The sequence below is a fragment of the Dreissena polymorpha genome, chromosome 10 (assembly GCF_020536995.1).
Source record: "Dreissena polymorpha isolate Duluth1 chromosome 10, UMN_Dpol_1.0, whole genome shotgun sequence".
NCBI classification, from domain to species: domain Eukaryota; kingdom Metazoa; phylum Mollusca; class Bivalvia; order Myida; family Dreissenidae; genus Dreissena; species Dreissena polymorpha.
The window spans coordinates 80,528,356-80,672,534 of record NC_068364.1 but is presented as its reverse complement, the minus strand read 5'-3'; the positions used below and the strand labels follow the sequence as shown (position 1 = coordinate 80,672,534).

General features: G+C 34.6%; 4 protein-coding genes and 1 long non-coding RNA gene across 12 annotated transcripts; 3 read left to right on the top strand and 2 right to left on the bottom strand.

Moving 5' to 3' along the window:
* Nucleotides 1–25,386: 25,386 nt before the first annotated feature.
* LOC127848291 (uncharacterized) lies at nt 25,387–30,197 on the top strand. Its single transcript, XM_052380666.1, has 2 exons — nt 25,387–26,510; nt 29,123–30,197. Exons 1-2 carry the CDS (start codon nt 25,415–25,417, stop codon nt 29,209–29,211), a joined length of 1,185 nt encoding a protein of 394 aa, XP_052236626.1. The 5' UTR covers nt 25,387–25,414; the 3' UTR covers nt 29,212–30,197.
* A 7,713-nt stretch (nt 30,198–37,910) lies between these two features.
* Nucleotides 37,911–40,522, bottom strand: LOC127848808 (uncharacterized). 2 transcript variants are annotated; one of them, XR_008034782.1, is made up of 3 exons: nt 39,832–40,522; nt 39,267–39,426; nt 37,911–38,964 (listed from the first exon to the last, which is right to left on the bottom strand). It is a non-coding gene; the product is annotated as an uncharacterized LOC127848808 (long non-coding RNA). The 2 variants fall into 2 exon arrangements; XR_008034783.1 differs by having other exon boundaries at nt 40,238–40,522.
* Nucleotides 40,523–47,641: 7,119 nt separating this feature from the next.
* On the bottom strand, nt 47,642–56,676 carry LOC127847052 (39S ribosomal protein L4, mitochondrial-like). The gene is made up of 2 exons (XM_052378598.1): nt 56,432–56,676; nt 47,642–49,770 (listed from the first exon to the last, which is right to left on the bottom strand). The coding sequence occupies exons 1-2, from the start codon at nt 56,626–56,628 to the stop codon at nt 49,068–49,070; spliced, it is 900 nt and encodes a 299-aa protein (XP_052234558.1). The 5' UTR covers nt 56,629–56,676; the 3' UTR covers nt 47,642–49,067.
* Nucleotides 56,677–56,780: 104 nt separating this feature from the next.
* On the top strand, nt 56,781–117,262 carry LOC127847051 (glycerol-3-phosphate dehydrogenase, mitochondrial-like). 7 transcript variants are annotated; one of them, XM_052378595.1, is made up of 18 exons: nt 56,781–56,920; nt 62,291–62,432; nt 64,137–64,296; nt 69,120–69,244; nt 70,851–70,948; nt 71,992–72,155; nt 73,178–73,339; nt 73,983–74,127; nt 74,892–74,977; nt 75,640–75,747; nt 79,614–79,748; nt 80,796–80,974; nt 83,635–83,766; nt 84,294–84,452; nt 85,420–85,605; nt 94,467–94,565; nt 99,843–99,957; nt 117,141–117,250. In XM_052378595.1, the coding sequence occupies exons 2-17, from the start codon at nt 62,316–62,318 to the stop codon at nt 99,945–99,947; spliced, it is 2,160 nt and encodes a 719-aa protein (XP_052234555.1). In that variant the 5' UTR covers nt 56,781–56,920; nt 62,291–62,315; the 3' UTR covers nt 99,948–99,957; nt 117,141–117,250. The 7 variants fall into 7 exon arrangements, with proteins under 7 accessions (XP_052234555.1, XP_052234557.1, XP_052234556.1 ...); XM_052378597.1 differs by lacking the exon at nt 99,843–99,957 and adding an exon at nt 101,044–101,138 and having other exon boundaries at nt 117,141–117,243; XM_052378596.1 differs by lacking the exons at nt 99,843–99,957; nt 117,141–117,250 and adding exons at nt 101,044–101,138; nt 103,062–106,052.
* A 7,345-nt stretch (nt 117,263–124,607) lies between these two features.
* Nucleotides 124,608–126,008, top strand: LOC127849272 (uncharacterized protein SCO4629-like). Its single transcript, XM_052381989.1, is given in 3 exon segments — nt 124,608–124,616; nt 125,376–125,450; nt 125,871–126,008. Coding segments are annotated over 3 exon segments (222 nt in total).
* The last annotated feature ends 18,171 nt before the right edge of the window (nt 126,009–144,179 follow it).

Genomic DNA, 144,179 nt, shown 5'->3' with positions numbered 1-144,179 from the left:
ATTATAAAATTTTGTTAATTGAAATTAATTAAAACTGTATTAATTGTGACTAATTAAAATTATTAAATAAGTTAAAATGAAAATTTAAATATTACAAATATTTCATAAGATTGTGATTTTAATTGGATTACAAACATCTCAATAAAATATAACTGTTCAGTTCTTATTGTTTTATCATTATTACTAGCTATAATCATTTATAAAAAACTATTTGGAACTGGTGAGTATGTAAACTCTAAATTACAATGTACACAATATAAAGTGCATCATTTATTATTTTATATATAAGCTGTATATATTAAATTTACGTATTATTTGAACATTAATATGTGTATTATAGTCATTAAGATTATGAGATTTTGAGTGTAACTTCTTGCGTTGTTTATGGTTCTTTCATTCAGCAATATATAACCACCGTCTGTCGGATTATCTAATTTCTTGTATTCTTGTCGATCCCTGCATAGGCAAATAAATTTAAAATTCATATAAACATCATTAAATCTCAATAAAAACATCATCAATATTCATCAATATTCAATTTACTAAACTGATTAACTTCCAATAATTCACGCGTGTATTGCGCTGTGTGAAGTAGCTACTGGCCTTTCTTGATCGTTGTCGATTAATTGAGAGATTAAAGAGATAACGGTCTGTGTTAATTGATTGATTGAGTGTCGTATTAACCTAATATAGTTAACATTGAGAACAATTACTAAATCATATAGAAATTAGTTATGTAGAATATGATTATTAAGTTGAAACTATTATCCTAAAGAGTATACTAAATATTGATGCATTCATAAATCATGTTTATAAAACAGAACTGTTGTTATTAATTTTTTTAGAAATTATCTTTAATATGATTATTAGCGTATGATTAAGTAAATAAACATAAATTATGTAAATGAAACAGAGCGGTGTATTTTAAATTGTGTAGAAATTGGTCTCAAAGAAAATGTTCAATTATAATAAATACATCAAGGTATAAGATTATTATTATTTAATTATAACATAACTATCAATAGAGTTATCTGTATACGAGTTATAACTCAACAATTGTATAACGGACTGTATTTTAAGCAATTAAAGCCGCGTTGTTAGTGAAATTGTTAGTTCATGAAATTCGTATATATAGTCCGCAGATTCTGTCTTTGTATTTCTGTCTGCAAATCCATATAGATTTTTTTGGCGGCCGATTGCAGTATTCTGCGCTCAGCCGCCATTGGTGTGTAGTTAGAGTAAGAGTATCTTTGCTTGATGTATTAATTCAATACATTATTTAATTAGAATTGCGTACGGATGGATTTGAACGGATTTTGTAATATCTTGTTGATTAACTTTTGGACTTGGATGTATTGGACTTTGAAACATTATGTAAAGAACTGAATTAAGAACACAGAACTATCAATAGAGTTATCTGTATACGAGTTATAACGCAACAATTGTATTACGGACTATATTTTAAGCAATTAATGCCGTGTTGTCAGTGAAATTTGTCGATGTCATTGTAAAGTTTTCATTAATTAATATAATAAACAATAAGAGAAAATTTCTGGCCTTCGACGGCTTTGTTACAAACACGCTTACACGTTAAAGGGCGCCTTCTTGATTTTTCACACATGTAGGCAATTTGTAACTTAAGTTGTCATTTATATATTAAAATGTTAAAAAGATAACAAATTTCGTTATATTTATTGCTTCCCTGCTTTGATAATAAAATTTAGGGCGAACGGACCCAGGGCGAACAGGTTTTAGGGCGAACAGGATTTAGGGCGAACAGAAATTAGGGCGAACGGACCCGGATTCCTATACAATGAGTGATGTATTTTAAACTTTATGTAAGCAATCCTTGTAGTGTCACAAATTATAACGAAAACAGTCAATTTAAAGGTGCCAGTTGAAAATCAAGGATAGCTGAAATTATTCGCGTTCAGAATAAATCTGAGCCAAGAGTCTGCCAAAATAGAAATTATCAAAAGACTATTGCTGCAATTTATATTGACTACATGAAGTCATCATTGATAATTAATACTATAGGAGTACTCAATGTCAATACTGGAAACTTTCCATTTAAACAAGTGTAATTATGTTGTGGGAATTCACAGATTTACACTTAATATTATTAAAGGAATGTAATCTTGAAACAGACGAGCTACAAACAACACATTTTAATGTTTCTTCTTTACGCCAGGTTTGAAACCGTCGGGCCGCCATCTTGTTTTCAAAAGTAGTTCCAAATCCAATATGACGGCCGCCTACGTACATCAGAGAGACGGTGTGGTGTAGCCCACTGTCCGATGCGTTCAGATTGCAACTCCTAGTGGCCGCGCGATCCCAATCGGGACTCCTCGGACAATTCCGCCATAACGGCGATCGTCTCTCGGGTGTATTTGGTGGAAGGATATGTCTAACGCCTCTAGGCGGAAGATATTACACCGAAAATATAGTTCGGGTTACACACAAACAAATTTGCACTAAATCAACCGATAATATAGATATATAAGGACTAATATCTTTAAGGAGTAATATAATAGTAAATTTATTAATGTTATTGTTTAAAATTAGATATTATTGCATGCAAAATATTCAAATTTTAATAAATTTTAAGAAAGCCAATTAGTTGTTTATTGAAGTGAAAACAACAACATTATTCAAACTTAAAAGAATCAGTATTTCTTAAATTATATTCATTGCAACATTGCTGATGTTCGGCTGCAGGCGACAAACTTTGAGATTTAATCAATATGTTTATGTTCTATACCATTAACAATCGTACAACACTGGACAGTGTTACAGAGAAAACTCTTCGGTGTAATATAAGAAATAGTAAACTCCACATTGGTCCCAATGGCATTATAGTGACCAGCCAGGCAGTCACAAACTGTATATGGACCATAGCCATACGGCCCTCAGTGGGGCTATTATCAGTATTTAAACACCTGAAAGACTTCATGGAATGGAATGTCTGGGGCTTGATTGAATTTGAAAAACGATTCTTTCTGTGCATTTGATGATGGTAACCCTACAGTACTTCTTGCAGATATTGTTTATATTTTATCCTAGGCATTTTAATTCCAGATGTTGTTATCCCGGCCAGGCAACTAGCTTTTCAAAGCCTTAAATAATCCAGTGCCATTAAAATTAGGGACAGTGTAACAATGTTCAGTTTGGTAATATTAATATATTAAAGCATAACTTTGCCCTTGGAAATGAACTCAATTCAGAATGGCCCCTCAAAATAAGACATACTGTATTGGAAATGTTAAAACTGAGCAGTGGTGTTGTTAAAATTTATATTATTTATCTTTTAAGAAACTTTAAGAAACATATCACAGGCATGCCCATGGTTTTGGGTCGGTACTCTTAAGATGGGAAACAAAAACACTAAATATGGTCGACAGTGCAGGCAACAATTGTAAAAAGATATTTTCCATCCCTGACTGCCATTACTGACATGAAGTAATTTAACTGTAATATGTCTGGAAACAGTGTCAGTCACACTTTTCTAAATATTGATTTATTCATACATATGTATATATATGTCATACAAGTACAGATCATACAATACAGTCAATTTACAACATTTAACAATTGGAAAACAATTATCACAGGTTTTGGATCACAATGCAGTGATAGATCACATTTTGAATATCACAGTCAAAGTTAATCAGTTAAATTCAGTTACAAGTAACTAGTCAGTGTATTTAGCAGAGATCTGAAATAACAAGTAGTTACAAGATGTTGAAATCAAGACATGATATATATATACCACAGGATGTCCCATGAAAGTTTTGCAACTTATTTCCAATAGGGTCCTATATATGGGTGGCAAATGTACACAAATGGTGGCATTAATACACATATTAACATATCATTCATTTAAATTTGAGATCAAATAGTAAATAGCATATATTATTAGAGAGCACTGGTTATACTATTATCTTGTTATCACATTTAGATGTATGTTTTCATGTAACATATTCGGGCCTACAGCTCAAAAAATGCTAGCTATGCCCCTGAAGAATCTTATTCTTGAGTTCACCTTTTTAATAATATTATTAACAATAGATGAAGCAGATAGGTCAGTGTCGAATATTGAACCAAGGTGTTCAACAGATGATTGAGAAACAATAGTGTGATCATTACATTTTACAGTAAAATTATGAAGTTTAGATAATTTCCTTTTGGATCCAAACACTATACATTCAGTTTTTCCAAGGTGTAAAGACAGTGTTGTTATCAACTAACCATTTAATACAATTTTCAAGTTCTTTACAAAAATCACTACTGATGATACTAGGATCTTTGTAAAAATAAAGGATGACACTTTTATCAGCATATAGAATAAGTTTACATAAATACAATAATCAAAATCACTAATATGCTATATCAGTGTTAAGGCATTATGAAATGGAAATGGGTGTGACAAGTAACAAGAACCCTACACATTTACATAACAAAACATCTGATATCTACAATTACTGGATATAATATATATATGTTGAAAGTTAATATAAAGAGGGCAATACGAAAAAAATGTACAAAAGTAGTAATAAAGACAAAACAACCAGTTTACAATGTTAAGATTTATGCAGTTGTTGGCAATAAGAAAACAATTACCATTCTTAACTTTGAAATTTTCAAGTGTAAATACATGTATGTAAATCAGAACACAAGAATTTGTTTCCCAGTCACTTTGAGCAATATAAGTGCCCAATGTTTACACTCAGTGAATTTGTAAAACCAACTTATATGTGCAAACTGTCTGTCCGAAAACTTAAACATTTCCTATAACTTTTGCAATATTGAAAGTAGCAACTTGGTATTTGGTATACATGTGTATCTCATGGAGCTGCACATTTTGAGTTCTGAAAGGTCAAGGTCATCCTTAAAGGTCAAATATATGGCTTCAAAGCAGCGCAATAGGGGGCATTATGTTTCTGACAAACACATCTCTTATTTTTACATGAAAAACCACAGACATTGTTGGAATTTGCCACATATTAGGCATTGTGTATACATTTTTAAACTCAATTTTCCACACAATGAAACAACTTTTTAAAAAGGCACCAACACATGTTCCTCCATCCCCTTTGCACGCTAAACAAAGAATCAGTTTTTAGCTCCACTGGCCAAATTTGTTCAAATTATGCCCCTGGGTAAAATTTAGCCCTGCCCCGGGGGTCACAAAATTGAACATATGCGTATATAAGGCCTATTTTCTGAAAACTTTAAAAACTTCTTGTCCATAACCATTGGGCCTAGGGCTACCAAATTTGGTATGTAGTGGCATCTTATAGTCCTCTACCAAGTTTGTCCAAATTATGCCCCTGGGGTCAAGTTTGACCCTGCCCAGAGGGTCACAACATTGCACATATGCTTATATAAGGCCTATTTTGTAAAAACTTAAAAAATTTCTTGTCCATATCCATTGGGCCTAGGGCTACCAAATTTGGTATGTAGTGGCATATAAAGTCCTCTACCAAGTTTGTTTAAATTATGCCCCTGGGGTCAAGTTTGACCCTGTTCCGGGGTTCACAAAATTGAATATACACTGTATGATTATAAAGTGCTTATTTTGTGAAAACTTCAAATATATTCTTGTCCATAGCCATTGGACCTAGGGCTACCAAATTTGGTATGTAATGACATCTTATAATCCTCTACCAAATTTGTTCAAATTATGCCCCTTGAGTCAAGTTTGACCCTGCGCCGAGGGTCACAACATTGAACATATGCTTATATAAGGCCTATTTTGTGAAAACTTTAAAAACTTCTTGTCCATAACTGTATGGCATAGGGCTACCATTTGGTATGTAGTGACATGTAATAGTTTAGTTTGTGCACATTATGCCCCTGGGGTCAAATTTGAAACTGCCCCGGGGGTCACAAAATTGAATGTATGCTTATAAAGGGCTAATTTTTTGTGAAATTTTAAAACCTTCTTGTCCATAACCATTGGGCCTAAGGCTACCAAATTTGGTATGTAGTGACATCTTATAGTTCTCTACCAAGTTTGTTCAAATTATGCCCCTGGGGTCAAATTTGACCCTGCCCTGGAGGTCACAAAAAGCCTTTTTTGTGAAAACTTAACAAACTTCTTGTCCATAAACATTGGGCCTAGGGCTACCAAATTTGGTATGTAGTGACATCTTATAGTTCTCTACCTAATATGTTCAAATTTTATCCCTGGGGTCAAATTTGACCCTGCCCCGGGGGGTCACAAAATTGAACATCTGCTTATATAAGGCCTATTTTGTGAAAACTTCAAATATATTCTTGTCCATAACCATCCGGCCTAGGGCTATCAAATTTGGTATGTAGTGACATCTAATAGTCCTCTACCAAATTTGTTCAGATTTTATCCCTGGGGTCAAATTTGACCCTGCCCTGGGGGCCACAAAATCGATTATATGCTAATATAGTGCCTATTTTGTGAAAACTTTAAATATCTTCTTGTCCTTAACCATAAGGCATAGGGCTACCAAATTTGGTATGTAGTGACATCTAATAGTTTTCTACCAAGTTTGTTCAAATTATGCCCCTTGGGTCAAATTTGATCCTGCCAGGGGGTTCACAAAACTGAACATACACTTATATGGGGCCTATTTTGTGAAAACTTTAAAAATCTTTTTGTTCATAACCCTTGGGCTACAAAATTGTGTATGTAGTGGCATCTAATAAACCTCTACCAAATTTGTACAAATAATGCCTCTGGGGTCAAGTTTGACCCTGCCCAGGGGTTCACAAAACTGAACATACGCTTATATGGGGCCTATTTTGTGAAAACTTTAAAAATCTTTTTGTTCATAACCATTGGGCCTAGGGCTACCAAATTTTGTATGTAGTGGCATCTAATAAACCTCTACCAAATTTGTACAAATAATGCCTCTGGGGTCAAGTTTGACCCTGCCCCGGGGGTCATAAAATTGAATAAACACTTATAAAGCGCCTATTTTGTGAAATCTTTAAACATCTTCTTGTTGAAAACCATTCGGACTACGGCTACCAAATTTGGTATGCAGTAACATCTTAAAGTCCTCTACCAAGTTTGTTCAAATTATGCCCTTTGGGTCATATTGACCCTGACCCGCGGGTCACAAAATTTAACATTATATTATACGCTTATATCTTGCTTATTTTATGAAGACTGTTAACATATTCTTATCCTTAACTCTAGGACCTAGGTCTACCACATTTTGTATGTAGTGATGTATAGAAGTCCTCTACAAAGTTTGCTCAAATTATGCTCCTGGGTTTTTTGACCCAGCCCAGGGGGTCACAAAAGTGTACATGTTCTTAAATAGGGCCTATACTTAAGTATTTGCACATGCCAAGAATATTTGTTTCAGCCTTTTTTTCAGCAGTGGAGCGATACAAGGCCATCGTGGCCCTCTTGTTTATAAGAATATGTCAAAATGGGCAAAAGTCAGGGACAATACTGTCTAAATGCTCTTTTAACAACTCTGGTGACATCAGGGTTTTTTTTTCCACTTTTTGGGAAGATAGCCCATGGCTTTGGAATTGGGAATTTTATCGGCATTTTCATGAAATTGGGAAAATAAATTTATTAGCCTTTTTTTCCACATGAAAAGTCCACTGATTAGGGAAATACTAAATTTGATATAACTCTTTATAATCATTCAAATTAAAAGAATAAAATCATATAATACTTTGTTAGATGTAATTGAATTGAAATTGAGATAAAATACGCATGAGACTTCTTTCTAAAAACAAAAACAAAATTTTTTTTGGGGGGGGGGGAAATTGGGAATTTTTTGCCACATTTTTGGAAAAAAGTATACTTTTTGGGATTGGGAACATAGCCGAATTTCGGCTATAAAATCGGGCAAAAAAAACCCTGGACATGCAGCTGTCGTATATTTTCTCTGTAAATTTACAGCGAAACACAAAATGTCATCATCATAAATGTATAGCTTACACGTATATAAATATGATACGAGGTCTTACCCGGTATTTATACAAATTAACCTGGATATTTATGAAAAACACCATCTCCCTGTAGAGTGTAAAGAGAGAAGGCATTTGTTCACCAGTAACATTATGTTCAGTACTGGTAACGAACATGAAAAATTCAGTTCCCAAATTCATCGAGTTTTTAAAAAGTTCAACTTTGCTTAAGTAATAATGCATCAATGTTGATTCTAAAGAAAAGAGTAATCATTTATGCCTAAACTGTTTTGCTGTCCAGAAGCAAGGACGTCATACACAATTTTAAGCTTTACAACATTTATAGTTTTGGTTACTTAACAATCTTAAATGAATGTCCATTTTAAGTTTGCTGTCGTATTCTTCCCTCAAATCATACATGTTTCGTGCATAATTGAATGTTCATGTCCATGGATCACAATGTATATAGAAACAAACATTATTTTGAATTATCTTTCACAGTTATATATTTAATATAAGGCTAATTTTGGGATACACTAAAGCAAATATTAACATTTGTCTCAAAATGAATCATCCTCTGAAGCCCCCGATGGGATTCAAACCCATACCTCTTTCCTCTGGAGAGGAAAGTATTCTATCTTAAAATACAAGGGCATGTAAGAGGAAAACTAGCAATATCAAAGGGATGTTTTCACACTCACAGATTAGACATGTATTGAAGTTTGTTATTAAATACTTTAAATTGATAAGTAAACATTTGAGCAAAATACTCCAATAAAAAATAATAAAAAAGAAAACAAAAGAAAGGAAGTCTTCCTTAACTGGGCTCGATCCACTGACCCTTGGAGTAAAAGCTTAAACTTATGGGCCATCAGTGCTCCCATATAGTAAGTGGTTTATTTTATACTTTATATAAGCAATCCTTTAAATGTCACAAAATCTAACAATAACATAAGAATTCCCAAAATTATCTTTTTCATTATAGACTCTATGCTATATTGATAAATGCAAACATTGGATCTAAAAAGCTGCAATAAAAAAAAAAGAATAAAAGAATAAAATTGAATAAAAATAAAAAAGTAACGCTTGATTGGTAATTGTTGGCTCGGGTACTACTTACATGTACCCCGGGTACTCTTAAGTATACTTACATGTACCCCTGGTACGGTAAATATACTAAAACGTACCCGGGAAATGTAACGCTAATTCGGTCTTTGTAAGATGGCCTCTATATTAAAATTATTATCGAAACTCATATTCAAAAAGCATGTTAGTGCAGTTTTGTTAAAAGAGAAATTTGTTTAAGATAATCGGTAGCGCGTTTTACGACATCGGATTTAGGGCGAAATATAACTCGGGTACAGTCTAAAATCGACCGGGTACGATTAAGTATATTAACCGTACCTGGGGTACATGTAAGTATACTTAAGAGTACCCGGGGTACATGTAAGTAGTACCCGAGCCGACAATGACCAATCGAGCAAAAGTAACCCTCAAATGGGCTCGAACCATTGACCCCGTGGAGTAAAAGTCTACCGTTTGGACCACTCGGCCTAGTTCTTCTTAAATGATCTGAGCTTTTTATGAGTACATACGTACCCGGAGGGTCAATAGCTGGGAGTTGGATTATTGCAACTACACTCGGCCATCCATGCTAATACAATGAGTGATGTGTTTCATACTTTATCAAGTTTATGTAAGCAATCCTCGTATCTCACAAAATATAACGAAAACAGTCGATTTAATTTTTATATTTACTCGATGTCAATACTATAACTTATAGTATTGACATCGAGTAAATTTAAAATTGTGTACTCCCTATCAGTTACACGTATGTCAGTAATGGCATCTTTAAATTTTAACAAGTTTTTAAGTACGTTGTGGGAATTCACAGATCTACATTAAATTATTACTTAAAGAATGTTATCTTGAAAAAGACGAGCTAAAACACATGTTTAAATTTTTCCTCTTTACGAGGGGCCGCCATCTTGTTTTCTAAAGTAGTTCCAAATCCAATATGACGGCCGCCTACATACATCAGAGAGACGGTGTGGTGTAGCCCACTGTCCGATGCGTTCAGATTGCGCGCGATCCCTGGAAATGGTAGGCTAATTTAAACGAGTAAAATCGACTAGGCACTAAGCCGTGGACCGGTGCCCGGAGCAAAAAAGTGTCACAGCCTATGGGCCTCAACGGTGCTTAAGCCGGCACTAAAGCGCTACTAGTTGTAATCGACGACCGTTTAGATAACCAAAATGCAGCTCATTAGTACACATTACTGTTTTCATTAAAAATAATTATTTAATTATAAAAAATATTTTTTTAATAAAATTTTACCAAACATCTTTGACGATTTGAAATAAACATATGTGCCTGTCTGTTGCTGTAAAATAATAAAAAAAGCGTGTTTTATTATTCATGGCACGTTTATTACTCTATACACCGAAGCATCACAGCAGAACACGCCAGATGACAACTAGTTAAAACCATACTAATACAATGTTGATATGTTGCATACAGTTCTGCAATAAACAATACTTACGAAATAGAAAAAGATAAAGACACCAACGAAAACAGAACGCTTATATTGTGATAAATCATATACAACTGCTACTTCCACTTCTGCTATTATCGCCTCTGGTACGGATACTGCTGCTCGATTGGTCATTGTCGGCTCGGGTACTACTTACATGTACCCCGGGTACTCTTAAGTATACTTACATGTACCCTGGGTACCGTAAATATATTAAAACGTACCCGGGAAATTTGACGCTAAATCGGTCGTTGTCGGCTATTTTTTTTAATTAAATTATATTCACATTTATGTCAATTTTCTGTAAAATGGCCTCTATATTATCGAAACTCATACTCAAAAAGCATGTTGATGCAGTTTTATATTTAAAGAGAAGTTTGTTTAAGATAATCGGTAGCGCGTTTTACGACATCGGATTTTTTGCGGGAATACAACTCGGGTACAGTCTAATGTCGACCAGGTACGATTAAGTATATTTACCGTACCCGGGGTACATGTAAGTATACTTAAGAGTACCCGAGGTACATGTAAGTAGTACCCGAATCGACAAAGACCAATCGAGCGATACTGCTGCTGCAACTGCCGAAGAGGTTGCCGTCGCGTAGTGGATATGGTGTCCGCCTAGCGACCGTGAGGTCATGGTTCGATCCTCGCTGTGGGAGCGTTCTTTAGATCTCTCGTACGCGTTTCAATCAGCCATCGGCTTTCGATGCAATCGATCTTAAATACATAGGTTTAAACTAAATTAATTGGCTAAGATTCGCATTGTGTAACTAAAGCATGTCAAGGCTACACTCTATGATACTGGCGTTTGCTCTTTCGTTTTAAATCGAACAACTGTATTTATTTTTACCCACAATGCCAAGCTGAAACAACGTAGACAACGATTTACATGTTGTAAAAGACCTATAGATAACAGATAGCCCGATAAGGCGCGAAGTTTCCAATCTGTGTTATCTATAGGTCTTTGATTTTGTTGAATATCGTGACACTAATCATCCTTTGTATAAACGTTTCCATTTATAACGCTTACGGTATTTCGGATTCAGCTAAATATTTATCTATGGTGCCAAACACTCGCTTCATCTGTGCGTATATTATTACTATCATGCTATTATAATCTATAATATTTCATTTGAATGGTGCCATTCATCTGTGTGTGTGTGTGTGTTTTACATTTACGACCCTTTTTATACCCGAGTACACGCGCCATACGTTGGATTTACTCTTTCAAGACGGTAACTATACCCTGTCGAAGTTATAATCGTTTTGCTTTTTTCGTTTGATACATATACCCTATTGCATTTCAGGGGCGTTTCTGAGGCTATTTCAGCTAAAAGCACGATCGAGCACCGAAGCTGCGATTGTGGGGTATGTGCGGGAGGGGTTTTTCCCTCCTGCTGGGGAGGTTTTGGGGGCCTCCCCCAAGAAAATTTTGGACAATTCATTGCAGATGGTGCATTTTGGTGTTATCTTTTAGCCACGGTTTGGCTTTTTTTTCATCATTGAAAAATAATAATAAAAAATATGAAAAAGACCGATAAAAGGAAATATTTTATTAAACATTGTCAACAGCAAATATACTTTCGACCATACTTTATTTGCTAAGTTTAAGAGTCAATGCTTATAAACCAAGAAGCCATATTGCGAGGGAGAATGGATCCGTAGTTGCATAGGTGTGCGAGTGTGTTCAACTCTATTGCTGGCGGGAGTATGGGGTCCTCTCCTAGAACTTTTTTTTAAATTTCTTTGCAAAAGGTGTAATTTGGTGTTGCATTTCAGGCACATTTTGGCAATGTTTATCCTCGAATTTTAGCTTGATAAAAACTGAGAAAAATAAATATTTTCAATAAACATTACCAACTGCAAATATATTTTTGACCATAATCTATTAAGTTTGAGTGTCAAGGCTTTAAATCAAGAAGCCTATGACTGCGAGTGAATGGGTATGTAAATGTGAGGAAATGTTTGACTCCTGCTTCCTCCCCAAGAAAATTTTGGATTTCATTGTAGAAGATGCGTTTTGTTGTTATCTTTCAGCGACATTTGGCAATTTTATTCCTAGATTTTTTTCCTCTACAAAGTTAAGGATTTTTCATGGAAACCTTTCTCATGTCCGTTTTTTTGTTGCGACTCTGTAAAAATGTAGTGACACGCCCACGGCGTGTGTATTTGTTTAGACGAGTTGTCAAACCTGGTGCGATGTAGCGCCAAGAACTAAGCCCGTCATTATTTTCTGCTGAAACTGATTTTATTTGGGATATTTAGTATTAAACAGAAAATTAAATTCGTTTGTGATTAAACTGTAAAAGAAACACTCTTTGAATGTAACAACAGCATGCTCGCTGAGTCTTGAGCGAGCATACTTAACTTTTATTTAACTCGTAGATCTACCAATCGACTAACCTTAAGCGAAATGTAAAGCTGTGAACATTTTCCCACTTATCTGTCAAAAGAGCTAGCTTCTGAGTATCATCTAATGAACATGTTTTGCTGACGATATCTCTTAAAACATTCGCCGACAATTTGAAAATTTGCGCCTTGTAAACATTATTTAGTACCGGTGTCCGAATATTGGTTCCCCCAAAAATGAAGGGCGACAACACAGTCGTATAACGAGTAAAGTCTACACAGTCATTATTACCCCTCGTCAGTGAAAAAAAGACTACTTCGTATGTTTGGAGTTAAGTCTGTGTTGTGTTTTGTACCCACTGTTTTTTTTTCTCTAAAAGTGGACGTCTTGTTTGCTTGTTTACATATTTATACCGCTACCCCCTTAGCACTCACTTTTTATTGCATTTATTGAATTTTAAGAGTTTTCATTTGTTTAAGTTTGAAACTGAATTATACGCACGGGCGTACTGACTACTGCCGAATGCCTAGGTACGACCCAAATGATTTGGGTGCATATGCTATATTTCCGTTAGGTACATATGCTCTATTGCCGTTGGGTTCATATTCTATATTGCCCTAGGGTACATATGCACTTTGTCGTTGACCAATAAAGCTCTTACAGTCATTACGTGGGCACTGTAGATTACTAAGTACTCTAATGCATACTTTAAATAAGTCTTTATTATTATAAGAGTTGAGTCAATTTGAAGATCTTTAAAGACATTCGATGCAGACATTTGAATGGTTAAATATTTTTCAAATTGTGATTTTAAACAGAAAAATTATAACGATTCCTGCCTATGCTGTCAAACAGTGAAAGTTGGGGCCAAAATTCGACCCCATTTCCAATCTCAAAACTTATATACATTTTGTATGCGTATTTTTTCCTTAATGACTGTCCAAAAGTCCCAATTAAAGATTTCATAAATAATAATTTGTGTTTATTTATCAAGCTGACTTTAACCTTGGTGAAAATGTAATGTTACAAACTCACAGAACTTACGTCACACGAGATACGTCAAGTGAGAAATCACTTGAATAAAAATAAAAGTACGGAACTCTGGCTAAGCCAGAAAATGAGCACAATAGTGAGAATGGTTTGGTCGCCTTTACCCCTGAGTTTATTGAGCTGCTTTTGCTAGCATGTTCATGAGAACTAGCGGGACCGATATGCTGGTCATATTAACCAACATATCGTTGAAACTCATATTTTGAAATAGTTGAATACGTACTATATTAAATCTGTTAAATGAAATTAAAATATCGAAATGCATTATTTCGTGATAAATTTAAATTGATCCGTGAAAACTATCCCAACAATTAGATCGCATGGAAACAGATTCTAAAGGTACGAAAGATAAGTGGGCCCTCTCAGCTACTTAGGCATTGCCATGGTCCGTCTCTCCTATCAATACAAACTCACATGATTCCCCGCAGTGTTATTTACGCTATACTACCTCAGTGTGTGTTTTTTTTTTAATTTGTTGGTCTGGAAGTCGAAAATAATCTATTTAAGTTTCAAAGAAATGTTACAGCCTAAAAAGATGATACTTGAAACACCGCATGCTGTTTTTACTATGTATTCCCACGGAGTTCGGTCTTTTCCCTTGTCAATAAGATCTATCTTGCCAGAGACTGTAAGCTGGGATCATAGTAATTCGGACAAGGTTTCAATGTAAAGTTTATAAATTGCATGCGGCTAGTCTGGGTTGTATGAAAAATGTATTTGATGTAAACAATAAGTTTGACTGGATGCAATTTATTGAATGAACGTATATAAATAACGTATTATAACAGGTTGAAAACATCTAAAACAATTATATTAAATGAATATCGCATTCAATGAAAACATGCAGCCATTGTATCGCCAATCGGAGATTTAAAGGTATATTTTCTTTTTGTACATTTCTTTCACATAATAACATATAAACATTGTGTGCAATTTGCAAAACGATTGTTTGCCATTCGTGCCGAGAATGTACACACGTTCATGTTTATTATAATTTCTTTTGGATAAACCGCATATGAAAAAAAATCGAAAACGGGCTCTCGCTAACGTTTCTGAGACGGACAATCATATTCCACCAATTATGATGTTGTTACCCCAATTTAATAAACTTATACAGGTCGGGTGCCTGTGTGTTTCATTCTTCGTCGGCGTTCGCGGAAACGCTCTGGATATCCACGTGCATTGCATGCTGAGAACGAAGTCTATCACTGACTGGTTGATGCTGTATCACGCCGTGTGCGACATAACGTCACTTTACGTTTGCGCACCAACGTTCGTTGCCATAAACCTTGACGTTAGGAATCGTTTTGCGTCTTCGGCTCTTTGAAAGATACATCAATCTGCACTAATCGCGTCATTTATAACCAAAGCAATACTGATTGGTGAAACGACTTAGCTTCGGTATAAAAAGACAATACGGTACCTCGTGTTGAAATGCATATGCTCACTTAAAAGCGTGCAAAGTGGCTGTGAATAACGGCCCTAATCATCAATTTAGTTTAAAGTTCTAACGTCAATTAAAACGTCAACGAACTACTCAACTGTGTCCTCTTAGAACGATACATTTAACTACAGACATCTATTGTTATGGTGTACTTTGCTGCAACGTCATTGTATATACAAATACGTGTATTGTCTGCGGTAAAACTGGATTGATGCTTAAAACCCAACCCAACCAACCATCAATTCTAATACTATAAAAACTATGTCTAAGACGGCTTCAAATAGTGCCGAACTCTACAGAAAATCCAAAACATACGTGACATTGAGTCATTAAACATACCCGCCAACAATAACACTCGAAGAAATATGGAGACCAAACAAGTCCAACAAACACGGGCGTTCTCAACAAGGATCAAGGAGAAGAATACCACGAAACTAATGGCCACTGTTGCCGCTGTGTGTGTGGTATTAACGACTTTATCAATTATTGGATCCATTAACAAAACTAAACCTGCAGAAACCACTTGTGTTTCTTCTGACTCGTGTGTATTTCTTCAATAATTTCGCTAGCTCAATTTTATATGCTTCAATGTCAAGTACATTTAGGAAACAGGTCAAAAACGTGTTTCGCTCATAAGTTTGTGTACATAAACACCTTAACACGTACAACTGATATGAAATGTATAATATATCAATACTATTAACAACAGATAATTTATTGGCATATTTTTGAACGCGAAATTTCTTTAGAGATCTGCAAAAATTTAATTTAAAACTTAACGGGCTCATTTTTTTGGAAATATCATTCATATTTGTACCAGGAATAAACGGCCTTATACTGGTCCATGCTTTCATGTTAGTAAGTTAAATTTAAGTTATCCGCAAATAATTTTTTAAGCATTTCGTCAGAAAATTAAAAATGCAAAAACATGTGTACATATTTGTTTTGAATAACATACTATAGTTTAAGTATAAATGCACGTGATAACAATTTGTCTTATTGCAAGACTTCTTGTACAAAGTTTATTTAAGAAATAGTAAACCCCACTGAGGTCCCTATGGCATCATAGTGACCAGACGGGCAGCCACAAACCGTATATGGATCGAAGCCGTGGGTGTCTCTATCGCATTTTACAGACTGAAACCGGTCATATAGACTAAGAAGGACCAATATCTCTGAGGTGTAATATTTGAATTTATGAAAATTTTACATATTATGGATAGGGCAGCATATTCTAGAGAAGTTGATAAAAGCAACACTAACCAATAATTAGCAATAAAATGCAAACACCATTCAAATGTGCCTCCATAGCTCAGTGGATAAGGCGCTTGCTGAAATCCAGAGGTCTCGGGTTCGATCCCGGGTCGGGGCACATACATGCCAGTCATGTTTCAGCGGAATGCTGACTGACAAATAAAGGCTTAGCTCGGCATTAAGACGTGTTTGTTTTTGTTTAAAAAAAAATAAAAATGATCATACCCTGTAAGTTTGTAAATTTATTGTATAACCATCAGGTATTATAAACAATTGAAAGGACACCGGGACGCGAGATCAACAGCGTTTAAACATTGTGATCGACACAGGCCCAATGAATTTAAGTTTAGCAGTTGCTACTAATAGAGAGCCTATGCTGCCTAAATGTTTTCATTATCTGAGTGAATTAAACGTTAGAATCACTTCAAGCAATGATCAATATTGAAAATTATTATCTGCAGTGCTTGTGATGCTTTTTTGAAAAAGTATTCACTATGTATGTAGATTATTATCTTAATTGAAAATCTCACGTGAATGCAAACTAAATTGTTGAAATCAAACTATTTTTTAAGTTAACCATTACTAAAATTACAAAATTTGCGAATTTTTGGCACTGATTTCTCCCTGCTCCTTATCAATTCAATTAATCTAAGTCAAAACTCATCTTCGAACGCAACGTTGACAAATGCCACTGGGATTATTAGTATCTCTTTGGCGATAGTAGTTGTGAGCTATATATCTCGGAACAAGTTTAACAGCTGCAAGATCGTCTGAAGCACTCCTATATTATGACAATTGGCAATATTTACCGTGACTGCACTCTAATAGCTTTGTTTTAATCGGAATTATTATAAAACATAGTGATACTCTTCGAAGGCATAATATCTCGACCAAGTTCGAGAATCAGTCAGATCGTATTAAGTACCTCTGATTAATAGCCTTTTAATTATAAATTCGCCAAATGAACCTTGTCCCGCTCTCAGACTCAACAAGTGAACACTAATCAGTATTTTATTTGGTGATACTGTTTGTGGACATGGGCTCCATGTCAAGATTTATTACCAGAAGTATCGCCTGCATGAAGCACCAACGTGTTCTGAAGTATGACCCTTTCATTCTGAAAAAGTGGAGAAAAATACCTACCCTATCCGCATACAATACCATATATATATAATCATATCATCATCAAATTTAATCACCCAGCCATTTAAATTGACGTATTAAATGATAAACTGACTTGCGTGTAAGCTTTGTGAACATACGGCTTTCGCATGAAATAACGTGTCTTTCAAAGTGAACTGTGTAGAGCGTAATGTATGTACTTATTTTGCCTTTATACATGTACCGTATCTTTTCTACCACACATATAATTGCACTACGAATATTGCATGCAAGTGTGTGTTATTTGAGTACTGAATTATTGCATGTGGTTTAGATGTAAGAGAGATGCAAGTTCTATAATTTGCATACATTAAAGGGGCCTTTTCACAGATTTTGGCATGTTTTGAAGTTTGTCATTAAATGCTTTCTATTGATAAATCTAAACATTTGCTTTAAAAAGCTCCAGTAAAAAATCAAGAATATAATAATAATAATAATAATAATAATAATAATAATAATAATAATAATAATAATAATAATAATAATAATAATAATAATAATAATAATAATAATAATAATAATAAATAACCCTCAACGGGGCTCGAACCACTGACCCCTGGAGTTCTGGAGTAAAAAGTCTACCACTTAGACCCCTCGACCATCATGCAATAACAGCTGTATTTTATACTATATATAAGCAATCCTCGTAGTTTCCATAAATATAACGACAACAACAGAACTTTCCAAATTATTCAATCGTTTCGCGTTGCAACGCTTTATAATTTTCAGGTTTTCAAATCGTCAAAAGATGCATATAATGGCTATATTAGAGCATGGTAAATGTTCAGTATTACTGTTGCATCACAAATATCACAACTAAATCGAAAATTTGCGAATCTGAACCAACCTTTTTACATTTTGTCAATTTATCAAAACGTGAAATGGCCCCTTTAATATCAATCACGTGCGTGTGTGTCTTTCGCTATCGTCAAATTGCTCAAAGGTTGCAACATACTACTTTATGACAGAAATCTTGAGCTTGATACTGTATCAGCGAAAGTGTTCATCATATGACTATAGATAAACGCAAAACGAGGGTCGACCCATCATCACAAAGTCCAAAAGGTAGAATTTATGGGAGCATGAAGAGAAATACAGAATAATCTTACGAAATGATAGACTGTGAAAACGTAATTATACTAATAAAACTATCAGGTGATATAATTCAACGAAAAAACAAACACATTTTCAAACTTCGCCAAAAATTGAACTGAGTCCTTGGAGCGCAGTGCTTATTCAATCAGATATGGTTGAGACGCCACAGTTAAATCTTGTTACAAACACCAATTAATATTTTTCATTAATTTTAACAGATACTTAATAGATTAGTAGTCTTATTATTTGTGTGTATTTAGTTATTCTGAAAACTTTGCTAGGGCCTCTATATTTTCACTTTGGGTTAGCTATCAGTCGTTTAGATTGCTGATATCTGACATTTTCGCTGGCTGACCGTACTAATTTTCATGATAGCTCAAAAAGATTACTTGTCAGTTGCCGTTATGATAGCAATGATATATAATATTTGTTAAATGACAATGCAATTATAAATTCGGACAGTTATTTTAGCTAATATATTTTTATCAGCCTTTTCGTAGAATTACCACTTATATTAAATTAAATGGACATATACATTTGCTACTAATTGCATTTGTTTTGAAAGAATGGAAAAACGATAGCACATATCGAAATTTAAAATGCATGCATGTGAAATAAAAAAAAATGTCTACGATTAATGGACAACAATTAATCGCGAATCAAATACTGTTTATGTTGATTTGTTATTGAATGATTAGTAACATGCGTAGTACCAACTCAGTTATATATTGTAATTATTATTTAATTTCTACTCCTAGTTGTGTGCCAATGTACAACAGAACATTACATGTAAGATATTTCAAACTATGTTACCACACTACACATATAAGGTCATTTTTGTTTATAATCTACTTTTCTTAAAACTAGTCGTCGAGTTTTAAAAAGAAAATATATTAGGGCACATATATGTATCGATGGTGTCGTCCCGATTGTCCCACATTTAGAAATTCAATACACCGTACAAATAGGTGTGAAGAGGCGTAAGATGGGTAATACAAGTGTAAAAAATATCATGTCTAGGATTTATTATGATTAACTACGATCAAAGTATAAAACGATAATTATCTATTGTTTGTCTGCTGTAACATAAATACAATTTAAATTTAAAAAATAAGATAAATAAAAACTGTTATTTTATATAATTAAATAACAGTTGAACATCTCAAACATGCATTAATATATATCCATGCGTTATCAATAAATTAACCTAACTTCACTTTTTTCAAAATTCCACGTTATTTATTTACTAATAAACACGAAGGGATGAGCATTTTGCTTGACGGATTCAGATTTGTATTTTAATATGTATACTTGTATACTCATTGATCTTATAACAGTGTTACTTATAACTAAGTAGTGTTAGTATGCCATTCGAATTAAAGTATACAGAATCTTTATTCAGAGGGGAGATTAAATAACGGATTGAATGATTGATGCTTTGAATCGAAATATTAAGATTAAATGGAGATTGTTAAATAAACAAATTACCTGAGATTGTTTGATTTTTTAATACATTCATATTTCATTTTTATAGGTATTAAATCGATTGGTGATTAAATATAAAATGTTAATAAAGTGTGTCTATATTCCCTCTATTGGAAGAAAATAAAAATAAAATATTTATCGAGAAACACTTTTGTGTTTATGTTTTGTTAATTTAATCAAATAAATACACGAAATAAATACCCCTTTTCGAGCCCCAGATATGCGACTTACCTGTATGTTCCGTTATCGATATTTTACTCTTAAAATAAAAATGTGGGACAATCGCGGTTCTCGTGATGACGTCACACTCATGCACTCCGAGTATTTTGTTTTACTAACATTACTGCGCTTAAAAATAATTACAGACACGACTAAAATAAGGAAACAAAGTTTTATTGCATTTAAAAATCTTACTTCAACTGAAATAATACAAATTTATGCCTATTCTGTGTATTGTTTAGGTACTCTTCATTAAACTTGCACATAAATTGCAGACCACTGAGCTAGTATTAACACATACTTTCATGTACTTGATTTTTTTAACGAACATTCTTTTACGTTTTCACGATTCCAAGAAAATTGTGCATGGAACAATCTGGGCGCGCACATCGTTGAAATAGGTGACATGCCGATATCTACATGTTCAGTGGGTATACCCTGTCCCTATTGGATGCTAATTTTATCAAATCTTTTAATAGTAACATATATGCTAAAATTTTATTTGAACAAATTGCGAACCTTTTTTTTCAATTCTTGAGCACGTTTTCGTGTCCGTGTTGCTCAAAAGAAGATCGACCGATAAAACAGAAACTTATTAAATGGTAAATAGAAGTTATAAAGAAAGGTAACATTAATCTTTCAGTGTCTCTAAATTTGTTCAGTGAATCGACTTTTCGAAATTTTGTTGACCTCATTGCCTATTGCCATCGAGTACTCTCGCTTTTCGGATGTGCCCTCTCGACTCAAGGTAAACAACGCGTAGTGTATGTCATTTGCGGTGTGTATGGAACTATCGGCTTTGCGTGGTTAAAGACACTGTAAATAAACAATTTTGACATGCATTTAACGGGAATTAAATAATCTTTTAAAGGTACATCGTTTATTGCGGCACCGTTTGAATTAATCCAGAAATTATTTTAGTTGTTTCCTGAACCGCTCGACTCAAGGTAATTGCAGGATAACAAATACATTCGAACAGTATGGGCACAACGAGGCATATACTGGCAGAGGCAATCTTGGCTATTAGAATGTTAAATCTTCCTTAGATTTCCAAAAAAGAAAGCATAGCTATGCAAATAGATCTTAATCAGATGTTCAAAGTAGAAAGAAAGACAATCTTTTAGATCTTTTAGATGCTCAAATAAGAATGGCAAATCTTGGCAAAAGTTCTTCATAAGATGTTCAAATTTAAATAATGTCAAAGCAATAGATCTTCATCTTCTATTACAATTAGAATTCATAGCTATGCAACATATCTGCATCATATATTTTCAATAACAATGCATAGCTATTTTCATACGACGTGTTAATCGGAAAAGATTACGCGGTAATGTGTGTACTATTTCAAGATCAAATCATATGTGTGCCCTTTTTCTGCATCAGATGTTCAAATCAAAATGCATAATTAATGAAACAGACTTTTATCAGAAAATCAGCTTGCATCGCTAGGCCATTGCATTATGATGCAGTAGATCTCTACTAAATGTTTTAATCATAATACATTTCAAACGCTAGATTTTAATCGGATGTTTGAATAAAAGTACATAGCTATGCGCTGGGTCTTATTTAGACATTACAATCAAAATCGATGGGTATACATTAGATCTTGAACAAATGTTGAGATCAGAATGTATAGAAATGGAGAAGATATTTCCCAAATCATTAAAACATAGTATTCACAAGATCTGTATCAGATGATAAAATTAGAATGCAAAGCTAAGCACTAGATCTTCGTCACATTTAAATCATAACCAATATATATGCCAATTATATTAATCAACATTTATTTGACCCAGTGAAAACTCAGAGCATATACATGAATGGGATCTTTATCAAAACTAAACATGTGTATGTAAGGCCATACGATATACATCACAATTCATAAGATGTTCGAATAAAAAGAATGGCTACGCACTATAAATTGATTAGATGTTCTAATAAGATCGCGTGGTATTGCACTAGATTCAAAGCAAGTGATTAAATGAACATGTATAAATATGCACAAGATTGACCTCAGATGCTCAAAACGGTCTGATTTTAATATTGGACGAAGATTTAGCGCATGCATATGCATTCAGATTCCAAACCTTTAAAAGATTTAGCGCGTATATATTTGATCATCTAATAAATATTTCGGCCTAGCTCTGCATTCTGATTTGAACAACTGATGTAGAGTCAGTGATAGCTATGCATTTTAATTTAAATATCTGATGAAAATCTTAAGAATCAATATATTTGCATGTACAACTCGGGCATTTTTTTATTCTGTTAAGAGAATGACAATTTCATACAGAGATTTTTTTTAAAGACCTCACGGTTCTGTTTAAATGACTTATTTTGAAACATCAAAAGTTAAGGTCATAGACTCGGAATACTCAGGGTTAAAAGGCGATTCAAGTAACCAACCAGCTAATAGATAACCAAGATAACATTTAAATGTGCACTTATAACTTAATATAAATGATATACTTGATATCGACATCGACAATTTAAACGAACAATAGGATACAAGTAAAATTATTGTAACGTGTAATTTTAAAACGTTTTATCAATTTTATTATTTCTTTTTTTTTCAAAAATTCACATGTTGATTTACTAGCATTGATTGATTATCGAAAATATCAAAGATATTTGAAAATATATTTTCCATACAGACATGAGATAAACCTCATCTATCTGATTTCGCGACAGATGGTTTTATACTCGTTTGATTTTGCTCTTTTATACATGTAACTTGTACTTTTATTTCGTCCACCAATTTGGAAAAAGTGAATTAGTCGATCCGTGAACGGGCCCCTAAAACTGTTTGTGTGTACGTGCCTGAATTTGTACAAAGTGCTACGGGTCAATAAAGTACTTGCAAGTCTATCTATCTATCTATCTATCTATCTATCGATCTATCTATCGATCGAGCGAGCGAGCGAGCGATCGAGCGAGCTAGCTAGCTAGCGAGCGAGCGAGCGAGCGAGCGAGCGAGCGAGCGAGCGAGCGAGCGAGCGAGCGAGCGAGCGAGCGAGCTAGCGAGCGAGCGAGCGAGCGAGCGAGCGAGCGAGCGAGCGAGCGAGCGAGCGAGCGAGCGAGCGATCGAGCGAGCGAGCGAGCGAGCTAGCGAGCGAGCGAGCGAGCGAGCTAGCGATCTAGCGAGCGAGCGAGCGAGCGAGCGAGCGAGCGAGCGAGCGAGCGAGCGAGCGAGCGAGCGATCGAGCGAGCGAGCGAGCGAGCGAGCGAGCGAGCGAGCGAGCGAGCGAGCGAGCGAGCGAGCGAGCGATCTAGAGAGCGAGCGATCTAGAGCGAGCGAGCGAGCGAGCTAGCGAGCGAGCGAGCGAGCGAGCGAGCGAGCGAGCGAGCGAGCGAGCGAGCGAGCGAGCGAGCGAGCGAGCGAGCGAGCGAGCGAGCGAGCGAGCGAGCGAGCGAGCGAGCGAGCGAGCGAGCGAGCGAGCGAGCGAGCGAGCGAGCGAGCGAGCGAGCTAGCGAGCGAGCGAGCGAGCGAGCGAGCGAGCGAGCGAGCGAGCGAGCGAGCGAGCGAGCGAGCGAGCGAGCGAGCGAGCGAGCGAGCGAGCGAGCGAGCGAGCGAGCGAGCGAGCGAGCGAGCGAGCGAGCGAGCGAGCGAGCGAGCGAGCGAGCGAGCGAGCGAGCGAGGAGCGAGGAGAGCGAGCGAGCGAGCGAGCGAGCGAGCGAGCGAGCGAGCGAGCGAGCGAGCGAGCGAGCGAGGAGCGAGCGAGCGAGCGAGCGAGCGAGCGAGCGAGCGAGCAGAGCGAGCGAGCGAGCGAGCGAGCGAGCGAGCGAGCGAGCGAGCGAGCGAGCGAGCGAGCGAGCGAGCGAGCGAGGAGCGAGCGAGCGAGCGAGCGAGAGAGCGAGCGAGCGAGCGAGCGAGCGAGCGAGCGAGCGAGCGAGCGAGCGAGCGAGCGAGCGAGCGAGCTAGCGAGCGAGCGAGCGAGCGAGCGAGCGAGCGAGCGAGCGAGCGAGCTAGCGAGCGAGCGAGCGAGCGAGCTAGCGAGCGAGCGAGCGAGCGAGCGAGCGATCTAGCGAGCGAGCGATCGAGCGAGCGAGCGAGCGAGCGATCTAGCGATCTAGCGAGCTAGCGAGCTAGCTATCTATCTATCTAGCGATCTATCGATCTATCTAGCTATCTATCTATCTATCGAGCTATCTATCTATCTATCTATCTATCTATCTATCTATCTATCTATCTATCTATCTATCTATCTATCTATCTATCTATCTATCTATCTATCTATCTATCTATCTATCTATCTATCTATCTATCTATCTATCTATCTATCTATCTATCTATCTATCTATCTATCTATCTATCTATCTATCTATCTATCTATCTATCTATCTATCTATCTATCTATCTATCTATCTATCTATCTATCTAAATTACAGTTAGTTTAAATGCATTTGATTGACGTGTTCCCGTTTCTTATCGAAAAATCAAAAATAGCACGTCTCATCTTTGGACTGAACACTTGGCTTTATGTAATTCGGTTGCTAACTGCTTAAAGCAAGATATATACATGATTAGTAAGTTACATGTTCTAGGTTATTCGATTTCACAAATGTTTGAATAACGTATAAAAATAGCTAAATATTGTTTGATTTAGTCACTGCAAAATAACAACGTAAAAACTATATTGTTGCGCACACATGTCGATACAATAATTGCATACCGCAGTTTTTGCGTCTCAAAATTTAACATGATTTGTATGATATTTTAATTGCATTCCTTTATTTTGTACATCTTTTATGTGTTGCTATAATTTCAATACCGGTCAATATAAGCGCTATATATTTAATATGTATCCCTTTAATAACTTGAAAATCAAGACTATATACGATTTGTACCGCTTATCGAAAGTTTAGTTTGTCGTCGACCATGGCTCCTACGTTAGGTCGAGCATTTGCGATGTTCATCGTAGTCTCCTGCGGAATGCATGTTGCGAGATCGCAGGAGGAATTAGTTATGATATTGGCCAAGGAAGTAGGTATGACATTTGTCAAGGATGCGGTCCATTTTGTTTCATCGAAGATCTTTCCAAAACTTGCATCGTTGATCGGAATACCTGTCGAGGAGGATACCGCTGCGCTTATTAAGTCCGCAACTAAGACTATGGAGCAAAATTTAGAAAACATTAGACAAGACCTAAAAGCGGATGTAGTACTAAGTGAAAACATGGCATTTTTGCAAACATATTCTGCAAGTATTATGAGCACTATGGAAAACATAAGAAGATATATAGCATATCCAGATCAACAACAGGACAGCAAGGAGAATTTTATGGACGACTACAAAGCAGACAACATGAGAACAAAAACACGCGACCTGCCTAGATTGCTTACAAATGACATTATTGGTCGTCCAAATTTAATATCATTGGTTCTCGACACAAATCATTGCAATATCACCCGTGCGACATCATTTTTTGAGTACTGCGCGCGCCTTGTTTCATACGGTGTCTTGGCTGAAATACAGTACACGAGATTTCAAAACAACAATTCTGAATCGGAATTGTCGCTAGTCATAGACTTTTGGAAGCCTAAGGACGATCAAATAAACAATGCTTTTATATCAGCAATCGATGGGTGTAAACAAAAATGGGCGTCGGTGGCAATTGATGATTTGAAAACTGCTCCAAATGCCGATGCCTTGTGGGCTGTCAATAACAAGTGGGTTCCATGGCTTTACAACGACGTGATTTTTTCATCAGGACGAAGATCATTTAGATTTGCTTACAGTAGTACAGAGTTAAGGTCAGTTGTAAAAGATAACCTTCGCTACTCAGTATTTTATAATAATAAAACAGTAGAGTACGAAACGAGCGATGTTCTGACCGAAAAAAAATTTTTCTTTCGAGATGCAATTGATAGTAAAGTCGACGTGGAAGCTGCAAAACATGTATCCGATGCCGTTGAAGCATATCTTACAGACAGAGGTTACGCACATGAAAACATCATTGTATTGTTTGACGAGGGAGGACAAGTTACAGAACATATTTCGCAAGGTAAATATGGCCGTATATTGTAAATGATATATTTTGGAATACGCAAATGATTTGTCTTAAGGTATGTCCATATGTGAACTTACACGTTTTAACAAACACATGCATGTACATTATTCTGGTAAATTTTCAATCGAACAATTTGACAAATAAAATGCTTTAAGAGCTCCCGTGTAGCAGCGATGATTATACCGATATTTTAGCAAATGTCATTGAGCTATATCATAAATGTTCTTCGTACGTGCGTGCATGTAAGATTGCGTGCATAAATATATTTTTACGTGAAACCTCTGAAACCAGTAGAGCGAATTTTTCTTGACATATTTCCAAAAAGTTCCTTTGTTAGTTCTCTGAAGCTTCTTCAAATTGTTCCGGTCCGCTGCAAAAGTTTTAAATTTGCCACCATAGCTTTTAATTCATTTTTTCAATTACATGTATTTTTATGTTAACAAAGGTTCAACGTTTCTTGTTAGAAATATTTGCTAGAATCTCAAAATATTCAATGCAATTATCTTTATAAATCGGCAATAGAACATGGTGACTAGGAGGCCATGACGTTTCCCATTCATGTCTTTATTGACATTTTGAAAATGAATGGCTTTCAAAATTATTTCAAATAAATGGCAATTGTTTGGCTCTATATCAAAACTATGCTAAATCAGATCGCTAACCTGAACAAAAAATCGGGCTGTGAACATGACCATTGCATGTTTTATGTCTTTTATTTGTGACGGTGTGTTCTTGTTACTTGTTACAGGACTCAAACTCGACGAAATGACCTACGGTATACTTGTCGTCACCTAATACAGATGTAGGGAAAGACAAATTAAACCTTGCTAGCATACACCATATTCAATCAATCAGTTCGATTGTGTAATTCGAATGTTTTTGCAGATAATCTATACAAGATGATGAAAATACACATCAAATCTGCAACTGATTAAAATAGCCGATATCACTAGGTGTTTGAAAAATGTTTAGTGTCAAAATCAATATGCTCGTCGTATACTTAAATTTCTATGCACATTTAACAATAAGGGACAAAATTGTCACAAAACCAGGTTTTCAATATAAAAAACAAGAGATGTGTTTGTAAGAAACACAATGCCCCATAATGCGCCGCTTTGAATTATTTTTTTGATCTTTGACCTTGAAGGATGACCTTGACCTTGACCTTTCACAACTCAAAATGTGCAGCTCCATGAGATACACATGCATACCAAATATCAAGTTGCTACGTTCAATATTGCAAAAGTTATGAAGAAGGTTAAAGTTTTGGTTAAAGTTTTTGATTATTTTTTTTACCTTTGACCTTGAAGGATGACATTGACCTTTCACCACTCAAAATGTGCAGCTCCATGAGATACACATGCATGCCAAATATCAAGTTGCTATGTTCAATATTGCAAAAGTTTTGAAGAAGGTTAAAGTTTTAGTTAAAAGTTGGGACACACACTTACACACACACATACAATGACAGACAGGCCAAAAACAATATACCCCCGATCTTTTCATCCGGGGGCATAAAAAGTCTGATAAAGGGAGACAATTCTAAATGTGCATTGTAACCCCCTTGTTTCAAATTCAATATATTTTTTACTCGTGGCGACCTTGATGTCAATTTGAAAAAAAAGTCTGATAAACTAGGGAGAAAGCTCAAAATGTGCATTGTTACTGATTGTTCATATTTAACCCCCTTGTTTCAAAATCAATCTATTTTTAGTCGTGGAGACCTTGACCTTGGAGATATCGACGTAATTCTTTTTCGCGTCACACCGTCCAATGATGGTGAACAAATGTGCCAATTGATTTTAAAATCTCACAATGAACGACATAGTAATGGCTCGGACAAGCTCATTTTTGGCCATTTTTGACCTTTGGACTCAAAGTGTGACCTTGACCTTGGAGATATCGATGTAATTCTTTCGCGCGACACACCGTCCAATGATGGTGAACACATGCGCCAAATGATTTTAAAATCTCACAATTAACGACAAAGTTATGGCCCGGACAAGCTTGTTCCGCCCGCCCGCCAACATTCGCCAATCTAATAACCAGTTTTTTTTCCTTCGGTTAACAAAAACTACCGAGTGGTAAAACTGCTCCGTTTTGTGAAACTTCCGGATATTTTAAGACGCTTATTTAATTATACCACAGAACATTTAAAAAGCTCTCTTACTTAATTAAATCATAGACAGTATAATCGATATCGGGACGAATCAATAATCCGCACGCACAGGGCTGTTAATGATCGTAGTATACCGTGCAATAGCAGCCTATATTATGATATTTTTGCAACATTTATTCTACTATGAACTTATGTCTATATCCGTTAAATAGGTTTTGGTCAGCTTCCGAGTATTCTTACATTTATAGCAAGTCGATCGTTACATGAACTTGTGTGCCCTGTCTACAAAAGTTATGGCACAAAACGGATTACAAGCTTATTTATAATTTTTTATTTGGGAACCTTTAGCAGCATATGCGAGTCCTCAGGTCTGCGTGGAATGTTTAAGTACATTGTTTTAAATTTACAAATATGAATCAAATACCAAAGTAGTCTCTGCTCGTGATTATAGTGTATGCATGCTTAATCTCTTGGTAACAATTTGAAGGTTCTCCGCTACTGGCGTTTACACTCGAAAAGATACAGCTGGATGACTACGCACCCGGTTTTGAGGGGGGACAGCGACTTGTGAAATAAGCGGGCAATTTAGGGTATATGTCTACTTGGAGAACAAGAGAACTGGTTCTGACAACAAAAAGGGACACGAAATCGGCTCTGGCGTCATGCTGTCATGCAAAACACATCTGATTGCTTTACTGGCTCTTATCGCTTCTTCATATGTAAACGGCAGTCGCATCTATGAAGCTTAACGTCATAAAAACATTCAAAGTAAGCTATCGGTCAACATACGTTCGATAATTGTGGACATAATGAAAACAACAAACAAGAAAGCAAGGAAAGCAACAAAATATGAAATCAATTCAAATGTATTTGTTTTCCTCTCAAGATAACCTTCTTTGAGAGAAGAAGGTATATATATGAATGCAATCAAATGCAGTTGGGTTTAAAGATATTTGGATAATACCAATACGAGTAAATGGAGATTATTCTACCAGAAAATTCTTAAAACATATGGTGACTCCTTACTTTTTGAATGTAATATCGAAAATAATATCATAGATGAAATTTCAACCAAAACACATTTCTATCGAATGTTCTATCGGCATGGTGTAAAGTTACTCATAATTTAGAAACCAAAATAAATAGTAAAATCATTCTGTGGAACAATAAAGACATAACTACTAACAATAAAACGTTCTTCTATAAAAATTGGTTTCAACGAAACATTATCAATTGTACGACTACAGAATAAACGACTTTTATTCTTTTGATAACTTATGCTACATATTCGGAATACCTACAAGTAATTTCCTGAAATACTACACACTGATCAAAAGTATACCCATACATATTAAAGCTGTAACCAATACAATTAACACACCATGTACTCAAAAAACATTCGTAGAAAACATAATGACAAAACAAAACAAGAGCACCGCCTTGCGGGTGCAGACCGCTCATCTATTTTTCTTTTAAAGGTGAAGGGACCTATCTCAATACTTCAATCACAAAGGAGGGAGGGGTGGGGTAAAGAGGGGTGTATAGTGTGGGTGTGTGGTCATTTATTACAATATCTTCCAAAAATAAGAAAAAAATACATTTTTTTGGGGGGGAGGGGGGTTTGTTGGGTGGGTTTTTAACAATTTTTATTTTTTATTTTTTAAATTTGGGGGGTGGGGGGGGGAGACGGGTATAGTGTGAGGGTTTAGTCATTTATTAGATGATCTTTAAAAAAAAGAGAAAAAAATTTGGGGGGGGGGATTCTGGGGGGGGGGGGGCGGGGCGTGGGGGATTGTTTGGGTGGAGTCTATTGTGGTATGTCAGGTAAAAGTTGTTATGCCAAAGTATCAATCAAATCTAATCATAAATAAAGAAGTTATGGCAATTTTAGCAAAATTTAATAATTTGACCTTGATAGTCAAGGTCATTCAAAGGTCAAGGTAAAATTCAACTTGCCAGGTACAGTACCCTCATGATAGCATGAAAGTATTTACAAGTAAGTTACTAAGTAAAAAAAGGGCCATAATTCCGTCAAAATGACAACCAGAGTTATGCAACTTTGCCTGCACAGTCCCCTTAAGATAGCTAGTAAGTGTTGCAAGTATGAAAGCAATTGCTTTGATACTTTAGGAAAAAAGTAGACCTAAACACAAAACTTAACCAAATTTTCAATTTTCTAAGTATAAAAAGGGCACATAATTCTGTCAAAATGCCAGTCAGAGTTAAATAACTTTGTCTGCACAGTCCCCTTATGATAGTTAGTAAGTGTTGCAAGTATGAAAGCAATAGCTTTGATACTTAAGGAACAAAATGGACCTAAACACAAAACTTAACCAAATTTTCAATTTTCTAAGTATAAAAAGGGCACATAATTCTGTCAAAATGCACGCCAGAGTTATCTAACTTTGCCTTCCCAGTCCCCTCATGATAGTAAGTAAGTGTACCAAGTTTGAATGCAATAGCGTTGATACTTTTTGAGAAAAGTGGACCTAAACACAAAACTTAACCGGACGCCGACGCCCACGCAGACGCCAACGCCAAGGTGATGACAATAGCTCTTTTTTTCAAAAAATAGATGAGCTAACAAAACAAACAAAACATTTTCTCACTTCAAATTTAAAACCCTGCCAAAATCTCATAAGCTCAAACTAAATGGCAAAACCTTTTTGGAGAAAAAGAATTTAATTGGAAATAAATATTTGTGATGCCATATAAATCAACTACTGATCGCACACTGAGAAATTTTCAATATAAATACATCCAGAGAATCATAGCTACAAATAAACACCTTTTTAAATGCAACCTATCCAACACAAATCTATGTGATATGTGTAGTGAACATATTGAAACAATAGAACACCTTTTCTGGGAGTGTAAACATATTCAATCTCTATGGAATCAATTGACAACCTTTCTAGAGAAACAACAATTAAATGTAAAACTATCTCTCTTAGACATCAGTTTAGGGGTAAATACCTTCAAAATACAAGAGGTTAATAACGCTGTTAATTACATAATTATATTAATGAAATATTTTATATTCAGCATGAAATACAGAAAATTAAGACCTACAATGAATTGTTTTATCAATGATTTAAAACTGAAGATTCAGATTGAAAAAGAAATCGCCCTAAACAATGACACTTCATATATATTTGAACAAAAATGGAAACACATTAAATTTTCATAAACAAGTCCAGTATGCTTTCTACCCACTATATGCAACTTATCCATATTCATCACTATTCTGTTTATTTTACAAACACCCCAAAAGAAAATAATACATATTTACCTTTTTTAATCAAAAGGAAACCACAAGAACAAACAAGTATATATTAGCATATCTTGTATAACATTATTGAAGATTATTGCTGCTACATAGTATCACTTTGTTTTATGATCATATACATGATTGTACACATTGTATGTCTTTTATTGAATAAAAAAAGAAGGTATATATATGATCAATAGTTTGAACATATATGCATGTATTAATTTTTATTACTCGATTGATGTGTCAATTATATTTGAGTGGTTTGTTTTTTATGCACGTATCTTGTGTGAAAATGTGTATCTTTAACATGCAGTGCAAGTAAAAATATTTGATCAGTAATATAGAAAAAACAACAACGACACACAATATGCTTTTTATTATTATGCCTCCCCCCCCCCTTCGAAGAAGAGGGGGTATATTGTTTTGCACATGTCGGTCCGTCCTTATGTCCGTCCGTCCGTCCACCAGATGGTTTCCGGATGATAACTCAAGAACGCTTAGACCTAGGATCATGAAACCTCATAAGTACATTGATCATGACTCGCAGATGACCCCTATTGATTTTGAGGTCACTAGGTCAAGGTCACGGTGACCGGAAATAGAAAATGGTTTCCGGATGATAACTCAAGAACGCATATGCCTAGGATCATGAAACTTCATAGGTACATTGATCATGACTCGCAGATGGCCGCTATTGATTTTCAGGTAACTAGGTCAAAGGTCAAGGTGACTCAACTTAGAAAAATGGTTTCCGGATGATAACTCAAGAACGCTTACGCCTAGGATCATGAAACTTCATAGGTACATTGATCATGACTCGCAGATGATCCCTATTGACTTTCAGGTCACTAGGTCAAAGGTCAAGGTCACTTTGACTTGACACAGTAAAATGGTTTCCGATGATAACTCAAGAAAGCTTACGCCTAGGATCATGAAACTTCATAGGTACATTGATCATGACTCTCAGATGACCCCTATTGATTTTCAGGTCACTAGGTCAAAGGTCAAGGTCACAGTGCCAATATCGTATTCACACAATGGCTGCCACTACAACTGCCAGCCCATATAGGGGGGCATGCATGCCTTACAAACAGCCCTTGTTTTTTCATGGTTTGGTTCGAGGGCAATAGGATGTAACAATCTATCCATAATCTATCTAGACTAGTATATTCTGTGGCCATTCTAAAATATCAAGCAGATAGCTCCACTATATGGATAATTAAACAACCGATAAATATACTAAATACCAAACATATCAAGCAGATTGACAGTAATTATTTACTGAATTTCCATGTATAACTTAATTTGTCCTATTACTAGTTATGGTTGTCTGAATTTCAATTGTTATCTACGGTTCGTGTGTCTGAGAATTGTCCCCGCAAAAGGCGAAGGGATATAGAGTTTGCGTTACCCGTCCATCTGTCACAAAATTTTGAAATTGGCGGTGGTACCAATTCAACGAATTTGTTTGTTAGTTATGGTTTTCTGATTTTCAATTATAACCTGCCTGAAGTGCGTTGTATTAACCTTAGGTGTATTATTCTTGTAATTGTGAGCTTATCTGCATTCTGTTCAGATATATTTTTTATATTACTATTATTTGTTCGAGCAGTTTAATTTACAATGAAAGATACTTTGTGATGCAAATGAAATAAAAAAATTATGTCAAAAATCCATTTGCATTGTATCCCCCAAATATCCCCTGAGTTACAACACGGCATTGTAATGTGTTTTGGAGAAAAGAGCGATGCACCGCGAGTTTCTATTACGATTATGAATGAGTGATGTTATGCTTAAAATGAAACTAATATGTCAGTTCATGCCATATTCGTTCTACATGCCTAACATGATTCTGAATGAAAGGTTCTTGTTTCATATTGGCTCATAAGTTAACTGCGCTTGACCAAGACCCCACACTTTTGTTACCAATGCTTATTTGTATCTGTATTATAGTCACTTAATAAAAGCTCGTATATCCTATATCACGCTGTGTTATGTCGTTAGTATAAAGAAAGTCAAGTTGAATAAACTCCTTTTACATGGGACTTTGAATAATAATTACGATAACACATCAAATAGTGCTGTATGCCATAATATGAAAATTATTGATGTACTCATGCCAAATACTAATTAATTTAAAGTGAGGTGTTGTTAATAGTAATTATTTTTAAAGAAAACGTTCCTTAACATTGTTTCGTAATGCGTTAGAGTAACATTTGTTATGTATTCACATATCTTGAACACTTGTATTATCAACTAAATATGTTAAACGAAAAACGTATATAAATCCGGTTGTCCAATGTAAAACATACTAGTTCATGATTTTGCATACATGTATACTATACATTGTAGTTGGTAATCTGATAATGATAATTTAGAGTGATACCTTAAACTCAATATGGTTATAAGATTAGGTGCGGTCACTTTCATACAAATACAGCAATATTGTATGAATATTGATCGTGAATATGTATGTTGATTTATTTAAAATTTTGCTGCGAGATGACTATAATTCGCCGGCCGCGGCCACTGATCACACAATTAAAATCAATCAACAACGCAAACTGTTAATTGAAGTTAGGATCCCTTCTTTTAATTCATTCTCAAGAATAAAGAAAAAAGCATCTTCTTCAGTTCGCTAATTGATCCGACGATTAACACGCGCGTGAAATGTTTTTTTTTTCTTTTCGCGAAATCCTAGCCAACGATACTGAAAGCTTAATTTAATTACCAAAAGAAAAAAAAACTGGATTACAAACAAAACTTTAATAACCTATAACTCATGAATAAGATCTAAATGAAAGGAAAATTAAACAATTGAAAAAATCTACACAATCAATATTGAAATAAGTGTAACTGAAACCGTTTTTGGATCGAACGATCATAGCATTTATTATACTGTAATGTTGTTTTAATCAGAGACATAGATCTATGTGTCCACATATATCTATCCGTTTTGAAATAATAATATTTTATAAGGTTTTAACTGTTTGGAATACCAAATTATACAAGAATATTTTATCAGCAAAAGCCTTTCAAATAAACTATTCAACAGCATTCTCGTCGCGATTTGGAAGTTCTTAGCGCTATTTCTTCAACGATCGCGGCATTATAAATTCTTATTGTAAGTAAATAAAATCGAGATTTTATAAAAACATAATTACTCAGGTTTCTATGAAACTTTGTTTTATAAAAATCGGATCATTATTGACCAAGTTACAGCCGCCTTTCTATAGCGCCGTAACATTTTCGCATAACTTTGCTCGATAATCGTAGCCGTTGCTACTGACGCGTCGCTATCTTATCGCAATCGTGATACACCGGCTATCTCCGGACTACTCCGATTGATTCATGGAATAAATCGTCTGCTGATCCTAACTTCACTCACTCACTCACTGCAGGGGTGTCAATTGTCCCAAATTTGAAATCCGGAAAATTAAGCCGTAGGATAAAGGGTGGAGAGGGCCCAACCCCCCGAGCCCTAGCTTATTGTTCTTTTTTTCTGCGTAAGCTGCATAAGCCAGCTTTTCACCTTAGCCTGACCTTTGTAAGTGTCCAATAAAATTCCAATAAAATTTCCCGCGGCTAGGTACGAATGAATACACTTCATTTATTCCATTGGCTGATTTGAGTATACCACCAGAACATTGGAAACATATCCGCGTCTTTGTAACACTGTTTTACTGTATGAAACAATTTTATCTCGAATGAAAAGGCTTAATAGATAGAACAGTTTTACACTCAATTCTCGACATCAATACAGTTTGTGCGTACACCTTTTATTTTCAGAGAATTACCAGCGCAAGAGCGTTTATACTTAAAAGGCTATGTTCTCATATTTAGTACTTACTTCCTTATTCCTGTCAACATGTTAACATGTAAAAGTATAAAGAGCAATGCAAGCGAGGCCTCGCTTTAAAGCATTGCATTTCAACCCGCGAGGTATATCGGGTCAATTCGCGGACATTCAGAGTTTATATACAGGTCATCACCGGAGTTGGCGGTCGTAGCGGATCCGTGGTCTAGTGGTAACACACTGGCTTCACAATCCAGAGATCGCTGGTTCGATCCCCCGCTGCACCTAACCTACTAACTCGTCTTTCGCATGAGACGTTAAACCGAGGTGCAGTGTACTAGGTGCTATACACCGGGCACTAAAAGACCCAGGGTCACCTCTGGAACGGGTTGCCTCCTGTATCATGCACTATCCCCCGTAACCAACTAACACGTCTTTCTGGGGGCGATGGCCATATGGGAGACAATCCCGGTGCACTCGATAAAAAATAATGAAAAAAAAAAGTTGGCGGCCAGTAAAATAATCGTTATATAATAAAGACGCTATCCGTGAACTAGGTGACCTGGAATTTTCTTTAGACCAGAAATATGTTAAATGAAGATATTCAGCAATATAATTATGGTATGTAAATAATAGATTCTTAATGTGTTTTCAACAATACAATGATAAATATTATTGTTGATAAATTTAACAATAATTATTCGTCCATATTGCCTAATGTACTAAAGTGATATTATGAGCATGTAACAGTTTATAGGTGTCTATCGCAACCGTTGATTATTTTTGATGTTTCTACTTCATATACACTTATATTAATTAATGCAGCATCATCATACTAAAACAATATACCAGAAAGAGAAAAATAATGCATTTGAATATCAACCGTACTTTCGTTTGACAACTGATCATGCGTTTACGAGTTGAACCTAAATTTAGTTTTAGTGCAGATTTGTTCATACGACACAAAGACACGAAATTGTTTTACGGATCATTTCAGCTTACAGGACTGGGTGGGTCACGTAAGCATATCGAATATAAAATATATTTTTATAAACAACTGGTAGCAAGGTGAGTTGCAGATAATTAATCAGTAACCACATTTTAACTAACTATTTTGACCTGTTAATTCTTTTCAGCTCAATTCAACAGTGCAAAATGCCCATAATATCACTTTAAGCATTAGCACGATGATAATTGATACTGTTAATAATCGAATCAAATAGCAATGCCCGACAAACCACTAAAACAGGTTTGTTCGAAGAACGCGCCTATAAATACGGATACTTCTCGTGTGGCCGGTTGACTCATATGTTTAAATTTCACTTCCATTATTCTTTTGGTTTTCTGTTTTGTATCTATAGGTTTATGACCAGCAATATGTTATAATGTAAAATAAGCCGCGAAAACTCCCCGTAACATCCCGTACTGCGTGTGATGCAGCTAAGAACTGCACAGAAAAAGACATTCGCTATACTTGATCTCATTCATTAAACTATTTACGCCGTATATCTTTTTTAAAGATATTTCTTGTTATAGTCTTTCTAGGTGCATTTTCTGGTGAGTACAATGCGAAATATTATAAACCATACCATCCGTAACACCGCAGGTGTATTTGTCATTCTAAACAAATGGTATTAAGAACTTCGAAATTAAATTAAAATCGACAAACCAGCGTATCCGAAAACGACTGTCCGAAAACATGTCGCGATACATAATTTCCAAATGAAATAAAATATGCATATCGTTTGACGGCAGAAAAAGAAAACCAGTCACCAGTAACCTAGCAAATACGCAGTCAATATATAATTTGATTAACATATTGTTTTAAAATATGATATTGCAGTGCTTTACTTTGCCAGTTACTGCTCATGTCAGTGCAAGCCGCTTACCAATCAGAAATCAATAAATAAAATCGGTACCAAGCGCAAATGTCCGGAATGCCGACGATGCTATAACAATATTCGTTCTGAAATGATCCCGCACTAAAAGAATTTTGTCCCTACCCCCACCCGTCTTAAACAAACACATCGGATTTACATTCACCTCAAAATCAACCCTGGACGGCTCAAATCCGGATTTCCGGAATAATCCGGAAAATTGACACCCCCTGCTAAGTGTACTTATCGGTTTCTCGACCACGTGACCCCGCCGCGAGATAGCCCGATAAGGCGCGAAGTTTCCAATCTGTGTTCTCTATAGGTTACGCATGCGCAATTAATTTCCTTCTATATTACATATAAAATAGTTGAAGTTCGATATCAATTTTTACCATGATCAAGCGCATACCCACTATATCATCATACATCATTGGAAAGATTAATGCATATACTTTTGAAAAAAATGCATGTCATTAAATTCTATACGCGCAAACTCAAAATATTTACCTTAGAATAGGCAAACCGGTTTTGACAGCTGTGCAGACAACCATTTTGGGCTCAAATAGTATGACCTACTTTCGAAGCCGGGAACCATCAACACAAAAAGTAGAGCACAAAAATGGCTTATTTTCTTATTGCTTACAAATATACCTTCAAGTTGATACCAAAACCAACCATTTGCAATGTATTTTACAAATCCTAGGCAGCATGCACTCAACAATGTGTGCTAAGTATCAAACTGACTGCATGTAACCCTAAAAACAGGAGTTCCGGTTTGGGGTTATGTGACCTTTAAGAGAACCCAACCCCTTCAAATTTAAATTAAAGGCACTTTTCCCACAGGTATAATCTGTTTTGAGAAAGATCACAAAGTTCCGGTACAATGACACACAGATTAATTCATAAAAGTTGCCGTTGAAAGCGCCATGCGTAACAGCGTTTCGCGTCAAGAATTAAGGTAGAAAAGCCAAACTCGGTTACATCATACATGCAGCACTTAGACTCCATACAAGGCATGTCTTTCGATTCTAATAGGCAAAGCTTATCTTACATATGGCTTAATAAGTGAAAAAAATCATCAATGGCAATATTTGTGCATCAAAGCAGGTTTTGAACTGGATTCGAACAAACTTTTTATATTTTTTTTGCACATTTTAGGTAAAATCCATGTAGAAGCAGCAATGCTGATGTCATTTGACCCAACAAAAGGGCTCGCTTGCATGGAAAAACAACACACTTGGCTTCCTGACTAAAAAAGTCATCGTCAGACATGAGCTTTAAGTCTTTTGTCACACCTGGACCTATGATTCCTCGGCTCGAGTTCCGTCTAGGGCAGGCTCCGGAAAGTGTCAGTCTGGCCCGGGTGCTCAATTCCGTGTAATCTGAGAAAACAAAAAAGGTTTTTTGTGCGCATTTGCCCATTACGGTGCCAACTAATGTAAGTTAGATACAATTAGAGTAAGCTTTCAATAGTCTTTCTCGCTTTATTTGCTGCAAATGGTTAATTCACCACGCCGGCATCACATTGTCGGGCACACCGGCAAAGTTATCGCCACAAAGTTTGGTTTCAGAGCTGCAGTCAATGTAAAACACACAAATTTCCTAATTTTGGTGACAAAAGTGTGCCAGGATATCAAAGAAATCATTTTACAATAGATTTAATTGAAAATAACGGCGTACTAACCTGCAAAGACACCGATCCTCTCGACACGACTGGGCGAGTGTTGAGGGCCGTCTCCGAATCAGTCACACTGTACAGTTTTCGATGGCCTGTCACTTCAGCCGGACTTGTAAACCAATTGGACGACAGTTCAGGCAGAGCTATAGACCCATTTCGACACCGCCTACAAATGCACACTTAGGTTTACGCATAATATTAAGGTCACTTAAATACAGATTCCCTGGTGTTTTTCATGCAGGGTCTATCGCAACAACATTCTTCCAGGAAAGAAAGCATAATATTATTATCATTTTTGTGTTTTCAGCTGAATACTTGATTTTACTTGAACTCAGCGAGATATCCAAACAGGTAAAATAAGGCAAAGTAGTGTTATTCTGAGTAGATCTGCCTGAATGGGTTGAAGGCGAAGGCGGATAGAAGTGTAGGTCCAAAATTGGCGGGCATTTTTAACAGAAAAAGGCTCAAAAAGTAAACAATAATAATAAATACAGATGAAATAAAGACATGCATTAGGTTCATTATTGAGATTGATGCAAATTAATGTCAAAATGGCACTGAAAAACAATACCGGGTGTTTAAGTAGTCTTAGAATATGTCTCCGGAACAGGTTTCGGTGTGATTTTCCAGCATTTACCCCCCTTATGACCCCAAGTGCAACAGCCCAATTGCAAACAGCCCTTATTTGGGTCAAAATGACATCTGGCAGTTATGTTTTGCAATACAGAGAGTTTTTGATGGTCAAATGTCAAAATTCTGGCAGACGACTAACTTGGTCGGATGTGCTTAAAGGTTACGCATGCGCAATTAATTTCCTTCTATATTACATATAAAATAGTTGAAGTTCGATATCAATTTTTACCATGATCAAGCGCATACCCACTATATCATCATACATCATTGGAAAGATTAATGCATATACTTTTGAAAAAAATGCATGTCATTAAATTCTATACGCGCAAACTCAAAATATTTACCTTAGAATAGGCAAACCGGTTTTGACAGCTGTGCAGACAACCATTTTGGGCTCAAATAGTATGACCTACTTTCGAAGCCGGGAACCATCAACACAAAAAGTAGAGCACAAAAATGGCTTATTTTCTTATTGCTTACAAATATACCTTCAAGTTGATACCAAAACCAACCATTTGCAATGTATTTTACAAATCCTAGGCAGCATGCACTCAACAATGTGTGCTAAGTATCAAACTGACTGCATGTAACCCTAAAAACAGGAGTTCCGGTTTGGGGTTATGTGACCTATAGACCGTTCCATAATCGATAAATTGACCGCCGCCATATTGTCAGTCACGTGACTGTCCGCCATTACACTGCTGCTAACTGGTGCGAGACTGCGATTCCAAAAGCCAAAAACGTAGAGAATACCCGCTTAACCGTTGTCGGATAAATAAATTACTAAATGAATTAATGTGAGGCGATTATCACATTTTTGTTGTTTAAATGATTGTTTGAAGTTGAGATTGATTGTTACAAATAAAATGTTTAAAATGCTTTCGTGTATTTGTTTTTTTTTATATCTGTAATCAAGTGGTAATCATCGGCGAAAATTTGCCGGTTCAGTCGCTCATACTATGTCTTTGATTAGACTTGTTTCTTTTAACGTTTCACAAACAATTCACGCATGTATTGTTGTGTTGATTTTAATAGCCGCAACATCAAGCAATTTATATTTTAATTAATACTTATTAAAGATTCTCGCGCAATTAATTACCGCTAATTGTTTGTAATTGGTCTCATGTGGTAAAAATCTACATTCCAAAATCATAACATATTATATTAAGTATGATATTTTTGATACGCCTTCCTTTATTTTTCTTGTTCTAACTGATATCAAAGATAAAAAATTGTGGTTTGGATTTATATTTAATTATGGAATTTTGTCACGTTAAAAAACGAGCTTTTTATTACGAGAGAGTGATATTGATCTTGACGATCTTTTATGTGATTATTCGGAAGATGAAGAGAATGTGATCTATGTGATATATCTATATTTTCATCTGTGAATCATTTAACAGCTATAAAGCTAAAAAATACTAAAAAATGTATTTTATAGGTCTTTGAAGTAACGCAAAACATATGGATAACGACACCAAATGTTTAGTCAATTAATCCACACAAAAAAACTCCGAAAAAAACACCTAAATAATATTTCAAAAATATATTATTAAGCGCCAAACGAATTTATTAATACATTTATTTGCAACTTTAAAAACGCGGCATAAGCATCAAATTAAAGATTATCTGAAGACTGAAAGGCCGACAATTTGACACAACAAAGAGCTCTATGCATAAGCCGTAATATTTTTTGCAAAAAAGCTTAAATAAATTACAATAGTAATACATCTAATTATAAAAATATAATTATGAATGGCATGAGTACGTTAGTGTGATAAACACGTGAGTAATAGAAAGTATAAGGGGTGCATTGAAAATAAACGTACTACAAAGCCCTATTAAAAGCGAAGTGCATGACAGTATTAACATGTAATTTTAATTTGATGGGTTTTGTACAGAGAATGACGCTATTGAGGAATATAAACATACAACTGAAAAACATAACTTTACATGATGCAATTTGAACTGTGTATTCATGTATATTGAAAACTCGTTACTAGTGAGTATGAGTGGCAAATATCTAACATTTTAACACACATATATCTATATTAATTTTTTTTTTTAACAATATTTACCCCCGTTCGTGTCAAATGTAATTTCTTGTTTAATGATGTCATTCGTGCATTGCCGTAACATTAAATCTTCATACGAAATGACGTAGTTTTAATTAACCGATACCCGCTAAATACGTTAAATGTTATGTTTTTAGGTAAATTTTATAATTATCAAATACTTTTTTTCATAAATTAAACCAGGGATTAAACGGGCTAGTATCTTTACGGTGTACAATTTCTGATATTCTATATTGGACATAACTTTTAATTTGTACAATATGTAACATATCTAATGAACGCAACTGTTAAGTATGTCGGAGGTAAAATATTAAACAAAATGACTGCTTAATACTACCAGAAAGAGAAGACATGGTTATGGCACGCCTGAACCACAAAAAAGAGAAAAACTAAGTTTAAGTTACTTAAACTAGGTTTTTCTCTACTTAAACTCAATTTAAGTAACTTAATTCGAATTAACGCTACTAAATGCATTAAGTAGTTAAGAAGAGTTATTTTCTATTTATGTGAGAAAAATGAATTAAGCAGAGAAAAACTTAGTTTAACTCGTTAAGTGCGCCCGAACAACAAAAATTGATTTTAATTACCGTTAAGTTACTTAAATTGCATTTAACGCTGCTTAAAATTAATTTAAGGGCTTTCGCATCGTTAATTGTATTTAATTATTACTTAAGTAATAAAATTTTTACTTAAGTTGAATTATTAATTATCGTTAAGTCAAAACTCGCGTCCGAAAATAAGCATATGAAACAAGCGTTTTGATTGGTTGTCAGGTTTGTTAATAAATTCAGGCCCGAGGTCGGAAGAAAAAGATTGCCATGTGGTACGAGCAAAAAATACAGATATTATAAATTTGGATTAGAATCTTAAGTCAGCTAAAATTTGTTTTAGTCTGGAATAACATTCAAAACACCCTTTCATCATCAAATTTTGCTGACAGTCAGTAACTATGCAATAAACATCAAAAACGATCCGCCCGTCTATATATTTCCGGGTCATATCGCATTTACCTGTAGTAATAACTTGTCTTGTATACGAGTAGTCATACCAGCTTGTATGTAGAAACTGGGACTATATTGTATGTCCCAGGTAGAAATTAAAGATTATATCGTGTCACCGAATCCAACTTAATTATATTCTATACATGTAAATTTTGGCTTTGATTTTAGTATTTAAATGGAAAAAAAACAGTCTCCAGTATCTCAGTATTGGCAGTGAACTTATAAGTAAACAATCCCAAAAAGTACACATATCAGAAATTACCCAGGTGATATTTTAAGTCTGAGTGCACTATTGTCTTTTAAAATAATTTTAAATGTAAAAAAAGAAAAAAATGTACTGTTAACATATTATTTAGAAACATATCTAACTTAAGTGTTCTGATTTTTCCCCTTTAGAAATAAATAGTTTAGACAGAGACATATATTCAGTATATATTCCCAGTTTAGATATTAATTAAAAGAACTAATGTATGCATTTGTTAAATGTCATTCGTTCTTCCGAAATATTATCCTATATTGTTTGATGAGATTCAAAATAAACCTAATTAAGAATTTAATTGTTGTTTTAGTGCAGCAGTTAACAATTTATATTTTTTTATGAGTGTGTAAATATTGCAATGGTAACAAACGAATCCATAATACAGTATTAAAAATGTCATGAGGATCAGTGATTGCTCGTTAATTGTCTTTCATATCCTGTATTTGTTATTTCAGTTCCCTTTTTAAAAACAACCAACATTTTGTTGTTGTTTTAACAGTATTGGTAATTGTCTAGTTAATTGAAGGGTACCCCTTGATTACACATGGGTTGTTTTCTTAAAAAGAAGGCCATATGACATTCCACAAGCTAAGTCATAGTATGGCTTCATCTTTTTCTTATAAATAAACCACCACTCAATTGCTTGATCATAATTATCCTGAATTCAAGATGTCAGTTGGTAAGTAGCAATTTTATTTTTTGGGTGTTTTAGTTTTGTCAAAATTTAGTCAATAACATCACTTAAGCCATCTCTGAGTGTTATTGAAACTCTTTCAAGAACACTGTCAGCTGTAGGTAAATGCGTGCGTTGTAACCGATCCATTGCAAAATTGTAAATGGCGGTAGAAGAATATCCTTTCCTGTTTACGTTTGTTACGACGTTTCTGATTGGCTTAGGTCTTCCGGATCATTAACTGACCAATCAAAACAATTCGACTTTACAACTTAAGTAAAATTCCTTACTAAAGTTGAATTCGTGTAACTAAAAACATATTTTAAGTAGAAAAACCTATTTTAACGCAACTTAATTGAAAATAGTACAATTGATAGAGAAAATCCTTGTTAAGTTGAATTAATTCAACTTAAGTAAGAAAATTACCATTAAGCACCGTTAATGCATTTTCGGTGTTTTAATTAGCGTTAACGCCGCGGGAACCACAAAAACTACTTAAATTCATTTTAAGCAGCGTTAATTCGAATTAAGTAACTTAAATTGAATTTAAGTAGAGAAAAACCTAGTTTAAGTAACTTAAACTTAGTTTTTCTCATTTTTGTGGTTCAGGCGTGCCATACATGGTGGCATCATCAATTGTGTTTAATGACCAGACTGTCATCTGCCACCCAGTGTGGTTTATGACATCCCGGGATGACGCCATGTTGTTAGTTAAGTCTGGATAATATCTGATCAAAACGAGATAATCGGATTATGCAGAACAATAGGGCAATTCAACACTGGAATGCAAAGGATTACGCGATTTTAAGATTGATGCATATAATCAAATGATAAATATTGCATTTAGTTTAATTAAATGTTTTTTTTAATGTGTTAACGTGTTTATTTTCCTCGACAAATACCTAAAAAATGCACGTTTTTCAAACATTTTTCTGTTATAACACTAACTTAACATCTCCTCTAGCAGAAAAACTTTATTTCATACAATTTGCATGACAAACAAACAAGTTTTACAAAAAGAAAGAAATTCACCCGTTGAATAATCGGTGCTCTCTTATATATGTTACCGGTTGTTTGGCAGTAGTGTAATGGCGGACGCGGAGAGTAATCAGGGGAGATAATTGGGTAATTACTAAATTATGGAACGGTCTATAGGTCTTTGTTTTGATAAAAGAAATAACGGCCCTAATCATCATTATAATTGACCTTTCGACAGCGAGAGTGAAGCCACGCCCCCCGATTTCAAGGGAGGTCACTCCGCCGAAGTCCGTCATAAAACTGGCTACGCGAATCGGTACGTTGGAAGATATTCACAAAGATTTCGGTCCAAATTACATGAAATGTTTCTATTGCTATCATGTTTTATTTAAAATGTGTTAAATGTAATGTATTAAATAGGTGTTTAGCTCCCCTCAAAGATATAGTACCAGAAAGGCCGTTTACCAAAAAGGCTTCCCAAAAAGTCCGCATCAGTGAACCAAAAACGCCTCATGGTATACCAGAAAGGCCATACAATATTTTTATTATCATTGAATAGTTATGCTGAATATAATTATCATATCTATGAAATAGTCATAACTTTTTTATAAGTCTACTTAAAAGTCGTTAATCTATAGTCAAAGTCGGCCAATTATCGCAAATTATCACATACAGTATGCATTGTCGTTTGTCACAATACTTTTCATTGAGTAATAGATGTTTCAGTTTTTTAATTAAAAGCCGTTAATTTTGCAACCGATGGCAATATTGCAAATGTGGCAAAGGTAAGTAAATTTATTATATAAGAAGACAAAGAACGTTATATTGAAATCCGATATAACACATATCTATAATGCGTTTGGTCAAAATGACCCATGAGCGTTGTTACAATCGTGTAACATAGTCAATGTCGTCAAAAAAGTAACATACACAATATATTATTAATTTCCTCTTAGACTATTTTTTGCAATGTTTAAAATATAAGAAGTTGAAAGAATTTTCATGTACAAAAAAAAACTCGCTAATCAGACTGGCTATCAAAGTGCCAAGGGTCATTCACAGTTTGCGGCATCTGTTTTGATAACGGATTAGTAGAAAGCCCACATATGGTGTAAAATGACATTTATTGGCAACTATTGATAATTACATGCGCATTTTAAAATAGTTTCTTAACTTTTAACGATATACAACTAGCTACATTAAATTCGGAAGATTTAAACCGAAATAAATAAAAATGCTCTATTTTATGTGATATTATTAAAAATTATAACTGATTGTCTTTATTATTACGCATTTCATTAGCATTAATAATCTAGTTAGCAAAGTTTAGAATATTTTTTTATTAGCCGACTGCATTAGAATGTCAAATTTATTTAACGTTAGCCACCTTTGAAAATATGGTTTTAAATGTTCCTTTCTAATTTCTCTATATAGAGGAAAAACAAGTAAAAAGTGATACTCGTTTTCTATAGCGTGTCCGGTGCAAAACTTACATATTCTATTTTCGCGTAGTATCTTATTATGACGACCTTAGAACAAACGTCGAGGTGTTTTGCTTTCGGGCGATAGCTTAATATGTTGAGATTAAGCTGTTCGTTGAGACGACTACAAAGACGAATCCAACGTTTGCATTTTTTAAGATTAGTACCCGGTTAATGGAACGGAAAAAACGTAGTTCCATCTTTTAACCGTTCTGGATACATTGTGTCTGAATAACAAGTGCCATAACAGCACCTTTTAACCATTTTCTTTGTTTAAAACACAGCATTACGTATAAGCTTATGTGACGAACAACGGCGAGTTTGACGGACAAAATGGCGGATAGAAACGGGCCTAATCTATGCAGTAATCTGATTGGTTAATAAGCCTGTCAATCAATCGGCTGTCGAAAGGTCAATTATTGATCGTCGTGACAGTTTGTCCCCGTGTTACGTAATTTATTGTTCAATATCATAATGAAGCCGTTAATCTGATAATTACCCTCATAAAACTTGACAATAGCAGTAAAAACACCGTTTGTAACATTTCCACGCTTCAGTGATTGCAATCTGCACTGAAGGTCGCGTACATTGTCGTAAATCAATATTTACAACGGACAGACGCTGGCCGCAAATGCTCGGTCGCGTGCTTTCGATTCACAGAACATTTTCGGATAGGATTTTACCGATTTTGTGAAATTCGCCACTTTTAAAAAATTGGAGACATTTTTAAAAATTTAGCGCCATTTGGCGATCGACAGCGAAACCCCTGAAAATTAAGTACAATTACCTGTCATTAATATTGATTTCACTAAGCTTGTATGAAGTGGATTAAAACATACGCGAGTTACAAAGAAAATATTTGAAAATTACCAGTATGTACATAAAATGTACATTTATAGGCGTTAAGTATAGATAATTTGGTATGCGCACAGGATATTCCAGTATTGTTTTGCCTTCAGACAAATGCATGTATTGGAATAATTTAACACAGAAAACAGTGTGAAACATTAAGAATAATAGGTTTAGTTGAAAATAGCAAGTACAGAGCGCTTTAGTCTTTATTCTGGAATCCCAATTATGAGAGCGGTATACAAAGATAGTTTTCCTTTATGCGCTTATAGAATTTAAATTTCAAAAGAACGGTTAAGTTATATTATATTTATATTTAATCAACATGTTCAAGAAAAATAATTAGATGCAAAACGTCAAATCAAGCCTAAGTAACCTTCCGTCAAATTAAGTCAATATAAAATGATTTGAGATAAAGTTAAACAAGATATGTACTTTATTAATTTATATTAAATTTCAGACAATTGTGAAGTAATTACAATTATCAAATTTTACCGACACGTTTTGCAGTTTATAAACAATACTTCAATAATTCGATGACTTACATCAGCACAGTTGTATGCATAAAACAATAGCAGAAATTCGATGAGCCATTAAATATACCACTCTATTTATCCTGAACACAGCTCCAATAAAAACAATTGTTGAGACAACATTTACAAGATCTGATTACTTTAAAACGAAGAAAAACTAATTCCAAATAAACGTGTTAAAGAAAAAATGAAGTTTTTTAATGTGAGACACCTCAATACAATGCAATGATTAAGTTTCTAGATGCTTCCTGAATCTCTTACTATGAAAACAGATACAATGCAGTCAACTACACTGTACTAAAAAAAACTAAACAAGAGCACCACATAACGGGTGCCAACGCTCGGCTGCCGGTGCATTTATGAATAAATGAAAGCTTGTCAGATTATTTTTTTAGAGGTCACAGTGACCTTGACCTTTGACCTAGTGACCCAAATATGGGTGTGGCGAGTAAAACTCCTCAAGGTGCAGCTACATATGAAGTTTCAATGTTGTAGGTGGAAGCACTTTGATTTTAGAGCCAATGTTCAAAACCTTGACAAAATGTTAAGGTTTTAGCACGACCCGGACGGCGGACACGACACGACGAGCTGGCTATGACAATACCTCAGGTTTTCTATGAAAACAGCCGAGCTAAAAATGGTGTCATAAACAATGGCATACTAATGTCTAATCATTTAAGTACACTTCATTATACCTGAATGTCTTCTTTAGGTAGCATTATAGCAGTATTAATCAGTAATTTCAAGAGTAATGAAATGCCATAATGTGAGATTATATTGGCAATGATTTAATGTACATGTATTGAACATTATTTTACTCATTAATGTCTGCATGAAACATCCTTGTAAAAGAAAATGCATGTTTAAACAATTTTATTGTTGTTATTAGTTGCTGCAAAGTGAGCATTGATAATCTTAGGTATTGTTTCCCAAAAGAATCTTACTTTCTTAAGCCTAGACTGTTAGGTAAGTTTATGATCTAATTCTGTTACAATGAACATGACTTGTCTACTGTTTTCTGTTACTTAGGCTCTTGTAATTCATGTACACACAAGAAACAATCAATGCATGATTTTCTTTAATTCATAGCATTTCTCTCCAACAGAAACATTCAATATGAAAAAAGATATGAAATATAAAGTAGCACGACCAAAATGAAGAATCTTTTAACTGAGAATTAATTTAGATACAAAGAACTGATAATTTTATTCATCTAATTGCTATTTCTATCAATTTTCCCAATACAACAATCCATACTAATCTTAAATTGTCTATTTCAGTTATTGCAGAACTGATTTTTGGCTCACTCCATGACAACACTGTTCTTATTTTCTAACATCAGCTTTGTGCATCTGCTCCAGAAGTTTCTGCTCCAGTTTTTCCACAGCAGCTAACGTCATCACCAAGGTCTGATGCTTAAGGATGCTATACACATTGAGCCCGTAAACAGGCAGGAGATTGTACTGTCCAAACTCACTGGCTGCCAGTGACATGTTGACGGGCATTATGTCAGTATCATCGACAAACAGGACTGAGAAGCCCCAGTAACGAGTGTCAATCAATTCTTGAAGATATTCGGGATCTTCTGACGGGATTTCCAGAGAGTCCACTATGTGTAAGTCGTCCTGGGCGTATTTCACCGACAAGGCAATCCTCAGTCCAAGTTCTCGTTTCTCTTTCGACAGCATGTAATACGTACTGTAAGGCCCTCGGGGACCATGCGCACTTCCACCATATTTCCAGTTACACGCTTTGGTACTTCCAGCACGCTTTTTACCCATTCCTTTCTGCGGAAATGGTTTACGCCGACGTTTGTCCAAGTCCCCCTTGGAAAGCTCTTTTTCATAGTTAATATAGCGGTATTTGTGCTGCCAGACCACATTTTCATGCAGAATGTCCATTCTTGGTGGTGTCCCAAACACATCTGGGTGGAGGTCAATAATGCCAAGTTTCTCAGAGGATATTGTGTCCATGTTCTCTAGCCATGCTTGCTTCGGCTCAATGTATGGGTTTGGAAACTGTATTTTTCTGAAAATGTCATATTAATAAGAATCAGTATTCTGCACAGAAAATAATAATGTTACAGGAAATCATATCCAAAACTAACAGCACCTAGTATCAACAATTTTACAAATTACATTTTTATTGCATTACATGTATTTTTCTTGAATATGTGTTGGTGAAAAACCAAAAATGAATTGTGGACTGGAGTAATTAAGTTGCGAGCTTATTTTTAAATTTAAGATATACATTACTATGCTTGAAAATAATTACAGACACGACTAAAATGAGCAATGAAAAGTTAAAGTGCATTTCAACATCTTACTTTAAATGAAATAATTATCGCTATTCCATTCAATTTTTTTGGTCCTCTTCATTTAATTTCCACATAAATTGCAAAGTGCTGTAGAAAACTGCACCAGTGTGAATACACAACGTTCATGTATTTGATTTATTTTCAAGAAAACTATTTTACTTTTTCCCCCGATTCTCAGAAATTACAAATGTTGCATGGAACAATCTCTGAAACTGTGCGCGCACATCATGAAAATAGATGAAATGACAACATACACATGTTCAGTGGGTACCCTGTCCCGATTCCATCATTGGATGCTAATTTTTTCAAATCTTTTTATAGTAACATGTATGCCTTAATTGTATTAGAACAAATGGCGAACATTGATGTTTCTGCAATTCTTGAGCACTTTTATGTGTCAATGTTGCTAAAAAAAGAAGTTTGACCAATAAAACAGAAACTTCATAAATTGTTAATAAAAGTTATAAAAAAGTTAAATTACTGTTTCAGTTGGTATAAATATGATCAGAGAATTAAATTTTCAAAGTTTTGTTTGCCCAGGGGACAAAAATTCCACTCGTCCACTACTCCTATAAATATGAGGTCGATTTACATCGACCTCATATCGTTTAACGTTATTTTGCAATAGCATCGTTCCGACATGAATTCATGTCGGAAGCTTTAACGGCATCAAATTCATATAACAGCACAGAATAATCATGCAATAAATTATTAAACATAAAATATAAACATTATTTTACTAATTGCATTAGAAAAATGTTTATACAGACTTACAAGTAATGATAGTCCAGACCTTAAAACACTACCACTGTTCAAATTCCATATTGTTGCCATATAGCACTGTGTAAATTGAAAGTTGCATAATGTTACCTCATTGGTCGGTTATAAATACATTGTTTCTCTATATATAGTATTCGATTTAGACGAAAATAATAATTTACGTGGAATGTCATATTAGTTTTCCATTAAAACTTTGATCTTGCTGTGTGTGTTTATGGACGTTATTAATTATGTTATACTTATTTTTGTATTTCATTAAATATTAGAACGTGTAGCCCTTTTTGTTAACTGTTTTTAGCAAACGATTCGCGGCTTAATAAGACACGGAAAATAGTTAAAGCGACACTTTCATTTAAAGGTTTAATGTGAACAATATTAAATGAAACCTTTTTTGGTATTAATATATTTTATTGACATGTTAAATTCGATACTTGAAAAGGTGTTTAGTCTTTAAAAAGATGTCGCTGATATTGTTAATTTCAATAACTGTTAATATGCTTAATGTTGTGTAAGAAATTGAATAGTTTCACTGAGTTTTATTCCCGCCTAAAATCCGATATCGTAAAACGCGCAACGGTTAAGAATAAGGTCTCAATAAGTTTAAGTATTCAGATCTGAATATCAGCAGCTGTGCCAGCTGGGAGTCCCGTTTTGGCTTTAACAACCGCAAGCGAAACAACATACTTTTTTAAGTCTTGCACTTAGACTCCATGATCACAAGTATAGGTCCCTGCTGTGGCGTATGACACCATAGTGTTATTCAGTATTGGTCGGCACAGTATCTGATCATAACGAGACAATTGGTTTGTGCTGAACACAGGGGCAATAAAACCACAGATCTATCAATAAACAAGATTATTGAGATATCTTTTATTGAACACCGCGATAAAAATGCTCAAACCACGGACTCTAGATTACACGGATAAGAAACATGGCAACATTCTCAGAATCATCACTGCTATATGTGTAATCACCTAATAATTCGTCTAAAAATAATTTATATATTTGAGTTGAAGACGATGTACTGTTGTATAAGTCTGAATTAACTATCTGTCTGCCTGTCTAAATCAAAGCCGTCATCGTCCCAGTGAAAAAAAATCTGATTTTGAATAGTTGAACATGATGCCCTAATGTCAAAATACGAAATGACCCGCGTAACACCGACCGTGATTTTCAAGAATCTTTAATAAATTGATAATTTAAGGTAAATAACATTTCATATAATTATACATAATTCCCTCGTTGATAATTAACAGCAAACGATGAATGTTTTTGACACCCATTTTATTTCAAGTATGCATGCAAAGCCGAATAAAATCGAGAGGGTCCGCTATATACGCTGTTTCATCATAAATTTAACACCCTTTCTGTGTTATAAACAAGAGCTGAAATAGTTAATTTATTAAGATTTATTTATAATAAGCTTTATTGATATGTTTCGTGAACAAAATACTACAATATATCATAAAAAATATAATAATCATGGCAAAGGAAATTCAATGGCCGGTTTCTAAACAAAAGCATAATCGCCGAGACCGTAGCATCAGTTCAGTGCGTTAGGGACGCGCGCTACTTTCTTCCGCCTTCATTCCTTAATTACTTTTGTTTTTAAACAATTTTTTTTCTATCGTATACAGAATTCTATTCTCCTAAGCAAGATGTAATTTTTAAAACTGAACTCCAAATATAAACGCTACAAATTGGTATTAAGTACGAACATGTCAACCGTAAATCTAGATTCTAAAACTCCAAAACGGTATGATATTTGAAAAAGTTTAAGTTATAACTCGCCGGGCTGTCGAAATCAGAAGAAAAACTTAATATATATTTATATATCTGTTTACTACATAACGTAAGCTTTCTAATGATATATAATTTGTCAAAATCGGCCGAGAAATGAAACTATAATTCAACAAAAGACGTGAGTGGGTACATCAAAATGTATAACCTCGGCGCTTCGCTGTACGCTAATTGTACAAAATCGATAGCCACAATACGGTAAAACGCGCGGTGGTAAAACATAAAATGTTTATTTCTTGTGTTTATCTCGCTATAAATCCATTAATAACAACGTGAATATACTAAAACGTATATTTTTGAAAGAGGAATTAATAAGCAACAAGATAACGTATAAACCAATAAAATCGGATGAATAGTTTTTGCATAAGATTGAATTTACTACAGTAAGGGTCAAATACTCGATTCATCTCCTAACAATATACACTCCGTGATACAACTGGTAGTTTTAACACACACATATAGGTTCCATTTAATTAAAGAGTACAGAAAGCTAAAAAGTGATGTGGTTTGTTGTACAACAACAATTGGTTATGTGTAACCTATTCAAAAAATAATTTCGTTCAAGATAATTCAATGTAATTCTATAAACGACAAACACACGAAGTGTGTTGTGTATGTTTATTTTTAAAAATGTACATAAGTGGTTTAAAAGCACAATTTTTTTACACATTTAAGAGGTAATCGCTCACATATATGTCTAATTAATGATAATTTTATGCATTAGCAAAGATTTAACGAGAAAAACTGAAGTTTTAGTTGAACTCAATTTGCTATAGGAAAACGACGGTAGCCGTTTAGACGTAAGCGGGGTAGCTTACGTCTAATTATTTGGACTACTCGTCCACTTGTATTGACGAGTGAAAACTTGAAAGGACGAGTGAATTTTCCTAAAGCTCTCATCCTACAGGACGTGTGAAAAAAACTGATGTTAAAATATGTATTTTCTGACCAGTAAAACTCTTTTTCATTAAATAACATTATTTTCTTAAAGCATTTCTATTCCGAAAGTAGAACACAAATGAACCGGAAATTGTAATTGTAAATTTCATACAGCAGGTGCGCGTTGTTATGCGAGACTATGTCCCGAGTAAATAGTGGCTTTTTTGGTGTAAACTTTGCGCTTTCATGCTGACAGGGAACCATCCGACTGCTTTGACTACACAAGTATTGATTTTTAAAGAATTATTTAACTGTGAAGAACGGTTTTAAACCTGTCTGAATTACGTCTGAAACAGGGCTTTCCTTAGACCTCAAATCTAAAGAGTCATTGACTCTTAGGACCAAATTTTCAAGAGTCAAAATCAAATTTGTATGAGTCATAATAATAACGCAGGAAAGTCAATGATCTTTTGTACTTTAAGCAAGATATAAGATATGAGATATAATTAATATATAAAAAGCAACAAATTTACAAATATCTAAACATTTATTTCTTATATTCCAGTCAATAAAAGAGCTAATGCAAACATACATTGTGACCAACATTGTGAGCATAGTGAAATTAATACGAAAAAAACACTCGCACTTGTAGTGACATAATATATATCAGGGGTGTCAATTGTCCCAAATTCGAAATACGGAAAATGAAGCAGAGATTCAGAGACCGTAGGATAAAGGGAATAGAGGGCAGAGCCCCTCGAGCCCTTGCTTACTGTTATTCTTTATTTTCTTTCTATGTGCAATTTCTTGTGAGTACAATGCGAAATTTTATCAATCAGACCATCCGTAACACCACATGTGTATTTGTCATTCTATAAAAAATGTTATAAAGACCGTTGGGAATAAATTAAAATCAACGAACCATACCGTATCAGAAAACGACTGTCCGAAAACAGGTAGAGATACGTCGTTTGCGAATGAAATAAAATATGTGTATTGTTTGTCTGCAGAAAATGAAGCCAGTAATAAGTAATCTAGCAAATACGCAATTAATATATAATTCGGTTGACATATTGTTTTAAGTATGATATTGCAGTGCTTAACTTTGCTAAAAGATAATTTATAGTTGGCGGACATTAGCAACGTTCGTAGAATGGTACGGTTTTCAGAAAGTAGCGGAGATGTTTCGTCAGTTACTGCTTATGTCAGTGCCAGCCGTTTACCATCAAAATACCTCCTTAAACTTTCTAATCGGTTTTACATTTATCTCAAAATCGACCCTGGACGGCTCAAATCCGGATTTAATTATTTCATGTGCCATCTTTACCGAAGACGTGCGACAAACACGCCGATTTTCTATGCCGTCTCAAATGGTCAATTATTACACCTATGTTGTAATCAATTAGCACATGCAGCATCCAAATTTGTCACTTTGCCACATGGTCAGTTATACCAGTTCTATGGTTATTTTTAGCAACTCTGATGCAAAGCTTGTAAATTTACGTTGTAGACAGTACATACGCCATCATAACTTTCGCGCGTCTTTGAACGGAGCAAATATGGAATAAAACAGGGTTGGGTACACTGTATTCAGCATTGGAAATACATTCTGACATATTGTGGAAGTATTTCTAAAAATATTGTGGATATGGATGTTATAATTATATATTGGATATTATTAAAACTGACGCGGGTGAGTCCATTCTGTTTTAGTGGGTTTAATACATGTCGTTTCTGCAAACAGCTGATAACAAACGCTCAGATAAATAATGGAACATTGATACACGCGTCATCGAACCAGCAGTGTTTTAATTGGTCATTACTAGACTTCTCAATGGAAAAAAACTCCGCCTACTGGGCGGACTTGTGCTTCAATGATTAGATTAGAAACGGGCGATAAATTAGCGTCTACCAAAAGATACTCCGCCCCAAGCCAATTATCGATTACTCTTAACACCTTTTGATTTCTTTGACACAAGTCGGTACATTCCCCCGGGTCAAATATGACGCATGACGTAATTTTCTCACGAGTCAAACTAGGGTATTCTGTAATTTTCAAGCGTCGAAACCCGGGAGCTCGGGTCAAAGGAAAGCCCTGTGAAAAATGTTTGACATACGAGCGTTTTTTAAAGGGAGTGGGGCGATGTTCAAACGTCCGAAATGGAAAGCATGCGAGCATTAGAAAAAAAGGAAATTAAAGCAGTCGGTGTACAATAAGACCAAACGTTCGCGAACTGTCCAAAATGCGTGGTTTGATGAATATTTGTTTGGCCTTTGAAATCTTAATTTCACACATATTTGAAGGACGAGTACATGTGTTTGCAGGAGTGAAAATTTTAATGCAGTCGTCCTTCAGGATGAGTGCAGTTTAGAAATATTTTTGTCCCATGTTGCCTTATGCATATTGCAATTGAGTACTCTTGCTTTTCAGATGTGACATCTCAATACCAGGTAAACAGCATGTGTAGAGGATGTTATTTGTGGGAGTGTATGCAACTATTGGCTTTGCACGGTTAAACACCCTAAAAATGAACCATTTTGGCATTGCTACAATGGAAATTTGATAAATCTTAAAAGGTTAATCAATTATTGCGGCATTGTTTGCACTAATTCAGAATTTCCTTAACTTGTTTCCTTAACCTCTCAATACAGGGTTATCGCAGGATACATAAAATACACAACTTGATTAGGGGAGTCTCATGAGTCTGTCAGAACTGAACATATTAATTTGTACGAAAAATCATTTGAATTAAGTTTTGTAAAACACGGTTCAAATATCAAATATGTGTTATATGAGCAGAACAAGACAAAGTGTCTTGACCAATAGTTCTTTACCAAGATGAAACAAAGTGACCATAGTCTTTTCTAGTCTTTGCGCGTCTTATAAATGATGAGACTTAAGTCTTTTCAAACCTGGAGGTTATTATTGGTAGCGACGGTCTTGCAACAACCCTAGCCGACGCTTCCACTTCGTCACCCTGGAAAACTTTTGTTGCAAAACAACGTTGTAAGAAGATTTGAGCTGCCGTGCATTGTCTTTGGATTAAGCTAACACAAGTGTTAGTCCGTGCTATTTGCCTAAAAACATTCATTTTCATAAACATGCACATTAAAGGGAATAAATTGTCATAGCACCGGTTGTTATTTAACCAGTGGACGAAATTAGAAAAAGATTTAATCCAGGCTTACGATTTTTTTAGGATAAGTAAATTCATAAAATACTGTAAAAACACATTATTCTTGTTATATAGGTTTTATGATAAAAAATGATTTTAAAATAGTTTTTAAAAAGATCATAATTAAAAATGGTTAATATTTTCGTTTGATATTTCTAAGCGTCTCAGATGCCGCTGAAAGTCAAGGTTGTTGACTAGCGAAGGTTTGACATGTTTGTTAAATGAGGTAAAAAATGACGATATAGTTGTAAAAAAATATAACGATTTTTTCAAACATACCAGGATATTTTATTTTCTATTCTTAACCTTAAAATGTTGTGTCATGGATACACATTTTGTAATCATTACAGTAATGTCTTTTCGTTGATCTCTGAAACGTTCTTTTATAATATCATAAGGCTACACATCACTTTAACAGTCTGGGATTGGTACTGGTAGTTCCGTGAAAGACACTGAAAAGTTTTTTAAGTAGTTACACAGGTTTCATTAATCTTTGAATTCAACTGACAGAGAAGTACATTATAAAAATAAAAAATAAAATATCCGCATTTAGGTTTGCATATGCCCTGCTGACATCTGAGAGACCTGTAAATCTCGACAGCATGTGTATCCATAGTTCTGGCTTTTTATGATTTTTGACTCGCGACATGAAAGTTATGGACCAACCCCTTTAGGAAAATCAACCAGAAATTCCCGAAAGTTGACAGTTAACAACAGTCATTGAAATTCAGATTTAAATCTACTAGCAAGTCGGGCTAGTACTATGGGAATTTGAACAAGCCCGAGTCAGATTTTACTATCCCAAACATTTTTGTTAAAAATGCAGATAAACATAACATAAAACATCCAAAGAAGCATTCATTTATTCAATCTTGAGAATACAATACAAATCTCTTTTTAATTTCATCCTCATCCAAGTTAGCTTCCTCGTCATCTGAGCCAGCCTCTTTCTGATCCTGAAATAAGAAGAAATTAATTTCACACACGGATTTCAATCAAATCACAATTATAAATATATACATAAAGTTTAGATAAAAAATTAGCAGAAATGTATCCCATATATCCATGTGAAAGAGAGAGCAAACCTGAACCTCCAGAAAATATATAAGCAATTAAGTACCAGGTTATTCTACAAAAAGCCAGTTGACAAATGCGTCAATCACAGTTACCTCAGATTCGCATTCCTCAACAACTGTTCGGCCATTACTCTCTGTGTCCCGAACACAACGCAAAACATTTATTTTACATAATAGTAATCAGGGAACCACAAAACCATGCGCTTTATGCGCAGTAATCCAATTATCGGCTGATTGCCCAGCACGTGTGCGCAGTGTCTTAAAACATAAGCGGCTGTTGATTTAAGCGGCTCAAAACTTTGTTTACAAATATTGGAAATGAAAGTGGAACTCTTTTCTGTTTAATGAATTGTACATGCACGTCGGGCTTGTTATATTGGATTTCCTACAAGCCAGAAAGAAAAAATACTAGTTTTTTGCTGTCGGACTAGTGCGAATTTCAACGACTGTAACAAAGACCGGTCCAAAACAGCTTTTAAATGCAGTTATTGACCCAAATCAACCACTTGATTGGAAAGATTGACATTTTTGACATTTACAGAGCTCCAGATAAGGGTCGTATTTTCGTAATTACGAATTATTTTCAAGTCCGTTACGTATTTATTTTAAAATCTTGTCGTACCATTAAGAATTACAAAATCAAGTTACGAATATTATTTTTACATCGGTTCGTATCGATTTTTATTGAGTTCTTTTCGCGTATTAAAGATCTTTGCGGTGCTTATATAGAATGGTTATCGGGTTTGTTTAACAATGCGCATTTTTTCCAATAAAAGCGGCGTATGCAGTCTATCTGTCAAAAAACAATGGCGGCGCCCAGAGAGCGTCCTAAAAAACTGCAAAGCGTCCAAAAACACGCTTTTAACATATTGTACGCAAAGTGAGCCGAAGTAAAATGTTTAGAAAGACATTATAGAAAAGATCTTATACGATGTTGTATGTTCAGTTGCCGACACAGTCGGAAAAGCTAAACAAAATGCGACAAGACGGGTTCAAACTTAAACACACACAAAAAAACATTGAACGAGTGGAAGGGACAAGTCCCGTGGCTAATCGTTGAAAAGATTGAAGGGGAGACCCGTATTAATTGTAAAATATGTAAAAATTCATCTAAGGCAAGCAAATCTAAGCACAGTTTGGGCATATGAAGGTATTTGAAAAATAAAATTGTATAATACTGAAAAGACACTGTTGAACTCGTATAAATAAAGTTGCTAGTATGTTTATTTTGATTTTTTTTTTGCATGAAAATAACCATTATTATTTATTTTTAGGTCATTAAGAAAAAATAAGAATTATTTTCCAAAACTTAGTAGTAACGTTAAAAATAAAATTTCAGAGTTAAGAATTCTTTTTGAAAATCTGGTAGTAATTTAAGAATTTCACAAAACCTTATCTGGAGCTCTGATTTAACTGATTTTTCTTTCACAAAATACTAACTTAAACATTTAAAATTTATCTTTTCTGCTCTAACATATGGAGAAAAACAGCGATGTGACAGACATTCTTGAAATGCGAATCTCCCGAGATTTCAGGGTCATATGACAGGGCCCTAAATCCATTTTAGGGGAAGCGCAGGGCTTAACACTAAGGCACATCCGAACGACATTCACTGCCTGTACCTAGGTCCGGGCTAGCCAATGTCCCAGTAACATGCCCGATATAATGGTCGATCCCGGCTTTTAGTAGAGAGTTAACCATGTACAATTGTTACGACTACCGTAACACGTTATTTGTTATTTTGCGACACCTAAGATTCACTTACCGTTTGTTGTCGGACGGCAACCGCGGCAATCTATGCAAAAAGGTTTTAACGTTCATGTCGTTGTTTAAGTTTGGCTTTACGGGTGGGGATCGGGGTTCCTCGGATAAGAAAAGAAAAGGGAAGGAAGAAAGTAAGAGAAAGTATGAGGAAAAAAAACAAGGAAATTTCTCCCGAAATGGCGTGAAGATTACAAATAGATGTCTTAAGTAGATGAATATTGAATTCATTAGCATTAGTAAGGCAAGCTAATAAGAATGATTGAATCATAATTGCGCATCTCCACGCACAAGAAAATGCAAGTTAAGTGATAAATATAAAGGTTTTGATAATACTTTGGTCAGGGCACATGAAAGATTGGTCAGGGCTAGTAGGTTCTGCATTTACTAGCCCGAATGGGCTAGTTGAAAAAAAGTTAGTGTTAAGCCCTAAAGCGGGTCGCTACCCTCATGAGGGGGAATTTTTGCGGCGTTTTGCTTTTGGGGGGATTTTTTTTCTTACTCTCTCATTATTACATGTGTACATGTTTGCACTTTATTCTTTCACTTTTCATAATTTAGTATGTTTTACAAGATTAAATTGAAATAGAATTGAGATATAATAATCATGAGACACATCTTAATAATTTTTTTAATTTTTTTTATTTCAGTAGGAATTTTTCCCGCAGAAAGGGGAAAAAAGTATACTTTTCAGGTGGGGGACTGCGGCCGAAATTCGGCCCCAGATTTGATAGATTGAGGGCCCTGTATGACGTTATTTCTATTTTTAGAAACATATCATTTGCTCAAGTACATGTATTTTTAAATTCAGAATGACATTTCCCGGTATTTTAAATTATTCCTGCTTGCTTTGTAAACAAATTTTAGTGTAAATACAAACTCAAAGAATATAATTTTAAATTACCTGTTTACCTTTGAAATCAGTCTTTTAATCCACCAGACGTAAGTTTTTAATCACAAATAATAGATTTCAGAAAACTAAAGTAATGTTTACAATTTCAGCAAAAAATGATAAGGTTGATCCGAAAATATCCAAATGAAAAGTTGTCACGTGACAAAGTGATAATGGAGTCAAAATTGTGAATTTCAGGCTGATGATAGTTATTTTCATATATTGTTAGATGCATTTGAAACATTTTAATCTTAAAATATGCCCCGATGCAATAATTTATATTCATTTAATGATTTACCAATATATGTAGAAATGTATCCAAGAAAATGAACTGTCTTTGATTTGACATAAATATGTTACGACTCTGGTTGACTTTCGATATGGGGTTCGCTTCAGCGTACAGGCTATATAAACTGTACGCTGAAGTTTCTTTTGCTAGTGTATCCATAGTATCGTCCCTCTTAATGAAAACATCTAACTATTTTATGTGAAAGGATTAGATTGAAAACATACATGTTACTTTGATATGGCAATCTATGATTTAAAGGGGCCTTTTCATGTTTGTGTAAATTGAAAAAATTGAAAAAGTTGTTTCAGATTCGCAAATTTTCGTTTTAGTTATGATATTTGTGAGGAAACAGTAATATTGAACATTTACTATGCTCTAAACAGTCTAAAATAGCCATTATATGCATCGTTTGACAATTTAAAAACCCGAAAATTATAAAGCGTTGCAACGCGAAACCAATTAATAATTTGGAGAGTTCTGTTGTTGTCGTTATATTTTGTGAAACAACGAGGATTGGTTATATGAAGTATAAAATACACCTGTCACTGTTTACTCCAGGACTCCAGGGGTCAGTGGTTCCAGCCCTGCCGAGGGTTACCTTTTTTTCTTTTTTAAATTTTATTCTTTATTTTTTACTGGAGCTTTTTATATCCAATATTAACATTTATCAACTTAGCATTTAATGACAAACTTCAAAACATGCCAAAATCTGTGAAAAGGGCCCTTTAATGTGTAGGCTTGGACATAACAACAAAAACTGCATTAAAATAATTTAAATCAGTAATATTTTGCCAAAATACTTGCGAGACTAAGCTCCATGGCCATGTAGTAATCAGTATCATGTACACTGTTTCTCACAATATCGGTCCATATTGTACACCATATCTCATAATATCGGCCCTTCTGATTGATTGCTAAGGTTTGTTACTGTGTGCATGTTCTTTTTCTATAATTAGTTTCTTATTGGAAAAACCAAAACCATGTTCATGTTTCTCTTAAATTATGTTTACATTTGTTTTTCACAAATAAACGGCGTATACAACATTTGATAAACCTACTACCGGGGTAATAAACCAAAAACAAACTAGTTAACACAATTTTGTGTAATCATAATATCGGCCTGGAATAAACATGACCAGTACTTTGTACTGAAAATAGGAAAATATGAGAAAGATCGTCGTAATAGTCATTACTGGTTATAAGCAGCAAATAAATGAAAACTTCTAAAAATTGAAAAACATTTACTGTCCAGCACTTTTTGAGGGGTTTTCGATAAAGGCACAATGCAATGAGGAGGACCAATACTATGAGAATAAGGGATACATCATACTCGTTTGTTATCTTTTTGTTGTTGCACAAAGGCATCCGAAAAAGCCAAGCCAACATGTCTGATGTTTCTACTATGCTGTAACCTAAATGTTTTTTTTATAAATTCATATCAACATGAACCTTGTAGGAATTTTATGCTCAGTGTTAACATTGATAAAACTATGTCAAAATGAAATGTTCATGTTCCCATTTGTCAGGGATAATAAGTTAACAATAAACATGTTATGGCTTTATGCCTTTACATTTCAGTAATGAGACATTCTAGCACATAGCAATGGCTTTTTCGTTTCGTAAAGTGAATGGTCTGGTTCGGAAGTTGGCCTATGCTGGGCTGGCAGTTGGAGGCGGCACGGCAGTATGGAGCTATATCAACTCACAGAACCAGGACATGGTGTGTACATACACACAATTTATTATTGTCCCCTTAAAGTCAATAATTTTTGCTATTCTTAATTTATTCTTTATAGCAACTGGAACAATGTCTTTGGATAATCTTTTTCTCTTCAGATATGAAAAATCAGTAAAAAACAAGTTCTTATCATATACAAATGTTTCATTAGTTATTAAGGTCAGAATTCCTCTATCCAGTAATTATTTTAAGTCTGTGCGAGGTTCACAAATGGTTAATGGGCCTTGTTAAGTTTTACTGGTTTTGCCCAATGTATGATGGGGTATATGTATCTGTGGAGACTGTTTTTACTTTATTTCTGTTAATAATAAAATACCAGTGTGTTTGGTATATGGTACATTCCCAATTGAACAATGTATACATGTATATATGTATGTATATAATGTTTTACTCATTGCGACCTAAAAATTCCCAATTGACGGTTTATATACACTCAAAAGATAATATTAACAAAAAAAAAAAAAAAAATAAAAGATAAAAAGAAAAAATCTCCCATCCATGTCATAACTTCATGCAACCTTAGTTAATATAATATTGAAGACACTTTTATTCTCAATTTTGAAGTATTTGTAAAAAGACAAAAACAACAACACTAATTTCCCAATTTTATTAAAAAAACACCGTGATTTTTCCCAATCTAAATTGTAAAAAAAACAATGCATACATTGTGAAAAGTAGTAAACTTGACTTGTGAAATTTTCTGGGCCTAATTTTGGACTAAATACATTCAAAAGATAAACATTCTTTATTCTTGCTTTATCAGTACTTAAATTGACTTTCCATGAACATCAAAACTGCTTACTAATAAGCTTTAATACTCTCATTAATAACAGTTAGCACAATCACTACACCTGACCACATTTTGACCTTGACACTGACCGAATTTTGGCTTGAGGTTGCTCTAAATCTTAGTGGTAAATGAATCAATGAAGGTTATTCTACTTGGGGAATCAGCAGTTATAAAATGCAGCATCTTGACATTTCTGGAATGTATTTGCAGTGGATTGTAATGAATTGATTTACACCATGGTCTCATAGCCTACAGAAAAGAACCCAGCAGAAATTCTAATGCATACTGTAAAACCATCAAATTTCCAGTGGTACGAATTTTCATGGATTCCGTTGGTCTGCTGAACCATGAATTCAAGTACCAGCGATTATTTATACATTTTTAATTCGGAATTGGTCATTTCGTCGTCAAATTAACAGTTTGCAGATTTATCACATGTCAATTAGTGCCAATTAAAGTTAAAAGGACGTACTGGTATTAACACGTGTATTTTGGGGACCTTATTACTCAATTGTTACTATTAGCAGACCGACTGCGCTCAGAATTGCCACTATTGTCAAAACAACATTGATGGCAATTAGTGAGTGGGGACCCACAAGTGCGACGCTTTAGTGGTCTTATCGACAATTATCTGCAACACTTTCATGCTTCAGTGCACATTAACCTCAAGTCTTGCTGTCAACACAGATTAGCAGATTATACTTTGTTATTACTCTGGTTGTTTTAATAAAAGTTTAATTATTATCACGGTCAGTCTTCCTCGAAAATTTGAAATCCACGAAATTACGTGTCAACGAATTAGTTTTTTTTATTAAACCACGAAAATTCATGCCCACGAATTTCTATACATTTACAGTATGTTTTATAAAACGATTTATGCTGCCTTTTTCTTACAGACTGTACACGCGGCTGATGAAGCCCAAGATAAATACGCCTGGGCCCCTCTACCTACTAGGGAGCAACAGCTGAAGTCCTTGGCAACGGAGGAGTTTGACATACTTGTGATAGGGGGTGGAGCCACTGGAGCTGGTGTGGCTCTTGACTCTGTCAGCAGAGGTCAGTAGTGTGGGGTCAGTAGTAGAGGTCAGTGTGTGGTCAGTTTGACATACTTTTGATAGCAGGTGGAAACACTGGGGCAGGTGTAGCTCTTGACTCTGTCAGCAGAGGTCAGTAGTGTGGGGTCAGCAGAAGTCAGTGTGGGGTCAGTTTGACATACTTTTGATAGCAGGTTGAAACACTGGAGCGAGTGTGGCTCTTGACTCTTACAGCAGAAGTCAGTGTGGGTCAGTAGGGGTCAATGTGGGGTCAGTTTGACATACTTTTGATAGGGGGTGGAAACACTGGAGTGGGTGTGGCTCTTGCCTCTGTCAGCTGAGATCAGTGTGGGGTCAGCAGAGGTCAGTTTGACATACTTGTAATAGACGAGGGAGCAAATAGAGTGGTAGTGGCCCTTGACTTGGTCAGCGGAGGTCAGTGTGGGGTCAGTAGAGGTCAGCAGGGGATCAGTTTGATATACATGTGATAGGGGATGGAACCACTGGAGCGGGTGTGGCTTTTGACTCTGTCAGCAGAGGTCAGTGTGGGGTCAGTTTGACATACATGTGATAGGGGGTGGAACCACTGGAGCGGGTGTGGCACTTGCCTCTGTCAGCTGAGATCAGTGTGGGGTCAGCAGAGGTCAGTTTTACATACTTGTAATAGACGAGGGAGCAAATAGAGTGGAAGTGGCCCTTGACTCTGTCAGCAGAGGTCAGTAGTGTGGGGTCAGAAGAGGTCAGCAAGGGTCAGTTTGACATACTTGATAGCAGATAGAGCCACCGGAGCGGTTGTGGCATTTGACTCTGTCAGCAGAAGTCAGTAGTGTGTGGTCATTAGCAAGTTGTGACTACCAAGTTTTAAGTTTTCCAAGTCGCAGGGGCTTAATGGGTATGGCAGCTGCCAAGCAGCAGGGCCCTCACACTACTTTGGGGGAAGGGGTCCGCAGCCCTTAGGAGGGGGAATTTTTGCGGCGTTTCCCTTTTTGGGGGAAGTTTTTACTTACTCTCTCATTATTTCATTTGTACATGTTTGCACTATATTCATTGCATTTTTCATAATTTAGTTTGTTTGAAAAGATTAAATTGAAATAGAATTGAGATATAATAATCACGAGACACATCTTTTTCTAAAAAAAAAAAAAAAAAAAAAAAAAATTTTTTTTTTTTTAGGGGGAATTTTTTCCCCCAAAAGGGGAAAAAAGTATACTTTTCAGGTGGGGGACTGCCGCCGATATTCGGCGGCAGATTTGATAGATTGAGGGCCCTGAGCGGCAAGGAGGTTTGATCTCTACTGCAGTTCCCCAATGATGCCAAGTACTGGTTCTACCCAGAAAACGGACTCGAGAGTGTTTCAATCAGCCTTAGGCTTCTGATGCAAATGAGCTTCAAAAATATGTTTTAACTAAGTATCAAGTGTCTTAACTATTTTATGCTGTGTGCTATATAATCATTCCTTCGTTTTGTATATGCACTTGCGTAAAATGACGGACGTTTGTGTTTATGAAATTCTTGAACACATTCATCCTCAATATTGGCTGTATTTTGGTTTAAAAAATAGAAATCGCAATAATACTGGATTATCAGGTAATGGATAGTATTGGAACATGCAAAGATCTATTTATATAATACATTTATGTTTATTCATAGATCTTTTGAAATGTTTGTATCCATCCAGTGTCCCAGATAAGCTGCGTATCTGCGTCTTTCACCCTATTAAAATGTTAAAAAACGCAAAGAAATACAATATCATGCGTATTGAAAACGCAACCAATTTGGATCTAACGCAAATCTGTGAAAATAAATGCGTACGATACAATCTAAAATGCTTTGCTTATTTTCGGTATTTACTCTTTTGAATTATTATCGTAACATTTAACAAGCGCCTGGATAACGGAGCAGGACAACAGTCAAAGTAATTTAAAAGCTCTACAGTGTAGATTTCATAGTTAAATAATGCGTCTGACCAAATTATTTACTACGACATGCATGTATTTTCAATCTGACTTAATGCGTCGCTCATTGTGCATGTAGTAGTAAAGCATCTGTACTTTCAGCTTCTACTACGATGCAAAATAAAAAATGTTCAGCCTAAGGGTTCCTTGATTGAGTGAACAATTGCTAGAACATGTTTATATGTTTGACAGTAACAAAGATCTCATTTTTTAGCTCATCTATTTTTTGAAAAAAAATTATGAGCTATTGTCATCACCTTGGCGTCGGCGTCGGCGTTGGCGTTGGCGTTGGCGTTGGCGTCGGCGTCCGGTTAAGTTTTGCGTTTAGGTCCACTTTTCTCAGAAAGTATCAATGCTATTGCATTCTAACTTGGTACACTTACTATCTATCATGAGGGGACTGGACAGGCAAAGTTAGATAACTCTGGCGTGCATTTTGACAGAATTATGTGCCCTTTTTATACTTAAAAAATTGAAAATTTTGGTTAAGTTTTGCGTTTAGTTCCACTTTTCTCAGTAAGTATCAATGCTATTGCATTCAAACTTGGTACACTTACTTACTATCATGAGGGGACTGGGCAGGCAAAGTTAGATAACTCTGGCATGCATTTTGACAGAATTATGTGCCCTTTTTATACTTAGAAAATTGACAATTTTGGTTAAGTATTGTGTTTAGGTCCATTTTATTCCTTAAGCATCAAAGCTATTGCTTTCATACTTGCAACACTTACTAACTATCATGAGGGGACTGTGCAGGCAAAGTAATGTAACTCTGACTGGCATTTTGACAGAATTATGTGCCCTTTTTATACTTAGAAAATTGAAAATTTGATTAAGTTTTGTGTTTAGGTCCACTTTATTCCTACAGTATCAAAGCTATTGCTTTCATACTTGCAAGATTTATGAACTATCATAAGGGGTCGGTGCAGGCAAAGTTATGTAACTCTGACTGGCATTTGGACGGAATTATGGGCCCTTTATACTTAGAAAATTGAAAATTTGCTTAAGATTTATGTTTTGGTCCACTTTACCCCTAAGGTATCATAGATATTGCTTTCATACTTGGAACACTCACAAACTATCATAAGGGTACAGTAAAAGGACAAGTTGCATAACTCTGGTTGTCATTGTTACGGAATTATGGCCCTTTTTGACTTAGTAACTTTTAATATATGGTTAAATTTTGTGTTTCGATCCACTCGAAGTATCAAGGCTATTGCTTTCAAACTTCAAATACTTACATGCTATCATGAGGTTACTGTACCTGGCAACTTGAATTTTACTTTGACCTTTGAATGACCTTGACTCTCAAGGTCAAATTATTAAATTTTGCTAAAATTGCCATAACTTCTTTATTTATGATTAGATTTGATTGATACTTTGATGAAACTACTCTTACCTGACATACCACAATAGACTTCACCCAAACCATCCCCCGTGCCCTCCCCCCCTCCCCCCTCCCCCCCCTAATTTTTTTTTTTTTTTTTTTTTTTTTTTAAGATCATCTCACAAATGACCACCGCACCCTCACACTATACCCCCACCCCCCCACCCCCCCCCCCCAATTTTTTTTTTTGATTTTTTTCTTTTTTTAACAGTTATGTTTGAAATACCGTCCAACCATCGCACCCAAACCCCCCCCCCCCCCCCCCCCCCCCCGATTTTTTTTTTTTTTTTTTTTTTCGCTTTTTTGGAAGATAATGTAATAAATGTCCACAACCCCACACTATACACCCCTCTTCACTCCACTCCTCCTTTGTGATTGAAAATGAGAGTCCCTTCACCTTTAAAAAGAAAATAGATGAGCGGTCTGCACCCGCAAGGCGGTGCTCTTGTTTAAAGTTTATATTATGAACAGTTTCAAGGATTAAAGATGCTATGAAACATCAGTTCATTGAAGTAAATTATAATAGTTTACAGTTTTATTGAATCAATACAAGCATGACAAGTGTGCATCTTCAACAGAAGTTAAGCAACAATGATTTTAAGGTTTTCATTTTTATAACTCATTTCGCCCTATTTCAAGAATGAAATCACCCTATTTTTCAAAATCAATGGGTGAAAACCCTATTGCCCAAATAATTATCTATGGCACTGTATCCATCGATATATCATTCGGTAGGGTCTATTAAAAAAATGAAACAAAAGGGGAACTTAAAAATGTATGTCTGGGACATACATAACAAAATTCAAGGCTTGGAAGTCGGGACTTCCAACTTTGAAAAGCTAGCGGAAGCGCTGAAATTTAGGTGCAAGTCTATGGGACACATTTGATAGTGTACAACAGTTTTAATGGATTGGTATGTCAAACAGTTGATTGATTGATTTGCAATTGATTTGCAACCACATCTACAAAGGTTAATGTATGTTGAAACACCTTTGGCAGTGTTCAAAAACGTTTACTAGATGGATGCATACAAAATAATTTACTGTTAACTTTCCAGGTCGTCAATCAGATTTTATCATGAGGTCAATGAACCAGTAAAAGAAAAAAAGATTGGTCAACCTTTCTTTATGTCCAAGTTGTTTGTGCAAGAATCTGAAGTCAGTTGATTATAAAGCACAAACTTAATTAAGCTGCTATTTACCCATGGTCTTTTAGCTGAGTCCTTTATTGACATGTAAAAGCTGGCCGGTCTTTCCATATTTTTGTCAAACGTATAACCAATTTAGATGAGCTATGTCTGGGAAAATGGGACTTAATGCATGTGCGTAAAAGTGTTATCCCAGAAAGGCCTGTGCAGTCGGCACAGGCTAATCAGGGATGCCACTTGTCACCTAAGCAAAAGTTTTTGCTCAGAAGAGACTTCCTTAAGAAGAAAAATACCATGAAAGTGGAAGGTGTGATATGTTTTTTTTAGAATTTTAAAAAGATGTCTCCTCTTTCCAGGTATGAAAACTGCCATGGTGGAGATGTATGATTTCGGATCCGGCACATCAAGCAGAAGTACGAAACTCATCCATGGCGGAGTGAGATACTTGCAGAAGGCAGTGTTTAACCTTGATTATGAGCAGGTGTGTGGAATGAAATTGGAAAGATTTTTAAAAAGGCCTTGAGCAAGTTTGCAGAATGACGTTTACTAAATTGAGCAGGTTGTCAGAATGGCATTGAGCAGGTTTGAAAAATTGCCTTGAATACTGAGCAGGTGTGTACAATCACATTATGCATGTTTTGCAGAATGACATTGATACTGAGGAGGTGTTAAGTATGGCATTTAACAAATATTTCCTAGATTTTGTACGAATGACTCTAGCATTTAGCAGGTGTGTGGAATGATATTGACCTCGAGCAGGTTTGGAGAATGGCCTCCACGTTGAGCAGAGTGTAGAATGACCTTGCCATTGAATATGTGCATTGATTGGCATATAGTTGGAGTTTATGAAGTTATGTTGAACAGGTGTGTAAGATAATCTTGATTCAGGGCAGATTTGCACAATAACCTTGACATTGATCAAGTGTGTAGACTTTCTTTGACATTTAGCATGTGTTTTTAATAATCTTGACATTGCATTGAAGGGGTGTGTAGAAAGAGATTTCCCAGGTGTATAAACTTCCATTGCCATTAAGCATATGGGTTGAATGAGTTTGGCATTTCATATCAATTGCCATTAAGCAGATGGGTTGAATGAGCTTGGCATTTCATGTCCATTGCCATTAAGCAGATGGGTTGAATGAGTTTGCCATTTGATAGAGCAGGTGTGGAGATGGCCATTAACATTTAACAGGCTGTAGGATAACATTGACATTCAGAAGGCCTCTAGAATGACATTCAAATTAAGGTTAGATTAGGTATTTATGACATTGACATTTAGTAGATGTGTTGAATAACATTGTCATATTGCATGTTTGGAAGGCGGCCTTGGCGTTGAGAAGGTCTCTGAAATTACAATGTAGATATTTTTGAAGACACTGGGTAGAATGTCCATTGCATTGATTAAATGTGCATCAAGTAGCAGGTAAAAATAAGCATGACTTTAGCAGTTGTATTTAAAATTGGAAGAAAGTTTTTTGTATGTCTCATTTATTATTATTTAGTTATTTAAAGCTTATACAGTATAACATATGCAGTTAGCACTCATAACATTCACAAAAACATTTCCTAATAGAAAGTGTGTATCATACTTGTGTGTAGATTATTTTAACATTCTTCTGAGAAACATTGGCTTAATGTATGTGCTTAAAGTGTCTGTCCAAATTAGCTTGTGCAGTCTGCTAAGGCAATTAAAGGAAGACACTTTCCCCTTTTATGGAATTCAGGAATTCTTTTCTTTAAAAAAATCCAGTTAACCGTTTGCATGCTGGGATATTTGTCGTATGCTAAATTGGTGTTTGCTGAATTTCTAAAATCATCTTTTTTTTCACTTTTTTTTTAAAGACCACTATCAGAATAGCAAACAGTTTGGATCCTGATCAGACACCACGTTTTGTGGCTTCTGATCTTGATCCAAACTGTTTGCAAAGGCCTTTAAAATTCGGTTCCAGCGCTAAAAGGGTAAAGGACAAAAGCCTCATCCATGATTAGCCTGTTTATATTGCACAGGCTAATCTGGGATGACACTTTAGGCACATGGATTCAGCCTAGATTTTTCAGAATGAGGCTTATTTCAATATGTATTCCAGTACCGAATGGTGAAGGAGGCATTAGAAGAGAGGGCCAACTTGATAGAGATAGCCCCCCACCTTGCCTATCCATTCCCAATCATGCTGCCTGTGTATAAGTGAGTAAAAGGAGAGAGCTAGCCTCCTAGTGATACTCCAACAAAAGGCCTCCCTTTTTAAAAATATATTTAGGGAGAAGAACTATATAAGACATTGTCTTTCATTCTAATCCTATTCAAACATGTTCATTGTATAAATGTGACATGTAATGCTATGTAATAAAAAATTGTATTGCTTGAAATAAATATGTTTAAACTAAATAAAATATTTTATTTTTTATGAAATTAATTATTTAATTATTCTGGTCAAGTACAAAAAATATAGAGTTGCATACACAATGAAAACATAGGTTTAAATCAATTAAGTTTTGTATTTGTCTGCCTTGCATATCATGTAACTTTGCATTGAAATATTTGCCAACATAATCAAATGATCATGGTTCAGGTTCCCTTAACCTTGCTAAAATATTAAGCTTTAAAAGCCTTGACATGTTTTCAAAGTCAATCAAGTATTTTCTCTAAAGTTTACAACAATATAGCAGCTAATTTACACATTTTTTATGCCCCTGGATCGATAGATCGGGGGTATATTATTTTTGGCCCGTCTTTCTGTCTGTCATTCTGTCCCAAAACTTTACTGCACAATAAAGTTTTGCAATAACTTTTGAAATATTGAACATAGCAACTTGATATTTGGCATGCTTGTGTATCTCATGGAGCTGCACATTTTGAGTGGTGAAAGGTCAACGTCATCCTTCAAGGTCAAAGGTAAAAAAATTCTGTCCCAAAACTTTAACCTTACAGTAAAGTTTTGCAATAACTTTTGAAATATTGAATATAGCAACTTGATTTTTGGCATGCATGTGTAGCTCATGGAGCTGCATATTTTTAGTGGTGAAAGGTCAAGATAACGGTCATCTTTCAAGATCAAAGGTAAAAAAAAAGAAGCGCATTAGGTGGCTTTGTGTTTCTGACGAACACATCTCTTGTTTATTAGAAGAAAATTAAACAAAAATGAACGGTTGACCAAAAAGCGACATTGCTTGGCCTGTTGTCTTACAATTAAAAGGTTTTAAATATGGAAATCTGCTTTCTTCCACCAGATACTGGCAGGTTCCGTATTACTGGGCAGGGATCAAGATGTACGACCTTGTTGCTGGGAAACAGCGACTAAAACCCAGCTACTTCCTGTCCAAGAAGAAGGCATTGGAACTATTCCCAATGCTGAAGAGAGACCAACTGGTTGGTGCCTTGGTGTACTATGACGGTCAGTGATTTTTTCCAAGCCAAATTTGTGTCATAACTTGGTCCCAGTCATATAGTAAAAAAAGTAAGGCCAAAATAGAAGATAAAAACTCTTCTTTTAACAAATGATATGGTAATATACAACTTGTTAACAAGTATATGTTTGAGTTTTTGTCGCCTTTATAATTATTTCATGCAAGGTTAACTTCTTCGCTGATTCAGGTTTTAATATATGCTAAAATTCAAGTCAATTTGTGTGATTTTAACTTGAAAAAAAATTATGATACATTTTAAATGTTGAAATCTTAGTGACCAAAATATGATGTATGCAATATGACACTATTTTTCGCAATATAAAGGACCTTGGCCAAAAATGACTCAAGTGTATTGAAAATCGTTTCTGCCTTGCAACCTGGTGATATCAAGTTTGACCCCTTTTCAGAGAGCATTATAACATCTTCTGTAGATACTTATTGCTGGTTTCTCCCAGAAACCACTGTTAAAAGTGTTGCATGCCAATTATATGTTAACTTTTTATGCAATTTTAATTTGATTGTATTCTGTTGATATACAAATTAACCAAAATATAAACATGTCATTGTTGAGCTCATAGGAACATACAGTTATCTATATAAATCCAAACAAGTATGAAAAACTTAACTTGCATTCAACTCAAAACCACATTATATCATTATATTTCAGTGCTGTTTTTTTGTTAATATTTACCGGTAGATATATTTTATACCAAATGGCACCTAATAATTTCCAATTGAGGGTTTCCGAAAAATAATGTTTGTATGTTTTTCAATCAATCTCAAACTTGAGGTCGTCCCTTATCCATCTCTATTATAAGTTGAACCTTAGTATAAATAATATTAAATACACTTTTACCTTCAATTTTGAAGTATTTTTTTTAAATTAACAACAACAACACCAATGCCCCAATGTTACTATTCAAGACAATATGAATTTTCCCTTTTTAAAGGGACCCGCCTCTATTCCCAAAATAGTGAAAAAAAGCTAAATATATACCTTGCATTGCAGGTCAGCATGATGACGCGCGTATGAACATTTCCATAGCCATATCCACTGCCAGATTTGGGGGCACCATAGCTAACTACACACAGGTGGTGGCCCTTCACCGAAGCAAGGACCAGCAGGGAAATGTTGTGGTCACCGGTGCAAGGGTCAAGGACAGACTCACAGGTCTGTACTCATAGCTGTCTTACAAAAACAATTTACTAAGAGAGCTTTTTCACGACAAAACATGTATAATAAGTGATATCAGTTCTTGATGTTATCGTGAATGATTCAGGGTACTTGTTGTTGTCAAAGCTACAAAAAACAAACAGATTGACAGTTTAAAAGTAAACATTCTCATAAATGTATAGGAAAACAGTTTCACCTTGTGACCAAGTGGGTTGTCAATGAAGCAAGGCCAAAGCAATATGAGCCTTACTTTGGGAAAACAGGGCTTAATACATGCAGGTTATGTGTAGTCCCAGGGCTTAATGCATGCAGGTTATGTGTAGTCCCAGGGCTTAATGCATGCAGGTTATGTGTAGTCCCAGGGCTTAATGCATGCAGGTTATGTGTAGTGCCAGGGCTTAATGCATGCAGGTTATGTGTAGTCCCAGATTTGCTCAGGCTTATCAGGGACAAACACTTTCTGCTTAAACAGAAAAAAATTGCTAAGAAGAGACTTCCTTTTTAATGAAAATAACAATAAAAGCTTAAAGTGTGGTCCCTTATTAGCCTGTGGGGACTGCATAGGCAAATCTGGGACAACACTTTACCCAAATGCATTAAGCCCCATTTTCCTAAAACCAGGCGAATATAAATTGCACAGGGAAAGAGTTTGATGTGAAGGCCAAGTGTGTCGTCAACGCCACTGGTCCCTACACTGACTCTATACGCACGATGGGTAAACCCGAGACCAAGAAGATCTGCCAGCCCAGTTCTGGGACACATGTGGTTTTACCAGATTACTACAGGTAGCACTTCAGTTTGGATTGTTCACTGTCTGTGGAGTGAGAATGCAAAATACATGCTGCATTCACTTACATAAAGTATTTGAATATGCTATTGAGGGGTATGCAATATACTATGTAAAAGATTGTAGTTTTATAAAACAACAGATTACTACAGGTATCACTACAGTTTTGATTGTTCACTGTCTGTGGAGTGAGAATTCAAAAATACATGCTGCATTCACTTGCAAAAAGTATTTGAATATGAATTTGAGGGGTGTGCAAATTAATATACTGTGTAAATGATTGTAACTTTATATAAAACGATACCAGATTACTACATGTAACACTATAGTTTGGATCGTTCACTGTCCGTGAAGTAAGAATGCAAGAAAAATGATGCATTCACTTACAAAAAATATTTGAATATGCTATTGAAGGGTACGCAATTTACTATACTGTGTAAAAGATTGTAATTTTACAATACCAGATTACTACAGGTTACACTACAGTTTGTACACACACACACAATCAATAAATATTTATTACAGGCTAATCTAGGAAGACACTAACCCTGTTTAATGAAAGCGAGGCTCAATTATTTGGCACCTGGTAGTGATTAATTTGGCTCAATTAGTTTATTAGGTGAGCGTTATTAAGTATACAATGTTATCCAGGTACAGAAAATAGACTTAAACAACCAGCCATACACCAGTGTACATTTGAGTATATTTTCCGTAAGCCAGTAACTGTAAGTTAATTGACCTTTGTATATTTGCCTACTTTAGCCCAACAAACATGGGTCTACTGGACCCGGCCACCAGCGATGGTCGTGTCATCTTCTTCCTGCCATGGCAGAACGTCACCATTGCAGGTAATGGAAGTATATGACTCATCAGTGCAAAAGTACACAAAAGCTGTGGAAATCTTGTTCCTGAATAGAAATATTGCACAAAAAAAACAAGGTAAACGAAACAAAGGAAACAAGAGCACCGCATAACGGGTGCCACGCTCGGCTGCGAAAGCTTGTCAGATTTTTTTTTTTTTTAGAGGTCACAGTGACCTTGACCTTCGACCTAGTGACCCAAAAATGGGTGTGGTGTGTAGAACTCATCAAGGTACATCTACATATGAAGTTTCAAAGTTGTAGGTTGAAGCACTTTGATGTTAGAGGAAAATGTCAAGGTTTTAGCACGGAGGACGACGAGCTGGCTATGACAATACCTCTCCGAAAACAGCCGAGCTAACAATAAAAAACTTAACTTTAACTCTGGAAACTTTGAAAAATTTAAGAAAAACTCATTTTCCTGGCATAATACCGCAATCATTTAAGAAGACCTCATACTAACCCAGCATACAACCCGAAAACCTACTCTTAATAAAATCTTGTTGGAATTGTGCAAAATTTTTGTGGTTTGGGCTATTATATTATGATATAATGGTGTTTTGTTATCTTTCTTCAGTAGAAATTTCAACTTCAACGCTAAAAAAAAAGTTGTTGTTGCATTATTTTGAGTTTTGTCACACCATTTGCAGGGACTACAGACACTGCATGCGAGATCACATTTGCGCCAGCCCCATCTGAAAAGGAGATCCAGTTCATTCTGAGTGAGGTGCGAAACTACCTACATCCCGATGTGGAAGGTATGACATTGGGCAGGAGTGTTATTTAGCTGCGTGATTTCATAAAAAAAGAGATTTAGTTGTAGATTTCCATCCGGATGTTGAAGTTATGACATCAGGCAGGAGTGTTATTTATCTGCTTGTGTTAAAAAATTGTAATTAAGGGGTTTTGATAGATTTTCGAAACTAGTGGTTTGGTATTTTAGGACTTTTACTGTAAACGATGTCACTCGTACAATTTTTAACAAATCAACTACACACCGGTCGAAAGCTAATACAATAATTTATCAGAAAAAATAAACATCAGTACCATTGATCCAGCAGTATTTTGATACCAGCCCTCAGAAGTTGACCCATTTCCAAAATCATGTTTGGTCGGACACAATAGTGTCCACATAGAGATTTTCCATGTCGAGCTAAAACTCAATAACCAAGTCATTAAACTGTAGATAAACAGCACCTGTATGCACATTGAAGATTTTTTGATCGGTTACAATACTAATTGTTATCGAAAAAGTATGGTAAGAATCATTTTATCGCGTCTTTCGGATCTTCAGTATAAACTCTAAATAGAAAAATTCTATTTTGACTCTGGCAAACCCTTTGATGATGTCAGAGATTTTTTTAACATAAAATATGATTGGTCGGTTTTCATCAATGTCTCACTCACATTTTTACTGAGATCCTCGGGAAATTCCGCCTAACCAATAAAAAAAACGCATGCGAACACATGGATTTATCAAATGACGTCAGAGGATTCCCACACTTCCCTCACAGAGTAAACCTCGTGGTTGTTTACTTACAAATCGGAGTGAAAAACACTTTTGATGGTGTGCGAATGATTATAAAATTAATTTTTATCAATTCATTAATGTTTATTAAACGGGAAATAACCGTTTAGATGACAAACAGTCATGTAACCTTTGTGTTTCTGCTGTTTGAAACGATCGGAAATTGAAGCTTTATTGGACACTATGATGTCCGACCAAATTTTTTTCCATGAGTGTCAATTTCTGAGGGCTAGTATCGAAATACTGCTTGATGAATGGCACTGATGTTAATTTTTCCAGATAAATTATTTTATTAGCTTTCTTAAACAACTGGTGTGTAGTTGATTCGGTAAAAATTGTTTGAGTTACATCGTTTACAGTAAAGATGGTTTAGTTTTTAGGCAAATGAAGTTGCACTCCTTGTTTCTATTATAGCATATATATATATAAATAAAATGATAATGATATGGGCTTCCCTCCTGTGTATTAGAGGATGCCTTTTTGTAAGCAAAACATTATTCCATGCTTCTGCCTCTCCACCCAGGGGCTTTAATTGGTATCTGCAAGGCAAATAGGCCAATGTAGAGTGGCTGGAAACTGCCCTAGTGTACATGAACAACTTATGAGCCAATGATATAGGGAGGAAATGTCAATGTCTCCTAAAGTACATCACACAGACATACGATTGACATAAGAAAATTGAAAGACTCATGATCTCACAGGTTTCAGGGCAGCCATATATTCCAACCCATGTTTATTCTTCTATTGTATTTCATTCAAAACACATACATATTTAGTTTTTTATTTCATTTATATTTAATTGCAAACTCATTTGTGTCATTGAAACCACAATAATTGCACTGTATAGTGCAACCCATGTAACGATGTAAACCTTCCCATATTATTTGCCAAAGAAATATGGGGATTTGTTTTTCAGACAGTGCAAATACAATATGAACCATGTAATTACTTGATGGCATATGGTTTTGATTTTCTTCTTGCATATTTATTGTAAAATTAATTCCTTATGCAAATATTATAATGAAATAATTAACGTGTTTTTTCTATTTGATCAAAGATGACAGATTAAGAACTCCCCATTTGAAGTAAGACAATTTACAAAAAGAAATGTAAATGAGGATGTCAGATAAAACTTTTATGTCATGTATAGCATCTAATATATTCAATCCTTCACAATAATACTCATTCTGAGAATACAAGGCTTGATGCATTTTGTAAAGAGTTGTCCAAGAATAGCCCGTGCAGACTTATTTAAACGAATGATAACATAACAATAGAAAGTGTCAACCAGGGCTCGCGCTGTCGTTCGCCACTTGAGCCATTTGCGAAAATATTGAGAATTTGGCTCAAGAAAAACCCGATTTGCGAAAATGCTAAAATCTCGTAAAATTTCATTGAAAACAGCCGCCATTTTAACCTGAAACTGGTTTTCTATATTTTTCTCTTTGTTTCAATGAAAGTATTCGCAATTTGAACCGTGAACGAAAACCGGTCTGCACCTGTATCGAGACATCGCTTGACCTTATTGTTATTGAGGTGCACATGGTAGCTGGCCAATCAAAACTTAGCTCGCTTACACATAAAATGACGTTGTTGAATGAAACGTAAAAATGGGTGGAGCTTTGAATACACAGTTAATATAGTCGTCTGCAAACAAAATAGCAGCCGGTCGCAAATGTCGTATTATAAGATTAAAAATGAAAATAACCGTGACAATAAATTAATTATTTCCAAGCTGACTATCGATCTAAATTAAAGAGTGATAATTAAATAATTAGTTCTATGTCGTTGATGTTACAACTTTCTGCCGATTTTCGATTGAAATGAAAAGGTGATAATTAATTAATTTGATCGTTTTACTCACACACTATGCTAACTAACAGCGGCGTATTTTAACCAAAGGAAAACGTGAAAAACACACGCGGTTTAATTGCAATTAAAGTTTAATTTAAGTTACGAATTTGTAACACATAGGAAGAGTAATTCATGTCGTCTACAATATAAATGGAAGTAACCACTTTTTCCGTATAGTCGCTAACATGGCTCCTTTAACCTTAAATCGTCCTTTGGATGAAAATGAGTCTGAACAAACAAATTAAAACACAAAAAAACTAGAGCATTCCAAGAGTCATGGAAAGTTGATAATAATTGGCTTCGCTTTGAGAATGAATCAATATCAATGTACTGTGACCTATGCATTAAGGTGCAGACTTCCAACACGTTCACTGTAGGTTGCAATATCCTGAAAAAAGACTCGGTTACGAAACATGCCAAGTCTAAAGGTAAGATTTTAAAGATGAGAGGAATTTTAATTTGAAATTACTTTGAAATGCTATAGTCTAACTATATGTATATATGCAGATTGACTATGTATTTTTTTTATTTTTTTCAGATCACACTCATGCCGTCGATACTAGAAAGCAGTCGGTGTTTATTAAGGTCTTTGCATTTAAAATTGTTAGAAAAATTGAAACACTGTCCAAAATTCAGTCTGATGATAGATGAGTCAACAGATGTGTCTGTGTCACAATATTTGAGCTGTTATCTAAAAATTATAGAGAGTGATTGTTTTGGATCAGTCTATCATGTGACCCACTTTTTGGGCATATCTGATTTAAGTATTGCAAATGCTGAGTCCATCTATGTCTGTGACATTCTGTTGAGAAAAGGAATAGACATTGACATCTATCATGTTGTTAAAAATGTGCTGTATGAAAATATCTCTATTACTATGAAAATTGTGATGTGATGTATATTATGATATGTGACATGTGCTTGTTGTCATTAAAAGAAATATGAAAAATCTATAGTATACATTGTTATTTGAAACAAACGAAAACTGGTTGGCTAACGCACCACAGACAATCTAGAATTTTCGGGGGGGGGGGGGGGGGGCATGCCCCCTGCCACACCTAGATCTGGGTGGCTCAAAGATATTTTGGGCCAGCGCTAGCCCTGTGTCAACCCTGATAAGCCTGTGCAAACTGCACAGGCTAATCTTGGACTGCACTGTACGCACATGCATAAAGAAAGAGTTCCCAGAACGAGGCTCATTAAGTAGTAAGAAAAGCAATCTTTTCAACGTTTTCCTTTCAGTTCGCCGCGGTGATGTACTGTCAGCCTGGTGTGGCATCCGTCCTCTGGTTTCCGATCCCAACAAGTCTGACACCCAGTCCATAGCCAGGAATCACATCATCGAGGTCTCACAGGACAAACTGATTACTATAGCAGGTAGGTTGTACAGAAATATGACCATGAGTGTTACAGGTGATTGAACATTATGTTAGTTAAGTTTATTTTAGTTTAATAGAATTATGTTTAGGGTGATATGTTTCTTGTTGTAAGCAAAAGCAGCATAGCACTTTATGATGTTAGCAACTTAAATTTGCTGTTGTTATGAGATTTCCTAATAAAAATAGCATTAAAGCCTTAAGCTCAATAATTTTTGTGTCAAGCCAATGTTCTATCTAAAAAGGTCCGATATTTTTGTGTCAAGGCAATGTTCTATCTAAAAAGGTCCGATATTTTTGTGTCAAGGCAATGTTCTATCTAAAAAGGTCCGATATTTTTGTGTCAAGGCAATGTTCTATCTAAAAAGGTCCGATATTTTTGTGCCAAGCCAATGTTCTATCTAAAAAGGTCCGATATTTTTGTGCCAAGCCAATGTTCTATCTAAAAAGGTCCGAAAGTGTAGCCAATAATATAAAGGTGATCCATCTTAAAGGGCGATTAGATCTAGCAAATAATATAAAGGTGAATAAAGGCAAAAAATTAGTGAGATCAAATAGATCTTTCATAATTTTGTAGTACCTTCCAATAAGTAAAATGCAGTATTAACAATAATAGAAAAATCTGAAATTAAAATCAGCACTGTTTAATTTACATATAATTTTTCAAAATTGTCATTTTTCTGGTAAAAAAATGACTTCAAAAGCATTTCTCGAAAAAGAAGTTTGAAAATAATAATAAAATTGTGAAATCAAATTACCTGCTTTCTGTGAAAAGGGGGTTTAATGCAAGTGCGTAAAGTGTCGTCCCAGATTAGCCTGTGCTGACGACACTTTCCTTCTAAACTTGATTTTTGCTAAGAAGAGACTTTCTTGAAACAAAAAATTTAAAATATCATAAAAGTGGAGAGTGTCATCACTGATTAGCATGTGCAGACTGAACAGGCTAATCTGGGACGACACTTTACGCACATGCATTTAACCCCTTTTTCAAAGAGAAGGGCCTTTATAAAAATCAGGCTCCATTTAATGTATATCTCCAACCGTTCAGGTGGTAAATGGACCACCTACCGCCACATGGCGGAGGAGACAGTTGACCGGGCAGTGAAGGAGTGCGGGCTCAAGCCTGCGTCAGGCTGCCGGACCAAGGGTCTACTCCTGGACGGGGCCCACGGCTGGTCTCCCACCATGTTCATCAGGCTCGTGCAGGACTTTGGGCTCGAGAAGGAGGTAGGCCAGGGCTTTTTTTTCTCACTTTTTTGAGAAGCGGCCTTTTCCCCCAACTTTTCTGAAAAAATAATTCAAGTAATTGATAACAATTCTGAAAATAAAATTGGCCGGGCTTTTATAAATTATGGACATTTGAATACTGAAGTTCTCAAATTTGTGAAAAATTGATGTTCTCTAAGGAGGAAAAAAAGCTCTTTAAGGCTATTATTTAGTGTAAGCCTACTCATTTTTAGCTCTATGGCATTCAAAGCCATAAGCTAATTAAAACGCTCGAGGCCGTTTTTCTGGTAGAACCAGTACTTGATGTTGTTAGGGGAGATTGAAAGTAGGCTGTCATAGTGGGGATCGAGCATGTGACCATGCAAGGCTGACATCATATCCTCTACGCCACGTTGATAGATTGGCTGTGGTTGAGTGTATGATATTATAATTATGATTGACAATATCATTAAATCAGAGCAGACTTTGGACTGGAGAAGGCAGTAGGTCATATATTGGCTGTAGCTGAATGTTTGGTGTTGATTTAGTCTAGTTTTGGTTGTAAAGTGTCTTCTCAGATTAGCATGTGCAGTCAGCTTGTTGCTTTTATGGAATTTTTTGTGCAATAGGAGTCTCTTATAAACAAAAATCCAGTCTAGTGTCATCCCTAATTAGCCTGTGTGGACATCACAGAATCATCTGCAATGACACTTTATGCACATGCATAAAGCCCAGTTTTACCAAAACTCGACTCGACTAATTTTATTTACCAGATTTTCCGAAGGAAAAAACTGGTTATTAGATTGGCGAATGTCGGCGGGCGGGCGGGCGGGCAGAACAAGCTTGTCCAGGCCATAACTTTGTTGTTCATTGTGAGATTGTAAAATCATTTGGCACATTTGTTCACCATCATTAGACGGTGTGTCCCGCGAAAGAATTACGTCAATATCTCCAAAGTCAAGGTCACAATTTGAGTTCAAAGGTCAAAAATGGCCATAAATGAGCTTGTCCGGGCCATAACTATGTCATTCATTGGGAAATTTTAAAATCATTTGGAACATTTGGTCACCATCATTGGACAGTGTGTTGCACGAAAGAATTACGTCAATATCCCCAAGGTCAAGGTCACCTCTACTAATAACAGATTTATTTTGAAACAAACGGGGTTAATTATAAACAATCAGTTCAGTTTGAGTTGTCTCCCTTTATCAGACTTTTTTCAAATTGAAAACCTGGTTTTTTGACAATTTTTTCCCTTGTTGACAATATAATTAAATCAGAACATCTGAGTTTATTGGAGATGTTGTGTAAAACCATAGTTGTTTTTAAATACATTATCATTTAGAAACCTGTTTAAGGGGATATTTTTATGCCCCCTTTCGAAGAAAAGGGGAATATAGTGATCGGACGGTCCGTCTGTCTGTCCGTCTTTCAGTCACACTTTGCGTTTAGGTTTCGAAAAATTCTCATAACTTCTATGTCCCTTGAGATATAACCTTCATATTTGGTATTCATGTGTATATGGACAATTCCTTTCCAAACGCACAAAAATGTTTACCCCTGTGACCTTGACCTTGAACTTAAGGTCTGCGTTTAGGTTTGAAATCTGCGTTTAGGTTTCGAAAAATGCTCATAACTTCTATGTCCCTTGAGATATAACCTTCATATTTGGTATGCATGTGTATATGAACAAGGCCTTTCCATACGCTCACAAATTTTGACCCCTGTGACCTTGTCCTTGAACTAAGTGTCCGCGTTTAGGTTTTCGAAAAATGCTCATAACTTTTATGTCCCTTGAGATATAACCTTCATATTTGGAATGCATGTGTATAGGGACAAGGCTTTTCCATACGCACACAAATTTTGACCCCTGTGACCTTTACCTTGAAGTTAGGGTTTGCGTTTAGGTTTTGAAAAATGCTAATAACTTCTATGTCCCCTGAGATATAACCTTCATATATGGTATGCATGTGTATACGGACAAGGCCTTTCCATACGCACACAAATTTTGACCCCTGTGACCTTGACCTTGAAGTTAGGGTCCGCGTTAAGGTTTTGAAATCTGCGTTTAGGTTTCGAAAAAAGCTCATAACTTCTATCAAGCGTTTATAGGGGGCATAAGTCATCCTATGGTGACAGCTCTTGTTTATCATTTATTTTCCAATCAAAACTTGTTATTTAATATGATAAATTGATTTTATTTCATGATGTTGAACATATATATTTTGTCCATGCTCATATTATATGATAAACAGATTTTACAATATTTGGATACACCAGTTTTTGGGTCAAATGATATTCATTTGGTTTCATGATTTAAATTGAATGGCAAAAAAATATGCGTACTTTATTATCTCATTTTATCCTATTACCAATTGAAAATCGATAGTATGACAATGATCGTATAAACTTGAGCTTTTTAGTTTTAGATCACACCTGGGTTTTTCCAAAAAATGGAGAATCTGATTTTGTCAACTATGGAAAAAAAAATTGTCAAAAATGCGATATTTGATCATTATTAATCGAATAAGGGAGGAAAAAAAAGGATAAATAGAATAGTATGTGAGTTTTGGATAAAGATCAAGTTTATCATGCTCGGCTCAAACTATCGGTTCTAAGCCGCACATGATAAACGTAATCTTTATCAAAAACTCACATAATATTCTCTATTTCTCCCCCAGGTTGCGCAACATCTAGCCAGCACATATGGTGACAAGGCATTCAAAGTGGCCAAGATGGCCAAACTGACGGGTAAACGGTGGCCGGTAGTGGGAAAGCGTCTCCATGAAGAGTATCCATACTTGGAGGCAGAGGTAGAGGTTTTGTCAGAATATTAGCGTATTATATCAGATGTTTGATGTGATGCATGTTTTACTGTAATCAATTACTAAAATTTCAGATGATTGTTTACAATGCATTATAACATATGTATTACCATCTAGTGTCAATCCTTATCTAGACGAAAAGTATCTATGAACCTTTATACATGAGTGTGATCTCTACTCCTGCTTTTTCAATGCCAAAATTGTTTTTCAAATTGTTTTTTACTTTGCTGGAGTTTGGCGTACCATGAACGTGGAAGTAAACATTTTTCTCCACTAAGATGTTTTATGAACCATACCCCTGATTATATATGCTTAACAAACCATCCTTTGTTTACAGAACAAGATTTATGTTGAAGCTTTACTTGCCTGCATTTTACGATGGGTGATGTATGCATTGTTGCTATGTATTTCATGTAATCCTTTGTAGGAATTAGCATTCAGCCCCCCCCCCCCCCCCCCCTAAATCTTTTATGATATAAAATCCATGTTGTATTCATGTTTGTTTCGTACCTCAGGTAATATATGCAATTCGTGAGTATGCGTGCACCGCCATTGATGTTATCGCCCGTCGCACCCGCCTGGCATTCTGTAACGTGCATGCTGCTGAGGAGGCCCTGCCCAGGATCGTTGAAATCATGGCGGAGGAATTCAAGTGGAACAAACAGAAACAGGAGGTAGGTAGCCAGTGTATGTGCATGGGTGCAAACCATCTGGACTGAAATTTTTGTCTTGGAATGTGTGATATTGTACAACAAATGTTTGTTACTGGAGCCTGTGGGTCATGTTTAAGACCCATATCCATAGCTATCAGGTTAAGGTCACTTTTAGAGATCAATTGCTTAATTAAGTATGAGACTGTAACTTCATTATTCACCCATGTCAATAGCTGTCTGACAAACAAGGGTTCAGACTGTAACAGCATCATACATTGTGTAATTAACAAATAACATATCATGCATGTTTACTATACGTTCAATGTAAGACATTTGTCTCTTGCTCAAAAATCAAGGACACTAGTAGCTTTCAAGTTTTAAATTTTGGAAAGATTCTTGTCTGGTCTATAACTTTATCATTCATCAGGGCAAGATTAAAATTAATTACAAGAAATATCCATCTGATCAAAGAAATAATCAAGAAGTTAATAGTTGCCAAATGAATGGCATTGCAAAAAGTAATCTTGTCCTATTTATTCAGCAACTTGTTATTGGAGACATTATTTTCACATGGTTTATGGATTAAGGCTTGCAATTCACAAAATAGTCACTGATCAAAGTATCTTTATTTTCCTTGCCCATAAAAAATAATTATATACTTGTTGAAATGGCTGGCATCAGTTCTCATGAACACAATTATCTTTATTTCAAGTGCAATTAAATATGTTTTATTCAAACGCTTTGAGTGCTTACAGAATCCACATAGAGAATACAGACTTCCTTTAAGTAAAAACTTCAATATAGGCAAAAAATGTTATCCCTCCTTCACCTGTCTTATTTGCACAGGCTAATCTGGAATGATACTGTATGCGCATAATTTAGCCTTGTTTTTCAAGTGCAAGGCTTAACTATTGTAAACAGATATCTTTGTGTGACTGTTACCAACAATTCAACACTAAAAAAATACCATTTTCGTGCAATTTACTAGGAAGAGATGCAGCGAGCCAAGAACTTCCTCCGCAAAGAGATGGGCCTGGACCTAGGCCGCATGAAACTGGATGAGCCAGTGAACCTGACCAAAACCGAGATCAACGACTACATACAGAGGTTCAGGTCCCTTGACAAGGAGAACAAGGGATACATCACAGTCAATGATCTGAGGAGATACTTCAAGGTAACTGTACATACTGTAACAAGGCATACATCACTGTCAATGATCTGAGGAGATATTTTAAGGTAACTGTACATACTGTAACAAGGGATACATCACAGTCAATGATCTGAGGAGATACTTCAAGGTAACTACATACTGTAACAAGGGATACATCACTGTCAATGATCTGAGCAGATACTTCAAAGTAAATGTACATACTGTAACAAGGGATACATCACTGTCAATGATCTTAGGAAATACTTCAAGGTAACAGTACATACTGTAACAAGGGATACATCACAGTCAATGATCTGAGGAAATACTTCAAGGTAACAGTACATACTGTAACAAGGGATACATCACTGTCAATGATCTTAGGAGATATTTTAAGGTAACTGTACATACTGTAACAATGGATACATCACTGTCAATGATCTGAGCAGATACTTCAAAGTCAATGTACATACTGTAACAAGGGATACATCACTGTCAATGATCTTAGGAAATACTTCAAGGTTACAGTACATACTGTAACAAGGCATACATCAAGTCAATGATCTGAGGAGAAACTTCAAGGTAACTGTACATACTGTAACAAGGGATACATCACTGTCAATGATCTGAGCAGATACCTCAAAGTCAATGTACATACCGTAACAAGGGATACATCACTGTCAATGATCTTAGGAGATACTTCAAGGTAACTGAACATACTGTAACAAGGGATACATCACAGTCAATGGTCTGAGGAGATACTTCAAGGTAACTGTACATACTGTAACAAGGGATACATCACAGTCAATGATCTGAGGAGATACTTCAAGGTAACAGTACATACTGTAACAAGGGATACATCACAGTCAATGATCTGAGGAGATATTTTAAGGTAACTGTACATACCGTAACAAGGGGTACATCACTGTCAATGATCTGAGCAGATACTTCAAGGTAACTGTACATACTGTAACAAGGGATACATCACAGTCAATGATCTGAGCAGATACTTCAAAGTCAATGTACATACTGTAACAAGGGATACATCACTGTCAATGATCTGAGGAGATACTTCAAGGTAACTGTACATACTGTAACAAGGGATACATCACAGTCAATGATCTGAGGAGATACTTCAAGGTAACTGTACATACTGTAACAAGAGATACATCATTGTCAATGATCTGAGGAGATACTTTAAGGTAACTTTACATACTGTAACAAGGGATGCATCACTGTCAATGATTTGAGGAGATATTGCAAGGTAACTGTACATACTGTAACACGGTATACATCATTGTCAATGATCTGAGGAAGGACTTCAAGGTTACTAACTGTACATGCTGTTACAAGGGATACATCACTGTCAATGATCTGAAAAGATACTTCAAGGTAACTGTACATACTGTAACAAGGCATACATCACTGTCAATGATCTGAGGAGATACTTCAAGGTAACTTTACATACTGTAACAAGGGATACATCACAGTCAATGATCTGAGGAAATACTTTAACGTAACTGTACATACTGTAACAAGGGATACATCACAGTCAATGATCTGAGGAAATACTTTAACGTAACTGTACATACTGTAACAAGGCATACATCACAGTCAGTGATCTGAGGAGATACTTCAAGGTAACTGTACATACTGTAACAAGGCATACATCACAGTCAATGATCTGAGGAGATACTTCAAGGTAACTGTACATACTGTAACAAGGGATACATCAAGTCAATGATCCGAGGAGATACTTCAAGGTAACTGTACATACTGTAACAAGGGATACATCACTGTCAATGATCTGAGGAGATACTGCAAGGTAACTGTACATACTGTAACAAGGCATACATCACAGTCAATGATCTGAGGAAGGACTTCAAGGTAACTGTACATACTGTAACAAGGGATACATCACAGCCAATGATCTGAGGAGATACTTCAAGGTAACTGTACATACTGTAACAAGGGATACATCACTGTCAACGATCTTAGGAGATACTTCAAGGTAACTGTACATAATGTTACAAGGGATTCATCACTGTCAATGATCCGAGGAGATACTTCAAGGTAACTTTACATACTGTAACAAGGGATACATCACTGTCAACGATCTTAGGAGATACTTCAAGGTAACTGTACATACTGTAACACGGTATACATCATTGTCAATGATCTGAGGAAGGACTTCAAGGTTACTAACTGTACATGCTGTTACAAGGGATACATCACTGTCAATGATCTGAGGAGATACTTCAAGGTAACTTTACATACTGTAACAAGGGATACATCACAGTCAATGATCTGAGGAAATACTTTAACGTAACTGTACATACTGTAACAAGGGATACATCACAGTCAATGATCTGAGGAAATACTTTAACGTAACTGTACATACTGTAACAAGGCATACATCACAGTCAGTGATCTGAGGAGATACTTCAAGGTAACTGTACATACTGTAACAAGGCATACATCACAGTCAATGATCTGAGGAGATACTTCAAGGTAACTGTACATACTGTAACAAGGGATACATCAAGTCAATGATCTTAGGAGATACTTCAAGGTAACTGTACATACTGTAACAAGGGATACATCACTGTCAATGATCTGAGGAGATACTGCAAGGTAACTGTACATACTGTAACAAGGCATACATCACAGTCAATGATCTGAGGAAGGACTTCAAGGTAACTGTACATACTGTAACAAGGGATACATCACAGCCAATGATCTGAGGAGATACTTCAAGGTAACTGTACATACTGTAACAAGGGATACATCACTGTCAACGATCTTAGGAGATACTTCAAGGTAACTGTACATAATGTTACAAGGGATTCATCACTGTCAATGATCCGAGGAGATACTTCAAGGTAACTTTACATACTGTAACAAGGGATACATCACTGTCAACGATCTTAGGAGATACTTCAAGGTAACTGTACATAATGTTACAAGGGATTCATCACTGTCAATGATCCGAGGAGATACTTCAAGGTAACTTTACATACTGTAACAAGGGATACATCACTGTCAATTATCTGAGGAGATACTTCAAGGTAACTGTACATACTGTAACAAGGGATACATTACTGTCAATGATCTGAGTAGATACTTCAATTTGACTGTACATACTGTAACAAGGGTTACGTCACTGTCAATGATCTTAGGAGATACTTCAAGGTAACTGCACATACTGTAACAAGGGATACATCACTGTCATTGATCTGAGGAGATACTTCAAGGTAACTTTACATACTGTAACAAGAGATACATCATTGTCAATGATCTGAGTAGATACTTCAAGGTAACTGTACATACTGTAACAAGGGATACATCACTGTCAATGATCTGAGGAGATACTTCAAGGTAACTGTACATAATGTTACAAGGGATACATCACAGTCAATGATCTGAGGAAGGACTTTAAGGTAACTATACATACTGTAACAAGGGATACAGCACTGTCAATGATCTTAGGAGATACTTCAAGGTAACTGTACATACTGTAACAAGGGATACATCAATGTCAATGATCTTAGGAAATACTTCAAGGTAACTTTACATACTGTAACAAGGGATGCATTACTGTCAATGATCTTATGAGATACTTCAAGGTAACTGTACATACTGTAACAAGAATACATCACAGTCAATGATCTGAGGAGATACTTCAAGGTAACTGTACATACTGTAACAAGAATACATCACTGTCAATGATCTGAGGAGATACTTCAAGGTAACTGTACATAATGCTACAAGGGATACATCACTGTCAATGATCTGAGGAGATACTTCAAGGTAACTTTACATACTGTAACAAGAGATACATCATTGTCAATGATCTGAGAAGATACTTTAAGGTAACTTTACATACTGTAACAAGGGATACATCACAGTCAATGATCTGAGGAGATACTGCAAGGTAACTGTACATACTGTAACAAGGGATACATCATTGTCAATGATCTGAGGAGATACTTTAAGGTAACTGTACATACTGTAACAAGGGATACATCACTGTCAATGATTTGAGGAGATACTTCAAGGTAAATTTACATACTGTAACAAGGGATACATCACTGTCAATGATTTGAGGAGATACTTCAAGGTAACTGTACATACTGTAACAAGGGATACATCACTGTCAATGATCTGAGGAGATATTGCAAGGTATCTGTACATACTGTAACAAGGGATACATCACTGTCAATGATCTGAGGAGATACTTCAAGGTAACTGTACATACTGTAACAAGGGATACAGCATTGTCAATGATCTGAGGAAGGACTTCAAGGTAACTGTAAATGCTGTTACAAGGGATACATCACTGTCAATGATCTGAGGAGATACTTCAATGTAACTGTACATACTGTAACAAGGGATACATCACTGTCAATGATCTTAGGAAATACTTCAAGGTAACTGTACATACCGTAAAAAGACATACATCACTGTCAATGATCTGAGGAGATACTTCAAGGTAACTTTACATACTGTAACAAGGGATACATCACTGTCAATGATCTGAGGAGATACTTCAAGGTAACTGTACATACTGTAACAAGGGATACATCACTATCAATGATCTTAGGAAATACTTCAAGGTAACTTTACATACTGTAACAAGGGATGCATTACTGTCAATGATCTTATGAGATACTTCAAGGTAACTGTACATACTGTAACAAGAATACATCACTGTCAATGATCTGAGGAGATACTTCAAGGTAACTGTACATAATGTTACAAGGGATACATCACTGTCAATGATCTGAGGAGATACTTCAAGGTAACTGTACATACCGTAACAAGGGATACATCACAGTCAATGATCTGAGGAGATACTTCAAGTTAACTGTATATATTGTAACAAGGGATACATCACAGTCAATGATCTGAGGAGATACTTCAAGGTAACTGTACATACTGTAGCAAGGGATACATAACTGTCAATGATCTGAGTAGATACTTCAATTTGACTGTACATACTGTAACAAGGGTTACGTCACTGTCAATGATCTGAGGAAATACTTCAAGGTAACTGTACATAATGTAAAAAGGGATACATCATTGTCAATGATCTGAGGAGAAAATTAACTGTAACTGTAGGTAAATATTGCAAGAATCAGACCTAAATCTAAGAATAAAGAATATTCAATCTGAATGTTCAAGAATGACCTTAATTATAATATTAACTCCGCTGTTTTCGGAGAAAACCCGAGGTATTGTAATAGCTTCTTCTTCGTCCGCCGTCGACTGTCCACTGTAGGGGCGTCGTGCTAAAACCTTTACATTGGCTCTAAAATTAAAGTGCTTCCACCTACAACTTTGAAACTTCATATGTACATGCACCTTGACGAGTTCTACATGCCACACCTATTTTTGGGTCACTAGGTCAAAGGTCAAGGTCACTGTGACCTCTAATATAAAACTTTAACTTTGCCTCTAACATCATTGTGCTTACACCTACAACTTTGAAACTTCATATGTACATGCACCTTGATGACTTCTACACGCCACACCCATTTTTGGGTCACTAGGTCAAAGGTCAAGGTCACTGTGACCTAACAAAAATAAATTCTGACAAGCTTTTGCAGCCGAGCGTGGCACCCGTTATGCGGTGCTCTTGTTTTAGTCAATTTTAATTGTAACAAACTATGTGCTTTATTGTTCATGTAGAGCACTTCTTGATGACATAATCACTAGTGCAAGCCGGTGTGTATTCAAACTTTCTTAATATTTTTCTTTATTCTGAGTCTATTTTTATTTTAAAGTGTATGAATGGATTAATGAATACTGTACTGGTCCAGGGAAAATTCTAACCCCTGGAAACATGGGGTGGTTGCCCTTCATGAGCAAAATTTTTATTTGAAAAACCTGTCAAGGTGGTAAATTTAAGAATTTTTAATTTACTAAAAAGATAACAAGTATTTGGTTACTTGAAATTGATATCCTTATTGAAAATAAATACAATTTCTTAAAAGCATTTGCATTCTTATTAAATTTAATTAACCAACAAAAATTGTGGTAAAAAAATAATTAGATAGAATGGAATGTTTATATAATTATTTTTGCTCATAACGTTAGTTGTTATTAATGGAATTTTTCAGACTGCATTTGCTATGAGAATAGAAAGATTATGAATGTAATAGAAGTGAATAATAATCATTAAAGCAATATTTGCTTTTTAGCTCATCTATTTTTTGAAAAAAAATTATGAGCTATTGTCATCACCTTGGCGTCGGCGTTGGCGTCGGCGTCCGGTTAAGTTTTGCGTTTAGGTCCACTTTTCTCAGAAAGTATCAATGCTATTGCATTCAAACTTGGTACACTTACTTACTATCATGAGGGGACTGGGCAGGCAAAGTTAGATAACTCTGGCGTGCATTTTGACAGAATTATGTGCCCTTTTTATACTTAAAAAATTGAAAATTTTGGTTAAGTTTTGCGTTTAGTTCCACTTTTCTCAGTAAGTATCAATGCTATTGCATTCAAACTTGGTACACTTACTTACTATCATGAGGGGACTGGGCAGGCAAAGTTAGATAACTCTGGCATGCATTTTGACAGAATTATGTGCCCTTTTTATACTTAGAAAATTGACAATTTTGGTTAAGTTTTGTGTTTAGGTCCATTTTATTCCTTAAGCATCAAAGCTATTGCTTTCATACTTGCAAGATTTATGAACTATCATAAGGGGACGGTGCAGGCAAAGTTATGTAACTCTGACTGGCATTTGGACGGAATTATGGGCCCTTTATACTTAGAAAATTGAAAATTTGGTTAAGATTTATGTTTTGGTCCACTTTACCCCTAAAGTATCATAGATATTGCTTTCATACTTGGAACACTCACAAACTATCATAAGGGTACAGTAAAAGGACAAGTTGCATAACTCTGGTTGTCATTGTTACGGAATTATGGCCCTTTTTTGACTTAGTAACTTTTAATATATGGTTAAATTTTGTGTTTCGATCCACTCAAAGTATCAAGGCTATTGCTTTCAAACTTCAAATACTTACATGCTATCATGAGGTTACTGTACCTGGCAACTTGAATTTTACTTTGACCTTTGAATGACCTTGACTCTCAAGGTCAAATTATTAAATTTTGCTAAAATTGCCATAACTTCTTTATTTATGATTAGATTTGATTGATACTTTGATGAAACTACTCTTACCTGACATACCACAATAGACTTCACCCAAACCATCCCCCGTGCCCTCCCCCCCCTCCCCCCCCCCTAATTTTTTTTGTTTTGTTTTTGTTTTTTTAAGATCATCTCACACTATACCCCCACCCCACCCCACCCCTCCACCCCACCCCCCCACCCCCCAATTTTTTTTTTTGATTTTTTTTTTTTTTTTTTTAAGATCATCTCACAAATTATCACCACACCCTCACACTATATCCCCCCCCCCCATTTTTTTTTTAAAACGGTTGTGTTTGAAATACCGTCCAACCATCGCACCCAAACCCCCCCCCCCCCCCCCCCCCCCCCCCCCGATTTTTTTTTTTTTTTTTTTCGCTTTTTTGGAAGATAATGTAATAAATGTCCACAACCCCACACTATACACCCCTCTTCACTCCACTCCTCCCTCCTTTGTGATTGAAAATGAGAGTCTCTTCACCTTTAAAAAGAAAATAGATGAGCGGTCTGCACCCGCAAGGCGGTGCTCTTGTTTAAATTGAGTGTTGGCAATAAATAGCAATACTGGGTATTCACATTTTTATTGCAATTTATTAAGTATGTGATTGTCATGTATGGAATTAAATACTTTATTATATTAAACATATATACCATAAACACATTATAGGAAAGAATGCAACAGGTATGTACAGTCATGTTTTTTAATACATCAAGTTCATCACACACATACAGTCCAGAAGGTTGCAACATCAACTTTAATCTTTTGACACTAGTGCTGTTTTTTTATGAATTTATTTTTTAACCATGTCACATGAAAGTTTGCTGTGCAGTTTGTAAATAGAACGCCATTGACACTATGGAGTAGACAATAACAGTAGGTTGTTTTCAACACAAATAAATGTTCACACCAATCCTGTGCACAAGTTAACAGTGACACATTCTTTACCTAACAATTATTTAGGAACAGAAATGAAAGGAACAATAGAAAAACCCTAATTGCAAGTTTATCTAGCTATCTTAGTTTTTTTCTCAAAGAAGCTTTGTGAAAGAGAGCCGTGTAACCCATAAATACAAACCCCCTTAGGAGCAAATATCTAATTCCAATGTTTGATATGGAGCTTATAATTACAAATCCCCTTACCTAAATACAATGTATGCACTTGACATCAGTTCCAAATAGGTTTGATGGACTCCTAGATTTTCTAATTAAACTCATATGATAACGATGCAAGACGTATTGACAAGTTTGTATCCCTGCATTCATGATGTATTTCTATGCAAAAAGGATTGACAGGTTTGTACCCCTGCATTGATGGTGTATTTCTATGCAAGAAGTATTGACAAGTTTGTATCCCTGCATTCATGATGTATTTCTATGCAAGAAGTATTGACAAGTTTGTACCCCTCCACTGATGATGTATTTCTATGCAAGAAGTATTGACAAGTTTGTACCACTGAATTGATGATGTATTTCTATGCAAGAAGTATTGACAAGTTTGTACCACTGAATTGAGGATGTATCTCTATGCAAGAAGTATTGACAAGTTTGTACCACTGAATTGATGATGTATTTCTATGCAAGAAGTATTGACAAGTTTGTACCACTGAATTGATGATGTATTTCTATGCAAGAAGTATTGACAAGTTTGTACCCCTTCATTCAAGATGTATTTCTATGCAAGAAGTATTGACAAGTTTGTACCCCTGCATTGACGACATATTTCAGAATATCGGAGAGCGTGTATCAGAGGACCAGCTCCATGACATGCTGAGTGAGGTAGATGTGAACAAGAATGCCCAGGTGGACCTTGGGGAGTTCCTACAGGTAGGTCTTTACTTACAATTTACTTAAGTATACTCCTTGCCTTTCATTGGATAGTTGCATACATTGCAATTTAGTTAACTATAAGAACTGAGTTGGTAATGAACGGTCAAAAGATTTACCATTTTTACCCCCATCATTATCGCTTAGTTCAAGATTTGGACATCAAAATACACGAAAATCAGAGATCGCCGGTCCCGTAAGACAAAAGACATTTAATACAATATCACAATATAGTGGAAATGCTTGGGGGGTTGGGGAGTGGGGGGAGGGAGAATTCAAAGTGATCGCATAATACAAAGGTCGCTTAATTCAAGTGGTTACATGCACAAGATTGACTGTATATCAATGATGAAGTAGAGGTGTATTCTAGAATCACCAAGGATGTCTGTTTGTCTGTCTGTTTTTAAGTACAACATTCTTTCACTTGTTAGTGTCCTAACTGACTTGTATGCATTTTTATGCCCCCGAAGGAGGGCATATAGTGATCAGACAGTCCGTCCTTTGGTCACACTATGCGTCCGTCCTTCCGTCACACTTTGCATTTAGGTTTCGCATTTAGGTTTCGAAAAATTCTCATAACTTCTATGTTCCTTCACATAGCAACTTGATATTTGGCATGCATGTGTATCTCATGGAGCTGCACATTTTGAGTGGTGAAAGGTCAAGGTCATCCTTCAAGGTCAAAGGTAAAAAAACATGTATCAAAGCAGCGCAGTATGGGGCATTGTGTTTCTGACAAACCCATCTCTTGTTCCTTAAATCATTATATTTTTCATAGGGAGTTTGTTATGATCTTCTGTAAAGATAGCTTAAGTTACTTAAACATTTTATTCCATGATTATTGCAACTTTCTTGATAATAGACATGACACAAGGCCACTCGGGGTATTGTCGCTATGGAGACTTGCACCTGTTGAACAAGAAATATTGAAATGGTCCCAGTGACACTGCAACCCATTTTCTCATTCTCACTTAGGGAAAGTGCCTTTGCAATCCTCTCACTCACTCTCACACTTTGTTAGCTTTCTCATGATCATCTTAAGATGTCAAGTTCTGGAAAAAAAAATCACAGGAAATGGACTGGAAGGTATCTCCATTAGCCCTTGGCTTTTATGCAATTAAAAATAAAAAAAGGATATTTGTAGTTTTCTGCGCATAATCAAATTTTTATGCTCCCCCAAAATTTTTGGGGGGGAGCATTATAGTCGCCGCTTCGTCTGTCCGTCTGTGTGTCCGTCTGTCCGTGCACAATTTTTGTCCAGGCTATTTCTCAGCAATTAATGACCGGAATTTAATTAAACTTTATGGGAAGCTTCACTACCAAAAGGAGATGTGCATATTATCAGCCAGTTCTGGTCGGATGATTTTTTACAGAGTTATGGCCCTTTGAAATTTTCCATTAACTGTACATATAGTTCAATTCTTGTCCGGGCTATTTCTCAGCAACTAATGACTGGAATTCAATGAAACTTTATGGGAAGCTTCACTACCAAGAGGAGATGTGCATTTTATCAGCCGGTTCTTGTTGGATGATTTTTCACAGAGTTATGGCCCTTTGAAATTTTCCATTGTACATATAGTTCAATTTTTGTCCGAGGTATTTCTCAGCAACTTATTACGGGAATTCAATGAAACTTTATGGGAAGCTTCACTACCAACAGGAGATGTGCATATTATCAGCTGGTTATGATCGGATGATTTTTCACAGAGTTATGGCCCTTTAATTTTTTTTATAAACTGTACATATAGTGCAATTCTTGTCCGGGCTTTTTCTCCCCAAATACTGACTGGAATTCAATGAAGCTTTATGGGAAGCTTAACTACCTTGAGGATATGCGCATGTTATTTGTGGGTTCTGTTTAGATGATTTATTTAGAGAGTTATGGCCCTTTGAAATTTTTAAGTTGCTAAACCATTCATCGGATTATTTTGCCAAAGTTATGCCCCTCAAGACGTTTCCTTTTATCTGAATATATAGTGCAATATTGTGACAAAAAAAAACCTTTGGGGAGCATCATTGTCTCCGACGGTTTCTTGTATGCAGTGGATATACAAAATTAATATTTTAACAAGTGCCATAATCACCAGTGAAAATATACTTCTGTATAACAATATGTGAACAAATATTAGATAATTTTCCTTAAACTATGAATTTTCTCTTCATTTTATGCTGTAGTACAATTAATATATATATATATATATATATATACATTGTATATATATATATATGTAAAAAAACTTAAATTTTAAATGTTTGTGTATAGAACCCATCATCAAAATGTGTGCGTAACAATGTCATAGATGTGTATGATGGGAGGAAATTACATACTCCAGGCATTTTGGTAGCTTAATGATAGTTTGCATGGATTTATGGGAAACATATATTTAGAACATTTTAAATGCATTTACATTGTTTTTGAAAAAAAGTACTGACAATGGTACACCAAATTAATTAAAACAAGGGACAAAATTGTCACAAAACCAGGTTTTCATTGTGAAAAAAAAAATCTGATAAAGGGAGAAAACTCAAACTGAACTTTTGAAATGACCAAAAAAAATTAACCCCCTTTGTAAGTTTTTTTTTTTTTTAAATCTATTTTTAGTCGTGGCGACCTTGACATTGGAGATATTGACGTGATTCTTTCGTGGGACACACCGTCCCATGATGGTGAACAAATGTGCCAAATGATTTTAAAATCTCACAATGAATGACATAGTTATGGCCAGGACAAGCTCATTTATGGCCATTTTTGACCTTTGAACTCAAAGTGTGACCTTGACCTTGGAGATATCGACGTAATTATTGCGCGCGACACACCGTCCAATGATGGTGAACAAATGTGCCAAATGATTTTAAAATCTGACGATGAACGACATAGTTATGGCTCGGACAAGCTCATTTATGGCCATTTTTGACCTTTGAACTCAAAGTGTGACCTTGACCTTGGAGATATCGACGTAATTATTTCGCGCGACACACCGTCCAATGATGGTGAACAAATGTGCCAAATGATTTTAAAATCTGACAATGAACGACATAGTTATGGCCCGGACAAGCTTATTCCGCCAGCCCGCCAGCCAGCCAGCCAGCCCGCCAGCCAGCCAGCCCGCCCGCATTCGCCAATCTAATAACCAGTTTTTTCCTTCGGAAAACCTGGTTAAAAATCTATATTTTTTATAATATCACATATTTTTTTCTATATTTGAAATGTAATTTTCTTCAATAATTTTTTTTAGTTGACTGAAAAGCATCTAATAAATACGCTAATACGATGAAATATCCTAACTTTGTTGCTACTTTGAAATAGTTTTGGATGTTTTTACATCCTCAGATTTATGTTTGAATCCTTATTAAGTGGCTGCAATAACGTAGGATGGTATGAAAGGCTATTTGCAGATACTTTTCTTCTATTGAATCATCAAATCATTTTTTGTGGTCAAAATCCCATTCCCATTTTAATGCTGTAGTCATAAACATTCCAGAATCCGGCTGGAAAATTGGGATTTTTCTATTAAACATGTATATCCTTATTTAGTGGAAATAATTTTTGTTTGAATGTTATATGTCATATAAATCAGGTGAATAATTTAACAGTTTTTTGTGCAGAGCTTATTGTATAATGCATGCTTTTGTAAAAGCTAATTTTTATATATTCATTAGCATATATCTTAACTTAGCCATGTGGGTCTTGTAATCAGGTATAATACAAAAGTACATAGAGATAAAATATTATAACAATTATAAATATTATGATATGATGGTATGATATTTGATTTGGTGTATATTATAAGAACTACTAACATGACATTTGACCCTGTTTGTCCCTGCCATTTAAAGAATGGTGAAGATACATTAATTAAGTGTGACTAAACCATGTCTGTGGGGCTGAGTGGGCTTGTTATTTGAATCAATTTCTTGTGCCTAGTCCCGATTAGTGCATGTAGTCATGTTCTTTGGTCACTTTTTATGCCCCTGGAAGGTTGGAATAAAGCAGTTGAACTGTCCGTCTGTTTGTCAGTCTGTCTGTCAGTCTGTACTTCTGTCCAAAAACTTTAACATTGGCCATAACTTTTGCAATATTGAAGATAGCAGCTGGATATATTGCATGCATGTGTATCTCATGGAGCTGCACATTTTGAATTGTGAAAGGTCAAGGTCATCCTTCAAGGTCAAAGGTTAAATATATGGCTTCAAAGCAGCGCAGTAGTGGGCATTGTGTTTCTGCCATACACATTTCTTGTCTAGTTTTAAAAACAAAATAGAAGTTACACGGATACACTTAAACATAAACACATGATCTCTTTCAATAGGTGATTATTTTGTTTAAATATTTTCTCATTGCTCTGCACTTGTATTGAAAATCCATTAATAGTTATAGTTGGCATGCAAACTATATACGTACTTTGTATACCTACCATAGAATGCTTCCCAACAAAAATATTGGAAGATACAGTTTATTAGTAATATTGGATACATTCAAGTGTATGCCATATTTGTGTAAACCAACTTAGCCATATATTCAAGAAATATAACAAATTTGAAAGGGTTTACCAGTAACTATGTTATATTGTCACTATTGTGCAATAAGTTTTTACCTTTTTTATAATATATTTGAAAAATAATGTTTAAATATATTTGATAGAATTACAAGAAATTGAATACTTAAATTCTATTGTGAAAAGTTAAAATGTTTGCAAAAACCAAAATGGGAAAACAATATACCTACTAAATGAATTGTATCAGTTTAATTGCATATTCATTGATTTTCAAGTACATGTATAATTATACTGGCATGATACTTGCTTACCTTCCTACGTACAACACTAATGTTGTGAAACAAGAGGTTTGTAAGGTGAACACAATGTTTTAAATATGAACGAAGAATAAAGAAATAAAGTGCCAAATGTCCATTTTTGAAATATTCATTTGATCACATTAGAATCAAATTTTTTGTTTTGTTTGAAATATCATAAGTAAATGACCAATAAACAACTGTGAACCATTGTGATCCATAGCTATTAAACCAGTCTGATTGACACCCGCATGGTTTGATTCATTAGCATCAGGATCCCAAACCATTGAAAATTGGCCCATTAAAACACTTAATCGAAACTAATTAACTTCCTATGATCTGCCAGTGACTCGAATACAAGTCATTAATTTTGGCACAAGAATATTTAACTTCTGTATTTTTGTAATGTTTCTCTGGCAATTGCAATACAATATGTTTGACAGCAAATACTCTAAACATTGCTAAATTCTATCTTCAACATTTAGATCATTGACTTCCTAAAGACTCACCATTTTGAGCACAAAGATCACACTTTTCCTGGCAAAAAACACAGACAGGTTGCAGCCGGATTTTTCAAGAAAATAAACTAGCATAAAACAGGTTTCAAATGTTCACTGTATTTGGGTTAGATCTGTCAAGACATCAGCCCCCAAGTTCTTTGCAGTCTGCACAGGCTAATCAGAGACAACTGATTCAGCTTTTATGGAATTGCTTGTTTAAAGAAAGTTTTTTCTAAATTAATATCAAGTCTGGTAGGAAGTGTCATTTCTGATTAGCCTGTGCAGATTGCTTCGGCTAACATTTGAAGATATTTTTTGCACATGCAGTAATCCTGGTTTTCCAAGAGCATTCATTGCTCATTTTCTTTGCCACTTCAAGTGTGCAGAAATAAAGATTTCTTAATTATTTATTGTTATGTTTGAACCTAGAGGTTATTATCTATGGTGCTGATGTCATATTGTTACTTGTTTTGTTCTATTTTGTATGTTAGGAATTATCTGTTTTGTATAGTTACCGGGTACATTTTTTAAAAATAAGCAGCTCTGATTTTGTTATAACTGTAAGATAGTTTGCTCATCACTTTTTAACAATAACTAATTGCCCATGTTTTTTTTTCTATTACTTGACAATCAAACAAAGTAAATATTATTGTAGATCTTCATTTAAAACAAATAAAGAAACCTTTCTATTTTTATCTCTGCTCTTTGTATTTACTATTTAAATATGCATGTCAAACACATCCACCCATGCATGTGCTTATTTTGGGTGAAATGAATATCTGTAATTATAGTTCCACGCTGCTCTCATGTCAGGGTCACAATCTTTTCACCAATTTAATAAACAGAACATGTTATTAAGTGCCTGTCCTGCTAAAGAGTAAAATAGTCAAATATTCTCATTTAGAATATAACATGGTTTAAAGTTTCATGGTTAAATCTGTTTTTAATTTGATGTTATAGGTGTGTTCTCTTAATCGAAAATACCAAATGGGTTTTCATGTAAGTGCGCTTATAATACATTGCACTTGCCTGAAACACACTATACTACCAGGTCATCTTGGTTAATTTGTTTTTAGGACTACTTACAAAAATTTTTGTTTGGCAAATGACGCAATCCAATTCTGGTGTCTTTGCACTCTATTGACTGTTTATCCATTGAAGCTCGTATGGTCTGTCTCTTTCACAGTTTATGTCTACTATATCGAAGTTGAAAACTGGACTGAGGAGAAGATCTTTAGAGGAAGAAGACAAATCTTGACCCTAGCCCCATTCTTTGGCCATGTAATTCTGTTGTGTGCTTTTGTTTTACCCTCACCCACATGCTTATATACTGACAAGTTTAGGTCGTAACACGTCTTTATGAGACTTTAGGTAAATGTTCATTGGGCTTATGCTCAAAGCTACGTAGACAATTATTACCTTTAACATGTGAAGCAAATATGGCCGTCTGATATAAAATCCATAAGAGTTTATTGATAACTAAGTTAACATTCAGAAGATTGGAAGAAAGAAAATGTCTGAATTTTTATCTTTTAAAACTAAACAATACTTTTTATATGTCGGTCAAAATGTTATTTACTTTTTGAAGATAAGGCATTAAAGAGCTTTCTGTTAAAAGGGTCAAACATAACACAATAACCATTAAAATAAATTTAACTCTGGCCCTAACCTATATGGTATTAAAGAGTTGTTATTGTAAGCCAAATATCATGTTGACACTTGTTAGACATAATAAAGTATATTCAAACATGTCCCCATGTTGAATATGAATATTTATGGAAGTTAATAATATTAAAGTGTCAAAATAGGAGATGAATATCAATGACTTAATGCTATCATATTCAGCAGAAACAACACTGCAGCATATGTAATTACATATAATTAAAATAGGTATCACCTTCAAATACAAATGTTTTGTTTGGACATTAACTACACTTGTATTAGTATTAACAGACATTTTTCTTATCATCAATCAATGTATTATTAATCAATCAAGTCTGTCAGCCTTTTTCTTGTTCCCTATTGCAGTAAGAACTTACGTGCTCTAATATATGCCACTGCCTTCCTTTACAAAAAAAAAGTTGTTTGTTCTCACTAAGTCAACCAACCTTTATTTGTTTATGCCAACCGTTCAAGTTTTTTTTGGTTTTGCAGAGCAGGTTTAGTATTTTGTTTGTTAAATTTACTTTAATAGCTTCAAAATTACCATCATTTTTGCTTCAATCATATTTGCTAAGTTAATTGAAAGTAACTAAACTTAGAAATAATGTTAAATAGAGATTTGTTAGATTTCTGCATGTCATAGCTTATTCTTATTAAATTAGGAGTCATTAAAATAAAATGAAAACAACATAAGCCAGCCAACCAACCTACATTTCTGGCAATATAAGTGTAAACAAATAACTTTTTTTGCCTAACAGGTTAGGTGATTCTTGTCTCAAGTTACATAATGCAATACTAATCTTTGTACTTCTATTAGAAAAAGTTACACCTTCATTTCAACTTGTTGAAGCAAAATACCTCTGTCTTCTTGCTTCTTTCATGCAAGCCATACACTTTGCCTCTCACATGTGTTTGTTCTTGCTTTGTTAAAGTGTAAAGATGTCATAAATGCTCCTGCAAAAGTGTGCAGCAATTCTATGTGGTAAGAAAGCATCTTTTAGGACATAGGTTAACCTTTCAAGAAAAATGGATGTATTTGCTGTTCTGACATTTGGCTGATTTGAGATAACTTTATATTAATGTTCAGTTCCTACTCATTTTTTAAATTCTAAAAAACTTTATGTTATGCAATCTATTGATTCTGACATTTAATTTTGTTAAATCCTATTAGGACGTGTTTTAAGGTCTTGTAAGACAAGACCATGGTTAATTCTTTATGATACAATATAATTTTAAGTAATAAAAGTATTTTAATAATTAAAGCAATACCATATGCTATAAATTATTTCACATCATGGCAAAAAGTGATAACAGAGGCATATACATGTTAACATCTGTTTAGCATCATTTTTGTAACCACTTGTATATGCAAATGTTAACACCATTACTGTACCTTGCATGTGTACCAGATTTAGAAACAATTATATTCATTTACCCTATGTTATCCCCTGTTCAATCACATCTAGTTCACAGTAAGTAGCCTTTAAACCTTTCACAACTTTACATTTATTTTATTTACAAACATTGTGATCTATATTTCAGTTGATGAACGCTCTGAAGATTGGAAGTCTTACCAACTCTAGATTCGCTAAGGCTGCTGAGTTGGCAAGCACAGAGAAAATAACAGTGGAACGCAGTGGGGGTGGCGTTTAATATAACTTTTGTTATGTGTATACTTGTTAGATCTATTTCTTTTACAGTTCATTGACTTTTTTTTACATTATCAGAAGACTGTTTTACACCATCTGATTGTTACGTGTCAATATCATCAACTGTGTAAACATTTAATTTTATTCTGTATATGATGATATTACATTGCTAGGTTTGCTCTATGATTGTTGATTATTGTGCTTTTCTTAAATTTATTCATTCAATAATATACATTTAATTGTGTTTTTTACAGACAAAAGGCAACTGCTATACTCAATATTGTAAAGGAAATAATATGAAGGCAGTGTATGCTGAATTTAAAAAGAGTATGGATTGTTTAGTGCTGAATGATTGTTGTTTTCTCTGTTAATTATAGTTAATTCAATAATAGTCCTTAAAATAAGCTATGTCAATTGTTTTGTGTGTTTTTTTTACAGAAAAAAGGGTTAACTGTTATCTCTATTTTTGTTTTTGTATGTAAATTGTTGTTGTTGTTATGAATTTTAAGTGCTATCCACATGCATCACATTAGTGTATGATTTGTTTTGGTTTTACGTATCACTGTGTGTTCTATTTTGTTTTCGAACCACAACGTGTCTGTTAAATATAATTTGCTATGAAGTACAGAAAATGCTTTTGAAGGAAATTGATTTGAAAAAAAATATTGATCAGATATGGTTCGAAAAAGTAAAGCTTGGAAATGATACAAGATATTCTTTAGGACATATTCAAATCAAATCATGGTCATGCTTTCATACAGGTTTACAAAATGAAGCAAAGGAGTTGTTTGTTTTTGATTTGTTTAAAAACAAGTATTCATAGAGGGCATTGATTTTTGCTTATTTAATATTACACATAATGAAGGGAGTATATATTCTTTAATTGTCTATGAAAATGAGATATGATCAGTTGCGTTAATAGTTTTGTAATGAAACACACATCACTATGCGTAAGAATGTAAGACAAATGAAACTTTGATGCATGAGCGTTATATTATGTAGATCAACATTTATTAGGTTGAACAGAAATATAAAACAAATATAAGAATCTGTAAATAAATGATCAATTTTTCTTAAAGTTCTCTATGAGTATAAGCTATACATGTACATGACATTATTATTATATTTTAAAAGTAGCCCTCAGTATGCTAGAAAAAAAACTTTTCCTTAGCCGCTCTTTAAATCTATCCCTGTAGAAAGGATCAAAACTGTGTCTTAAAGGTACTTGGCATTTCTTAAATTCAAAGATAATTTTCATATAAGGTCTATAACTTTCACTCTGCAGATCTTTTTATAACAAGTTTTGAATTTTGTGCACGCAATATGCAGTGCAATAGAGAATAATTGTTCTCAATGAAGTGTCTTTGGTGACAAACTCATTGTATGGAATTCCTAAGTTGTTGTTATGTGTTTTAAGTAACATTCGCAATAGACTAGTATTACTGTAGTCCATTTCTATCTGTGAATTATTTGTGTTTCCCTGTGTAATGTGTTAATGTATTTTTATTCAGATTGTCTCGGTCTTTTCTTTCCCATAAGTTTCCATTTTCGGGTATATTTATGATTATTTACATAATTATTTGAATTATATACAATCTCAAGACTTTAACAAGTTCTGAAGCCTTATTGGCAGATTTTTCTCCCTTACCATTGTTCTAAATCGAGGCCTTGAACTCATTTTAACATCAAATTGGCCCTTTGGTAAGCCAGATTTAGTCATTACGTTTATCATCATTGCTTCCATTGCTTCTTTCTAAAGCACTATAATACTCACACATTTTGTTGCTTATGACCATTCCAAATCCTCCAGTATCAATACAACTTTTTTTAATGTAACCTAATTTTGTCTATAAATACAGTCAGACACTACATTGTTGTAAACTAGATATCACATTTAGCTCCACTTTTTTTTATCTAGATGGCTTTCTACAAAACTTGAATACTTACTTAGTCGTTTCTTTTAGCCATTCTCGAATCATATTAACTCGTCAAACCTTAATCATGGCAAAATTTTAACTTTACATGGGCCGTTTTCAAACTTGATTTAACACTTTTTTCGAGCACCAATACTGATGTCTATAACACTTGAATACCTGCCCACTGTCTGTTTATGACCATTCCCTATCCAACCATATAAATAAACAGCTTTTTTACATTTGCAAGATTTAAGTTCACATTTAAATCGGCAATTAATCTTGGTTTTGTACATTTTGTCTTAAAACAGTAAACTTTTTACAATCTTAATATACTTTCCAGATTGATTTTTATGGCCATTCCCAATCCATGCATTTCACCGAATCTAACAATTACTTAAACATAATTGTAACTTGAAATATGCCATTGGAAAACAATTAACATTTAATTGTGTTATCTGGCACATTGACTACTTTCTACAAAACTTGTATACACAAGCCTTTGCTGCTATTGTCCGTTTTAACTCTTCTCTGATAAAATCTACTATAATAAAAGTGTCGTTTTTTTACCTAGACCGAATTTTGAGCATCTAAGTGGACAATAAATTGTCTTAACCTTAGTTTACCATTTCATCTTGCACCAAGACTGCACACTACAAAACATATATAAACTGTACCACAGTTGTTACTTATGGCAACGAATAACCCAATCATTTCTACTTTGTTCTACTTTGACCTTAACATTGTAGCTAATAATATTAGAACATGACAATTTGATTATGTTTGTTTTTCAGCAAAACACGGTATTTACAATGAATTATCAAAATGTTTTAACAAATTCCCTTCATCATTAAATACCTCAATTCAAGAACCTGCTATCACATAAAAGTTTACAATGAACATACATTTTCTCAATATCTTGTTTGTAATACTAGTAAATTTACTTGTATTATTAATAAAATCACATGATATTTATTTGTTAAATTTAGCATACTGTATGATTAGCCATAAGGGTACCGTTAGAAGTGTTTGCGTCTGTGACGTCCGTACATCAACCTTTTCTTTAAATGACATCTCTTTCTTAACCACTGGGCAGAACTTGACACAATTTCACAGGAATGTACCTTTGGTAGTCCTCTATTAAAATTGTTAAAATTGTAATTTTTTGTTGATTAATTAGTTCACTGGGCAACAGGGTTTCACATCTTTTCTGAAACCATCTTGCCCAGAGTTTTAATATTTTTGTTATGTAACATCTTGTCCTGGTCCTCTACAAAGTTTTGTTAAAATCACCTTCCCCTGTGGTCAAAACTGGCCGTGCCCTTGTTTAACTTCGGTTATTTGTGTCTATTTTTTATGCCCCCGGATCGAAAGATCGGGGGTATATTGTTTTTGGCCTGTCTGTCTGTCATTTTGTCAGTCAGTCATTGTATGTGTGTGTCACAAAACTTTAACCAAGGTTAAAGTTTTGCAATAACTTTTGCAATATTGAAGATAGCAACTTGATATTTGGCATGCATGTGTATCTCATGGAGCTGCACATTTTGAGTGGTGAAAGGTCAAGGTCATCCTTCAATGTCAAAGGTCAAATTTATTGCTTCAAAGCGGCGCAACAATGTCAAAGGTCAAATTTATTGCTTCAAAGCGGCGCAATAGGGGGCATTGTGTTCCTGAAGAACACATCTCTTGTTTTTCGTGAAAACATAAAACATCCATGAAACCGTCATGGCCAGAGCCTTTATTTGTTATGCAGTATTTTAAGTTCACAGAAAGGCAGACAGACAGACTTAACAAATGTACACCGTCTTCGTGCTTAAATGCACACATTATTCTCTGTCACGAAACTAGGCATAACAACATAGCTAACAAATGATTGTTATTTAAGAATACAAATACAAATAAATACAATCGATGGTAAGAACACGTAGGTTCGATCAAGGCGTTGCTGAAGTTTATTGAACAGTATTATTAAGAATTGCATTTCTTTTAACAAATGCTTCTTTGGTAAATTTACACTATACATTATTCTATTTTTATGGTAAATTTACACTATACATTATTATATTTTTATTATGTCCCCCACCACTATAGTGGGGGACATATTGTTTTTGCCCTGTCCGTTGGTTGGTTGGTTTGTTTGTTTGCCCCAACTTTAACATTTTGCAATAACTTTTGCAATATTGAAGATAGTAACTTTCTATTTGGCATGCATGTGTATCTCATGGAGCTGCACATTTTGAGTGGTGAAAGGTCAAGGTCATCCTTCAAGGTCAAAGGTCAAAAAAACAAATCCAAGGGAAGTAATAAGCTTTAAAGGGAGATAATTATCTGAACCTGCCAAATGATGAAAAATAAATAAATAATAAAAATAAAAGCGGCGCAGTAGGGGATATAGTGTTTCTGACAAACCCATTTCTTGTTATTTTAATGAAACTGGTTTATATGCAGATGAGTTGATATAAAATGTACAGCTACTATGTTTATTTTCTTAACTTAGTGTAACAGAGGTATATATAAAATGGTATTCATCTGCTAAATCAAGGTCAATACAATAGACAATAACGTTCATTTCATGGAATGTTATTCTTAGCGTATCTGCCAGTTTGAATTCTCAGCGAGTGAGCAGAGACTCCAAATCTTACAAAAAACGAGCGCAGTCGTCTAGGAAGTAATTCTATTTATTTTATGCTTTCCGGTGGTTTATAGAGAAATATCAGTGAATTAAAACTGATAATTTCACTGTTTCAAACAGTGAAAATTATCAGTGAAAATTATCGATAAATTTCACTGTTTACTTTGAAATGACGTCATTTTTTTGACGAAATGACGTCATTATCCCAGCGAAATTCTTTAGTTAAACTCTTAAACACTTTATATAAACGGTGAAAAAAGCATAAAATAAAAAGAAAATTTGTTGGATTCGGTGGAATATCGATTTTAATTCACTCGAGATCATAGAAAAAATATATTTTCACTCGTGGCTGCGCCACTCGTGAAAATATTATTTTCTATGATCACTTGTGAATTAAAATCGATAATCCACCGAATCCAACAAATATCCTCTATGTATTCTTCATATTCCACAGGTTTGGAAAACTGTATACATATCTCATACACAATTGTTGTCCTCAACCGGTGAAACCGGAGGGGACTTATGGTTTGCGCTCCGTGTGTCAGTCGGTCAGTCTGTCTGTCAGTCCGTCACACTTTTCTGGATCCTGTGATAACTTTCAAAGTTCTAAATATTTTTTCATGAAACTTGAAACATGGATATATGGCAATATGGAGAGTATGCACGTCATTTCATTTCGTTACTACGTCAAGAATTCTGGTTGCTATGGCAACAGATAAAAAAATTTTTTTTTTACTGACAATGGTGGATTTTCACCGGTAGGGGACAATATTGCTTGGCAATCTCATGTTATTCATAATACCATACTATTTAATTTTTTAAATAGACAGACACGTCTTCTCTCAATAAACGTAATTTGTATATGGAGATTTATTTAGAGGGATATATACTTAAGATAAACTGTAAAAAGCATTTTTGAGTTTTTTTAGCGATATAATTATATTAACGGCTTAAAATGCTTCGGAAAACTAAGTTTCAAGTCATTTAACTATTTGTAAATTAGCTTTTAACATATCAATTTAATGACATGATTGTTTTGCACAAACCGGAGGCGGTAGTTTTTGCAGACCAGACTGCTGAGATTGCTGTTCCTCGTAACCGGATGCACATTGAGAACACATCGATTTACACCGGCTAGAACATACGATTCTCATGCACGTTTATGCAACATCACCAACATCAATACTTTTGTTTCAAAAACCTTACGTGGAAAGAATCCTAGTCTTTTCGGCACCTGGACAGTTCGGACTTGAGTCACTTCGGCACTCGGTAGTTATTTCGGCACTTGAAATTAGTTATTTCGGCACTTACATGTAGACGCTTCGGCCCTTTTTATGTTTTTAGAGAAGTACCGAAGTTTTTAATATATTAAATGCATTAATTGTTAAAATAATATATTTCAATATGTATTGTCACCGGTACTTGCGCTTCGCGCAAACTTTATTTTTTCAAAATAACCTAAGTATTTAATATATATTATTGATATATTAAATTGGAACATACAAATAAGGCAAACGCATCGAATTAGTTTTATTTATCAGTTTTATTTTTGTGGTTTGAAAATTATAAAAAACAGATATTGCAAAAAACAACAAAGATTTACATAATAATGTCTCATATTCATGACTTATGATTGACTATTGTATACTTATTTTATATTATTCAAAAACACCAACACCAACAAAATTCTTGTTGTTTTTGCTGTAAAACCATTTATTGACTTAAATAAGACAACTTGAAAATTTATGAGCAAGTCCTTTTAAAGTCTAGTCTAGTATATAAGCCAGGTATAACTTAATGATTTCAACTAGTAAATAATGACATACCAAACTCCGCAATTAGTGTAATCAATTTATTCCATCTGAACACTGTATATTATATTTGTATTAAAGTTTTAGGCGATTATACATTTTTAGCTCACCTGAGCGATAGCTCGGGGTGAGCTATTGTGATCACTCACCGTCCGGCGTCCGTCCGTTTGTCTGTCTGTCTGTCTGTAAACAATTTGTAAACATCTTCTACTAAACCATTGAGCCAATTTCAACTAAATTTCATGTGGAGCATCCCTAGGTCATGGGACAGAAGAATTGTTAAAAAAAATTTGATCACATAACCAAGATGGCCGCCATGACCATATATGGTAAAAACCTTAAAAAATCTTCTTGTCAGAAACCGCTCATCAGATTTTCAAAAAATTTCACAGGGATGACCTTTGAAGGCTCCCCTGAAAAAGTTGTTCAAAGAAATTTGATTCGTCAAAAAACATGGCAGCAGGAGCTCGTTGAACTTTGCATGTTTATTCGTTTTTGCCTATTTTGTGAAAACTTTAAAAAATCTCCCACATTTTTTGTCCGATCCTTTCCAAATTTGCAGTGTCTTTATATCAATGAGGACACGATTCCTACAAAAAAATGAGCATTATTGGTCCATGAAGTACAGAATTACCTCCCCTTGAATTGAGAAAATGGTGTTTATGCAATAAAGTCCAAATTTTTCATCCAATTCCTTCCAAACTTGCACAGTGTCTTCATATCAATGAAAACTCGAGCCCTGTCGAAAATGAGCAATATCGGACCATTAAGTCCAGAATTATCTCCTTGAGATGGCAGATTTAGAAATAATTATAGTGTACTCTTTTTTCCAATTAATAGTGCTATTAGAGTAAAGGATTGCTGGCTACAGGCCAGGTTTCTCTGACACGATTCTCTTCTGATGGCTTTGCTGCAGACCACATAAACCCTTAACCCAGAAAAGTTAATTCTTTCTGCAAATGTTTGTGACTGTGGAAATCATTGAAATAAAAGGAGAAATTGCTGAAATTAGCATTTTCTCCTTTCATCACAATGCTTCCTACCCTATTTAATCAGTTTCTTCTTATTCCATTATAATTTAATTTGTCGTCTGCAACCTCTTTCAATTTGGAAAAGGGTTAATTACCAGAAATCAATTAATGCTGTAGTTTTGTTGATGAGAAATTATTTTTCCTTTAAAATGGGAGGTGATTATTGCTTAGGAAATTGCTCTGGTAGGGTTGAATCATTGTGGGAAATTGAGAAATTGTTCAGTCCAAAATATGTTGATTGGTAAAGGGTTAAATGGATACCATTTTTAAAATGGGAGGTGATTATTGCTTAGGAAATTGCTCTGGTAGGGTTGGATCATTGTGGGAAATTGAGAAATTGTTCAGTCCAAAATATGTTGATTGGTAAAGGGTTAAATGGATACCATTTTTTTCCAAGTTACCCTTTTCCTTATGCGAACATGGGTTGCCTGTTTTGTGGATGATATCTTGTCAATTTTGAGAAAAAAGAGGAATCTCTTCAAAACAAGCAAAAATTCCTTTTATCTCAATGTTTAAGTCCACTTTTTAGCGTACCTGAGCAGATCATATTTTCCTCCTAAACCATTGAGCCAATTTCAAACAAATTTCATGTGGAGCATCCTTACGTCACGGGAAAAAAATATTGTTAAAAAAAATTTGGTCACATAACCCAGCTGGCCGCCATGCCCATATATGGTCAAAACCTTAAAAAATCTTCTCGTCAGAAACGGCTCGTCGGATTTTCATTTTTTTTTACAGGGATGATCCTTAAAGGCTCCCCTAAAAAAGTTGTTCAAGAAAATTTGTTTCGTCGAAAAACATGGCCGCAGGAGCTCTTTGAACTTTGCATGTTTATACGTTTTTGCATATTTTGTGAAAACTTTGAAAATCTTCTTGTCCATAACCATAAGGCCTAGGGCTACCAAATTTGGTATGTGTTGAATTCTTATAGTCCTCAACCAAATAGGTAGAAAACATTGTGTTTAAAGGAGATTTTGCTTGCTATGAGCAATTTCTTCTTTTGTCTTCTTAAGTCATCTGAGGTAGAAGGGTAACTCCCCTAACAGTACATCAAGAAATCCTTCATTGCATAACACCTGTGAAGATGTAAGGTCAACTTCTGTTGAACCCATAAACCCTTTACCAAATGACAACTTTTGGACTGTCCCAAATTCAAAGAGGTCGCAGATGACAAAGTACATTGTAATGGAATGTGAAGAAAAAGCTTTGGTAGGGTTGAAATCATTGTGATAAAAGGAGAAATTGCTCAAAATAAGCAATTTCTCCTTTAATCACAAATGATTTCTAGAGTCGTCTGCAATAAACCAGTAAATTCTTGTTATTGTTTGTAATGGGTTAATCCATTTCCACATTTTTGGTTGGAATAACCCATTACCAAACGGCAACAGAATTTATGGGTTTGGTGCAGAAGACTGTATAAATCATTGTTTTTAAAGGAGAAATTGCTCATATTGAGCAATTTCTCCTTTTATCACAATTATTTATACTCTTCCAAAGCTATTTCTTCATATTCCATTATAATTTTAAGTGTTGTCTGCATCATCTTTCAATTTGGGACAGTTCAAAATGTGTCATTTGGTAAAGGGTTAATGCTTTACCAAATGACACATTTTGGACTTTCCAAATTAAAGACTTAAATTGTAATGGAAAATGAAGGAATTGATTTTGGTATTTTATAAATCATTGTTATAAATGAAGAAATTGCTCAAAATGAGCAGATCTGGCATCATCATTTAGACATTTTATATTAGATATATACTTCACTTTAATGTTTACATGTTGGAGTATATAGGGTCTACCATTCCCTTGGTCCTCTTGTTTCAAATTATGCCCCTGGGGTCAACTTTGACCCTGCCCCAGGGGTCACACAATTTAATAAATGCTTAAAAACTGCCTATTTAAAATCTTGTCTAAAACCATTGGGCGTAGGGCTACTAAATTTAGTTCTGCAGTTACATCTCATAGTCCTCTACCAAGTTTCTTCAATTTACGCCATTTGGGTCAAATTTGGCCCTGACCCGGGGGTCACAAATATGAAGATTATATGCTTATAATTTGATTATTTTGTGAAAACTTCTAAAATATCTTGTTTTTTAATACATTGATGTGCTTATTATATCTCAATTCAATTTTAATTGAATCTTGTCAAACATAATTATGAAAAAAGCAATGAATATAGTGCAAACATGTACAAATGTAATAATTAGAGAGTAAGTAAAAAAATCGCCCAAAAAGGGAAACGCGACAAAGTGACATGGTGAGCTTATGTGACCGTGTGATGTCCGGCGTCTGTATGTGTGTGCGTGTGTGCGTGCGTGCGTCCGTCAACAATTTGTTTGTGTAGGCAGTAGAGGTCACAGTTTTCATCCACTCTTTATGAAATTTGGTCAGAATGTTTATCTTGATGAAATCTGGGTTGGGATTGTATTTGGGCATCTGGGGTCAAAAACTAGGTCACTAGGTCAAAAACTAGGTCAAATAGTAGAAAAACCTTGAGAAGACAGTAGAGGCCTAGGTTTTCATCCGATCTTTGTGAAATTTGGTCAGAATGATAAAATCTGGGTTGGGATTGTATTTGGGTCATCTGGGGTCAAAAACTAGGTCACTAGGTCAAATAATAGAAAAATCGTGTGTAGACAATAGAGGTCGCAGTTTTCATCCAATCTTTATGAAATTTGGTCAGAATGTTTATCTTGATGAAATCTGGGTTGGGATTGTATTTGGGTCATCTGAGGTCAAAAAACTAGGTCACAAGTTCAAATAATAGAAAAACCGTCAACAATTTGTTTGTGTAGACAGAAGAGGTCGCAGTTTTCATCCAATCTTAATAAAATTTGATCAGAATGTTTATCTTGATGAAATCTGGGTTGGGATTGTATTTGGGTCACCTGGGGTCAAACACTAGGTCACTAGGTCAAATAGAAAAACCTTGTGTAGACAATAAAGGTCACAGTTTTTATCTAATCTTTATGAAATTTGGTCAGAATGTTTATCTTGATAAAATCTGGGTTGGGATTGTATTTGGTTAGTCAGGTGAGCGATTCAGGGCCATCATGGCCCTTTGTTAAATACTATCTGCTAGTGTGTCCTTTAGATGTTCTTCACTTCGTGATCCAAAAGATTACGTCAGTTTAACAAAAGTTGCGAATGCTTAATACGATCTCTTATTTTGTAAACCAGCACCAGGAAAACTTATCTGAAGCCACTTCATGACATATTTTAAAACGTTACAAGATATGTGTTGCTGGCACGATACCTCACACTCAACATGTGTATATAGGTCTTTTTGTAACATCTCTTAGTGGAAATACTGTACGTACGGAAAGCACATCTTGGGCACAAATACTTGTAAAATAATGCAGGATATTTTTCTAAATGCAATCATTCAACGGCAGAAAAGTAGATCATGGAAAACGTATTGCAACAGACGAAAGCCATGAAATTAACAAATAGTACTTTCTCAGTAGCCTTGATGTTAGCGAGCTCGTCTTCTAAGCAGGATCCCGTCTTTTCAGACATATTTATTTTAACTCAAAACAAGGTCACAAATTTTCAATACATTCCTATATGTTTCTTAGATAAAATGTATGTAAAAGATAATACACGAATCTAATTCCTTATAACATATACTCAGATAGGTAAAACCTACATCGTGACTTATATGTGCCATAGCGATGCTTAATATGGCGTGTTCCCATAGGTCAAAGATTCTTGTCTCTTACCGTTACGGGGCCTTACTTGATACGGCTTGTTGACTTCTCCCCACAAAGATGTTTTCACAACTGTGGATTGGGGTTGGGTTTGCTGCAAGAAACGCAATAATGATCCAGAAGATTGAAAAGCTAGCCGGTGAGTATTGGTTAGTATTTTAAGTACGAAAAAATACTCGAAATCAACTAAAAATTCTTCATTTTCGTTAGAAATAAATCAAGTCATTGTCATAAATAAACACTTCATGCTATATTAGCAGTTTAAAAAGTGTTATCACGCTGTATTCCTCACATTAAACTATATACTGTATTATTCACCATTTAAAAAAGGCTAAAATATTACTTCAAATTAAATGGTCACGGCTAACATTTATATTTGAGCTTCAGGTTTATTAATCTAGCATTTACACTTCACATATGTATGAAAAAAGACTACTGTTTAATAAATTACACTTGTGCAATAAAAATATATAAAATGCAAATCCATGTATTTTTATTTGCTAAATATTCGTTGTGGTGCTTGGTTGATTATACCATTCTCTTTTATAATCCAGTAAAGGCAAATACTTTAATTTAGTTCCTAGTCTCTAAATCACGATTTTTATTTTAGTGGTACCGAAACTTCACTTTTTTAAGATAAGGCATTAAAGAGCTTTCTGTGAAATTGGTCAAACTTAACACAATAACCATTTAAATCAATTCAACACTGGTCCTTACCTATATGGTAAGAGTTCTGATTGAAAGCCAAATAACTTGTTTACACTTGTTAGACATACAAAAGTATATTCAAACATGTAACCATGTTTTTAAATATGAATATTTATGGCCGTAAATAATATTTAAGTGTCAATATAGTAGATGAATATCAATGACTAAATACTTTCATATTCAACAGAAACAACACTGAAGCACATGTATTATGCATAATTAAAAAAGGTATCACCTTCAAATACAAATGTTTTGTTTGTAAATTAACTACACTTGTATTGGTATTTACAGACATTTGTCTTACCATAGAAAATCATTGTGTTATTAATCAATCAAGTCTTTCAGCCTGTTTCTTGTTCCCCATTGCAGGAAGAACTAACGTGCTCAAATATATGCACATGCCTTCTACAAAAAAGTTGTTTGTTCCCACTTAGCCAACTTACCTTTATTTTGTTAATGCCAATCCTTTTTTGGTTTTCCAGGTTGAGGTTTTTGTTGGTTTAAATCACATAAATAGCTTAACAATTGCCATCATTTTTGCTTCAATCATGTTTGGTAAATTAATTGAAAGTAACTTAACTTAGAAATAATGTTAAATAGAGATGTGTTAGATTTCTGCATGTCATAGCTTATTCTTATTTAATTAGGAATCATTAAAATAAAATGAAAACAAGGGACAAAATTGTCACAAAACCAGGTTTTCAATTAAAAAAAGTATGATAAAGGGAGACAACTGCAACTCAAAATGTTCATTGCTACTGACTGTTCATCACAATTACCCCCCTTGTTTCAAAATCAATCTTTTTTTAGTCGTGGCGACCTTGACCTTGGAGATATCTACGTAACTCTTTCGCGCGACACACCGTACAATGATGGTGAACAAATGTGCCAAATGATTTTAAAATCTGACAATGAATGACATAGTTATGGCCAGGACAAGCTCATTTATGGCCATTTTTGACCTTTGAACTCAAAGTGTGACCTTGACCTTGGCGATATCGACGTAATTCTTTCGCGCGACACACCGTCCAATGATAATGAACAAATGTGCCAAATGATTTTAAAATCTGACAATGAATGACATAGTTATGGCCAGGACAAGCTCATTTATGGCCATTTCTGACCTTCGAACTCAAAGTGTGACCTTGACCTTGGAGATATTGACGTAATTCTTTCTCGCGACACACCGTTCAATGATGGTGAACAAATGTGCCAAATGATTTTAAAATCTGACACTGAACGACATAGTTATGGCCCGGACAAGCTTGTTCCGCCCGCCAGCCAGCCCGCCAGCCAGCCCGCCCGCATTCGCCAATCTAATAAACAGTTTTTTCCTTCGGAAAACCTGGTTAACAACTTTAGCCAGCCAACCAACCTACATTTTTTGCAATATAAGTGTAAACAAATAACTTTTTTTGCGGAACAGGTTAGGTGATTATTCAAGTGAGATAATGCAATACTAATCTTTGTACTGCTATCAGAAGCAAAGTAAATGTTTTGTCTTCTTGCTTCTTTCATGCAAGCCATTCATTTTGCCTTTCACATTTGTGTTTGTTCTTGCTTTGTTGTAGTGTAATGATGTCTAAGATGCTCTGGCAAAAGTGTGCAGCAATTAAATGTGTTAAGAAAGCATCCTTTAAGACATAGGTAAAGCTTTCCAGAAATGATATTCAGCAATGTGATATGCATTTGCAGTTCAGATATAAGGCTCATTTGAGTTAACAATATATTATCTCAGGTCCTACTCATTTGTTCAATCCTAAAAAACTTTATATTATACAATCTATTGATCCTTACATTAAATTTTGAAATTCCAAGACCCTGATCAATTCTTTGTTCTACAATGTTATATTAAGTAATAACAGAATTTTAATAATTAAAACAGTACCATATGCTATAAATTATTGCACATCATGGCAAAAAAATATAAAGGAGGCATATACATGTTAACATATGTTAGCATCATCTCTATAATCACTTGGTATATGCAAATGTTAACACAATTACTGTACCTTGCATGTAAACCAGATGTTGTGGTAGAAACGATTACATTCATTTACCCTTTATTAACCCTGGATCAATCATATCTATTTCCCAGTGAGAAGCCTTTAAACCTTTCAAAACTTTACATTCATTTTATTTACAATCATTGTGATCTATATTTCAGTTGATGAACGCTCTGAAGATTGGAAGTCTTACCAACTCTAGATTCGCTAAGGCTGCTGAGTTGGCAAGCACCGAGAAAATAACAGTTGAACGCAGTGGGGGTGGCGTTTAATAATACCTTTTTTATGTGTATAATTGTTCGATTTATTGATTTTACCGGTAATTGACTTTTTTACATTATCCAAAGACCGTATCTGATTGTTACTTGCAAAAACATCATTATTTGTCTAAACATCAAGTTTTATACTCTATATGAAGATATTATATTTCTGATATATTGTTGATGCTTTTCTCAAATTAATTCATTTTATTATATAACATTTAACTGTGTTTTTCTTTACAAACAAAAGGTATGATTTTACTAGGTGATACAATATTGTAAATGAAAGAATATCAAGACAGTGAACAATTTATTGATATGCTGAATTTGAAATACGAGTATGAATTGTTTAGTGCTGAACGATGTTTTTTTCTCTGTTATTTATAGTTAATACAATTAAAATTTTGAAATTATTTATTTTATCAGAAAAAAGCATTATCTGTTATCACTATTTTTATGCCCCCGGTAGGGTGGCATATAGAATTTGAACTGTCCGTCCGTTCGTCAGTCCGTCAGTCCGTCCGAAAACTTTAATAATTATTGGCCATAACTTTTGCAATATTAAAGATAGTAACTTGATATTTGGCATGCATGTGTATCTCATGGATCTGCATATTTTGAGTGGTGAAAGGTCAAGGTAATCCTTAAAGGTCAAAAGTAAAAAAATACAATCCAAGGGCAGTAATAAGTTTTAAAAGAGAGATAATTTCTAAATCTGCCAAATGATATATTGAAATTTTCTTTCAAAGCGGCGCAATAGGGGGCATTGTTTTTCTTACAAACACATCTCTTGTTATTAGTAAAGGTAGACTTTTGTTGTCATTGTTATGAATTTCAAGTGCTTTTTACAGCCTATCCACATGCATTCACATTATTATTTGTTTTGGTTTTACAAATTACTGTGTTCTATTTTATTTTCTGACCACTATGTGTCTGTTTAATCTGATTTACTAGTAAGTACGGAAAAAGTTTTGTATGCATTTTATTTTGACTGAATATTGTTTGGATATTACAAAAATGTATTAACCCTTTCCCACTCAGAAGCAAAGTGAAAATGACTATGTACAAACAGCATTAAACGAGAACAGCCTACGATTAACTCGCAGTCCGTCAAGGTTTTATGCTGTTTGCTGCTCATCAGTATCTAAGGGTTGGAATTGAAGCCTATAAAACTTGAAAAAGGTCTTTCATTAAATTTAACTTTCTAAGAGACTACAAATGCATCAAAATACGTATCTAAGTCAACGTGGTAAAGGGTTATGAGAAGAGTTTGGAGATTAAACAATAAATTCCCTAGGAAAAATGCAAACAGGGCATGTTTTCATACAGCTATTACCAAATCAATCAAGTAACTGTTTGTTTTTGATTTGCATAAAAAACATGTCGTTTTAGGAGACATTAACATTGCATATTTCTTAATAAAGAAATTGTAAGTAATGTCGAATGTATTGGCTATTTGTCAATGAAAGTTACAGGTATGTAAACACTGGGTATTGAAACGCACATCAATATTCTCAAGCATACGAGTCAGTTGTAACTTTGATGCACTTGCATATTTGTCTAGATTGACATACATAGGTTCATTATTAGGTTGAACAATAAGATAAACAACAAAAATAAATATAATAATGTGAACCTGTAATTTAATGATCAATTTTTGTAAAAATTCTATATTAGTTTCAGCTATACAGCATTACATGTTACTTTATTATTATCATATTTGTAGTAGAAATATCACCACAGGAAACCCGATGCCTGGTGAGCCAGGTAAGACCAATCCAGCAGCGCGGTGTATTTTCGAATGAACTTACATAGGGTAAGTAAATTGGAAAAATTAAAATATTTCAAGGTCAAATTTGAAACAACTGTGAATTAACATTGATAACAAAGGTATTGGCCTACATGTAGAAACAATCCTGACAAATTTTCTTAAAAAAATGAGCGAAATGTGGCTCCTTGAAGTAGAAGATCGGGCAAAATGGGCCATGTTCAGGCATTTAGGGGAGAAAAACTGCTCTAATTTGCAAGCAGGGTTCCTCCAGAAAACTATTTATTGTGAAGCAATTTGCGTTTATTGTCATGCATTGAACATTTTATATTGAAACAATACATCGCTGTCATGCTCTGACGTTGCTAGCATGAAGATAGCCCCATGGTACAAGCAAACTCAATGTATATTTAAAACTGTTTATTGTATCGTCTTGTGACCAAAATGTGGTAAAATACTACAAAAGAAGAAAAGACAATTGTTTACTTTATTGCGTCATAATCAGTCAAAATCATTAAATTCAAAATGCAACTTTCTTTGACTGCATTAGTTAATATTAACACAGCTTACAGAATTGTGAGAAGTATGAGTTAGATCTTAACATAGCTGTATACTATATATAAGTTGCTTAATAGAAAAACAAGTACGAAAATTATTGAGTACGAATTATTTGAGAAACAAACAAAACGGGGTTGTACTAATAGTAGATTATCAAACCTAAATGAAACCTAACAAATAACAAAGCGAGAAAATACATACAACTTACACAATGTGGGCTATAAAGACTGGAAATTTGTTATTTTTAGTGATTTGCACGGACCCCGCCTTTTAACAGTGGAACAACCGATGCAAAACAATTACTAAGGTTACACACCATAGAGTCCGAGGGGCTATGGACAACACAATCACAGTGTCAAAGGCATGTCATTTAAGCTGATTCTATATTCATAATTTCTCTTGTGGATAATAAAATAATGTGACAGAGCAGATTTGATTTACGGTTTAAATTAAATGAAATAAATAGAACGTCCGGAAAATACTACTGTCCGGAAAATACTCGCTAACCATTATAGAAAGTTTTAGAAACGCATTTGAAATCGAAAATTATATGAACTAACACAAATGATCAGTGTATTTTTAAAGCGTATCCAGCTACAGCAGATTTTCCAAACGAATGTCATGGTTTAAAAGCAAAGTCAAGTATGTTACAATGTCATTCATTTAATACAAGTATTTGATTTTAACAATTGGAGAAAACCCCTCGACTGTCCAAATAAACACCTACCTGTCAATTAGGAGCTTCGCTACTTCCCAGTCGAATGTAGCGCCTATGATATCTTTAATTTCTTTCCAACGTTGACATTGGTCGCCAGTATTTACATGTCTCAACCGATGTCGCTTTTGTTTTTCTGATATCTTAATATTTTTCGCGCTAGCCAACTTTTTCGGAGCCATTTTGGAATTCACTACGCAATCGCAATTTGCATTGTGGGTTTAACACGTGACGATGATGATCAATCTAATTGCGTTATTTATAGTTTACCTGGTAGACATACCCAGTAACATTTTAATACCGAATATACTGAAAAAATGACTTTTTTCAAGTAATGTAACATACCAGTCGTGATATTTTGATCAATATAAACTAATAATTGTAATACAATACGGTGTTTTAGAACTTTTCTTTTCTACGTCGTCGTGGTTGACCGTCCCTTTAATGTACATTTAATACACTTGCAAATGTAGACAAGACACACTATTAACATAAAAAATGTACTTTTTCTGCATTTATTGCAGTATTTATGCTCTTCAATGTGTTGAAGTGTATGTTTTATCTTCACAAATACACTTTAGGAGGAAATAAATATGTTTAAGTGCATTCTAGTGTGTTTTAAGTATATTTTCAAATCCGTTAATACACTCTCCTGCAAAATACTTCAAAAAAGTCAGAAAACAAATACTCAAGTGTAGTAATAATAAAAGCTATTTATGTGCATCAAAAACAGTGTCATATGCATAACAGTGACTATTTAGTAGCAGTAGGCCAAATATGGTCTGCTTGTCGTAGAAATAATGCATTTTGTACAATACAATACATGTTATATACAAAATAGAGCTTCCCTAACAGTTCCTTAACTATATATAAACAATATTCAATTAACTACGCTATGCACAGTTGGAATAAGAAATAAATCTTGGTATGATCTTTTCAATAATGTATAATATTCTGTTTTAATTTATAAGTGAAATGGACAATTGCATATAACAACTGATTTTACATCAAAACTAAATGTTACGTTGGATTTTTTAATTACTCAAAAAATGAAACCGTGTCCATGCTTTCATGAACACAGTTGAAAAATGCTGTCAGAATGATAAAATTTGACCTCACTTTTAATAAAAAAAGTCATGGAAAACTGCTTCTTGTACTTAAATAATAGAATTAAAATTACAACAAAACATTCTGAATATGAAATAAACTGTTTTGTCTCAGAAAATCACCAAAATGATGTCCATTCACAGTTTGATATATTAATTAAAATTCACATAAATCATAATTCAAAAACACAAAATTACTTCAAATCCTTTCGCACAATACTGAAGTAATTTCACAGTTTATGATTGTTATTTATTCTTTATTAATTAATACATGTATCATTATAATAGTGATGCATCTTCAATTCAATTATACACATTTTAACATCACTGTTAGCACTTATAATATAAAAATTAAGGCTGACGCAGTAAAATAATAATCCATGATTTCTAAAGTACTTTCACACAATCAAGGAATACAGCTGATATTGTTATTTTGCTCATGTGATATTAATTTGGCTCCTATAGAGAAAACTAATATCAAAGCAAATATGAATAATTTAAACTTAGATTAATTGACTATTGATAGAAAGATATTGAAATATATATATTCATGTAAAACTAGTACTAAAATATGTATGTTTCAATTACATCATTTAGGATTATTATTTTAAGACACAGAAAACTGAGAAGAATAAACAGTATCACATTGTAACAGTGAATATTGGGAAAATCAACCTTTGTATTATTTTCTGTGCTGGTCAATGTCATAATTGATATAAAATGTATATTAAACTGGAAGTTTTTTTATATATATTAAATGATAACATTTGCTTGGTCAGCTAAATTGTCACAATCCAGTGGTGTTTTCATTTCACACTGTAGTTTTCGCAATGACTGTGGGTTTGTCCTGAGAATCAGCCACACAAGGTATCATTTTTGATTAGTTGTCAAGTTGATGCTCATCAGTCTTTTATAATCCAGTATACCTGTAAAAAGCGAACTCGCAACTAATAATCAAGAACAGGTAGTTATCACTCATGCATGCAGATGGATGCACAATTACAATGTATGCATTTAGACTTATTTGGTACTGCACATGAATAATTGTCCATATTTGTGTTGCTATTATATAACGCTGAAGTACTAAAATATTCAAATGGCTCCGTGCTGTAATGGACGTGGTGTCCATATAGCGATCGGGATATCACGGGTTCGATCCCCCCTGTGTTCTTTATAACTCTCCCAAAGACACCAAGTCCTGCTTCTAGGCGCAGGAAACGGACTCAAGAGCGTTTAAAATAAGTAGTAAGTACTTTTAATTGAATCGAGCTAAAATAAGTAGGTTTAAACTGAATACTAAAATCCTGATTCATAGAATTCATTTGAATCAAGCAAATGTCATCATTAAAAAAATGAATACAATTTTCAAATTCTTCTTTAAAATAAGTAATCATGATAATTTTAGAATAATTCATAATTGTCATGATAAATTCTAGTTATATTATCTAAATGATAATTATTAAACACTAAATGTTAATTTATGAAAAAAACTGTTAATTTAACAATATCATTGCATTTACAAATAGATACACCCAATTATATCAGAAACATAAATTAATTAAATTAATGATAAACCCAGACATTATTTTGATTAATGTTTTTATACATGACCGGTCATCTAATGTATATTTAGCCAGTACAACAATCGGCAATGATAGTCTGTAATGCATAAATATTCCGTCGTGTATGAACGATTCGCTTCCTCCAACTGAACACATCTTTAATGTTTACAACTCGAAACGTAATGTATGCAGTTTCACTTTGGCGTTGGTGGGTTTTGTAAATACCGTAAATTCACTTTCAAAAGTGGACAATAATGTTGGAAAAGTAAATCACTTGGATAATTGGTCAAACTGCAACACAAATGCACGTAGACAGTGCTCAATATATCAAAGTTTCGGTAGAATGTTTGGCGCTTGTTCAATGCGCGTCGCATACAGCCTTATAACAATAGACTGATAAGCATTTGGGTAATAAAGTAGTAATACCAGCCAAGATGGCGACCATTTGACTCGAGGCCTATCTTGCGGACAATTCCGGAGATAGCCGATGTATAACGATTGGTTACTTCCGCGAAAAATGTCACTCAGTCCAAAATAGCAGGGACACATGAAACAGATGACGATATTTAAAATTCAGAAATAATGTGGGAATATATTAAATGCAATAACAACATCATTCAAAAGGTTGGTTAATTCCTTTTGCAAACCGTCACGTGAAACGTTAATGATGGAAACAAGTTTTCAATGAGGCGGTTTCGTTTCGAAAACGTTATTATTAAATGAACAGGAACTCGGGTTATGTAGGGATCATTTTCAAAGCAGAGAACTGACAACGGCTTGTGTGAATTTATTTGTCGTTTGTATGTAATGTTGGCATTCCTATGTAGCCGAGTTTAAGCTAAGTTCAGTTTTAATTAATCGTTAATAAGTGGTTATATTAATAGTTTACTTAAGCCACTGGAGTTATGTCACAAACAGTAAGCTTATACGTATTTGTTTATACAATCATATTAAAATTCGTCAAACTTAAGCAGAAAACAAGCACCAGCAATACTTATTCTAATAAACATTGATTCTTCGACATTAATCGATGACATTAACTAATGGTTAACGTTAATAATGACATACGTTCATGCACAATCTGTTTCGGAGGTGAATAAGTAAAATCACAGCACGTTTTCACTGAGGATTTCTGTGCCCAGCATTCGACGCCATGTCCAGTCTTTTGTTACATTGTAATGTTATTGATTTCTGCGATGCAAATTAAATATAAGGTGTTGCGCAATCGCGCGATTTCATTATACTGAGTTTTATTAATTTAAATGCGGTAAAAGGGTGTGCTCTCAGACAGAGGATCAAACAAGATACATCTTGCTTGCTAGGCGGACGGCATATCCAATACGCCACAGCAGTACTTTAAATATATACGAAACGTGGAGCTACACTTAAGCTGCACCACAAAAAGAAATCCTTGCTATAACATCAGGCATAGTGGAACGAATGTCTGATCCCTTCGTGCTATATTCCTCTCCGTGTACTGGTCCACTATGTCATCTCTTTCCATTACATGCCATATTCTGTTGCAGCTGACTGAGAAAATGGAAAATTGCATCTTTCCACCGCAATGAATAGATGATCAGCTGAACGAACGTAAACAAAATTAATAACAGCATTGTGCAAAATGACATGGTTATATGAAGGGCCGGGTTCAAATAAAGAATGGCTAATGTAATCCTTTATATAATACTAATGTAGGCCTTGTATAAAATATTGTGCATTCATTAATTGCCCCTATTGAAATGAAAACCTGGCATTACACATTATAAATCGAAAATATATTATTTTACTGCTAAAAGTTATGCACAAAAAGAATGCCCTATGTGGCAACAGAAAGTTGGAACATTTGTCTGGGGTCTCTAAAAATAGCGTCGGAGCCAATGTCCGGGTGTCAAAATAGCGTTGGAACCAATGACCGAGGTCTCAAAATAACGTAGATTAAACCACTGCCCGGTGTGCCAAAATATTGACCGTGGTCTCAAAATAACGTTGGAACCAATGACCGAGGTCTAAAAATTAACGTTGGAACCAATGACCGGGGGCTCAAAATAACGTCGGAACCCATACCCGGTGTGTCAAAATTACGAAAACATTAAATGACCTAGGTTTCAAAATAACGTAGAAACCAATGCCGCTTGTGGCAAAAATATCATTGTCCGTTTTAGCCATAATGAACCGTTTGGACCCCAAGAATTTTTCCGAGATTTTGCAAAAAGTAACCCGAACGGAAATGGATTCATCGCAAAGTATAAGCTAGAAAGTGATGATAAAGATAAAATAAAGCACTTTTAAATTGACAATACAGAGAGACAAAATATCTCTTTTACGTACATAATTCACAGCCCATGTAAATGCCAGCTTCTGGCGCGACTTCTTTTGTAAGTTAAGTGACGAGACATCATATATAAGGACATAGAGGTCTTTTCTTAGCATGACGTCATTCTGTGTTTGGGAAGCTACGGCCTACGGGTGGCAGAGACAGCAGCGTCTCTATGGTTACAACAAGTCGGTCATGTCAACGTGTGCTCTTGAAAAATCGGAAAACTTACAGAAGGTCAAATATGCGTATTTATTGAAATTTAGGTTTTGTATTGAAAACACTATTCGTACTATCATGTGCAACACTGTTGTTGTATAGATAAACCCGTCTTCTCTCAATAAACGTATTTTGCATAGGAAAAATCATTAAATGGATATATACTTAAGATAAACTGTAAAAATAATGTGTGAGTACTTATACCGATACATAGTTAATCGACTTAAATTTATGCTAATAACTAAGTTCCAAGCCATTCAAATATTTGTAAATTAAATTTAACCTATGACTTTTTTATGACAGGATTGTTTGACAAACCCGAGGCGAAAGTGTTTGAAGACCGCGCTGCTGAGATAGGAGGTGCCTCGTGTCCGGATGTACATTAAAAACAATCCACTGACACCGGCGAGAACATACGATTCTTATGCGCGTTAATTCAACATAAATAAGTTTCACCAACATCACTACTTTTGGTTCAAAAACCTTACATGGATCGACGGGCGTTTGCAACATTCATGAACCAATGACCTGATGATCCTCACAACATGGCGGTATATGTGACGTCATCGGAACTTATCTTATTGTAATATCAAAACGAGCTTATCAACGGCTGATCTAAAACTGATCTACGTGACATGTTGGTGCATGTTTTGTTATTGAACGGGCCTAATAACATATTGGCAAACGGCGATTTAAAATATGACAAAATAATATCTTAGATTCCAAGATCGTTATTATGTTATATTAACAAGCGAACTAACGTGTGTGGCGAAAAATATATAAGATCTACCGTTTCTTTGGATTTAATCATGAATCATAATGAACAGTACTATAACAGGTTTGAGACACTTTTAATCGTTAATTAGGAAAACATTAACACTATTTATTAGCAATAAACTTTGATGAATCTTTAATGGCCGAATGATACCTCGTTTAATGTATCTTCTTAAGGACTCAAGAAAATATATGAAGCTAATTTATTAAATAACACAAATTAATTTTACAACGAAACCAATCTTTGCAACTCTATCCTCATTAACCGGTTGTTAGTCTCTGTATCTTAATAATATAAAGAAGTGAAAGCACCATCAGAGAATACAAGAAAACACGACTGTCATTTCCATGAGGCACATGTGTTAAAGTGAATAAATTAGCGCCGGCAAATTAGCCTTATTGATGATGTCTATCTGTATAAAAGCGGCATAAAATAGTTTAAAGCAGTGACAGCAGGGCCAGTTGAAGACAGCAGCGATTGCAGTTATAATACACACATATTGCTTATGTTAAAGCTGACAAAATATTTATAAATTGAAATATTTAGAAGTCTAACGGTCGAAAAGCGAACTAATGTTCTTGGAAAATTACACCATATACATAGTTTGTGAACTGTTCCATTCCAGATTTATTGTAGTTTATTCAACATCGGATATCCAAGTGGTTTCAGTGTCATGAGGTTTGTAACGCTGCTGCTAGCGTTCAGTACGTTTGGACGGTTGATCTGCCAGAGCGCAAAGGCAGACGTTTGTTGTCCTGTTAAGTTGTGTTCATATTCTACTTAGTTGTATGTTCAATACGTTTTAAAAATATAAGATGGATTATATGGTCTATGTTGTATTGTGTAATATGGTTTCTATCTTAAATGAAAAAACATTTTAACATGGATAGCTGTAAAAATTTGTATGCTTTTCAGTAAAGCTATGCCTTATTTTTTTATAGGTTTTTATACATGTACATTTTGTTTATCAATGTATTATCCATGGTTAGATGATTAAAGAATTTTAAGGTGATATGCGTAGAACTCAATTATTTTTCATGTTGCCACGCGAAAGCCATATTTTAGGAAATAAGTAGTTGTAGCATGCTTTTATGAAATATGCCTGTTCATCAACTAGCCTTAGAGAACGGAGTTTAATGCGTCATAGTAACGTCCTATGGGCGCTTCTTTCTAATCATTACGTTGTCTGACATGCCTAGAATATACAACGTTTCTGATTAAAGAATTCATCGTGCAATAGCTGCGTGCGTATATATTTAAACAACAGTTAAATTAATAAATATTTTACCATTTATTTAAAAGTAAGGTTATATCTTTTCTCAACTCGTAAGTAAAAGTTCTGATATTGCCGTGTACTTCCGAGCCTAAATGTAAAAGAGCAATTTATGTTCCTATAAAACAGACTTTGTAACTAAAAGTGTTTTTTCAGTGTAATTTCTTTCATATTTTAATACACATTTGGCTCTGCTTGATAGTTTTAAATAAAAAGCGTTTAAATAAAAAAAAAACAGTAATTCAAATAAGGGTTCGATCCTTGGACGGGTTGATTCAGAGGCGGTCACATTAACAACTCAGTGATACAAAGTCCGATATTTAATCCAGCATTTATTTAGTGTATGTAAGAGATTTATGTTTTGTCAAGAAATTTAAAAGAAAACAACAAAGACACGCCATATTATTTCCAAATTTAGATAGTCCAATAAGCAATTAATGTTCTTATAAAAGAGACGTCGTAAGTAAACGCATTTAATCAGAGTTATATATTATAAATATTTTAAGTACGTGTTTGGCTTAGCTTAATAATTTCAAATAACGGAACGAAAATACAAAAACAGTTAATCAAATAACGATTCGATCATTGGACGTCTGAATTCAATTCAGAGGCGGTAACCTTAACAACTCAGTCATACAAAATGCAATGTTTCGTCCAGCATTTGTTTAGTGTATGCAAGCGATCCATGTGTTGTCAAGAAATAGAAACAAAAACAACAGATACACTTCAAATTATTTCATAGTTTAGCACATGCTACTCTTTTTATAAAAAACAAATGAAAACATGTTACACGCGATAAAAAATATTATATTTATACAGTTATTATAATCCAATATAAACAAAGTTAGTTTAGTTTCTTAAATCGGTGACAAAAATGGAGAAAATTTATTTTTTCCGCCATTCTATAAACATGTTCGTTAGGCCACAACAAATTGATTAAATGTTCGTCGGATTTGCCGCATCTAAATATCTTAAAACGAAATAATTTTTTTTTTATTTTTATTTTGCACCCGCAGCACTTATTAATCTGCGCAACTATTAATGTAATGATTTAGTTTAATTTAGCCTATACATTTTACGACATAGACTTTTATAACGCTTTGCGTTATAAGATTAGTTTACGGTAAAAAAGGCGGCGTTCTTGTGTATTGTCGTGTCGGCCAAAGACACAAATGGAAATGTTAATTTTTCCCCGGGGCAATGAGTCATTGCATCACAGATGATTTTAGAAAATTATTTATCTCCGCGGCATGAGGATGTGAGATGTCGCCGGTATTCGTCCGTTTGGTAAAAGTCTGCAATAAACTTGTTGGTATTGATTAAGTTAAAATATCAAACATTAACATGCAGCTGAGTGTCGCCGTTAAACTGGACAACAAATGCCGAGTTCTATATAAATGGTACATGCCTCCTATCTACAAATTCATATAGTTTAAGAGCACTTTTTCCCCAATAAAAAAGTCACAGGCTGTAAAATATAACGCGAAGAAAAATCTCTGCCTATGCTTGATTTTTATTGTATGAATTATTGTTTCATGTTATTGAACCATCATTGACAGAAATCTGAGCTTCTAATATAACTTTGATTATACAAGATACAGTGTACCATGTTAAATTTAAGTATTACTACCTGATGTGAGTAAGCAGAACAGCTATTGGAGATCTTTTAAATTATTTTTTACAAACATCGGATAAGAGCTAAAACTCAGTTATTACTACTAAATGATATTGTACTGGTATTTTGAAGATATCGTGCATTTATTTGGCAAAATATATCAATTTACATTTGTTCATATTTATTTTTCGCTTTTCGCTCGGCTGTGATTTAATAAAAACAACAGAATAAACATTATATTTTTTATTTCGCTCGCTCGCTCCTTTTTTTGGGGAGCTAAAGTCCGTAAAACAAATATTCAATTCGTTGTGGCCTAAATAAACAATTTCTTTCATTAATGCAATTTGTTCTTAATATATCATGCTACAGTTATGTCTGACATTCTTAAAAATCTAGTTTGTTGAATGCATCGAGATACATCCATGTATTTATTTTCTACATAAGCATTCTCAAATGTTATTTAAAGTGAACATACTGGGCTAAAATTTAGGCCATCCCGAAAACACGAACAAACATGTTTAAATCTGTTCCAATACATTTACAGACAAAAGATGCGTTTTCACAAAAACCTGCTGCGATGTCAATCTCAATATTGACCACGGCACGATTGGTTGCCTGATGTCGACGACAAAAGACGATACGACACAGAAAGCTAAGAAAATGTTTAACATTATCGACAAATGTCCACAAGATGTCAAGGACACGGTGTGGTACTTTTCTGAGACTTCTAGACGTTGTCAATGTTTGTTTGTAGGTTTCTCTTGTTGGCTGCTGGCTTTGTCAGACCACATTCAACACATTCCCGTTTTACGTTTTGGAATTGTCCCGTTTCTTGAAAATGCTGACCCTTGTAAGTAAAAAATTAGGTTAATAGTTTGCATTAAACGTGTACACGTATTCAAATCATAACGTGGCAAACGGCTTTAAAAGGTAGTTAAAATCAAAATCATGTAGTCCGATCTGTTAGGGCATTCCTTATGTAAATCTTGATCTATATAATTTATCTGAATTAACAGCGCTATCCTCTCGTTAAAAAAATCCGTAGTGTCTTGTTGGCATGAGACGCGAATCAGAGCTATTTGGTATTTTTACCTTTGCAAAATGATATGTTTGGAATTGCGTGAACATGTCATCTAAGGTTTGTAAGACACAAACATGAATTTTATGTTGAAGATACGAATCTAATACCACGTCTGTGTCGACGAGAGGTATGTATACTTGAGAGATAAAGTTATTTATCGAAGTAACATGCCCTGTCTTTCCAAAATATGTTTGTCAGATTTGTACTCAAGTATTGAACCAAATAGTCAATACAACATTAGTCTGTGTACGCACCACATATTGGTATGGGAGATACGGAGGCGATCGTTGCATATAACTGGCTATTCCAAATCAACCTATGTCATCCATTATCACACTTACGTGTACTTAATTTGAATTAATACTTATTCATACCCATGCCCGCTTCTGTAGAAATTACATTTTTGCCTAAAGTAAACATCATAACTTCTGTATTCTTTTTATATTTAAGTTTCCCATTCGGAAACGTATTTGCATTTGTGAATTATATGAATTAGCCTTATAAATAAAACAAGCATTTAAAAAAATACAATCATTATCATCTTCAAGTTTTGTATTAAACATATGTGTGACGTGCCTTGGGAAAATGCACCAGTTTGAATGTGTTTCAAAGATCCGTATGTTCCATCAAACAATGACGTAATTTTAAAACAAATCTTATGTTGTCAGAAATTTCTACCTGGATTTAGCGGTACAGACTGTACATGATGAACATGGAAAAACCTTACACATAAAGTCTGTTGTTCATATGTAACGCATTATATTTGTTTGATGTTAAAAGTATATTTTATTATATCTAGGTTCATGGGGAGACTCCGTTAGAACATGCGACCTTAGCTGACCTAGTTCCAGTATGGTCACCGAGCCGACGTCGAATATACAGGTCGCAATACGTAAGCAGGTGTCACAATGTCTCGGACGGCCAGATATGGCCAGATGCAATATCATGTCGATTATCCGAAACAGACAAGTCAACGCAATCTGCGTCCGAGTCCATAGATGATCCTTTGGTCGTAAGCACCGATAGAAACTGTGATGCCATTTTTGTGTATAGGGGTGACGTAAATGATCTTGAACCTTTACATTGTTTTGACTTTGAAAACTATACCCTGGCAGGATCGTGCGTGTTTTCGGACGCACTGTTGTCGGAACGCTTAAACCACTCTGATTGCACAGCGCGCTGTGAACAATGTCCAATCGCACGTTTTGGTGCTTTTAAGAAAATTGTATGTGCCCATTGCAGCAATTATGTCAAAATGTAAGTTTCCACGTTTGCATGTCCAGACATCCAATCAACCATTTCAATGTATCCTCTAAGTGACCTCCTGGAAGGCGTGGTAAATGTACTAGACTTTCGTCAGCCACAACAAGCCAAAGAAGATGATGATTCACTGGTTTGCATACACGATAAAAATGTAAGATCATTTTCTTTTTAGTGTAATATTCAATGTTCAGAAAAAACATTGTGTGGGAAACAACACATTTTCTTATACGAATCAGAACCCTTTACTCCATTATAATTTAACAAACCAAGTATGGAGCGGGATTATGAACATGAGTCACCATTACGATAATTGGTGGAATGGATGGTTAGCTGGGTTTGTAGAAATTCTTGTCCTACGAACTACAACTTATTTTAATTTCGAAATATATATTTTTTCCCTCGCATCATATTCAAAAGGAGCAATAAAGAATGACATCTAGTTTTTACACGGTTGCTTTTAAATTGCATTTGGTGTTCATCTTGCTTATATGTTTCAATGTTTATTCGCTGTATACTGCAAGAAATCAACCAAAGCTGAGTGATAAATGTAAAAAGAATTAAACACGTACAATAAATACACAAATTCAAATTAATAAATTTTGTGCCAATAATGGAAATGCAAATAAAGCAGGAAAATTGTAATATTATGGGATTGCACATTTCAGTGTTTTGAAAGAACTTGAAACAATAAAAAACACAAAAATGCAAACGAATAAAACGCTCGTACAAATAAGATGATGTGTGTATTTTTTAGGTTTGCTAGAACTGTACAGAGCACATAAAAGAAGGAAAAACAAGTATATATATTTCCTTTTATCAGAGCTTACAACCAACACAAACTTTTAAAGTACTTTACATTTTTAGTTTACCCATTTTCAGAGCGTCGCAAAATGCAAGCTCGTGATGTGCCCCGCTGGATTCGATAGGTATGATGGGGAGTGCGTCATTCGTAACAACATTCAGTTAGGTAGGGTCAACTTGGTTTTGGTTTTGAAACTTCAAGCAGTTTACGTGGATGAAATCTTTATTGAACATATCGTTAAACAAACACAAGTAAATTTGAAATTCCCAATCTTTCCAAACCACAGTTGGATTGACACTTGGTTTTCATTTGCAGCATTTCTTTCAATGAGTGATAATACTAGCAACAATGATAGAAATGTCTCTTTGCATTTTGTCGTCTCATTTCATAACCTATTTATTGACCTTAACTATTCGAATCTCATATTCAACATAACACAGCTTCTGACGAAACCGTTGGTGATGTATGATACGAACGGTATAGCTCAAGTGTTCGATTGCTCATTGTATCCGTTTGATATGTGGAAATTAAAAAGTAACAGTAACAATCTATACATTCCCGCATGGGACTTAGCAGAGGTGCACAATACATCTTGTTGTAGTTATCCTTATCAAGGTATCACTTATTGGGATATATATAGAAACGGTGGACTCGCAAAACTCCCTAGTTGGTTCCCATTGTTTTTTTCCGAATCTGGCGCTTTGTGAGCAAATTGACCTAGAAGAGTCTGATATCAGCTTTCTTGCTCCAAGCGTTATTTTGGTCGGCGACACAGTGCTTTCCAGGCATGAATTCCTGAAATACATCGCCAAAGATGGGCATACCAGGTACCTGAGTGTGCACCAGTGATGTTTCGTCTCTCATATATAATGATACGCCATTGTTGTCGAATGATGTTCATAATGATTGTTTAATTTGGTATGTGCGTTTTTTTGTAAGTATTATCGGGTATACCATGCTCTGATAAACTTAATGAAGTAAAAATCAAAACTGATATACAGAATAAAACGACTTAATGCATAGTGCACACTAAAAGATAAGAATGTGATTACATATACAATTATTTTGAGTTTATGTGCAATTTGTTAATGAGCATTACATCAGAATAAATCATTAATATAAAAGCAGTATATTAATGTGGTTCGACACAAAATTCCATAAAATATTGAAATAAGTTCTGAACATACAAATCAGTCGTTACATCAGCTAACAACATGTTTATGTATACATGTCGTGTTAGTTTTGCTTAGTTTTCTCCAACTTAGTTGTCGTTTAATTATGTCATTTCTTTTGTAAACTGCCAAATTATAATGTCATTTGTGTATGCGACACGTATCAAGTAGATTATATGTTTTTGTTACAACTGTTTAACTACTTGTTTTTCAATATGAGCTTATTGTTTTTTAAATTAAGTATTTTGTTCGTTCTTTAATATATTTATGTAGGTTATACTTTGAGACATTTTGCTGATACATCCATACTACAACGCAACTGAATATGAACATTATTTCATGGGTAACATATCAAATAATATGTTTAATAGAATAGTTATGCCTCTGGTTTAAAGATTCAGTTAATATATTTATGTAGGTTATACTTTGAGACATTGCTGATACTACCATACTACAACGCAACTGAATATGACAATTATTTCATGGGTAACATGTCAACTAAATATGCTTAATAGAATATTTTATGTCTCTGGTTTAAAGATCCATTTTCTGTTAAACAATGACACTTGAGTATACTAATGAAAATTGTCTTATACTTTGTTAAAATGTTGAAGTTATGTTCACATGAAATTCAAAAGAATCATAACCGTTACATTTTATAACATTATTTAGAAATATGCATTTTTTTTGTAAATACAATTTTGTTATGAAGCACGGTTTATAACAAGTTAATCATACGCACATTTGAAGAAAACACGTTTATTGTTAAGTTTTTAATCTAGACCTAACAACTCGTGAGCAATCCAGAAATGTGTACCGAGCTAATAAACCTATTCGTTCAACAAGCGGCATTATATTTTGCCCATCCTTTTCTCATTTTCATTCCGCATGAACAGGCGTTGTAAGAATATTCATTAACTTCTCCTAGATATGTTCTTATTAAATTGGATTGTATTTATCATATTATATACATAATTTATTTATCACTATCCATAAACATAAACGGATACCGTATGCAATGTACGCTATCAAAATAAATACGTCGCAAACCGATATTCAACATTAACAAGCAGGCCATTTTTTATGATTTTTTTTCGTTCCAAAATCTTCCCTTCTGAATAACATGACTTTTTTATGTTAACATGGTAGAACACAATGGAAAGTTCTAATGCCAATAGAAACATTTCTTATTCGCTGAAATTCTTCAATAGCACGTTATATGAAGACATCCTACAGATTATACCTCATTTAGTCGCTTGTATAGACAATGCCAGAAATCGATTACTCCCGGATTACCGCTCCTGGCGCCGCCATCTTGGTACTGAAGAATAATGCAGGGACCTATATGAGTGTATAGGTCCCTGAACGATAAAAACGAAGTGACGCAATTTTATTCAATATATTTGAAGATTTAGAAGGTTTATGTTATCGATACAATAATCATATAACAGTTCGTACTTTGTAAATCAATATTTTCATGTCCATCTGCATTGCCAAGAGTCATAAAACCTGAGACGAAGGTCTACGACTCTGATAAAACTCAGCATGAATTAGGCCTTTATTGTCATTTGACATGTTTATTGGAACGTGACGCATGGTATCTTATCTTAATAACAGCATCTATACATGTGGATATATATGGTGTCACAGACATACCAATTAACACTTTTAATCCACCATTGGGACATCGTCTCCCACTGAGGGAATGCTTTCGTTCCTCAATCGCAGATGGTGTTTCTTTAACATTAATTAATTTAATTTAATTTAATTGGAAATCCGTAAATACCGAGGAAAAACATCATAGCGTTCGTGTTTGAATAGTTTATTTTAAATCTTAACTGTATTGTGAACATTTAAGAAAGAAATTAATACGTTGACGGAATGTAGCGAACATTATTGGTACTATTTAAGTTTACGTATGACTATATAAGTGTCATGTTGAGCATTTTTATGGTAAACTTAGATTGTATTAAGAAATTTAGTAAAGCAAGTAAACAAATGAGTAAATATTTAGAACAAGACAAACACAGTTTGTTCAGGCTACAGACTTTGATTCTAACATTAGAATGGTTTTTAAATGATAAATAAAAATAAAGTTATTAGCAAAAGCAGATATTCACTTTTCAATTAAAAAGCCTGCCATGTTCTGACATCTTACACATTTTCGCTAATGAATATCCCCTGGACCAAACATTTAAAATCACGAAAATATTTTCCGGCTAGAGAGTTTTGTTTGAAAGCGATTTTTAAATAAAAAATATTAATAACAAAAAACAAAGTTTTAGACTGAACCATATACGTTTTAATAAGAAATGTTTGCCATTACATGAAATCTTACAGAGTTTCGCTTATACATATTTCCGGACAATTATTATTTTTTTTTATTTCGGCTTGAGCTTTTACATTACCTTAAAAGATTAATAAATCTTTAGGAAAACAAAGATATGTACTATTCAATAAAAAAGTCTGTTTCGGTATTGAATCATATACATTTTCTTAATGAGTATATCTGGAACTATATTCTTTGTTTATAAAGAAATAATAATGTTTTTATCAAAAGCAGATATCTGATTTTCAAACAAATTGTATATCTCGGTAATAAATCTGTAAAATTTCGCTAATTAAAGGCTCTATAAAGGTGACAAATCCAACTATTATGCATATCAACTGGTCAAATTTTTACCGGATTTCAGTTACACTTGCATACAAACTGCTGATAACACAGCTTAGGATACAACGTTGCCAAGAATTATGGAAGATATACCAGTTCATAATTGGAAGAAATGTTTACATTTTTGCAACTAACGTGATGTGTAGCCTCAGAGATCTGACATATGCTAAAAATAGCCGAAAGAATATTCAATTTTAATTCTATTTTAAACAACTTTTTACCAGCAGAAAGTAACTTATTAGTTCACTACAAACGTTTTAACCATTTAGAAGAGACCTACTTTGTGAGTAATACCGGAAAACGTTAAAAATCATCGATATATTTTTGGTGACCTGAGTCACTTTCACTTTCTCTTTCCCGAGTAAACAGCGATGTAAATAAACGGTTTGTTTGTAACACAATTGACTTGGCGGACACTTTATTTTGAGCTCAAAAGAAGTTGTATTGCTCATTTTTTTATTGTAATGTCCACTAGCATATATTTATTGTTTTTTGATAACCTTTGTAAATAACATATGAAAATAATATTTAAAAATCGGTAAATAATTACGGATCTTCACCTTTATAGAGCCTTTAACATCTCCAGAATAATTAACTTTGAAATTCATTAAGTTTATTTCAGACTTATATGCGAAATCAACCTTTATAAATATCTTCGAATAATAAAATTCAATAAAGAAATAAGTGTGTTTTAAGCAAAATGCATAACTGTAAAGGATTTCTTAAAAAAATACAGCAAATTTGACCTTAAACATTACGCGAAGAATTTGACAGATAAGTTCTACATGACACCAATGTAGAACGCTGTTATTTGCCAAATTCTTCAGTACCAAGATGGCGGCGGGATGACGTGATAGCCAATATGGCGGCGGTCAATTAATCGATTCTGGGATTGTCTATTAGGGTTCACCCGGTTTTCAATGTATTATCTTACCAATACAACAAGCATTTTATGATTTAGCATTCATTTTCGCGGGAGAGTCAAATAACACTTCTCAAGCGAATACTATTAAGTGAATTCGTTTTTATAAAACGTTCCATGTTGGGCTTCATTTAGTTTCTAGTACTTACGTTATCAACTGTTTCATATAGACATTAAGAAGGGCATACAGACGTTCAAGCCTTTTTTAAAACGTCTTATGGATTTGAATTATTCTCATGAATGGTTCATGCTTGTAAAATAAATCGTAAGCACGTAATCTTCTGTAACCAAACTTCATGATCATGTTCACGACGGTCATCTGGATACGTACTATATACGCACGGTAATTCGCCAACAGAGAACAATCAAAAGCATCGCACGAGAGGTGAACAGTTTCTTTGCATTTTTGTTCTGTTAATTGGGTTTTCATACACGGTATATTGTTTGACCGATATATTTGGTAAGATGGCAATGACACGTTTGTTCCCGATTCCCGACACTTTTAATACATGTATGTATAATATCTTTTTAAGTTAACAAGACATGCAAAATTGGCTGGGAAAAACCTCCGGAAACCGGTTTTTATAGAGAAAAATTCTAAGTCCAAGGTTCAAAACCTCGCCAAAAGTCAATGCACCGGTCCGAAACTCTAATTTCATCTGTAAGTCACGTAGGTAGATTCACATACTAAAAAATCAGCTAAATATCTGAAAGCGTTTCGAAAAAAAACACCTTCGGAAAACGTTTATTATAGAGTCCAATTTCCATTATTTCAGCCAAACATCAATAGAACGGAACGAAACTCACACTTCATGTGTAAATCATGTAAGTAGATTCACAAACAAAATATAAGCCAAATATCTGAAAGCGGTTGTATAAAACAATCTGAAAACGGTTATTTTAGAGAAATTTACGGAGTCCAAATTCCCTTACTTCGCCAAAATCTCCATGGAACTCACACTTCATTTGTGAGTCATGTAGGTAGCCTCACACACCAACTATTCAGGTCAATATATGAAAGCGTGCTCAATGTATCTTTTTATACAATAATAGAAATTTATGGTATTTACTTGATTACTTTCTCTTCGAGAAAATAATAATAAAAGTTTTTAGAAGTGCCAACTAATGATTTTATACAATCTTTGAAATACTTACTGTGGTGGCAACCTTGTTTGGTAATATGAAGAAATAGTCAGTGGGGCATTAAATACCTGGTCATATGATGACTTTACATTAAATCAATTGTGTTTTTAACAAACCTAGGCATGCAAACATGCACATATATGATCACGTTTTATAATTGACTTTTGAATGTAAGAACTTTAAGATGGGAGTTCACTCTTCTATTAAGACATAACTCCTGTTGTAAAAACGAACCTGCAATTAAAAGAGTTTGGTTTCGCTAACAGGTGCCTGATAAACCATTTTTTATACTATAATTTTAGACACTTTTACATGATATTTTTTTCAATATCCAATTATATTAACGCTCACGCAAATGAATTGCTATCTCCAATTATTGTATCAATTAGCGCTGGGGTTGTTCTTTAATGTATATTGAATAGAACTTTCCAATGAATGCCTTTTATAGCTAATGTCTTCGGGAGATTAAATTTGTACGCACAATGACCCGTGCTAATAGTACACAGTGAATATATATTTTTTTATTATGCACCAGGCGAATAGTGAAAACTTGCAGTTAAGGACCTAAATGAATTATTTATATGCGTTTGCATTGTATATCATATTTCATATTACTCACGATTCTTGTTTTTAAGCTAGAAAAGCCCTTTGAATATTGGACATTTACTTGGTGTCATCTCATTACATTTGACAATTGTCTCGTTCATACTTTCACAAACTCATGTTTTGGTTGTTCAACGTTGTATATCAAATCATATTAACGATCAGCTATGTTTCCTAATAGAATCGAATTATAAAAATAACTGTTCATTATTATACTCATAACATCATTAATAAATGGAGATATTAAGCCAAGAAACAATGATTTGGATGTTTTAGTAGGAATTAATTGCAACGAATCCAGACAGTTGATTGATTGACCTGTGACCGACGAATCTTAGGATGTTGAGTGCATGGTATCGGGTCTACTATGAAGCTTACTTAAGTTCGGCAATATAATAATTATATATTACATTACGCTGTCAAGATCGGGGCATCGTTTACGTGTTTTTTTAGTACTTTAACAAAGATAAACAATTTGCTTATACAAAAATATGAGAAGGCTTCAATCTCAGTAATAGTGAATTAAATTGTTAGTTTGTATAAGGGTATAAGGGTATAAGGGAGGAGAAATATGAAAATACTCATAAATAAAAGACTTTGTGTTACTTAAGAACACTATATGAACAATTTATAAATGATGAAATATTTGATAAGAGCTCTGATGAATTACAATATTGACCCGTTTTGTCGCATTATCGATCAGCAAAACGACGGTGACCTGGTCAAAACTTTTTTTCCGTAACGACTGCATAATGTGAGATCGTTCTATCATGCACTTTCACGCAATCTTTATATAACCATGACTCTAAAAGAACACACGACTCAACAACAAAAAAACTTTAGCAGGCGCATGCGGCCTCGGGCTTAAATAGCCTCAGCCTTAAACCTTGGTCGATTCGGCTCCAGGCATATTAGCCCCGGAATCAACAAGGCTTACTCAGCTCTATCTTTACTTATTCATATTTTTTAACGATGATTTTGAGAACCCTCAATCAGTGCGAGTGGGGATCAATCAGGGACCTTCTTCTAGCTAGATGGACACAATATCCAATATGCCAGCAACACTTTTTGATAATCAATAAATATAATAATTGATGATAATGTCATACCAACTACGTTTTTAATTTACTAACACAATGTGAAACTCATGTTCTTTTGCAACTGTCCTCTGCATAGAACATAATATATCTGCATACGCATCCAGCAAAATCAGTAAAACTAACTGTCACTTAATTACAGTAACTATGTTGCATGTTAACTTTTCAACACAAACATATCTGGAATAAAATATAATTAACATCACATTTCACACTTGTTTAGTAAATTATTGGCTTTAAATTGTATTATGACACCACTCATGCATGCGAAAATATAATTATACAACTATTGATCATATTATAAATGAGAAATTCCAATACACTATCATCTAGATTTAAGGCACATAAACTAGTGATTTTTTAATCGCAATTTTTACTATGACATATTTTTTAAATTTTATGTTATGATGCACTGATCTTGTTTATGAATTCATGAAACAATTATGTTAAACTTTTAAAGGGAGACGTTGCCTGATAAATAATGAAAATATAATAACTACAAAGTGAAAAGAAACATCAGTTGAATACTGTAACTAACTTGATTGGCAAACGAGCAATTCAGATCGGGAATTAAATACCAGTAAGGGCAAAGTTTGGGATCACAGTTAATACTTTATTGTCAAATCTGCAAATTTGCCCTTGGCCATATAGAATTTGGTCATTATTACCATCAATTCACATAAAAAGGAGCAGTGTGCAGCACGCTGCTATTCATTTCTTGATCTTTCAAATGAATTGTACGAGTAATTTTATTACAACAAAACCAAAGTTGCAGATACATTTTTTCTAATCTGAACACATGATTCATACAAATAATATAGTGAAATAAAAACAAAGCATATGAGCACAAATTATAACTCATATAGTGGTGCAAACCTCATTAAAGTGTCATTTATATGAATAGTATTATTAATTATAAAAATCGTTATTATAAGATGATTTCAGTATCAATAAAGGATCTTATTACAATAAAAAGTGCATTTAATGCCAAGTGACATGACGCCTGGACGATGATCGCTCCGCCCACTTTATCACGTGGCTTAGAGGTTAGCAAACCTAGACAAGCTAACACCAAAATGGCTTCTTTGACTATAGATTGAATATAGATTTACGCGATATTCCGGATGATTTTTATGGACTTTTTCACATCATATAACACTTGTAAAAGGGGGTTGTGTCATTGAGTTATTATGCAAATGCAAAAATATACGTTTATAGAGAACATCAGCTATTTATAACGTTTTTTTCGGTAAATTAAACACGCTCTCAAACGCTTTCGAGCTTACCGAATTCGAACCTGATACTACGTGTTATGGTGGTATTAGCAATAAATTAACACTTCTACAACGGTATTTACCGATGTTATTTAAGAAAATATTAACGAAACATTTTCCCTCGTGTATTTGACACGAACTATCGCTTTATAACTGGGATTTCGGTGAAGTTTCACGCGCTTTCTGACGCCGAGTGGGTACCTAAATCACGTATAAAAGTGATATTAATAATATTAAACTTTGCTTATTGGACATTTATCAATCACTATAATTGAAAGTGCAAAACAACACAATCAGTTTGGTCATTGTCTGATATAAATTAGCGTTGTATGAAGGAAAATTCAGTCAGGCTGCTTAATAAAGCTACCAGTATCAGACGCACGCGCAGGTACCGACTTCCCCAAAGTTACCGCATTTATTAGGTTATATCAGTAATAATAACTCTTATTACAATGTCATTTATCGATACGTTTTTATTAAAATAGTAACATCAAATGGTTTTCAATAGTTTCTGACACACACAAAAACTCGATGTATAACGGGGATTTCGTTAAGTTACGCAAAGTGGGTACCAATATTCTTAATTATTTTACATGCACACGTGATATAATTCATACTTAATAATGTTTAGTTATTGCTTATATGACATTTCCAGTTTTTGAAATAAATTAATGTTCTATAAGGGGGATCTCGGTAATTCTACACATTAAAGCTTCCATTCGCTCTTGTCAAGACCGCATTTCCGCGTTGGAAATCTTTCTGAATACCGAATGTCAGAGTTACATAATCCCTATTTACACCGTTTTGCCATATTTCATTTCCGTTTTTTTTTCGAACAAAATAACGAAACTCGTTGAAAAAAAAGAGAACTATGCACTTGATCTCCAAGTGTGGATTAAAAGCGTTCGTTGATGACACCACATGTCTGCGCATGTGTAGATACCGTTATTAAGATAAGATACCACGTGTCACCATCTAATAACATGTATAATGACAATAAAGTGCATTACTCTCAGAGTTATAAAACACAGCATGAATTAGGCTTCATGCTGGGTTTTACTTCTCTTAAAGTAATGCAGATGAACATTGCTTCTATTAATCACCTAGTAACTGACAAAACTATTAAAAACATGAACTATTCGATAACATAAACTATTCAAATCTGCTAGTATATTCGATAATAAAAAATGAATTTACTTTGACAGTGTTGACGTTGAGTTGTTCGTGGGGACGACCGCTTGCATTTATCCATCTCTTACACTTTTCAAGATGTCTTTTCGGCTTTGGAAAAGATATAAATTCAATGCCAACAACTAATCTGTCCGAGTTACATAATCCCCATTGACACCGTTTTACCATTTTTAATATACGTTTTTTAAAGAGAAAAGAAACTCGTTGAAATAAAAGTGAACCTAGACATAGCTTGTCTAGGAAAATGGCGGACAGTTCGTTGCTAACTCGCGCGCCTGATTAATCGATCGTTGATTGGTAGATCAATTCTTAGATAAGGATTTGATTGACAGGCGGCGTCATGTCAATTACATGTAATAGTACTAGCGTTTTATCTTTTTGCATTTAATGTACATTTTATACACTTGAAAATGCAGACGAGACAGACTATTAACAAAAACGTATTGTTTCTGCTTTTTTTCCAGTATATATACTCTTCAATGTGTTAAAGTGTATTTTCTATCTTCACAAATACACTTTACGAGGAAATAAATATGTCTGAGTGCATTTTAGTGTGTTTAACGTATTTTCAAATGCATAAATACACTCTTTTGCAAAATACTGTGAACAAGTCAGAAAAAAATACTCAATTGTTGTAATAATAAAAGTTATTTATGGGCATCAAAATCAGTTCTATATGCATACCAGTGCCTATTTAGTAGCAGTAGGCCTAATATGGTCTACTTGTCGTAGAAATCAGCATTTTGTATAATACAACGCATGGTGCATACAAAATATAGCTTCCAATACAGTTCAATGCAATGTTAAATTAACTACGCTATGCAAAGTTGGAATAAGAAATCAATCTTTTCAATAATCTATAATTTGTTGTTTTAATTTATAAGTGAAATGGACAATTGCATATAAACACTGATTTTACATCAAAACTAAATGTTACATTGATTTTTTAATTACTCAAAAAATGAAACCGTGTCCATGCTTTCATGCACACAGTTGAAAAATGCAGTCAGAATGATAAAATATGACCTCACTTTTACTAAAAAAAGTCATGGAAAAAATGCTTCTTGTACTAAAATAATAGAATGAAAATTACAACAAAACATTCTGAATATAAAATAAACTGTTTTGTCTCAGAAAATCGCCAAAATGATTTCCATTCACAGCTTGATGTCTTAATTAAAATTCACATAAATCATAATTCAAAAACACAAACAATACTTCAAATTCTTGCACACAATACTGAAGTAATTTCACAGTTTATGATTGTTTGGATTCTTTATTAATTAATACATGTATCATTACAATCTTGATGTATCTTCGATTCAATTATACACATTTAACATCACTGTGAGCACTAATAATATAACACTTAAGGCTGACTTATGCACGTCATTGCCTTTTTTTCCTACGTCAAAAATTATGGTTGCTATGACAACAAATAGACTAAAAATACTACTGAAAATGGTGGTTTTCTGGATCCTGCAATAGCTTTAAAAGTTTTTAATATTTTTTCATGAAACTTGGAACATGGATAGATGGCAATATGGACATTATGCACGTTATTTCATATTGTTCCTACGTCTAAAATTCTCGTTGCTATGGCAACAAATAGACTAGAAATACTGCTGAAAATGGTGTTTGTCTGGATCCTGCGATAACTTTAAAAGTTCTTAATATTTTGTCATGAAACTTGGAACATGGATAGATTGCAATATGGACATTATGCACGTCATTTTGTTCAGTCAAAAATTATGGTTGCTATGGCAACAAATACAAATATATTCTGACAATGGTGGAATTTAGGGGACATTTATTG

Coding starts and splice junctions, on each gene's coding strand:
- LOC127847052 (XM_052378598.1), bottom strand. CDS start 56,628: ATGTGCATGTTTATGAAAATGAATGTTTTTAGGCAAATAGCACGGACT. Junction 49,771..56,431: donor CTACCAATAATAACCTCCAG/GTTTGAAAAGAC, acceptor TGACATTTTCAG/AAAAATACAGTTTCCAAACC.
- LOC127848291 (XM_052380666.1), top strand. CDS start 25,415: ATGTTCATCGTAGTCTCCTGCGGAATGCATGTTGCGAGATCGCAGGAG. Junction 26,511..29,122: donor TACAGAACATATTTCGCAAG/GTAAATATGGCC, acceptor AACAATTTGAAG/GTTCTCCGCTACTGGCGTTT.
- LOC127847051 (XM_052378592.1), top strand. CDS start 62,316: ATGGCTTTTTCGTTTCGTAAAGTGAATGGTCTGGTTCGGAAGTTGGCC. Junction 69,245..70,850: donor TTAACCTTGATTATGAGCAG/GTGTGTGGAATG, acceptor TATGTATTCCAG/TACCGAATGGTGAAGGAGGC. Junction 79,749..80,795: donor CAAACTGATTACTATAGCAG/GTAGGTTGTACA, acceptor CCAACCGTTCAG/GTGGTAAATGGACCACCTAC.